The 144,179-nt window shown below is 32.9% G+C and overlaps 7 protein-coding genes, 1 long non-coding RNA gene and 1 pseudogene across 11 annotated transcripts; 5 read left to right on the top strand and 4 right to left on the bottom strand.

Moving 5' to 3' along the window:
* Nucleotides 1-1,824: 1,824 nt before the first annotated feature.
* On the bottom strand, nt 1,825-2,941 carry LOC131169532 (uncharacterized). The gene is made up of 3 exons (XR_009140468.1): nt 2,661-2,941; nt 2,401-2,558; nt 1,825-1,953 (listed from the first exon to the last, which is right to left on the bottom strand). It is a non-coding gene; the product is annotated as an uncharacterized LOC131169532 (long non-coding RNA).
* Nucleotides 2,942-27,149: 24,208 nt separating this feature from the next.
* Nucleotides 27,150-31,370, top strand: LOC131183778 (protein DETOXIFICATION 27-like). The gene is made up of 8 exons (XM_058154357.1): nt 27,150-27,539; nt 27,665-28,206; nt 28,303-28,389; nt 28,531-28,587; nt 29,225-29,463; nt 29,608-29,726; nt 30,995-31,084; nt 31,174-31,370. The coding sequence occupies exons 1-8, from the start codon at nt 27,249-27,251 to the stop codon at nt 31,219-31,221; spliced, it is 1,473 nt and encodes a 490-aa protein (XP_058010340.1). The 5' UTR covers nt 27,150-27,248; the 3' UTR covers nt 31,222-31,370.
* A 32,054-nt stretch (nt 31,371-63,424) lies between these two features.
* LOC131183777 (putative clathrin assembly protein At4g40080) lies at nt 63,425-65,002 on the bottom strand. The gene is made up of 2 exons (XM_058154356.1): nt 64,433-65,002; nt 63,425-64,201 (listed from the first exon to the last, which is right to left on the bottom strand). Exons 1-2 carry the CDS (start codon nt 64,864-64,866, stop codon nt 63,568-63,570), a joined length of 1,068 nt encoding a protein of 355 aa, XP_058010339.1. The 5' UTR covers nt 64,867-65,002; the 3' UTR covers nt 63,425-63,567.
* Nucleotides 65,003-71,306: 6,304 nt separating this feature from the next.
* On the bottom strand, nt 71,307-73,666 carry LOC131183776 (E3 ubiquitin-protein ligase ATL6-like). The gene has a single exon (XM_058154355.1). It carries the CDS (start codon nt 73,277-73,279, stop codon nt 72,161-72,163), a length of 1,119 nt encoding a protein of 372 aa, XP_058010338.1. The 5' UTR covers nt 73,280-73,666; the 3' UTR covers nt 71,307-72,160.
* Nucleotides 73,667-84,269: 10,603 nt separating this feature from the next.
* On the top strand, nt 84,270-85,019 carry LOC110654715 (histone H3.2). Its single transcript, XM_021810801.2, has one exon. The coding sequence runs from the start codon at nt 84,384-84,386 to the stop codon at nt 84,792-84,794; it is 411 nt and encodes a 136-aa protein (XP_021666493.1). The 5' UTR covers nt 84,270-84,383; the 3' UTR covers nt 84,795-85,019.
* A 1,334-nt stretch (nt 85,020-86,353) lies between these two features.
* On the top strand, nt 86,354-87,321 carry LOC110654704 (protein MIZU-KUSSEI 1-like; annotated as a pseudogene).
* A 33,319-nt stretch (nt 87,322-120,640) lies between these two features.
* LOC110648124 (uncharacterized) lies at nt 120,641-128,738 on the top strand. 4 transcript variants are annotated; one of them, XR_009151787.1, is made up of 10 exons: nt 120,641-121,004; nt 121,103-121,219; nt 122,660-122,886; nt 122,960-123,171; nt 123,290-123,392; nt 125,196-125,566; nt 125,693-126,191; nt 126,773-127,811; nt 128,170-128,287; nt 128,435-128,738. XR_009151787.1 is itself a non-coding variant. In XM_058154353.1 (9 exons), the coding sequence occupies exons 1-9, from the start codon at nt 120,830-120,832 to the stop codon at nt 128,175-128,177; spliced, it is 2,751 nt and encodes a 916-aa protein (XP_058010336.1). In that variant the 5' UTR covers nt 120,641-120,829; the 3' UTR covers nt 128,178-128,738. The 4 variants fall into 4 exon arrangements, 3 of the variants coding, with proteins under 3 accessions (XP_058010336.1, XP_021657935.2, XP_058010337.1); XM_058154353.1 differs by having other exon boundaries at nt 128,170-128,738; XM_021802243.2 differs by lacking the exons at nt 128,170-128,287; nt 128,435-128,738 and having other exon boundaries at nt 120,642-121,004; nt 126,773-128,134.
* A 1,765-nt stretch (nt 128,739-130,503) lies between these two features.
* On the bottom strand, nt 130,504-132,448 carry LOC110648125 (RING-H2 finger protein ATL54). The gene is made up of 2 exons (XM_021802245.2): nt 130,925-132,448; nt 130,504-130,797 (listed from the first exon to the last, which is right to left on the bottom strand). Exon 1 carries the CDS (start codon nt 132,415-132,417, stop codon nt 130,939-130,941), a length of 1,479 nt encoding a protein of 492 aa, XP_021657937.2. The 5' UTR covers nt 132,418-132,448; the 3' UTR covers nt 130,504-130,797; nt 130,925-130,938.
* A 7,155-nt stretch (nt 132,449-139,603) lies between these two features.
* LOC110657679 (uncharacterized) lies at nt 139,604-140,236 on the top strand. The gene has a single exon (XM_021814998.2). The coding sequence runs from the start codon at nt 139,604-139,606 to the stop codon at nt 140,234-140,236; it is 633 nt and encodes a 210-aa protein (XP_021670690.2).
* The last annotated feature ends 3,943 nt before the right edge of the window (nt 140,237-144,179 follow it).

Below are 144,179 nucleotides of genomic sequence, written 5' to 3'. Positions count from 1 at the left end.
ATCTTGACGTATATGACAGAAAAAACAAGAAACATATAGAGGAAAAGAAGCTCAATTCTACTTCTACTCTATTATTGCATGCCCCTTAAGAGCTAGTGAATCAACTTTGACGGCTAGTTGTCTATTAATGTGAAAAGGATACGATACAAGAAAGCCTAAATCATCGCCGCTTGCTTGCAGACCAATCAATTGATTGTTAATATTTCATCCCTTTTTGGCATTTATATTTTACATGATAATTAAGTTAAAAGATATTGAATAATTTTATTTTTATAAAATCATACTAATAATTAATTAAATTATCTTTTATTTCACTTAATTATTTTATATATAAATATTTATTATATTTAGTAGAGATTAATGATAAAATTAAAAAAAAATACTTTTTAGTATTTTAAATGTGACAAGTAATTTTTAACAAAAAAATAAATATAATAAATAAAAATGGAGAGAAGGAATAAAATGCACCAATAAACTTTACCACATATATATTCACATTATTATCATTATCTAGGGTAAATATTACATGAGATTACTCAATTTTATGAGTATTTCGTAAAAGTTATTGAAATTTAATTTCTTTTATAAAATTTATTGAATTTTAATTTGTTTTTATAAAAGTCATTATGATAAAAAATTAAATATTTTCATATCAACTTACTAACTTGTCAACTATTTTACATATAAAACTACCTTATTTTATTTGTTTCTTAAAAAAAGGATATATTAAACACATTTAGCTATACTGTTTGCCATCAAATACTTTCCATTTTTCTATTTCTTCTTATCAATAGCCACTAGTTAAGTAATTTTATTTATAAAATAATTAATAAGCCAGCAAGTTAATGTCACGACCCAACCTATGGCCCGGACCGGCACTAGGACCTGGGCCAGCCTAAAGCCCCCGAGGCCCGTAGTAAGCCTAACTGTTCATTAACCCAACTCTAAGACCCATTTGGGCCCAAATTCAAGAAACCAAACGGACAGAGTCCGGCCATAAAATGGACTTTCCAACAGGGAGTTTTCGACTCACCCGACCTGTAAACACAATAAACACTCAACTGGGGAGCTCAGCTCACCCTCTACATACTCATCAGTATAAAAATAAATGGGAGCTCAGCTCCCTCATCCAATCCATCAAACATACATAGAATATTAAGTTTACAGGTCCAAAATAATAAATTTAGTTTACAGACCCAAATCAAATAAACATTTCTAACACATGCGGAAATTCTAAGATTTAACAAGTTATACAAACATTAATAATCGACCTGCGAGGGAGAAAGCAGGTTAACTTCAAAAATATCCTCCTGTGGCCTGGAAAAATTTTTGAACAGGAGTGAGCGTTCGACTCAGAGAGTAAAATATCAATTTTAACCATAATTTCTATAACTATCTAAAACTAATGCACCCTGTAGAGTGAAATGCAACATCCACATCATTTTCACATCATAACATCAAAAAGGTAATTTGGAGCACTCACACACCCTGTAACATCAATAATAATATATGGGAGCTGATCCCCTATACAGCCCTCTTAAATCCAACCTGGTGCCAGCGAAGAATTCAAGCCGGACTTTCGCTTAATAAACCAAATCGAGGGTCCCAGCGAAGAACTCAAGCCGTGACTACCCCTCGAAGGATCGGGTCCCAGCGAAGAACTCAAGCCGTGACTACCCGTCCTATCCATAGTCCACACCACATCACACGCACACCAACGCACGCACACTGCTCCAAATTACCACAACAACATTCATGGCACGTTAACAGTTATAAATGCAACATAAATCGTGCCTAGAGTTTAACTACATAAATATATGCATATAAGTGATGCATGAGCATGCTTGAACATATAATAATAGTGAAATTACAATTAAAATTAATATTTTACTCACAGACTTTATGACAATCACTGTGGCGGCTGGGCGGAGGAAGAAGGCTGTCCCGGCTCACCTGACAATTATATTACAATTATTTAATACAAATGACTCAATACAAATCAAGAAAAAGACCAATACGTCCTAAGTCGTGCCGAAAATCCAGCAGAGTCTTCCCTATACCTAGGACCTACCCAACCTGCAAAAGGGCTCAAAACACACTTCTATATTCACAATCCACATGTCCACAACTTAATCACATCACACAGCCCCTCCTGGGCCCATCAAATCAATCATCCATCACAATATGTAAAATTTCAATTTAATCCCTATAATTGACCATTTTTGCAAAAACTGCCCAAATAAGCTCCAAAAATTCTAAAACTTTGCCCCGCGGTCCTCAGCAATATTACTAAGCTATTGCAAAAAGAATCATAATTTTCTAAGCTACCACGAATATTTTATGGATTTTTAATCCTATTTAAGCACTAGAAAATTATGAAAAAGCAAGGTTCGGGTTTACCTTTGCCGATTCCGACTTCGGGAACGCGCTCGGGACGTCTGACAATGGGGGGCTAGCCAAAACCTCGGTCCAATTCGGAGACTTTTCCGGTAACGGGTCTGTCTGGCCCGAAATTTGCAGACCCGGTCAACTGTCGAATTTCCGCGAATTGAGGATACCTACACGAAGCCCATAACACGGGGGTTAGTACATAAATTTTTCAGAATTTTCTAAGCTCATTTAATGCTCGGAAAAACACTGCGAAGTTTCGTGGGACCCACCGAAAAACGGTGTCGGAAAAATTTGAAATTTATGTCGCCGCGAAGCTCTCGACGAGTGGAGCGCGCTGGTAGCCTCGGTTTTCTCGTGGGATTCACGGTTTTCGAGAAATCTAGCCCAAAAGTCGAAATGGGCTAAAATCTTCCCGAGCAAAAATCGGACAAACCGCTCGATGGATTTCGGCGTTCTTGGTGTCTATGGAAAGCTCTCGCCGAGTAGATGATTTTAGACACAAGACCCGGTCCAATTGGTGGCCGGATCGGCCGGATTTGGCCGGGGAAGCCGAAACGCCGCGCGCGCGAGGGAGGGAGATCGCGCGCGTTTTCCGGCCGTTCTGGGCGGCGGCCGGCTGGCTGGGGTGGCAGGGGGAGGTGGCTGGCCGGCGGCAGGGGAGGGAGGAGAGAGAAAAGAGAGAGAAAAGGGAGAGGGAACGACGCGCGCGGGGAAGAAAAAGGGAAGAAGGAAAAGGCCGGTCCGATTCGACCGGTCCGATCCGGTCCGGTTCGATTCGGCCGGTTCGATTCAGAATACAAAATTTTGAATTTTTACTCTGCCTCGGGACCGAAAACGAGGTCCAAAAATTCCGAAAAAATTCCAGAAAACTCAGAAAAATACATAGACTCCAAATATATTTTTAGTTTTGCCACGTGGTCTTTAAATTAATTTTTAAAAATCATCAAAGTTTATATTTTTGGAAAATCGAGCCCGATTTTTAAAATCCGAAAAATCTCAAAAAAATTTCTAAAATTTAAATAAAATTAAAATACCAAAAATGCTCATAAAATTTAAAATTTTGGGGTGTTACATTCTTCCCCCCTTACAGAAAATTCGTCCTCGAATTTTACACAAGGCAGAATAAAGCACATGATTATACATTGAACAGATAAGGATACTTGCTACGCATGTCCCGTTCTGACTCCCAGGTGCACTCTTCCACTGACTGACTCCTCCACAAAACCTTAACCATAGGGATCTGTTTGGATCTCAGCTGTCTCACTTGGTAATCCACTATGGCTACAGGCTGCTCCTCAAATGTCAAGTTCTCCTTTAGCTCTATCACATCCGGCTGCAGTACATGAGAAGGATCTGAAATGTATTTCCTGAGCATGGAGATGTGAAATACGGGATGAACATGAGAAAGGTTGGGTGGTAGCTCCAACCGGTAGGCAACTGCTCCAACTCTATCAGTAACCTCAAAAGGTCCGATATACCGAGGTGCCAACTTGCCCTTCTTTCCAAATCTCATGACTCCCTTCATTGGAGAAACCTTCAGGAATACATAGTCGCCATCGCAAACTCCACATCCTCCGTCTGGGTCCGTGCATAACTCTTCCGCTCATCAAAGTCGTCCTCGCCGTTCTCGATTAAAGGAACTACCTGTAAAGTGTACTGCACTAGGTCTACATTATGCACCTTCGCTTCCCCCATTTCTGTCCAACACAGAGGAGACCTACACTTTGTTCCATATAGTGCCTCATAGGGTGCCATCCCTATGCTGGAGTGATAACTGTTGTTGTAGGCAAACTCCACCAAAGCTAGCTGCTCATCCCATTGACCTCCAAAATCCAAGACACTCATGCGAAGCATGTCTTCCAGTGTTTGGATTGTCCTTTGACCGTCGTCGTCTCGAGGGTGGAAAGCCGCATCAAGTTCAATCAGTGTGCCAAGTGCCTCCTGCAACTTTCTCCAAAACCGAGAAGTGAATCAGGCCCTCTGCCGATATTATGGAAGCCAAACTCCATGCAATCGACTATTTCTCGAATGTAGAGCCGGGCATACGCTGTACGTAATATGTAGTCTTCACAGGTAAGAAGTGAGCTGATTTGGTCAAGTGGTCTACAATTACCCATATCGAATCATATCCTCGCGTGGTACGAGGCAACCCAGTCACAAAATCCATAGTGATCATTTCCCACTTCCATTCTGGGATAGGGAGCTCTTGCAGCTTTCCTGACGGTCTCTGGTGTTCAAACTTCACCTTCTGACAAGTCAAGCACTTGGACACAAAGTCTGCTATGTCTCTCTTCATGCCATTCCACCAATAGCTATCTTTCACATCATGGTACATCTTGGTGGAACCTGGGTGGACACTGTACAGTGTGTAGTGTGCCTCTCGCATGATTTCATTCCTGAGGTTGTCCACATCGGGCACACATATCCTAGAACCTTGCACTAGGGCGCCATCATTGGCAAATCCAAACTCACCACCTTCACCTTGCTGTACTCTTTCTATAATCTTCATCAATTGTTGGTCTCTGTGCTGGGAAACTCTAACTCTGTCCCTCAAGTCTGGCCTCACTGAAAAGTGAGCCAACAATACCCCCTCATCTGAAAGATCTAGGATTAAACCTTGATCCATCAACTCATGTACCTCCTGAATCAATGGTCTCTTCTCTACTGAAATGTGCGCCAAACTGCCAGAAGATTTTCTGCTCAAGGCATCTGCTACAACATTGGCCTTCCCAGGGTGGTACTGGATGGTGCAATCATAGTCTTTCAGAAGCTCCATCCATCTCCTCTGTCTCAAGTTTAAATCCCTCTGTTGGAAGATGTACTTTAAACTCTTGTGGTCGGTGTATATCTCGCACACTTCACCATACAGGTAGTGTCTCCAGATTTTAAGTGCAAAGACTACAGCCGCCATTTCCAAATCATGGGTGGGGTAGTTCTGCTCATGCCTCTTCAGCTGCCTTGAAGCATAAGCCACTACCTTTCCATTCTGCATCAAAACACACCCTAGGCCAACTCTGGAGGCGTCACAATACATGGTGTATCCTTCACCACTCACAGGTAGTGTCAACACAGGGGCAGTGGTTAGACACTCCTTAAGCTTCTGGAAACTCACCTCACAGTCATCTGTCCAAATGAATGGAACATTCTTCCTGGTCAACTTAGTTAGGGGAGCCGCTATCCTGGAGAAATCTTGTACAAAACGCCTATAGTAGCCAGCTAAACCCAGAAAACTTCGCACCTCAGTGACTGTTGTAGGCCTAAGCCAATCAGTTACAGCTTCAATTTTCTTGGGATCCACTTGAATGCCGTCACTAGAAACCACGTGTCCCAAGAATGAGATGCTTTCTAGCCAAAATTCACATTTTGAAAATTTGGCATATAGCTGGTGCTCCCTCAACGTCTGCAACACCATCCTCAAGTGCCACACGTGTTCTTCCTCGGTCCGAGAGTACACCAAAATGTCATCTATGAATACGATGACAAAACGGTCCAAAAATGGCTTGAACACCCTGTTCATCAAGTCCATGAAGGCTGCTGGTGCATTAGTGAGTCCAAAAGACATCACCAAGAACTCATAATGACCATATCTTGTCCTGAAAGCCGTTTTGGACACGTCCTCATTCCTGATTCTCAACTGATGGTAGCCTGATCGCAGGTCTATCTTGGAAAAGAATCTAGCTCCTTGGAGCTGATCAAACAAATCATCGATCCAAGGAAGTGGATACTTGTTCTTCACAGTCACCTTGTTCAGCTGTCTGTAGTCGATACACAACCTCAATGACCCATCCTTCTTTCTCACAAATAGAACAGGAGCGCCCCAAGGTGAAGTGCTCGGACGTATAAAACCCTTGTCCAAAAGCTCCTGTAGTTGCTCCTTTAGCTCTTTCAATTCTGCTGGTGCCATCCTGTAAGGTGGCATGGATATGGGATTTGTACCCGGCACAACATCAATACAAAACTCTATTTCCCTTCCTGGTGGCAACCACGAAGCTCCTGCAGGAAGACATCCATAAATTCTCTGACAACAGGAACATTTTCCATGCTGACACCTTCTACAGATGTATCTCTCACCAATGCCAAATACCCTTGGCATCCACGCCTCAACATTTTTCTAGCACTAATTGCTGACACCAAATTATATGGAGCCACGCTCCTGTCACCATCAAAGCTAAACTATTCCACACTAGGTATGTGGAAATACACCTTTTTGTTCCTGCAGTCTAAAGTGGCATAGTGAGTTGACAACCAATCCATCCCCAGGATTACATCAAAATCCATTACTGGTAGAGGAACCAAGTCTGCTGGGAGGATCTTTCCATCCACTACTACTGGGCTACCTGGAAAAATCATATCTACATCTATGTTGTCGCTAAGTGGGGTAGCTACTGACAAAGGGCACTCTAAAGTTGTAGGGTTTCTACCCAACCTCATGGCAAACACAGGGGAGACAAATGAGTGCGTAGCACCCGGATCTATCAAAACACAAGCCTCATAAGAACAGACCAGAAGAATACCTGCCACAACTGCATTGGAAGCCTGAGCATCCTGGTGGGTCAGGGTGAAAACCCGAGCTTGACCCCTACCCTGAGTGGCGTAACCACGACATCGACCTCTACCTCTGATCCGCCTCCAAATCCACGTCCCCCTTGTCCTCGCCTGTACATTTGGTATCGCTGCCATGTTGGAAGTACCCGGATACAACTGGCGAGGAACATTTGCAATAGAACCCTGTGACCCCATCTGTGGCTCACTGAAAACGGGGCATTCTCTAGCAAAGTGACCTAGTTGGCCACACCTGAAGCATACTCCTGATCCCATCAAACAAGGTCCTGAATGTCCTCTTCCACACTGTGCACACGGTGCCAAAGAGGATCCTGAACTGCACCAGGCTGCTGTACCCAGGCTGTGACGGCTTTGGATCCGTACCACAGTGCAGATCCTCGTGGTCTGTGTCTAAAACCACTCTTCTTGTTCCTACTTCTTCCTCTGTAATTATTCTGGCCACCACTGTCTGGAGTACCCATGGAAGGGACACCTGAGGAACCCTCTGCTCTGTTTTTCTTGGCTCTCCCGCTGTCATCCGCAGCATAGCTGATCTCTATCTGTCTAGCTCGATCAACTACCACGTCAAAAGACTGATCAGACATCATGGCTAGGTTCGCATACCTCCTGTCAAGCCCCCTTAGGAATCTCTTCACCTTCATAGTTTCTGCAGCTACTGCTGCAGGGGCATATCTGCTCAATTCCAGAAATTTCGTAGCATATTCGTCTACAGACCTGCCATTCTGTCTTAAGGCCTCAAAGGCCCACTGCTTCTGATCTCTGAAGCTTTCTGGCACAAACCGATTGATAAAAAGTTCCACAAACTGAGCCCATGTCAAACCCTCCATCCGGGGTAACACGTAGTCATTCATCCATTGTCTAGGCATAGGCCCCATGACATGCTGCATACACTCTATCAATCTTCTATCACCAATCAGAATTACATTTCTGCTGCACATGCGAGAATCCAAAAACCGATATGCATCGTCTGACACATCATAAGTACCAGGCACCAACTTCTTGAAATTTATGATCTGTTTGTAAGATTCCTCTCTTGGTGCGGTGGACTGCTGCTGCTGTGGAGGGTGGATCATATACTGCGCCATCATGTTTATGGTTCTCTGCAGACCAGCTAGAGTAGCTGCCATGAGGTCCATGGGACCCTGTGCCGTAAAGGACTGATCCTGTACTGGGGGTAGCTGCTCTTCTACTTGAGCAGCTCTAGGCCTCCTACCCCGCCTCCTCGGGGCAGGCGCCTCATCCTGTGCTGACACCTCGTCAGGCACATCTGGCTCTGGTGCAGTGGCAGCTCTCCTGCTTCTACGCATTTTCCTGAAATTCAGCAACATTAGCCCACAAAATTCAAAATTACTCATTACACAGCTCTATAGACTCATATTTACACACAATATATGAAGCAGAAACTAGAAGCAAAGACGACAATGCAATACGAATGTGGAACCTATTTTCCGCATGTGACTCCTAGTAGACTCTTCCCAACACTTTAGATGAACATTCCCTAAGAATCTGGAGCCTAAGCTCTGATACCACATCTGTCACGACCCAACCTATGGGCCGGACCGGCACTAGGACCTGGGCCAGCCTAAAGCCCCCGAGGCCCGTAGTAAGCCTAACTGTTCATTAACCCAACTCTAAGGCCCATTTGGGCCCAAATTCAAGAAACCAAACGGACAGAGTCCGGCCATAAAATGGACTTTCCAACGGGGAGTTTTCGACTCACCCGACCTGTAAACACAATAAACACTCAACTGGGGAGCTCAGCTCACCCTCCACATACTCATCAGCATAAAAATAAATGGGAGCTCAGCTCCCTCATCCAATCCATCAAACATACATAGAATATTAAGTTTACAGGTCCAAAATGATAAATTTAGTTTACAGACCCAAATCAAATAAACATTTCTAACACATGCGGAAATTCTAAGATTTAACAAGTTATACAAACATTAATAATCGACCTGCGAGGGAGAAAGCAGGTTAACTTCAAAAATATCCTCCTGTGGCCTGAAAAAATTTTTGAACAGGAGTGAGCGTTCGACTCAGAGAGTAAAATATCAATTTTAACCATAATCTCTATAACTATCTAAAACTAATGCACCCTGTAGAGTGAAATGCAACATCCACATCATTTTCACATCATAACATCAAAAAGGTAATTTGGAGCACTCACGCACCCTGTAACATCAATCATAATATATGGGGGCTGATCCCCAATACAGCTCTCTTAAATCCAACCTGGTGCCAGCGAAGAACTCAAGCCGGACTTTCGCTTAATAAACCAAATCGAGGGTCCCAGCGAATAACTCAAGCCGTGACTACCCCTCAAAAGATCGGGTCCCAGCGAAGAACTCAAGCCGTGACTACCCGTCCTGTCCATAGTCCACACCACATCACACGCACACCAACGCACGCACACTGCTCCAAATTACCACAACAACATTCATGGCACGTTAACAGTTATAAATGCAACATAAATCGTGCCTAGAGTTTAACTACATAAATATATGCATATAAGTGATGCATGAGCATGCTTGAACATATAATAATAGTGAAATTACAATTAAAATTAATATTTTACTCACAGACTTTACGACAATCACTGTGGCGGCTGGGCGAAGGAAGAAGGCTGTCCCGGCTCACCTGACAATTATATTACAATTATTTAATACAAATGACTCAATACAAATCAAGAAAAAGACCAATACGTCCTAAGTCGTGCCGAAAATCCGGCAGACTCTCCCCTATACCTAGGACCTACCCAACCTGCAAAAGGGCTCAAAACACACTTCTATATTCACAATCCATATGTCCACAACTTAATCACATCACACAGCCCCTCCTGGGCCCATCAAATCAATCATCCATCACAATATGTAAAATTTCAATTTAGTCCCTATAATTGACCATTTTTGCAAAAACTGCCCAAATAAGCTCCAAAAATTCTAAAACTTTGCCCCGCGGTCCTTAGCAATATTACTAAGCTATTGCAAAAAGAATCATAATTTTCTAAGCTACCACGAATATTTTATGGATTTTTAATCCTATTTAAGCACTAGAAAATTACGAAAAAGCAAGGTTCGGGTTTACCTTTGCCGATTCCGACTTCCGGAACGCGCTCGGGACATCTGACAATGGGGGGCTAGCCAAAACCTCGGTCCAATTCGGAGACTTTTCCGGTAACGGGTCTGTCTGGCCCGAAATTTACAGACCCGATCAACTGTCAAATTTCCGCGAATTGAGGATACCTACACGAAGCCCATAACATGGGGGTTAGTACATAAATTTTTCAGAATTTTCTAAGCTCATTTAATGCTCGGAAAAACACTGCGAAGTTCCGTGGGACCCACCGAAAAACGGTGTCGAAAAAATTTGAAATTTATGTCGCCGCGAAGCTCTCGACGAGTGGAGCGCGCTGGTAGCCTCAGTTTTCTCGTGGGATTCACGGTTTTCGAGAAATCTAGCCCAAAAGTTGAAATGGGCTAAAATCTTCCCGAGCAAAAATCGGACAAACCGCTCGATGGATTTCGGCGTTCTTAGTGTCTATGGAAAGCTCTCGCCGAGTAGATAATTTTAGACACAAGACCCGGTCCAATTGGTGGCCGGATCGGCCGGATTTGGCCGGGGAAGCCGAAACGCCGTTATGGGCGGGAGATCGCGTGCGTTTTCCGACCGTTATGGGCGGCGGCCGGCTGGCTGGGGTGGCAGGGGGAGGTGGCTGGCCGGCGACAGGGGAGGGAGGAGAGAGAAAAGAGAGAGAAAAGGGAGAGGGAACGACGCGCGCGGGGAAGAAAAAGGGAAGAAGGAAAAGGCCGGTCCGATTCGACCGGTCCGATCCGGTCCGGTTCGATTCGGCCGGTTTGATTCATAATACAAAATTTTGAATTTTTACTCTGCCTCGGGACTGAAAACGAGGTCCAAAAATTTCGAAAAAATTTCAGAAAACTCAGAAAAATACATAAACTCCAAATATATTTTTAGTTTTGCCACGTGGTCTTTAAATTAATTTTTAAAAATCATCAAAGTTTATATTTTCGGAAAATAGAACCCGATTTTTAAAATCCGAAAAATCTCAAAAAAATTCCTAAAATTTAAATAAAATTAAAATACCAAAAATGCTCATAAAATTTAAAATTTTGGGGTGTTACAGTTAACTTAAAAATCTTTAATTTTCAGTCACAGTGACTTTTACGAAATTAAATTGAAGTTCAATGAATTTTATGAAAGAAATTGAAATTCACTAAATTTTATGAAAATACTTATAAAATTAATTGATCATGTGTAATAATTATCCCATTATTTGTACCAATAAATTTGAATTTAATGTAACTCGAGTCGCTCCATTTTGAATACCAATCAAAGCTAATTATATATATATATATATATATATATATATATATATATATATATATATATATATATATATATATATATATATATATATATATATATATATAACCATTTAATTAATAGTACCATAGTAAAAAAAATAAGATTATGGTTTTAAAATTAAAATTTGTGTAATTATTTTTTAATTGCATGTATTTTAAATAAATCTTATATAAATATTTGATTTAAAGAATTTTATTATTTCTTTTTTTTATCCATAAATAAATCAAGCTGCATTAATTATTTTGGTATGAAAAGAAAGCTAGGACAAGTAACCAGACAAAATTTTTTGAAATGCCAATGCATTACAAGGCTCCAAGGGCATCAGAATTACAAATAGCTTGGAAAGAAAAAGGCTTCACTCCTAACCAATTACATGGCAATAGATGATGAAAACTAAGTTTGGCTAAGTGGTAAGCTGCTCCATTAGCTTTCCTACTAACATAAGAGAACTCAACATGAGCAAAGTGGGAAGCTAGGTCTCTAATAGCATTCATCGTAGCTTGGATTTCCTAACAACAATCACTCTAAAAACTCTTAAGTGCTTGAATTAGAATCTCATAATCAGATTCAAGGATGATGGACTGTGCTTCCATACTCGAAGCTAGCTTGATTGCTTGTAACAAGGCTTTTGCTTCTCCAGCTAGAGGAGAAGAACAAGTGATTTTCTTAACAGCCCTGTCAATAACCCTCCCCAAATAATTTCTAGCTATCACTACAATGGATGAGTAAGGGGAATCATTTGTCCAAGCAACATCACAGTTAAATTTAAGAGTACCTCTAGGAGGAAGAAGCCAATGCCAAGATGTAAAAGAGCTTTGTTCAAAAAGAGCTTTGTTCCTTGCATTCCAAATCCACCAGCAAGAAAAGGCTGAGATAACTAGGAGGTCCTGATTCCATCTTCCTTTGATCATTTGAGTAGCTAAATCCGACTACCATCTGCCAATAGAAGTGAAGCTAATAGGGTTTGGTTTAAACTCAGTGGGACTAATAAACCATGCAGCTCGTGCATGATCACACCACAAAAGTGCATGCTCTACAGTTTCAGCTTCTTGGTTACATAAAGGGCATATGGGACTGATTGTCATCCCTCTTTTCTTCAAGTTATCCTTCACTAGAATAACATTGATAACCATCCGCCAAATGAACACTTTAATCTTGGCGGGAATGGACAAATTCCAGGTTTTCTTCCACACAGCTGATGGAATTTGGTGAGAAACCATTGATCTGCTCACACTATCAGTCTAAGACCTCCTTGCCAGCAGTTTATACCCTGATCGAACTGAGAAGATGCCAGATCTGTCATAATGCCAGATAGTTCTATCTTGGAACCCCCTTGGAGCAATAGGAATTAACATTATTGCTCTAGCTTCTTCTACCCTACACATTTGAGCTAGTAGATCCTTCTTCCACTCAAGATGCTCATGGTCAATAAGATCAGCAACCCAGTTAAAATTTAAGTTAATTTACAGCCCTTTGAATTTTAAAACCTGGAATTGATGGAATCCAAGGATCTTCCCATGCTAAAGTAAAACTACCATCATTTATATTGATTCGAACACCCTCCTGCAAAACCTCCCTCCCTTCTAAGAGACTCTTCCATATCAAGAACATTTTCAAGATTTGACAGCTTGCCAAAAGGTTGTTTGGGGAAAATATATCCCCTTTAATGCTTTTGCCCAGAGACTTGAAGGATTATTAATTAATCTCCAATATTGCTTCACTAGACACACTAAATTAAACTTATAAAAATCTCTAAAACCCATCCCACCCATGAATTTTGGCAAGGTTACTCTCTTCCAGCCCACCCAACATAGCTTTTTTTCCTTATCTCTCCTTCCCCACCAAAAACTAGAAGAAAGGCTATTGAGCTGAGCACCGAAAGATTGACGATACCTTAGGATAACCATTGAATATGCTGGGATTGTGTGGAGTACAGACTTAATTAGTATTTCTCTACCTGCTTGTTTTAACAGTTGTTGTTGCTAGCTTTGAGTTTTAGCCTCAATTCTCTCCTTCACAAAATTAAAGGGTTGAGCTTTTGATCTTCCTCAAACTGAAGGCAATCTAAGATATCTCTCTCCAGACAACATTTCATGCATTTCTAGTACTGCTAATATTTCCCTTCTAAGATTGGAGTGAGAATTCTTAATGAATTGCACACTAGACTTATGGAAATTGATTTTTTGCCCTGACGCCTTTTCATATGAATGGAGTATTGACTTTATAGCTTTTGCTTCAGCCCTAGTAGCTCTCCCAAAGATCAAAGTGTCATCTGCAAAGAGAATATTAGTAACAGTGGGAGTAAATCTGTTGAATTGAAACCCTTTGAAATGGCCCAACTGATGTTCTTTATTAATTAAACAAGATAGGGATTAAGAGACAAACAGAAATAAGTAAGGGGAGAGAGGGTCCCCTTGCCTCAGCCCTCTTGAGGGATAGAAAGGAGGGGTTGGAGCTCCATTCACCAAAATGGAATAACTAACAGTTGTAACACATTGCATCACCTTGTGCACCCACTCTTGAGAGAAACCAAATTTCAACAGAATTGCTTGCAAAAAGTTCCACTCGACCTGGTCATACGCTTTATGCATGTCAATCTTCACAACCATGGAGTGCTTCTTATCCTTAAGTTTCCTCAGATGGTGAAAGACCTCATGAGCTATAATGAGATTATCTTGTATAGTCTGTTATGGATGAAAGTTGCCTGGTCCTGCATAATCAAAGCATTCATACAAGGTTTAAGCCTATAGACAATGATTTTGGAGATCACCTTCTATAGAAAATTACATAGGCTTATTGGCCTATATTGTTTAACATTGCAGGGACTTCTACATTTTGGAATAAGAGTTACATTTGTCCTATTGAGGTGTTTATAAAGAAAACCATTAACAAAAAAGCTTTTAAGCAGTACATATGTCAGGGCTAATAACACTCTAACTATTTTGATAAAACAATCCTGAAAAATCATCTGGTCCTAAAGCTTTTGAAGCACCCAAATCAAAAATAGCTTTTTTAACATATGCATCAGTTACTGGAGCTGAGAGTTGGTCATTCATCTCTTGGGAAACCAATTGAGGGATAAGCTCAATCACTTCCTGGATACCCAAAGGTCTACTACTTCTATATAAGTGCTTGAAGAAGGAAAGAATTTCAATCTTAGTCTCCTTAAGGCTGTCAATGCACTTGCCATCATCTCTTTACAGCTTAATTATAGCATTTCTCTATCTTCTCTGAATTGTAGACATGTGAAAAAAATGGGTATTCCTATCCCCAGCATGAAGCCAATTTATACAAGACCTCTGTTTCCAATGTTCCTCCTCTTGCTTTCAGAGTGCATTAAGCCTGCCCAACACCTTATCCTCTGCTTGGTTATTTTTTGGATTAAAAGGATCTGCATATATCTCTTCCAGTATGTTTTGCAATCTCTCAATCTCATTCTTTGTCCCTCGAAAATGAATACGATTCCAATTACTCAACACTTTTCTGCACCTTTTTAGTTTTTGAGCAACTGAAAACGTGGCAGAACATCTATCAACAACCCTCCAGGCCTTATTAATCATTTCCTGGTAATTAGGGTGGTACAACCATTTCTTTTCAAAATGAAAAGGGAAATTTTGCTTGATGGGCAGAGACTCTAAAGTCAAGATAAGAGGCCTATGGTCTAAACCTTTAAGAGTATCATAGAGGATTATAGCTTTAGGAAACAATTCACACCATTCTATCAACCCTAAGGCCCTATCCAGTCTCTCCTGGTTGGCTGTAGGACCAAATTGTTTGTATGCCAAGTATACAAAGTTCCTTTAAATCTCAAGTCTATAAGATTACTTCTGGAGATGAAAGATTGAAACTTTCTAATTTGGGATGCACTAAGCTAACTACCCCCCTAATTTCTCCTCCTGTAATAAAACCACATTAAAATCACTAATACATAGCCAAGGTTCAGGGCTAACAGCTTTCAATAATAAAATATCCTCCTAAAAGCGATCATGTTCCTCCCTGTAGGGATTGCCATGTATAAAAGTTGCATGAAAACTAAGAGAGTTCTTCTTCAGTGAGAGATGCACATCAATAAAATTTTTTACAGCTTTAATGACTTGCACTTGAACATCATTTCTCCACCAGAGTGCCAAGCCCCCTGCCTTCCCAATAGGATCAACATAATAAGCTCTATCAAAATTCATTCTTCTTCTAATGGTTTCCATATAGTTCTGCTTTTGTTTTGTCTCCATTAAGAAAATAATAGAGGGGCTGTGCTTATGATTGAGCTCTCTCAAAGCTCGAACTGCCTGGGATTGCCCAAGTCCCTGACAGTTCCACACTAAAGAAGTCATGGTGATCATGGTGGCTCTTAGCTAGCCACCAAAGCCCCAGTAGTGTTGAAATCTGTATTAACCACCCATTCATCTACTTCATCTCCTATTTTGTTTAGTATCAAAGAATTCTCCTCTTCCTTATCCAACACCCTCTCCTTAATGTTTTTCCCCTACCTATGCTAAACTCCTCGCTCTCCTTTTCTACTTATGCCTGACTGGCCTAACTGGCCTTTTTTCCTCTTCATTAGTTAATCCTTTCTCAGTTTGTGAGATGCCCTGCTCTCCTTTGTCCTCTTGATCAATTCTAGTCCCTCCCTTTAAACCTTCCCCTTTCTCTTGATCAGTGGCAAAACCCAAAATTTGTTTTATCTCATCTAGCCTAGGTCCAACAATAATAGAATATGGTTTTAGAGCACTACATGCCAAATGGACCAGGAAGTCTAACGGTTTGGGTTCCCACAAGTTTGGGTCTAAGCTAAAAGGCTGTGCTGTGATGCCCCTTACCCGTCTACTGTATAACCGAGCAAGAAGTGCCACATTTGGTGCCGGAGCACCCTATCTTGTTTTATCATATTTATTGTAAACTTCTAATATTATTTAAAATAGGTATTCCATATGTGGAATTTTTTTTTTTTTATAACTTATTTCTGTGGAGACTCAGACAGAGCCTCCTCTGTTTTATTAGCATCTGGCGGGTTCCACTAAGCACCTGTTAACATATCTATATTCATTTCACACATTTTCATATCATATTCTCTTTTATCATATCATTTACAACTATTTATGAGATCTCAAAATAAAGTATCATCTATTGCATTTACATGGAAATTCATGGATAATAAATTATAAGTTTTCATTTCAATCTCAAAGTTTAAATTACAAGTCCAAAATGAAATACATCATAAACTAGTAATTACATCATTACTAGACATAATGAACTAAAATACTAGTCTATACATGGGCCCTACCAAAATACAAAAGACTGGTGAGGTGATTCTGGACGGTGGCAGATCTAGTCAGAGCTCTATCAGGGCACTACTGTGGCGGCTGCTGATCTCCAGTACCTACGCGATGAAAAACCAACGCGCTAAGCATAACGCTCAGTGGTGCATAATTTATAATAACAATAACTAATAATTGAAATAATAATGGCAATTCATAATTTCTGGGTCTTTTACATTTTTATTGCATTTTGGAAATAATTAAAATTATTGGGATCTTTTTTGTTTACTTATTGTATATTCAATTTTAATTAATTATTATCAGTGCCTAAGAAACCTATAACAAATTATCCAAGGTGGATACACGGGAGTATACTAGTTAAACAGTCATATGTCTATCCAGTATACATATGTCAGGCACGAGACCAGCTATCAGGCATGAGGCCCATTGTCAGACTTGTAAAGCCAGAACAAAGTTAGGCACAATGGCCAATAAGTGGGCATATAGCTTGTAGAACAATCATACCAGACATATATTATCAGTTCATGATTTTCTCGATAGGCAGTACTGCTATCTATAGTCCCTAATTGGTATACCAATCAATCTAAACTAAATTAATAAGTCTAGATATGCTATGGCCAATTACACATTATTACATATTTATTTGAGTGCTCATATCACTTTATAGTGGGAAAATAGGTCCCACATACCTCTTTCATATGGTTTAGTGTTTAATGACTTGTTAGGGTTAAATTCCCTATCATAAGATAATTTATCTCATGGACCCTTCTTTAGTTGTAGTTTTTGTGTCTCATCTTTACCTATCCATTTGATTAGTTTGTAGCCACTGCTTGGCCACACTTCCTTCATGAAAGTTGTTCCTCTATGTCTTATCTTTATTTTTCTTTTTGAATCATGTCAATTTGATTTTTAGAACTCAAGTTATGGTTAAGTAATCATAACTGACTCATTTCCAGATTCTGGTTCCTTAACTAAGCAGCTTTTGGACTTAAAGTTTACCTAATTAATGGAACAGGTTGCAGTCACTTTTAGGCATAGTTATCTTCATAGAAATTGTTGCCCTATGTCTTATGATCATTGAGAAATTTGTATCACAATTTTTTAAGTTTTGTGAAATTATTTTTAGCCAATTAACTGACCTGGGTTCATGTACCTTGTGCCAACAGGGGCTCAGTTCAGGACAGTGACTGCAGGTTACTTTTTGAGGTTCTTACAGGCATAATTTGAGGAAGGTCTCTAAAATAAAGTTATAGCCCTATCTCTCAGATTTCTAGAAAGGTATGGCTCATCTCAATTGGATTTTTCTAGTGGGAGTTATGACTAAAAGACTGTTCTGGGGTCAAGTGAACTTTGGTCAGATTGCAAGTTTTGATGCAGTGATTTATTCTAACTATTTGACATAATTCTCTTGATTTTTGGGTTTTGGTCAAATACCAATTTTGTATACCTATGTCTTGTGGACATTTTACCACTAGTTTCATTTCATTTGAGTTCTTGTAGACCAAGTTATGGCCATTTTACCAAAACTGGTCGGGTGAGTTTATGTCCAGCAGTTTCTGGATAACCTAATTCTGGGCAGTTTTGTGACCCAAATTGGGCCAGCAATTTAGTTTGGTTTTTAGCATTTCTGGGTTTAGTGGTCTCCATGAAAATTGTAGCCCTATATCTAAGCTTTCCAATGGTATCAAATTCAAGTTATTTAGACTAGTATAGAGTGAGTTATGAGTAAATGAACATGTACCATTCATTTGGTCATTTTCTGGGTTTCAGTGTTTGGTCATCCGGGTTTGGGCAGAGAATTGCTCATGATTTTGACAAAATTTGAGCATGGTGTCTCCATGAAAAATGAGTTATTTTGAGTCTAATTTCACCTCCGATTAGCCTTATACCAATTGGAGTCACACATTTTCAGTTATGGTTCAATAAAGGGACTAGACTCATTAAGTCCCAACCTACAGAAAATCAAACACTCCCAATATCTCAATTCCTCCAACTCCCTTACTTCAATTGGCATACAAAGCACTTCTATAAATCACCAATCCATCTCAACAAGTCAAATTTCATCAATTGCACAAAATTTCTAATTTTTAATCAAAACCCTAACTTGAATTTTCATAACTCATAATCAATGCATAAATTTCACAATTTAATTTAATTACACTCATCACTCACCATTACTAACATAGTTTAGACCATTAAAAGCATGATATTCATGCAAATTTTAAAGCACTTGATTTAGCATGCAAATTTTCTGTTCAATTTCATGCAAATTTTCACTTTTTAGCATGATATTCATACTTAAAGAAGAAATTAAAAGTTTAAAGCACTAACCTTTGTGGTGACCCAACTTCAAGCTTCCTAAACTTCAACTTTTCTCCTCTTTATGGGTATCTATAGCTTTCTTAGGGTGTGGGGAGGATTTTTAATGAAGGGAACTATGGGTTTTGGTGTGTGAAAAAGGGGAGATTCAAGCTTGAAGCTTGAACAAAAATGGTGAGAGAGAGGTCTAGGGTGGACGGCAAAAGAGAGGGAAGAGATGGAGAAGATGACTTAGGTTAGTGAGTTTTGTCTCTTATACTATATATATATATGTGTGTGTGTACTTAATTTGTTTTAAATTTTCATAAACCTTTTTCATTTCTTTTCTTTTCTTTTCTTTTCTTTTCTTTTTCTTTTCTCTTCTTCTTCCTAATTAAATTCATAAATTTTAATTTGGGTTAATTTTTTTTTATTCTCTAAATTTTATTTTGACATTTAGGTCAAAATTTATCTCTGGAGTGAAATGATCAAAATGTCTTTCATGGTATATATCAGGTTATTTTTATTATTTTTGTACAAATTTATAAATTCTTTAAATTTTATTTTATTTTTTCTATATTTTCTTAACATTTATTCATTCAATTTATGCATTGTCACTATAGTTTAAATGTAATTTTAGACATTCTGACTGTTCAAATAGACATTAATCATCGAAACAATAGAATATATAAACTACCTACAGTGAGGACGTTACATTTGCAATGTCAAGTTGGGCTAAAGATGAAAGAGAGGATCGTTTTCTATGAGGCTTAAGAGAAGGCTCTAAAGTTTGACTAAGAAACGTTCCCCGAGCTTCACTATTATGGGCTAAGCTTCTCTTCTAGCCCACTTTAGGAACAAAGATGCTTATGTCTTCAGAAAGTTTTGGATAATTACTGGCTAAGGGAAGAGATTTCATACCTTGCTCAGATCCAATCTTGGTAGCTGTATGGGGTGTCTGTCTCATTAATACCTTCATCCCTGACTGCAAAAGGCTTCTCATGAAAGTTTGTTACAAGCTCCATCAGAGATGTGTTATCAGAAAGGGTAGCTGGCAAAACCAATTATGCCTATATTTCTTTCCCTTTTTATGGTGTATAACCATATCGGGAGATGTATTGGGATTCCCAAGAACTACTTTCGTCCCATCTGCATTTCCTTTCTCTTGATTTTGAAGATCTTTGCAATAAATGTGGGTGGGTGACCTCGGTTTTAGCATATGTGAACTATCTGAAGGCGCATTAAGATTATGCGTAAGGATTGAAATCTCCTTGTCTGCATGCGGTGGTCGGAAAGAGAGAAGGGGCAGTTCAGGTGTTCTGTGATGGCTATAAGGTGATTGGGTCAGCAGGGGAATATCTTTAGACATGCCTTGAATGGGAGGTTTTGCCACTAACCACATTCCGTATTTCAACGATCCTTCTCCCCTATTGCCACTTAATAATGTGGCCGATGATCCCACAGAGGAAGCAAAAAGTTGGTAGTTTCTCATATTTTATTTGAATGCGTTTCCTTCTATTCCCTTCTTTGTTTAGTTGGAAACCTGTGAGTAAGGGCTTATGGACATTTATCCACACTTTAATTCTAAAAAAGGAACACCAATTTTTAATGCCAGTTCTCAAATCATCCATTTTGATCAACCCCCAATCCATCTAGCACTATCCTCATTCCAGTTACTTAGAGGCAGCCCATGAATTTGTATCCACAATCCCATTGTCTTAAACTCAATTTCATGGAGGGATTTATGTGGAGGCCATCTTTGGATTATCAGCATGTTATTATCTATCGACCAAGGCCCTTCTTCCATGATGGCATCTATTTCTCCCAATCATCGAAAGTGAAGATGTAGCAATTATCCGGACCTTTTCTAACTTGATAATCTACTTTTAATTTCCAACACTTTGACAAAGTTGATTTTAAAACCCACGGACTATATTTCTTCATCCCAATCACTTTTACTACCAACTTGTTATCAATAAAGAGCGTCCCTATGTTTGCAGCTGATATGAGTTCCAGAGACGGTTCCTCACAGGACAAAGTTTTCATCATTGTAATTATATGTTGCAATGAAGATTTTGACTAATCAATAATGGTGAGAGAGAAAAGGTTGGACTTGGTGAAGGTTACGAACTAGGGAAGATGGAAAATAAATTATTTAGATGAATGCAGAAGCATAAGGAGATGAGAAAGGGAAACAGCAAGCTATTAAGGAGAACGAGAGAAACTCCACTAGTTGGAGAGAAAACAGAATACTCATATAACCAAACAAAATGACAAGAAGAAATTCCAAGCATGTCATGTTCAACCATTATAATTGGAAACCCTCAAGTGAATCATCTAGAAATGACAAGTAAATTACTAGAATCCAACTAAAACTTGTATTATTAATATGATAAATTAAATTTACAAGGATGATAAATGCAGGATATATGACAAGGGGATTATCATAATTTGTACCAATGAAATCTCATTGATCTTGAGGGCTAAATTCTCTTACAACATCCACAAAAACCCCTCTTTTAATCTCTCGTAATAACTATAAAGTAGTTAATGTGTCAAAAATTTGAATTCATTGACTCCATGCATGCCTATGTCTATGTATTTATTTTAAGATTATTGGATGTATCTTATATAAATTTGATTTTATATGAAAATAAATTTAATAATTATTAAGTTAAATGCTTATATTAGTGTTTCGATATCCTACATCGATTGTGAAGTATGCGTGTATATTGGCTATATAGTAACAAGAATTTTATTAAAATCATATGATTTTAATAATGGCCCATTGCTATTATTGACCCTTGTGTCTATGTATTTTATATCAATAAAAACTTTGTTAAAATCACATAGTTTTAATAGTGGCTCGTTAATGTTTACTGATCCGTGTATGCATGTATTATAATTTTTTAATTAAAATATATATAATAGACAAATAAATTTATGTCACGACCCAACCTATGGGCCGGACCGGCACTAGGACCTGGGCCAACCTAAAGCCCCCGAGGCCCGTAGTAAGCCTAACTATTCATTAATCCAACTCTAAGGCCCATTTGGGCCCAATTTCAAGAAATCAACCGGACAGAGTACGGCCATAAAATGGACCTTTCAACGGGGAGTTTTGACTCACCCGAACTGTAAACACAATAAATAATCAATTGGGGAGCTCAGCTCACCCTCCACATACTCATATCATCATAAAAATATATGAGAGCTCAGCTCCCTCATCCAGTCCATCAAACATGAATGAAATATTAAGTTTACAGGTCCAAAATAACCATTTATATTACAGACCCAAATCAAATAAACATTTCTAACACATGCAGAAATTCTAGAAATTTATAGAATTACACAAACATGAATAAATAACCTGCGAGGGAGAAAGCAGATTAACCTCAAAAATATCCTCCTGTGACCTGGAAAAATATTGAACAGGAGTGAGCGTTCGACGCAGAGAGTAAAATATCAATTTTAACCATAATCTCTATAACTATCTAAAACTAATGCACCCTGTAACGTGAAATGCAACATCAGCAATAAATTCACATCATAACAGCAAAAAGGTAATTTGGAGCACTCACACACCCAGTAATATTAATCATAATATATATGGGAGCTGATCCCCTATACAGCTCTCTTAAATCCAACCTGTGCCAGCGAAGAACTCAGCTCGGACTTCCACTTAATAACCAAATCGGGGTCCCAGCGAAGAACTCAAGCCGTGTCTACCCCGAAGGACCGGGTCCCAGCGAAGATCTCAAGCCGTGTCTACCCATCTTATCCATAGTCCACACTACATCACACGCACGCCAACACACGCACACTGCTCCAAATTACCACAACAACATACATGGCACTTTCACAGTTATGAATGCAACATAAATCGTGCCTAGAGTTTATCTAAATAGATATATGCATATAAGTGATGCATGGGCATGCTTGAAGAACATATAAGTGATGCATGGGCATGCTTGAACATATAATAATATCGAAATTAGAATTAAAATTAATATTTTACTTACAGACTTAAAACGGTCACTGTGGCGGCTGGGCGGAGGAAGAAGGCTGTCCCGGCTCACCTGACAATTACATTACAATTATTTAATACAATTGACTCAATAAAAATCAAGAAAAGACCGAATACGTCCTAAGTCGTGCCGAAAATCCGGCAGAGTCTCCCCTATACCTAGGACCTACCCAACTTGCAAAAGGGCTCAAAACACACTTCTATATTCACAACCCATATATCCACAATTCAATCACATCACACAGCCCCTCCTGGGCCCATCAAATCAGTCATCCATCACAATATGTAAAATTTCAATTTAGTCCTTATAATTGATCATATTTGCAAAAACTACCCAAACAAGCTCTAAAAATTCTAAAACTTTGCCCTGCGGTCCTTAGCAATATTACTAGGCTATTGCAAAAAGAATCATAATTTTCTAAGCTACCACGAATATTTTATGGATTTTTAATCCTATTTAAGCACTAGAAAATTACGAAAAAGCAAGGTTCGGGTTTACCTTTGCCGATTCCGACTCCCGGGACGTGCTCGGAACGTCTGACAATGGGGGGTAGCCAAAACCTCGATCCAGTTCGGAGACTTTTCCGGTAGCAGGTTTGTCTGGCCGGAAATTCACAGACCCAGACAACTGTTGAATTTCCTCGAATTGAAGATACCTACACGAAGCCCATAACACGGGGATTAGTACATAAATTTTACGGAATTTTCTAAGCTCATTTAATGCTCGAAAAAATACTGCGAAGTTTCGTGGGACCCACCGAAAAACGGTGTCGAAAAAATTCGAAATTTATGTCGCCGCGAAGCTCTCGACGAGTGGAGCGCTCTGGTACTCTCGGTTTCTCGTGGGGTTCACGGTTTGCGAGAAATCTAGCCCAAAAGTCAAAATGGGCTAAAACTTCTCGAACAAAAATTGGACAAACTGCTCGATGGATTTCGGTGTTCTTGGTGTCTATGGAAAGCTCTCGATGAGTAGATAGATTTAGACACAAGACCCGATCCGATTGGTGGCCGGATCGGTCTGATTTCGGCTGGGAAGACGAACGGTCGCGAGCGCGCGTCGCTCCACTTCGGGCGCCGTTTTTTAGCGTTCCAGACAGCGGCTGGTGGGCTGGGACGGTTGGGGGTGGGCGCCGGCGAGCTGGGGTGGCAGGGGAGGCGGCGGCGCGGTAAGGGGAGGAGGGAGGAGAGAGAAAACGGGAGAGAAGGGGAGGGAGGTCGGGACGCGCGCGGGAAGGAGGAAGAAAAAGAAGAAGACCGGTTCGATTCTACAGGTCCGATCCGGTCCCGTCCGATCCGGTCGGTTCGATTTAGGATACAAAATTTTGAATTTTTATTCTACCTTGGGACCAAAAACGAAGTCCAAAAATTTTGAAAAATTCCAGAAAACTCAGAAAAATATGTAGACTCCAAATATATATTTAGTTTTACCACGTAGTCTTTAAATAAATTTTTAAAAATCATCAAAGTTTTATATTTTCGAGAAATCAAATCCGATTTCGAAAATCAGAAAAATTTCAAATAATTTACTAAAATTTAAATAAAATTAAAACATAAATATTTGTCCAAAAATAATATATTTAAAAATCAGGAGTGTTACAATTTAAATATAAATATTTAATATAATAATTATTAAATTTATTTTTATATAATATCAAGCTTAGATATTTTGTTTAGGAAATTTTTAAAAGGTAAGGAAAATAAATAATTTTTTTATTTTTTATTTTTTTTTCTCTTATTTGTATACAAACATAAATGAAATAGGGATGAAAATAATCTTATTTTTTCTTATTTTAAAAAATTTATGATAAATTTATAATTTTTATTTTACAAATTAAAAAAAAAACCTTAAAAAAGATAGTTTAATTTGTAATTTTCATATACCAAAAACACTTTCCTTGAGAAAATTTCAATCATACTTTATTTTTGTCAAATTATTTTCCTTTCTCACTACTTTCCACACACATTCAAACAAAGTCATAATGCTCACATAGAAAATTATTATTAAATTTTAGAAGCCAAGAAAATCGCGGTGGAGATGCACTAATTACAGAACATGTGGCGGGCGATTGACGCTGCTAGTGAACGGCGTGGCAGCTGGCTCTCCAAGAAACCGGCAAGGACATGGGATACGCTGCCGAGGCACTATTTGTTGACCGCATTTATATGGTAGTAATTAAATTCAATTTTATCAGCACCATTGACTTCCTTTATATTTACTTATTAATCATAATTTAGATAAGATAAATCCATCACAAGAGTGAGTCTAAAGATTCCCAGTTCATATAAAAATGAGATTTTTTTTAATTATTTTAGATTTTAGAATTCTAAAATTTGAATTTGGATAACGGTGGTGATTCAATCGTTGATTTTTAAACAATTTTTATATTTTAAAAAATTCATCTTTCATTGCATAAAGATGATTTCATTTCAGTTGTTTTAAATTATAAGTTATTTTTTTAAATAATAATCAATTGATTAATTTTAAATATATCTTAATTTAATATAATTAAAATTTTTAATTATATTTTCTTAAATTACATGTAAAAATAAAAATATATTTATCTTATGGGTAAAAAGAGTCTAACAGTTAATTTTTAAAAAAAAAAACTCCTTATGTTTATCATTGCAAAACATAAAAAAAAAAAAGAAAATACATAATAATTATTTTGTACTTTATGCATGAAATCCATCGTATGAGTAAACAATTATTTTTCAGAGCAAAATCCGAAAGGATCGAGCCCCACATAGATTTCTTTGTTTGCCATAAGGGCTACGCCTGGCTTGGCTGCGCCTTCAGTGGTTGGATACACGAACATTCCAGGAGACGTGACTCAACATATTTACTAGTATGATGGGTGTCTTTCATTAAGATGAGAATGTTAAATTTTTGTATTTTTTTAAAATATTATTAAAATTATTTTAATTAAAAATATTCAATTTACTTTTAATTTTTTTAATATTTATAATAAATAATTTTAAATGTATAATTTTAAGAAATTATTATATAAACTCATAATGCTATAGTATGTCGTATATATAATAGGACAAATCGTTAAAAAAATCCAATATTTACTCATTTTTATAATTTTATCTCATTTTTTTTAATAATTTTACCATAATTTTTAACATCCGATTTAATTTTACTCTATTATTAAAATCAATTGTTAAACTTAATAATAATACTATATCATCATATTTAATAAGAATTATAATATATAATTAACCGTTAATCATATATTTAAGTTATCCTAATAATTCTTAAATTGAAAAAAAAATTCAGAGTAAAATCGATTTTGGGTTAGGAATCCTGAGTTTTCTTTTCAATTTAGGGATAAAGGAGCAGAATCGATTTTGGATTAGTAATTTTGAGTTTTCTTTTCATTTTAGAAATTATTAGGATAATTTAGGGACAGAGTTAGCAGTTAATTAGTTATTATAATATTTATTAGACATGATGATATGATATTAAATTTAAAAATTAATTTTGATAATAGGATATAACAAAATCAAATGTCAAAAATTAGGATGAAATTGTTAAAAAAAAAAGATAGAATCATAAAAATTACCAAAAATTTGAGTTTTTTTTTACGATTTCCCTTATATAATATTGTGTTTTAAATTATTAAGACACATCAATGTAATACATGAATGAATAACTTTTCTTTAAAAAATTAAAATGTAATAACCATATAAAATTCAACATTGAAATTTTAAACAATAAAATTAATGAGTTAATGATCAACACGTCTTTATTTTATTAGTTTAGTATACCATATTATATACATAAAGTGACAAACTGAGATAATGATATAATTTCCTTTTTTTCTTTTTTGCTATACATCAATTTATTAAGTAATTAACACATTATTAAAATAATAATGATTTTATTATGTGATAAAGTTTTATTATAAAATATGATAGAGAAAATTTTATTCAGATTCAATTCATTATAAATTTAAAATATAAAATTTTTTATTTAGAGGATAAAACTCACTTATTATTTATATATATATATATATATATATATATATATATTAAATTTATGATGAATTGAATTAAAAAAATTTAAGTAGTATATGTTTACCTCTTATGTTTATAATAAATTAAATTTAAATAAAAAATTTTAAATAAATAAAATTTATATGTTTATATCATAATAAGCCATTTTTCCAAGCGCGTCAATTGAAATATAAGTAACAATTTTCCTATTATCAAGTGCTGCTTTTGAAACAAACCCTCACTCTCTCTCTCTCTGGGTGCTTGCTAGTGCTAACTTGCCATCCCGGAAGGAAGTACCAAGAGATATGCCTGGCGAAGTTGCAGTAGAGGATTCAAAGGTTCCTCTACTAGGAGATCATTTTAGTCCGTTTAGTCCGAAACCTGTGGAAGATGATCAAGATCAGAGTCTTACGAGAAGGGTTTGGATTGAATCCAAGAAACTATGGCAGATAGTGGGTCCTGCAATCTTTAGTCGCCTTACCTCTTACTCTATGCTTGTTATTACACAAGCTTTTGCAGGTCATTTGGGTGACCTAGAGCTCGCAGCCATTTCCATTGCCAATAACGTCATTGTTGGCTTCGATTTTGGTCTCTTGGTACTCTCTCTCTCTCTCTCTCTCTCTCTCTCTCTCTCTCTCTCTCTCTCTCTCTCTCTCTTGTTTTTCCGAAGTTTTTTTTTTCAATCCTAATTTTTTCCAGTTTTCTTGGTTACATATATCAGTTGGGGATGGCTAGCGCATTGGAAACATTATGTGGGCAAGCTTTTGGTGCAAAAAAATACTACATGTTGGGTGTGTACATGCAGCGTTCATGGATAGTATTGTTCTTGTGCTGTGTTCTACTTTTGCCTCTATATCTCTTCGCTTGTCCTGTGTTGAAGCTATTGGGACAGCCCCAAGACGTAGCAGAGCTTTCTGGCAGGGTTTCCGTTTGGATGATACCACTTCACTTCAGCTTTGCTTTTCAGTTCCCGTTGCAGAGATTCTTGCAAAGCCAGCTTAAGAATACAGTAATTGCATGGGTGTCCTTAGTGGCTTTGTTGGTGCATGTGATTCTGAGTTGGCTGTTTGTTTACAGGCTTCAGCTCGGAGTAATTGGCACTGCCATGACTCTGAACTTTTCTTGGTGGGTTCTAGTGTTTGGGCATCTGGGTTACACTATTTGTGGTGGCTGTCCTCTCACATGGAATGGGTTCTCTACCGAAGCCTTTTCTGGTCTCTGGGAATTCACCAAACTCTCTGTAGCTTCTGGGGTCATGCTATGGTAAATAGTATACCCCTCAGATCTATTAATTTTCTCTCTTTCATCTTGCGATTATTTTATTTTATTTTCTAAATCTCTCTCTTTTTTGTGATAAAGCTTGGAGAATTGGTATTACAGAATACTCATATTGATGACTGGAAATCTGAAGAATGCAGAGATTGCTGTAGATGCCTTGTCCATATGGTACGCATTTAAAATTATAAGTTGGATATTCCTTTTTCAGCATGGAAATGAATCCAATTACGTGTTACATTTTTTTTTGCATTTTTTTAATGTTTTGTTGATAAATATGGGTTGGCGTCTCATATTTGTTTTGTTTGGCAGCATGACCATAAATGGCTGGGAGTTGATGATTCCTCTTGCATTCTTTGCAGCCACCGGGTACCTTCCTTTTCCCTTTTCGCTTTCCTACTTTTTAAGTTTTCCATTAGCTTACGAATCTCATGAAAATCAATTGAATTACATGACTTTTTTTTTCCCAGCTATCATTACCATCAGTACCATATAAAATATTTGGAAATTTAATAAATGCCACAAAAGCATTGATGGGCACAGTCTGGAATATTAATTCACGTGTGACAAGTGAATTTAGACCATACAGGATTCCCAGATTGATGGCCAACATTCTACCACAACAACTTGTGTACTGTATTTGTTTCGTAGTAGTCATTAATAAGGAAATGACAAACAGAAATCTCTTGGTGGATTTCGTTTACACGACCTTAATTGACCATGATCACCCTTTAATCATTGTTACTTTCAGTTAAATATTTATTCATTCAACATCAAAACATCATGCCGATGATAACTATTTACTTTTACCATACAATAAAAATTTTCATATTACAAGGAAAATTCAGTTTGCCTAATCAAAAGCTTTCTGAAAGTCCACCTTGAATCAAAAGCTTTCCTGTTACACTAAAGCCGCCCCCTAATTCATAGAATTAGAATATATGAATATTACCTAAGGGTAAAAAAAATGGCAAGAGTTCTTATCTGGTGATGGCGTAATATGCAGAGTAAGGGTTGCTAATGAGCTTGGAGCAGGAAATGGGAAGGGAGCAAAGTTTGCAACAGTGGTGTCTGTGACAACATCAATTATAATGGGGCTTATCTTCTGTGTATTGATCATGATTTTCCATGATCAGCTTGCCTGGATTTTCACTACCAGTGTACCAGTCCTTAATGCAGTAAGTCAGCTCTCTGTTCTCCTAGCTTTCACTGTTTTGCTCAACAGCGTTCAGCCCATTCTCTCAGGTACTTTTTTGTTTATTTTATTATTAACGTGGGTTTTGTTATTTAAGATACGTGAATCATACGAATGAATGAGAATGGAAACTGGACTATGAGACTGAGATTTAACCATTGAATTTCTGGTTTTTTCCTCTTTTTAATTTGCAGGGGTTGCAGTGGGATCTGGTTGGCAAAAGTATGTGGCATATATTAACTTGGGCTGCTATTATTTGATTGGGATTCCACTGGGATTCTTGATGGGTTGGCTCTTTCACTTGGGAGTAAGGGTACGTGTTCTTTCCGCTGTTTGTTTGATGCTTGCTTGCAAAGGAGAGAAAGCATTTTCCTTGTGGTCTCATTAATTATTATTAATTTCAAAACTTAAATATTATTGGAAAATAAATCATAAAAAAATATAATATAGCTGAAAAACAAGTTCCAGAAATCCTATAAGTGTGAACCAGAATTGGACAAGTGTTCGCTTTTGAATGTTCCTAAATTCCAAATGGGTTATGTGAACATTTGGAAACACCAGAAACTCACAGGAAACGTGTTTCAATTCGTCAAAAGTTTCTCGGAAATTTTTAACTAAACTCAGTTTATTATATATTTAAAATATAAATACATAAAATTTATATATTTAATAGATATATTTTATTATATATTTTATATTATATTTTGAGTTTATTACAGATTAAATTTAAATAAGAAAAATCATTTAATATATTTATAAAAAAATTAAGTAAAATTATATTAATTATTATATAATTGTCTAATCAAATATAATTAGACAATTATGTTAATTGTCTGAGTTTCACCATGTTTATCAACAAATTAAGCAAAATTATATTAATTGTTATATAATTAGGTAGCATTTTTTTTTATTGGACCTAATCTATTATAGATTCAAAATGTAAAATATATAATGGGATTTGTCTATTAATATATAAATCTCGTATATTTATATTTTAAATTTATGATGAACTGAATTTAAATTAGAATTTTCCGATTAAGCATTTCTCCAGGTGTTTCTAACAAGTTCTACTCTAATATAATCTAATTCATTAACACAAAGCCTATACTTAAAGAATTTTTATTTCCATATACTCATACTTTTCTATTCCTTTTATCTTTCAGTATAGATTATTTCAAATTGAAATAGATTTTTTATTCCTTTTATCTTTCAGTATAGATTATTTCAAATTGAAAAAGAATTTTTTTATTATTATATAAGATACTATTTAGTGTTTCGGATGCACTCTTTTTTTCACAGATATATACGTTTCACCCTATTTTAAATATGGAATAATTAAAATTTTTGTGTCTGTAAAGAGCACTATTTTTTAAAAAGGATCTTTTACCTACATATAAAATGTATGATGAAACCAACTTGTTAAATATATAACTTTCACTTATTTATATATTAAATTTATAATGAATTAAATATAAATAAGAATTTTTTATTTTTTAATGCTATTAATTGTATATAATATTTTTTTTTTTTTAAATAAGCTTGTGGGTATGATCTAACATACGTGAAAATGAACACAATCAGGGAATTTGGGCTGGAATGATTTTTGGTGGGACAGCAATTCAAACATTGATTTTGGCCATAATTACCATTCGATGTGACTGGGAGAAGGAGGTAATTAACAATATCATTCTCACAGATTGATTTATTTCTGCTTCTGCAAAAGCTAAATTTATGAACTAACTTGTGTGTGGGATTTGCAGGCAGAGAAAGCAGCATTGCATTTGAAGAAATGGTCGGAAGTAGAGTAAAAGTAAAAAGATGAATTGTTTTGTTATTACTAAGTGATCTCTCACTTCTAATGGCCGATTGAATTTTGATTTGGCAATCAAAATTCAATTTCTGTTAACATATGTGCTGCCTACTATAATCTGATAATTTAGAAATTATTAAATTACAACTGATCCATGCAAGACCTGTTTCTAAATTACTTCTACTGCCTAAAGCTGGGCAGTTGCTGCCTCTTAATCATTTGTAAAATTGATCACACTCATACACTATATAAAAAATAATTAAATGAAAAACACAAATGTAATTAATTATATAATTCGAAAATATATCTATATTCATAAAGCTGTTATAATTTTTTTATTATGAGAAAATATATATTAAGATTACCCTTATATAACTTATCTCAAAGGATTACCCTTATATAACTAGTATTTTAAGTGCTCAAAAAGATATAACCCTGTTTACTTGTGAAAAATAGAAAATTATTTTTCATTTTTTTATTTTTTTAAAATTAATTTCTATTTTTTTATAAAAAATAAGAGAAATTATGAAAAATGCATCTCAATAATAAAAAATTATTTTTTAATTTAAAAAATAAAAAAACTGATTATGTTATTTACAATTAAAAAACAAATTATTATAAAATATATTTAAAATCTTATTTTACTATAAATTTTTTTTGATATGTATTATTTATTTATTTTATAATAATATGATAAATTTTTTATTATTGTAAATAAATGTTTTTCTAAATAATTATTTAATTCTAGTTATGAGAAAATTATAGTATAATTTTGGGATCATTATACAGATTGTACCTCAACTTAGAAATATATAAAAGTAAGATATTTAAACTTTAAATTTGCAATATAAAATCCTTTGATTTTTAATTTATGTATCATAAAGTTTTCTGCGACCTTTAGTTGCTAGTCTTTAGGTTATTTTATATTGACATGTCATAAAAAAAAAATATTTTCATAGATTGATAGTATTAGTTAAATAGATTTTGGTTTGTTAAACGGTCAATCTGTGCTAATTGAATAATCAAAATTATAGGTAAAGAGAATAATTAAATTTTTTTCCTTAATAAGTGTCAAATTAATAGTGATAAAAAATAATTTTTTAATCCAACAAGTGTTATATAAGTAAAAATAATTTAGAAACTAATTACTGAAAGTGATAGAAGTTTTGTTCTTTCCATTGTGTAAATATATATATATATATATATATATATATATATATATATATATATATATATATATATGTGTGTGTGTGTGTGTGTGTGTATGTGTGTGTATAATATCAAGTTTGGTAAAGTGTTCAAATTCTTTAGAGACGCTAAAAATAAAATGTTAATTCTTCATATATAATATATTAGGTTCAATATTCTGCCCATCAATAATTCATTGGGTTAATGGTTAATGATGAGGTGGACTTGGAAGAAATCTCATATTCGAGCTTGGAGCTGTAAGTGTACCCTTTGATTCAGGGTTTTACAGCTTACTATATGACTCCAGTGGTTTTCAAGCTATTATGGGAGCTCCAGGGATATTAGTCTTATTGGCCTAACAAGATGGGATACACCTCCTGACAATAAAAAAAAAAAAAATCAATATTCTTACATAGCTCATATATAGTATATTTATAGAGTAAATTTTATTAATTTTTTAATTAATTTTTATTTATTAATTTAATTAAAAGTTAATTTTTTATTTAAATAATGCTTTGCTTTTTTTTTTTTTTAAAGCAAAAAAATTGATAAAGAATGATAAGGAATTGGAGAAGATTTCTGGAGGCAGAATATTTTACAAGTACTTATGGGAATCCCATGGCTGCCTATGAGATTGGAGATAGGCATACAAGTATCTGTAGGATTGAAGGATGGTGCATGGCTGCCTGTGAGATTGAAAGAGAGCGCACAAGAGGCTGTGAGATGCTCCTTAAAGCTATTGTCTTATCCATTGGGCTTGTGACAACTCATCAAAGAAATTGGAAGAGTACAAGATAGAAATTAGTTGGGATTTCCTTCAATCAGTAGTAGAGGGACGTTTTCTCGTCTCCCAAGCACTCTAGAAATTCATTTTGAAGCTGGAACAAGGATGGAAAGAGGGATTTTGGAGGAGATTGGGGCTGGAGCAAGGATTTTTCATCATTTCTCACTAGAATTTTTCTTTACTTTTATTTTATTTTCTTTTTCTTTGTGAGAATACCATTTTATTAGTTTATGTTTGGTTTTAATATTATGAAATTTATTTTTATTTTTGACATTATGAATAGCTAAATCTTTTAATTAAAAATTTTGATATAGCTTGATTTAAATAATTTTTTAAAATTTTAATTTATTTTCTCTATTTTAGCAATCGATGGATATTCCTTCTCTTAATGTTATAAGTGTTAGGATATTACTTAATTGATTTTAGATTTGTGATATTGCTGGGAAGTGTGTTATAAATCTTGTAGAGATAACTATTGACATAGCTTTTTAGCTAGAGTGGGGATAAAAAGGCTAAGTTATGGAGTGTTTATGAAATCTTTGTTTTTATTACTTTGGTTAATTGAATATCTTATTTATTAGAAAATAGAGAGTTATTTTGTTAATTAAAGATTTAATAATATATGGGAAGGATTATTGAATACATTTGTGATTATCACTCTTGTTTTAATAGTTAAATTGATTATTTGATAAAATTGATTAAAATTGCATAATAAATCAAGTAAAATTTAAAATCTCTAGCCTTCTTTTGATTGATTTTAACTTTAATCTTTGTTGTTTTTGCTAATTAAGTTTTAATTGAACTTAATTTTAGCTTAATTTTAGTTTAATATTAGCTTAAGTTTGTCTTTAATTTCTATTAATCTCATATCAATATAATCATCTAAATATTAATAGTATTAACATAAATTCTAAGGAAATGATACTTTACTCATTTCTATATTATTTGATGTAAATTAAAAAAAAAAAGAGTTAGGGTTGGATATTCAGATGGCTATGTGGAAAAATTTTCAATCTCCATTTCAGGATCATGTTGAGACTGCCTTTTTTCTTTTATTTTTTTTGTTTTTTTTAGCTGAATGATTGATTTGTATATATATATATATGTATATATTTGTCAATGATTGATTTGTATACTTCACACCACTTTCTTTAATATTATCTAAAATGGAAGATATCAAGCAAGTACATATGATGTTTCTCTCTTTGATTAATCTAACTTTACAATTATTATTATTATTTTATTGGTCAAAAGATTTCTTTAAAAGTAAGTCAGCTAGGTGGTGCAAGTGGACAAAATGAGCAGGTGACTATATCCAAACAATATGTTAAATATATTGAAATGAAACAATTATTTAATATAATATATATTAAATTTCAATTAATTTATTTTTTTTATAATCATGAATTATTGCTTTTATTATATTTAGAGTTTTATTTGGTTTAACTATTAAACATAACTGATAATTATTAATTGATAGCACATAATTAGTAGTTAATGATAATTGATTTATGTTCAGTGTCTAATAAAATTATGTTTAATTATTGCTGTTAATATGTAAAATGATTAATAAGAATATATATCATATAATTTATTTTATGATTAAAATAAATATAAAATTATAAATTTTATTATATTATATTATTTATTTTATTATTAAAATAAATATATTATTATTAATTCAATATATTATATCATTTATTATATTATTAAAATGAAAATATAATTATTGATTTATTATATCATATTATTTATTTTATTATTAAAATAAGAAAATAATTAAATTATTTAAAAATAATAATTAAATAATTTTAAAAATGTAGTTATAAAATAATAAAGTAATTTTATTGTTGATAAAGAAAAAAATCTTATAATTTTAAGTTTTTAGAAAAAAAAAAGTATTTTTTTTCATAATAAATAAGTATTTTATATTTTATGTTATTAATAAAAATTATTTTAACAAATTGCAATATTCTAATTAAGGGTGTTAATATTGTAAATGGAAAAATAAAGGCAAGTAACATTAATTTTCGAGTTACATAAAAAAGGATAATATGATTTAAATAAAAAATTAAAATAAAATAAAATCAACTATTAGCCAATAGGAAACTGATCTATTTTTAGAGCTGATATAAAGTGCAGCTAATGAGTATCATATTAATTATAATTTTATTTTTTAATATTGTCTTACTTCAACTCACCTGTTTAGATATTTATCAATTATTTACTACACCAAAAGGTAAACTAAATACCCTCTTAATAAAATAAGTAGTTATAGTAAAACCAAAAGAGATAGATTTTTTTTTTATATATAAAATTGAGAGAATAAAAACTTAAATTTAATACTTGTCAAAATATTAGATGATTTATATTTTTTAAAAAAGGATGTGTTTTTTTATGGTAATTTAATACTCAGTATTTTCCTATTAATATGACAAAAGTGAAGAAATAAAAATTATCCTTTAATTTTTTTAAAAACCACATTTGATTATTTAAATATTTAAAAATTAATAATTTACTTAATCTCAAAAAATTAAAAAAAATATTTTTTATTTTGTTTTTAAACAATTCTATATAAAATCAAATCATTAATAATATATAAATTTATAATTTATATTAAATAAAAGAAATAAATCAAATATTAAATAAATGAAAGTAAGAAGTATGACAGGATTGGCAAAAAAAAAAAACCCTGGGGTCAACTGCAAGCAAACGGGAGAGGGACACTTGCAAGTGGGATATGGTCCCTGTGCCTTCCATTGGGCAAGTCCAGGTGGCGGCTCATGGACAAATTTTCAGTGGGCGTTATTTACCAATAACCCCAGTTGGGCTTGGCTTAGCCTGTTTGAGGACTGTTACGTAACACGGGGTTGGTTGGGGTTGGGGTTCGTGTTGGTGTCGGTGTGTGATACTTTGATGGTCCATGGTTGCCAACGGAATGTGATGACGACGTATAAGGCAACCGACACATTTTTCAATTCTAATTCGAATAATATTCTACGATAACTGAATTTATAATAATTTAATTAAAATTTATTTTTAATTATTTAAATTTATCTTAAATTTAATTATTATTATTATTTAAAAAATATTTGAATTCATCTAATTTTTTATATCATAATTAACGATCCATATAAAAAATATTTTTATTAAATTTATATTTTAAAATTTTAATAATTCTATAAAATATTTAATTTCTATTTATTTAAAATATAATAAATATAAAAATTTATAAATATTATTATAAAAAATATATATTTAATATTTAATTAATTAGTTATATAACAGGTGTAGGTAACAAATATAAAACATGAAAAATTCGAATTCGACTCAAACTCATCACAACTCACATGTATTACTATTCAAAATCGAACTCATCTCAAATTTAATTATATACTATTTAAATTAATTCAATTAGGGTTTGATTGGATTAGATACCTACAAATATCTGACCCATTGTTATCCATACAACTAGCTTCCCCTATAAACCTAGATTGCTACCAAGTGCTCAAGTAAATTTGATCTTGGTTCATTAAGGGAGAAATGTTCAATTTCACTCTATTATAAAGTTTAATTTAGTTCATTTTTAATTTTTAGTTTAAATTAATTTAAATGTTTCAATTTAAACTTAATTTAATTTAAAAATTAAAATTTTGTGAGCTAAATGTAACATCCCAAATTTTAATTTTTATGATCATTTTGGTATTTTAATTTTATTTAAATTTTAGGAATTTTTTTTTAGATTTTTCGGATTTTAAAAATCGGGTTCGATTTTCCGAAAATATAAACTTTGATGAATTTTAAAAATTTATTTAAAGATCACGTGGCAAAACTAAAAATATATTTGGAGTCTATGTATTTTTCTGAGTTTTCTGGAATTTTTTCGAAATTTTTGGACCTCGTTTTCGGTCCCGAGGCAGAGTAAAAATTCAAAATTTTGTATTCTAAATCGAATCGGCCGAATCAAACCGGACCGGATCGGACCAGTCGAATCGGACCGGCCTTTTCCTTCTTCCCTTTTTCTTCCCCGCGCGCGACGTTCCCTCTCCCTTTTCTCTCTCTTTTCTCTCTCCTCCCCTCCCCTGCCGCCGGCCAGCCGCCTCCCCTGCGTCCCCACCTCTCCGGCGCCGCCTCCCAGCTGTCCCAGCCGACCGGCCGCCGCCCCAAACGGATGAAAACGCGCGCAAACGCCCCTCCCCTGCGTGCGCAGCGTTTCGGCTTCTCCGGCCAAAATTTGGCCGATTCGGCCACCAATTGGACCGGGTCTTGTGTCTAAAATCATCTACTCGGCGAGAGCTTTCCATAGACACCAAGAACGCTGAAATCCATCGAGCGGTTGTCCAATTTTTGCTCGGGAAGTTTTTAGCCAATTTCGACTTTTGGGCTAGATTTCTCGAAAACCGTGAATCCCACGAGAAAACCGAGGCTACCAGCACGCTCCACTCGTCGAGAGCTTCGCAGCGACATAAATTTCGAATTTTTCCGACACCGTTTTTCGGTGGGTCCCACGGAACTTCGCAGTGTTTTTCCGAGCATTAAATGAGCTTAGAAAATTCTGAAAAATTTATGTACTAACCCCCGTGTTATGGGCTTCGTGTAGGTATCCTCAATTCGCGGAAATTCGACAGTTGACCAGGTCTGTGAATTTCCGGCCAGACAGACCCGTTACTGGAAAAGTCTCCGAATTGGACCGAGGTTTTGGCTACCCCCCCATTGTCAGACGTCCCGAGTGCGTCCCCGAAGTCGGAATCGGCAAAGGTAAACCCGAACCTTGTTTTTTCATAATTTTCTAGTGCTTAAATAGGATTAAAAATCCATAAAATATTCGTGGTAGCTTAGAAAATTACGATTCTTTTTGCAATAGCTTAGTGATATTACTAAGGACCGCGGGGCAAAGTTTTATAATTTTTAGAACTTGTTTGGGCAGTTTTTGCAAAAATGATCAATAATAAGGACTAAATTGAAATTTTGCGTATTGTGATGGATGACTGATTTGATGGGCCCAGGAGGGGCTGTGTGATATGATTGAACTGTGGATATATGGATTGTGAATATAGAAGTGTGTTTTGAGCCATTTTGCAGGTTGGGTAGGTCCTAGGTATAGGGGAGACTCTGCCGAATTTTCGGCACGACTTAGGACGTATTGGTCTTTTTCTTTATTTGTATTGAGTCAAATTTATTAAATGATTGTAATAAAATTGTCAGGTGAGCCGGGACAGCCTTCTTCCTCCGCCCAGCCGCCTCAGTGACCATCGTCAAGTCTGTGAGTAGAATATTAATTTTAATTGTAATTTCAATATTATTATATGTTCAAGCATGCCCATGCATCACTTATATGCATATATTTATGTAGTTAAACTCTAGGCACGATTTATGTTGCATTCATAACTGTTGATGTGCCAAGGATGTTGTTGTGGTAATTTGGAGCAGTGTCAAATGCGTTGGCGTGCGTGTGATGTGGTGTGGACTATGGATAGGGCGGGCAGTCACGGCTTGAGTAATTCGCTGGGACCCGATCCTTCGAGGGGTAGTCATGGCTTGAGTAATTCGCTGGGACCCTCGATTTGGTTATTAAGTGGAAGTCCGAGCTTGAGTAATTCGCTGGCACCAGGTTGGATTTAAGAGAGCTGTATAGGGGATCAGCTCTCATATGTTATGATTGATACTATAGGGTGTGTGAGTGCTCCAAATTACCTTTTTGATGCTATGATGTGAATTTATTGCTGATGTTGCACTTCATTCCACAGGTTGCATTAGTTTTAGATAGTTATAGAGATTATGGTTAAAATTGATATTTTACTCTCTGAGTCGAACGCTCACTCCTGTTCAAAAATTTTTACAGGCCACAGGAGGATATTTTTTGAGGTTAACCTGCTTTCTCCCTCGCAGGTCAATTATTACTGTTTGTATAAACTTGTTAAATCTTAGAATTTCCGCATGTGTTAGAAATGTTTATTTGATTTGGGTCTGTAAACTAAATTATTATTTTGGGACCTGTAAACTTAATATGCTATGCATGTTTGATGGATTGGATGAGGGAGCTGAGCTCCCATTTATTTTTATGTTGATGAGTATGTGGAGGGTGAGCTGAGCTCCCCAAATGACTATATATTGTGTTTACAGGTCGGGTGAGTCAAAAACTCCCCGTTGGAAAGTCCATTTTTATGGCCGGACTCTGTCCGTTTGTTTTCTTGAAATTGGGCCCAAATGGGCCTTAGAATTGGGTAAATGAACAGTTAGGCTTACTACGGGCCTCGGGGGCTTTAGGCTGGCCCAGGTCCTAGTGCCGGTCCGGCCCATAGGTTGGGTCGTGACAGATGTGGTATCAGAGCTTAGGCTCCAGATTCTTAGGGAATGTTTGTCTAAAATATCGGGAAGAGTCTAATAGGAGTCACATGCGGAAAAATAGGGTCCACATTCGTCTTGCATTGTCGTCTTTGCTTCTAGTTTCTGCTTCATATATTGTGTATAAATATGAGTCTATAGAGCTGTGTAATGTGCAGTTTTAAATTTTGTGGGCTTATCTTCGAATTTCGGAAAATGCGTAGAAGCGAGAGCTGCCACTACACGAGCGGATGTGCTGACGAGGTGTCGGACAGATGAGGCGCCGCGAGGAGGCGGGGTAGGAGGCCTAGAGCTGCTCAAGTAGAAGAGCAGCTACCACCAGTACAGGATCAGTCTTTTATGGCACAGGGTCCCATGGACCCCATGGCAGCTACTCTAGCTGGTCTGCAGAGAACCATCGATATGATGGCGCAATATATGGTACACCCTCCACAGCAGCAGCAGTCCACCGCACCAAGAGGGGAACCTTATAAACAGATAATTAATTTCAAGAAGTTGGTGCCTGGAACTTATGATGTGTCAGACGATGCATATCGGTTTTGGATTCTGCAAGCAGCGAGCAAACTGATTGGATCGATAGGAGGCGATAGAGTGTATCACGACATGTCATGGGGCCTATGCCTAGACAATGGATGAATGACTACGTGTTACCTCGGATGGAGGGTTTGTCGTGGACTCAGTTTGTGGAACTGTTCATCAATCGGTTTGTGCCAGAAAGCTTCAGAGACCAAAAACAGTGGGCCTTTGAGGCCTTAAGACAGAATGGTAGGTCTGTAGATGAATATGCTACAGAATTTCTGGAATTGAGCAGATATGCCCCTACAGCAGTAGCTACAGAAACTATGAAGGTGAAGAGGTTCCTAAAGGGGCTTGACAGGAGGTATGCAAACCTGGCCATGATGTCTGGTCAGTCTTTTGATGTGGTGGTTGATCGAGCCAGACAGATTGAGATTAGTTATGCTGTGGATGACAGCGGAAGAGCAAAGAAAAACAGAGCAGAGGGTTCTTCAGGTGTTCCCCAAATGGGTACTCCGGATAGTGGTGGCCAGAGTAATTATAGAGGAAAGGGTAGGAGCAAGAGAAGTGGTTTTAGACACAGACCACGAGGATTCGCACCAGTGCGGATCAGCGGTGGTCACGATTCGAAATCTGGATTAGGTGCAGTTCAGATCCTCCTTGGCAACTTGTGCAGTGTGGAAGAGGACATTCAGACCTTGTTTGATGGGATCGAGTATGCTTGGTGTGGCCAACCAGTCACTTTGCTAGAGAATGCCCGTTTTGATGAGCCACAGATGGGGTCACAGGTTCATTGCAAAAGTTCCTCGCCAGTTGTATCCCGGTACTTCCAACATGGCGGCGATCGATTCGGTGGCCAACAGGCCGAGGACAAGGGGCGTGGATTTGGAGGCGGTCGGGAGGTAGAAGTCGATGTCGAGTTACGCCACTCAAGGTAGGGGTCAAGCTCGGGTTTCACCCGACCCACCAGATGCTCGAGCTTCCAATGCGGTTGTGGCGGTATTCTTCCAGTCATTCTTATGAGGCTCGTGTTTTGATAGATCCGGGTGCTACGCACTCATTTGTCTCCCCTGTGTTTGCCATGAGGTTGGGTAGAAACCCTACAACTTTAGAGTGCCCTTTATCAGTAGCTACCCCACTTAGTGACAACATAGATGTAGATATGGTTTTTCCGGGTAGCCCAGTGGTAGTGGATGGAAAGATCCTCCTAGCAGACTTAGTTCCTCTACCAGTAATGGATTTTGATGTAATCCTGGGGATGGATTGATTGTCAACTCACTATGCCACTTTAGACTGCAGGAACAAAAAGGTGTATTTCCACATACCTGGTGTGGAAGAATTTAGCTTTGATGGTGACAGGAGCGTGGCTCCATATAATTTGGTGTCAGCAATTAGTGCTAGAAAAATGTTGAGGCATGGATGCCAAGGGTATTTGGCATTGGTGAGAGATACATCTGTAGAAGGTGTCAGCATGGAAAATGTTCCTGTTGTCAGAGAATTTATGGATGTCTTCCCAGAGGAGCTTCCAGGGTTGCCACCAGGAAGGGAAATAGAGTTTTGTATTGATGTTGTGCCGGGTACAAATCCCATATCCATGCCACCTTACAGGATGGCACCAGCAGAATTGAAAGAGCTGAAAGAGCAACTACATGAGCTTTTGGACAAGGGTTTTATACGTCCGAGCACTTCACCTTGGGGCGCTCCTGTTTTATTTGTGAGAAAGAAGGATGGGTCATTGAGGTTGTGCATTGACTACAGACAGCTGAACAAGGTGACAGTGAAGAACAAGTATCCACTTCCTCGGATCGATGATCTGTTTGATCACTCAAGGAGCTAGATTCTTTTCAAGATAGACTGCGATCGGGCTACCATCGATTGAGGATCGGGAATGAGGACGTGTCCAATCCGGCTTTCAGGACAAGATATGGTCATTACGAGTTCTTGGTGATGTCTTTTGGACTCACTAATGCACCAGCAGCCTTCATGGACTTGATGAACAGGGTGTTCAAGCCATTTTTGGACCGTTTTGTCATCATATTCATAGATGACATTCTGGTATACTCTCGGACCGAGGAAGAACACGTGTGGCACTTGAGGATGGTGTTGCAGACGTTGAGGGAGCACCAGCTATATGCCAAATTTTCAAAATGTGAATTTTGGCTAGAAAGCATCTCATTCTTGGGACACGTGATTTCTAGTGACGGCATTCAAGTGGATCCCAAGAAAATTGAAGTCATGGCGATTGGCTTAGGCCTACAACGATCCACCGAGGTGCGAAGTTTTAGGTTTAGTGGCTACTATGGGCGTTTTGTACAAGATTTCTCCAGATAGCGGCTCCCTAACTAAGTTGACCAGAAGAATGTTCCATTCATTTGGACATGGATAGCGTGAGGTGAGTTTCGAAGCTTAAGGAGTGTCTAACCACTGCCCCTGTGTTGACACTACCTGTGAGTGGTGAAGGATACACCGTGTATTGTGACGCCTCCAGAGTTGGCCTAGGGTGTATTTTGATGCAGAATGGAAAGGTAGTGGCTTATGCTTCAAGGCAGCTGAAGAGGCATGAGCAGAACTACCCCACCTATGATTTGGAAATGGCGGCTGTAATCTTTGCACTAAAGATCTGGAGACACTATCTGTATGGTGAAGTGTGCGAGATATACACCGACCACAAAAGTTTGAAGTACATCTTCCAGCAGAGGGATTTAAACTTGAGACAGAGGAGATGGATGGAGCTTACGAAGGCTATGATTGCACCATCGGTACCACCACAGGAAGGCCAATGTTGTAGCAGATGCCTTGAGCGAGAAAATCTTACAGCGATTTGGCGCACATTTCAGTAGAGAAGAGACCGTTGATTCGGGAGGTACATGAGTTGATGGATCAAGGTTTAATCCTAGATCTTTCAGATGAGGGGGTATTGTTGGCTCACTTTTCAGTGAGGCCAGACTTGAGGGACAGAGTTAGAGTTTCCCAGCACAGAGACCAACAATTGATGAAGATTATAGAGAGAGTACAGCAAGGTGAAGGTGGTGAGTTTGGATTTGCCAATGATGGCGCCCTAGTACAAGGTTCTAGGATATGTGTGCCCGATGTAGACAACCTCAGGAATGAAATCATGCGAGAGGCACACTACACACTGTACAGTGTCCACCCAGGTTCCACCAAGATGTACCATGATGTGAAAGATAGCTATTGGTGGAATGGCATGAAGAAAGACATAGCAGACTTTGTGTCCAAGTGCTTGACTTGTCAGAAGGTGAAGTTTGAACACCAGAGACCGTCAGGGAAGCTGCAAGAGCTCCCTATCCCAGAATGGAAGTGGGAAATGATCACCATGGATTTTGTGACTGGGTTGCCTCGTACCACGCGAGGATATGATTCGATATGGGTAATTGTAGACCGCTTGACCAAATCAGCTCACTTCTTATCTGTAAAGACTACATACTCTGTGGCACAATATGCCCGGCTCTACATTCGAGAAATAGTCAGATTGCATGGAGTTCCAGCTTCCATAATATCTGACAGAGGGCCCTAGTTCACTTCTCGGTTTTGGAGAAAGTTGCAGGAGGCACTTGGCACCTGATTGAACTTCAAGATCGACTTTCCACCCTCGCATGACGGACGATGCGAAAGGACAATCCAAACACTGGAAGACATGCTTCGCATGAGTGTCTTGGATTTTGGAGGTCAATGGGACGAGCAGCTAGCTTTGGTGGAGTTTGCCTACAACAACAGTTACCATTCCAGCATAGGGATGGCACCCTATGAGGCACTATATGGAAGAAAGTGTAGGTCTCCTCTGTGTTGGACAGAAATGGGGGAAGCGAAGGTGCATGATATAGACCTAGTGCAGTACACTTCAGAGGTAGTTCCTTTAATCGTGAAGATCAAAACAACCTTGATGAGAGTAAGAGTTATGCACGGACCCGGCGAAGGGATGTGGAGTTTGCAGTGGGCGACTATGTATTTCTGAAGGTTTCTCCAATGAAGGGAGTCATGAGATTTGGAAAGAAGGGCAAGTTGGCACCTCGGTATATTGGACCTTTTGAGGTTACGGATAGAGTTGGAGCAGTTGCCTACCGGTTGGAGCTACCACCCAACCTTTCTCACGTTCATCCTGTGTTTCACATCTCCATGCTCAGGAAATACATTCCCGATCCTTCTCATGTACTACAGCTGGATGTGATAGAGCTAAAAGAGAACTTGACATTTGAGGAGCAACCTGTAGCCATAGTGGACTACTGATGCGTCCCAACCGCAAGTGCACGGGTCGTACAAGTAGTATAGAAAAATATCGATCCCACGAGGAGTTGTGTTAATGATTGAATTTTCAATATAAAAGTTGACTAAATTGAAGTATTTATGAAATTAAAATAATGAATTAATGGGTAATGGAGTATGAAATCTAAATGTGCAAAATTAATATTCTATTCAACAATATATTAATTAAACTAAAATTGCATCAAATTGAAATAAGCAAGTTCAAATATGGCAATATTTAAAATGGCAAATGATTAAATTCGATTAGAAATTAACAATGGTAAAAAGGTGATTCCGGAGTTCGGAATTTCATATTCGAGCTATTTTAGGATTTTAAATTGGTTGTCCAATCTTATGAAACTTATGAGTTTTAAGGAGATTAATTCTTAAATCCTTTGAATTCCCTTTCGAGTGAGACAAAGAGTGCCTTAATCAAACTAATCCTACTTTCGTGGACTTAGAGTTAATTAAGACCCATTAAGTTCTTTAATTAATCTGTGAATCCTCTTAATCCTTAGCCTATTTCTAGGTCTAAGTTAATTAAGTCCAATTTCCTGATTATCTATCACAAGGCCTTCTCCTTTCGGTGCTTCAACCATGGATTAAGAACATTACTCAATGGGATCCTACACTAAGCATGTCATTAAGCATACAAGAAATGAATAAAACTCATTAAGACCACAAAATATGGATTACCCAATTAAAATCCACAAAATATCTCAAATATTACAACCCTTACTCCAGAATCAAAAGTAAACTACTCACTATTCATAATGCTTACAAGATATGATGAGTTTAAATGGAAATAAAGCTTTAATCTAAGCTAAGAAGTAAGAAATTAAACACTAGAAATGTAGAAAAATGTAAGGAAAGAAAGAAATCTGCAAATCTTGGTTGAAAATGGTGTGGAAGGTGAAAGTGACTCCTCAAATTCTGCCTCCCTTCTCCTCTTCTCTTTTGCTCCTTTTGTCTCCCCCTCTAAAATGGGAAAATGAGACTATATATAGCATTTTTCTGACATGGAGCCCTAAAATAGTATGTTCTAGGAGGAATTGATTGAGGTAATCTTCTGCCAGCTCATTAATGAACTCTTTATGGGACTGCATAAGTGGACTGCATAAGTTATGCAGTCCCTTATGCGATTTTACTGGTTCTGAGTCACTTATGCGAAATCGCATGACTTGGTGCATAGGTTATGCACAATTCCGTGAAGGTGCATAAGGGAGGCGAGAATGTGCATAAGCTATGCGATCTTCTTATGCACATTTACTGGTTCTGGAACGATGATCTTTCTCCTTATGCGAATCTGCATAGCTTATGCGGCAAGTTATGCACAATTTGGTCAATGCATATTTCAGCTTGAAAACTTGTTTTTGACATCTTTGGCTGTAGAAGACTCCTCAATGGCAAAATTCTCTTGATCCTTCAAAAACACCATTTTTCCTACAAAACAAAGTAAAAATTACAAATTAATCCAAAATCGACAATTATGAAAAACTAACTAATTTACTAATGAAGTTAGCTAAAGATAACTAATAATAGAATAAAATGGCTATAAAATTAGACCTAAATGACTATGCAAAATGTATGCATCAAATACCCCCAAACTCGAGCTTTTGCTTGTCCTCAAGCAAACTTTAAAATGTGGTGCAAAGTTTTTAGGGGTGCCTTATCCAAAGAGTTATGAAAATTACCAATTGAAGTAACTTAACACACCTTCAGCCATACCAAAGAATCCATATACCCATCCTTCAAAATGCAAAGAATTTAATGCTTATCCAAGTTTTCACCGCTTAGCCATCAAGTCAATTATCATTCAAAATCTCCAAACCAACCAATCAAAAGAGAGGGTCATGCTCAAAAGGAATTCTAGAACAATCAATAGTCAAAGTGTCTCTATATGGAATGATGGAATTGAATGAATGAATGAATAGTTCTCCAATCCCATAGGCAAATTCCCCACTCCTATCTCCACTAATGTAGCAAGTACTTTCAAGAGATCAAAGGTCTTTTTATGGATGTAATGGGGCCATGGGATTCAAAAAGAGGCTAAGAAGAAAAATGGGTAAAAATTATTCAAAGCATGAGAATATGTTGCAATTTTGAAACATAAGGTACACTTTATTATATCTTTTTCTCTTTTCTTTATATATATATATATAGGAGAGAGAAATACATAATGAGGATTGTCAAGTGCTAGCATATTTTACAAGACACATAAAATGGAGGGACATTTTGATACTTTAGACTTGTATTTTGCATTTTCTTTTGATGATTGTCCCTAAAGATGCCACCCCCAAACTCATTTCTTTTAATACTTTGGGTGGATTTCTTTCATTTTGAATGACAATGGTGAAAAGCACATACACTAGCACTTTTACAAGGTGACAAGTATTTCTTCTCCCTTTTATTATATTTTTTTATTTTATTTTTTTATGTACCTAATATTATGAATAATTATTCTCATGAAAAGGGTTGGAGTGTTTGGTTCATTGGCTAGGTAGTAATAAGGATTTCAAGAAAAATTAGGGATAAAAAGGTTCAAAGGGGTTTGCAAGGGTAAATTTTAATTGGTAAAAAGGGCCAAAGGTTTAAAATGAGAAGGTTTTAAATCAAAGAATGCCTAATCATCTCTCTCTTTAAGTACAAGCTGGTATTTCGCCTTGAAAGGTTTAGAAAATTTGTTCTAGGATTGGTGAGACATCATTTGACTATCTTATATCCAATAACTCCCTCTAAACACTTCCTTCTCCAAATGGCTAGTTGGGTGGCTTTTTGGCTAAGAAGATATAGGCAAGGGATAGACACTTCAAAACCTTGCACCTTTTAGGAAACTTTCAATCCACAAACCCAACTAAAGGGTGAGTCAAATCATTCTCATAGGCACATTTTCAATACTCAAGGGATTTGGCAAAAGATTTTAATGCATGATGCATGATTCCTAAAATGAGTAATGCATTAACTAAATGGAGGGAGTCTATTTGTATTCAATGTGTACAATTTCTAAGTGATATATAATGTGTGTGTAAATGTGTTATGTATATGTATGTGTGGAAATATATGTAAAATATTTACAATATATGTAAATGAAATGGGATGAGGTGTTCCTATACTCAAAATGTGAAAAATAAAGCTAAAAATCAAAATGTGCACCCCCAAACTCAAAATTGGACATTGTCCTCAATGTCTCAAGCAGCATATAACCAAAACTCAAAGCAAATAATATTGACCAGGAATTGTAAAAATTAAGAGCAAAAAGAAAGAGTTACCTGGTATGAGAATTCAAGATAAAGGGATGCATAAGAAGCTGCACAGGTTATGCAGAGTTAAGTCTTTATCGAGCATGTGCATAGGTAAGGTGCATAAGCCATGCGGTCTTTGCATAAGAGGCAATATATGTTGCATAGGCTATGCGGGACGATTGCATAAAGGGAATACAACATGCGATTCTGCGAAGTAGCGAAAGAGTTACAAAGCTATGCAAAAGTTCTGCATGAGGAAATTCATAGCTGTGCAGTGTATACAAAAGCTGCTGCATGGGAATTGGCAAGGGGAAATGTACAACCAGCAGTAAAAGTATTGAAATATATACAGAGTATGGGCAAATATGTACAAAAGGGCAATAAGTGCAATAAAAATCAAAGAAGACTAATGTAATAGCTATCCAATAAAACTTCAAGAAAAACATAATTTAAAACAAACTAATTCAGAACTAACAAACATAATCCAAAACAAACTATAAATGTTTGAACATATTTACAAAGGAAAAGTCCTACAAGTTGGAACAAAAGTAAAACAAACACTAATCTAGTTCTATTGTCTTACCCTTGTCCAAGGATGTTGCTAAGGGGCTGGTGGCTGCGGCCGGCTGTCGAAATGATGGTGCTGGAGGAGGTGATGGAGGTGGGGGTGGCATGCCCAAAAAGATCATGAGTTGCTTCACCATCTCCTTCAGTTCTTTCTGTTTGTCCCTGGTTTCCATGACAAGGTCAAATAGTTGATCATGACGATCCTTGAGTGTATCAAGACCAGTGTCAAGCTTCATATCCACAAAGAATATATCATCACTAAGCCTTTCAAGATAGGTGAATAAGGCTTTAGTGTTGAATCGAGGAGGTCTTGTGGATGAGGAAGGTTCAGTGTAGGAGGTATGAAATTTGGCAGGTAGCTGGAATGTCTGAGCGGTGAGGGGGTGGGGTAGGTGTAGTAGGGTCTTTGTGGGGTGGTGTGAAAGGTTGGGTTTCTGGTTGTGCAATAGGCTCAGTTTCTGCTGCAGGGTGGACAGTATCAAAACATGACAAATTGAACCCTGTTTTGGTTAAGTGTGCAGTATCAAAATATGAAGTGTCCTCAAGTGCTGGTATTGAGTGCTCTGCAGGATTAAAACCAAAATGCTTGGCTATGACAGTGATGAGCCCACCCAAAACAATGTCACCTATGGATTTGGTGGCAATATGCAGTACATGTTCACAAAAGAAATAACCAGAAGATACCTTAACTTTGTGAAATGCACACCATAACATAAATAGTTCAGATTTTCCTCTGACACGAACTAGTCCCTCTGCCCAATATGGTGCTAGCCATCAGCCTATGAATAAACCTAAGTGCAGGGTCAAGGATTTGGGATGTTTTTGATCTTCCAGCAGAGAAAGTTTGAGGTTGGTTTGTTATGATTCTCCAAAATTGGGCAGCATTCCAAATGCCCTTGTTGGCTACCTCTACTCCAGTATGTGGTACTCTAAATAACCCATCAATAGCAAAACCAAAAATGCTATGAAATTGGTCCAATGACAGCTCTCTATTTTGCCCCAAGCATCTAAATTTCATAATTGGTTTATGGTCTACATCATGCAAGTTGAGGGTAGCAGAGAATGAAGAAATAAACTCCAAAACTAGAATTGGATAAACTATCTCTTGCTTATGCACAAATTCTGTCCAACCCATACCATCAAGATATGCAACTACATTGTCAAATAAACTAAGAGATTGTAAAGCATCAGCAGATATATACCTAGTGGGTTGTACCTTCCTATCCTTAAGTCGCTTAAAAGCTGCTTTTTGAATCGTATCAGGGAGAGGCCAGGGTAGCTTTGATACAAATGAGGTTGCCGAAATTGTCTTTTTGCTGGAAGAGGGTGTAGAGGCTGGAGCTTTTGGCTTTTTGGGAGGTGGTTCCGACAATGGGGTGGGTGGGTCTTTGCGTTTGGAGAGAGGAGGAGCAGAGGACATGGGTCGCACAGATTTGGACCGGATTTTGCGTTTGTATGTGGTTGGGGGAGGTGGTGGGGGTGTCGCTTGTGGAGGAGAATTGGAAGTGGGGAGTATCGATGACAATGGAGAGACTTCGAGAGGAGAGGCTGGACGGGAGTGGGGAGGTGACTCCATTGCGGATGAAGAAGATGGAAAAGATAATGGGGAAAAAAAAAATCGAAGAAGAGTGAGAATTAGGGCAAATGTAGTGAAAATCGAAATGGAGGAGAAGGTGTGAGAAGGAGTTATGCCGGAATGAGGATTGTGAGAGAGGAAGGGAAGTGAACAGGGTTTATCGGGTTGAAGGTGGGAAAGAAAAAGGAAAAAAATTTTGATTTAAATGAGTTATGTAAAAGACTGCATAAGTGAAAAATGATTTATGCATAACCTATGCACTGTTCGGCAGGTATTGAAATCTTAGGTTAGTGGTCATGCAGTTGTGCATGAGTCATGCACCTTCCTTATGCAAGCTTCGGTGACCCTTGAAATTTTGAGGAGCGAAGTCATGCGGGAGTGCATAAGTTATGCACTCCCTTTATGCATCTCTCGGCAGAAGTGGTTTTTCAGAAAAGCGGGTCATGCAGAAATGCATAGGTTATGCACTCTGCTCATGCACTGTTCGGCAATTTTTGGAATTTTGGTTGGTGGTCATGCAGATGTGCATAAGCTATGCACTCTGCTTATGCACTCTTCGGTGGGTTTTGAAATTCAGAATCTTTGGTTATGCAGAAGTGCATAAGCTATGCACATTGCTTATGCAGGTCTCGACAACTTTTGGAATTTTCTGATTTCTGGTCATGCAGAAGTGCATAGGTCATGCACTCTGCTTATGCACCCCTCGGCAAATTTGTATTTTTGGAGTTCTTGGTTATGCGGAAGTGCATAACTTATGCACCTTCCTTATGCACCCCTCGGCAAGTTTGATTTTTCTGGGTTTCTGGTCATGCAGAAGTGCATAGGTTATGCACTCTGCTTATGCACCCCTCGGCAGATTTGGAAATTCAGAGTTTTTGGTTATGCAGAAGTGCATAGGTTATGCACTCTGCTTATGCAAACTTCGGTAGAGAGAGAAAATGAAGAATTTGAGGTTATGCAAATGTGCATAGGTCATGCACTCTGCTTATGCAAGTTTCTGGAGATGTGAAATTTGACAAAATTAGGCTATGCAGAGTTGCATAAGCTATGCACTCTCCTTATGCACTTGCAATAAAGGTGAAAAATGGCAAGAATTGTGGTTATGCAGGATTGCATAAGCTATGCAGTTGCTTATGCACAATTTAACAAGATCAAGAATGCAATAGAACATGGATTGCAAGTGTGAAAAATACCTTAGAATGAGGAAATATAATTCCATGAAGCATAAACCATGAGAATTTTTCACCAAAAACACATCAATATATACAAAGTTCATCAAAAATGCATCACACAGGCATGTAGACATTGATCCTACATAAAAGACCTTTGAGAGCTATGCCATTTTGACTCAAATTCTGCAAATCAACATTCAGCACATAAAACTCCATAAAAATCTGCATAAAGTTGCATCTAACCACAAATGAGAAATGAACTCTCCAAGATTTGCCAAGAAAATGCAGCATTTCTACCTTGTATCCTATAACCCAAAGAAGCTCAAAACCGCAAAAATGACTCACTTACCACCATATTAACATTATAAGCACAAGTAAAAAAAATACACACCCAACCTCACCAAGAACTTAAGTGATCTGCTGCAGATTTTATTTTTCTGCTCTGCATAAACCAGATAGCAACTTCAGCAGTTCACCAACCTTCCTCCATTGATATACATCCAACCTCACCAAAAATACAAGCCATTTGCTGCAGTCACCCTTTTCTTTGCAGATTTCATTTTTCCTCTGCATGAACTAGATTGCGGCTCACCCGCAGATTATGCAAAAAAACTTATCAGTTCTTTTGAAGGACAAAATTTTTCAAGTTAAGAATTACTTCCCCAACAGTTCACCAGCCTTTCTTCATTGAATTACATCTACAAGGGACAAGATTTAACAATGTCAAAAATTGAATTTGGGGAGATTTAAGATAAAACAAAATCAATGAAAATGAAAGTAAATTAGCAAAAGCAAAATAAAAGGACTTGGGATGCCTCCCAAGAGGGCTATTTTATAGTCCTTAGCTGGACTCTTCATGAATTTCACTGAAAAGAGGTGAGGGATTGGAGAGCTTGTAACAGCTTGCTCCTATTATTGGGTCTCCAGTTATGTAATGTTTCAATCTATGCCCATTGACCTTAAAATTCCCAGATTTTTCACTCCAAATTTCAATTGCTCCATAAGGGAAAACCTTAGAAATTCTATATGGACCAGTCCACCTTGACTTGAGTTTTCCAGGGAACAATTTCAATCTTGAGTTAAACAACAAAACTAAATCACCTTCTTTGAATTCCTTTTTCCTCAGATGCTTATCATGCCAAACTTTAGTTCTTTCTATGTAAATACCGGCACTTTCATAAGCATCCATCCTCAATTCCTCAAGCTCATTAAGTTGTAACAACCTTTTTTCACCAGCTTGCTTAAGATCAAAATTCAAGGTCTGAATGGCCCAATATGCTCTATGTTCTAGCTCCACAGGTAAATGACAAGACTTACCATACACCAACCTAAAGGGAGTAGTTCCTATAGGGGTTTTGTAGGCAGTCCTATATGCCCATAAAGCATCATCTAGTTTGATAGACCAATCTTTCCGAGAATTGTTCACTGTTTTCTCCAAAATATGCTTGAGCTCTCTGTTAGAAATTTCAACTTGTCCTGAAGTTTGAGGATGGTATGGGGTAGCTATCTTGTGCACTACACCATACTTCCTCATTAAGCTCTCAAATTGCTTATTACAAAAATGGGAACCCCCATCACTAATTATAGCCCTAGGAGCTCCAAATCTGCTCAAGACAAATTTCTTCAAAAATTTCACTACCACTCTAGCATCATTAGTTGGAGTTGCAATAGCTTCCACCCACTTTGACACATAGTCAACCCCAACTAAGATGTATCTATTACCATATGAAGGAGGGAATGGCCCCATAAAATCTATTCCCCAAACATCAAATAATTCCACTTCAAGAATATTATTTAGGGGCATTTGATCTCTTTTTGACAAATTTCCACTCCTTTGACATTTATCACAATCCAACACAAATTTCCTCACATCCTTAAAAAGATTTGGCCAAAAGAAACCAGCTTGCAAAATTTTACTAGCTGTCTTAGAGATGCCAAAATGACCTCCATAATCAGAAGCATGGCAATGATGCAAAATACTCTGTACCTCCTCTTCAGGAAGACATCTTCTAATTAGACCATCACAACATCTCCTAAAGAGCAAAGGATCATCCCATCTATAAAACTTTACCTCATGCAAAAACTTTTTCTTTTGTTGCCATGTCATTCCTAGAGGTAAAACTCCACAAGATAGATAATTCACAAAGTCTGCATACCAAGGTAGTTTAGCAACAAGAGAGAAAAGTTGTTCATCCAAGAAAAACTCATCAATAGGGATTTCATCCAATTCTTCACCATCCAATTTCAACCTGCTAAGATTATCAGCAACTACATTTTCAGCTCCCTTCTTATCTCTAATCTCCAAATCAAACTCTTGTAACATCAGAATCCACCTAATGAGCCTAGGTTTGGCCTCCTTTTTACGGAGCAAATACCTGATGGCTGCATGATCTGAAAATATAACCACCTTTGAGTCAATAATGTAAGGTCTGAACTTTTCCAATGCAAAGACAATTGCCAAAAATTCCTTTTCAGTTGTTGCATAATTTGTTTGAGCCTCATCCAGTGTTCTACTAGCATAATAAATAGCATAAGCCTTTTTGTCCTTTCTTTGACCAAGAACAGCCCCAATTGCATAGTTGCTAGCATCACACATAATTTCAAAAGGTAGGCTCCAATCAGGTGGTTGCATGATTGGTGCAGTGATAAGAGCTTGCTTCAACCTGCAAAAGGCATCCAAACATTCTTGGTCAAATACAAATGGTGTATCATTACTTAACAAATTAGACAAAGGTTTAGCTATTTTAGAAAAATCCTTAATAAAGCGTCTGTAGAACCCGGCGTGTCCTAGGAAACTTCGAATTCCCTTGACATTGGTAGGAGGAGCCATCTTCTCTATCACTTCAACTTTGGCTTTATCAACCTCTATTCCTCTATTAGACACCAAATGTCCAAGCACTATCCCTTCTGAACCATGAAATGACACTTTTCCCGATTTAACACAAGGTCGATTCGCACATCATTGCAAAATTTTAGAAAGGTTAGCCAAGCATATATCAAATGAAGATCCATAAACAGAGAAATCGTCCATAAAAACCTCCATTATGTCTTCAATGAAATCTGAGAAGATTGCCATCATGCACCTTTGAAAAGTGGCTGGTGCATTACATAACCCAAATGGCATCCTTCTATAAGCAAAGGTTCCATATGGACAAGTAAAAGTGGTTTTTTCTTGATCATTTGGATGGATAGGGATTTGAAAAAACACGAATATCCATCTAAATAGCAAAAGTAAGAATGCCTAGCTAGTCTTTCCAACATCCGATCAATGAAGGGAAGTGGAAAATGATCTTTTCTAGTGGCAACATTTAATTTTCTGTAATCTATGCACATTCGCCAACTAGTCAGCACTGTTACGTGGGAATTAATTCATTATTTTCATTTTTGACAACTGTCATTCCACCCTTTTTGGGACAACATGTCTTGGGCTCACCCAAGTACTATACGAAATAGGGTAAATGATCCTGCATCAAGCAACTTCAAAATTTCCTTTTTAACAACTTCTTTCATATTTGGGTTCAACCTCCTCTGATGTTCAATAGATGGCTTACAATTTTCTTCCAAAATGATTCTATGCATACAAAAGTGTGGGCTTATTCCCTTAATGTCATCTATGGTGTATCCTAAGACTTTCCTAAATTGTCTCAACACTCTTAACAACTTATCAGCCTCTAATGTACTCAAATTTGCATTTACAATTACTGGATAAGTGTTATTGGTGCCAAGAAATTCATACCTGAGCTGAGAAGGAAGTTGATTAAGTTCTACCTTAGGTGCATCTTCTTCCTTGAATGATGGTTGCTTAAATTCGACTTTTTCCTTTTGTGTGAGTTGAAAAACTGGAGCAGAAGTGAATGGTGGACTTCCCTCTAAGTGTTGAGCATATGCAGCTACAACAGGGTTGTCATAGTCTATGCCTCCTCCATGAAACAAACAATTTTCAAGTGGATCTTCTAGATATTTCTTTCTAAAGTGTTCTTCAACCAGCTCATCAATGATATCAACTCTCAAGCAAGTATCAGCTTCAGAATGATGCTTTTTCATAGTGTTATTAATATTGAAAACCAATTGCTCTTCACCAACCCTAAGAGTTAATTTCTCTCCCTTAACATCAATCAATGCTCCTGCTGTAGCTAGAAAGGGTCTTCCCAAGATAATTGGAATATTAAAATCTTCCTCCATGTCCAAGATGACAAAGTCAACAGGTATGTAGAACTTCCCAACCTTCAGAGGCACATTCTCCAAAATCCCTTCAGGATACTTGATTGATCTGTCAGCTAACTGAAGAGAAATGTGGGTTGGCTTTAGATCTCCCATGTTGAGCTTCTCATAGATGGAAAGGGGCATAAGGCTAACACTAGCCCCTAAATCACATAAGGCTTTTGTAGAACAAGACTCTCCAATGTGGCATGGAATTGAAAAACTCCCTGGATCCTTAAGCTTTGGAGGAAGTTTCCTTTGGAGGATAGCACTACATTCTTCTGTCAAAGCTACAGTTTCATCATCTTCAAGTTTCCTCTTGTTTGAGAGAATTTCTTTCAAGAATTTTGCATAAGAGGGCATTTGTGAAAGAGCATCAACAAAAGGCACATTTATGTAAAGTTTCTTCAAAACTTCTAAGAACTTCCCAAATTGCCTATCAAGCTTGGCTTTGTGAAATCTTTGTGGAAAGGGAAGCTGTGGCTTGTAGGGTTCAGGAGGTATATATTTCTCTTCCTTCTCTTCAATTTCCTCTTTACATTTTTCTGCACTCTCTTGTTTTTCACTCCCATCAGTTCCTTTTTCATTTTCTCTCTTCTCACTGTTTTCACTCTTCTCATCATTTATAACTTTTCCACTTCTTAAAGTAATAGCTTGACACTGCTCTCTTGGATTTTCTGGTTGACTTGGAAGCTTTCCAAAAGACTTAGCACTTGAGGAGGATGCTTGTTGTGCAATCTGGTTTTCCAGCATTCTGTTGTGTGTTTGCATCTGTTCCAGCCTTGCTTTCACCACTCTCATCTCCTCATCATGCTTATTTTGGTTAGCAAGTATCTATTGCAATAAAGCTTCAGTGGTGGAATTTCGTTCTTGCTGTTTTGGTGGAGGGTTCATATTTTTCTGCTGAAAATTAGGCAGTGGTTGCCTATTTTGCTGATATGGAACTTGACTCTGCTGTTGTGGTTGAAAATTCTGATTTGGAACTTGACTTTGCTGATTTCCCCATGAAAAGTTGGGATGATTCCTCCAATTTGGATTGTAAGTTTGAGAATAAGGATTCCCCATTTGCTTATTTCCATAATTACCAACGTATGCTGCTTGTTCTCCATAATCTACTCCACAGCTGGTTGTTTCCTCTGCATAAGCCACTTGTTGTGAACTTCAAACAATGATGATGATGAACTAACCAACATACTCAAATCTTCCATCTTCTTAGCAAGGACATTTGTAAGTGCATCAAACTTTGCATTAATCATGTTGAATGGGTCAAGATCATACATTCCAGCAGCTTGCCTCTTTTGAGTTGGAGCTGGTCCTCTTGGACTACTCCAAAGATGAGTATTCTTTGCAATTTTCTCCAATAGCTCATAAGCTTCATCTTCATGCTTTATAATAAATTCTCCTCCTGTTTGAGCATCAATAATCCCTCTAATTGCAGGAGTGACATTTGTGTAAAAATTCTGATTTATCATCCATTTTGGAATGGCATGATGTGGGCATAATCTCTCTAATTCCTTCCATCTCATCCATGACTCATAAAGAGTTTCATCTTCTCTTGGTCTGAAAAGTCGTCATTTGATTCCTCAACTCTTGAGTTTTTCCAGGTGGAAAATATTGTGCAAGAAATGCATCAGTGAGTTGCTCCCAATTTGTAATGGGGTTGTGAGGTAAAGAATCAAGCCAATCCAATGCTCTATCTTTCAAAGAGAATGGGAATAGCTTCAATCTTGCTGCATCATCAGACACTCTAGGTTGTTTTTGCATGTCGCAAATCATAGCAAACTTCTTCAGGTGTGTGTGTGGATTTTCAGAAGGATGTCCTCCAAATTGAGAATTTTGAATCATTTGAAGAACTCCAAAATCCATCTTGTAACTATTTGCATCAATCCTTGGTCTTGCTATGCTCTCTCTCAAATCATCAAAACGTGGAAAAGCATGATCCATCATACTTCCCCTAGGCACGTTTGCATTAACAACTTCTTCTCCGTGGGCTTCATTTTCATTGTTTTGACCATTTCCAGCATTACCAACACCAATTCTAATTCTTTCATCACCATATGCTTCAATTTCAATCTCTCTCAAAGCTTCCTTCCTTTTTCTGGTCTCTTTCTTGTTGGCTTTACAAAATTTCTCAATTTCAGGATTGAACAGTAAGGTTGTGTCACTTGAGCTTCTAGCTCTTCTCATAAAAGATTAAAAGTACCTGAAAAAGAACAAACAAACACAAAATTGAAAAGATAACAAAAATAAAACTATAATCAATTAAAATGATCAAGAATTCAATCTTAAACAAACAACTCCCCGGCAACGGCGCCAAAAACTTGATGCGTCCCAACCGCAAGTGCACGGGTCGTACAAGTAGTATAGAAAAATATCGATCCCACGAGGAGTTGTGTTAATGATTGAATTTTCGATATAAAAGTTGACTAAATTGAAGTATTTATGAAATTAAAATAGTGAATTAATGGGTAATGGAGTATGAAATCTAAATGTGCAAAATTAATATTCTATTCAACAATGTATTAATTAAACTAAAATTGCATCAAATTGAAATAAGCAAGTTCAAATATGGCAATATTTAAAATGGCAAATGATTAAATTCGATTAGAAATTAACAATGGTAAAAAGGTGATTCCGGAGTTCGGGATTTCATATTTGAGCTATTTTGGGATTTTAAATTGGTTGTCCAATCTTATGAAACTTATGAGTTTTAAGGAGATTAATTCCTAAATCCTTTGAATTCCCTTTCGAGTGAGACAAAGAGTGCCTTAATCAAACTAATCCTACTTTCGTGGACTTAGAGTTAATTAAGACCCATTAAGTTCTTTAATTAATCATGAATCCTCTTAATCCTTAGCCTATTTCTAGGTCTAAGTTAATTAAGTCCAATTGTCTGATTATCTATCACAAGGCCTTCTCCTTTCGGTGCTTCAACCATGGATTAAGAACATTACTCAATGGGATCCTACACTAAGCATGTCATTAAGCATACAAGAAATGAATAAAACTCATTAAGACCACAAAATATGGATTACCCAATTAAAATCCACAAAATATCTCAAATATTACAACCCTTACTCCAGAATCAAAAGTAAACTACTCACTATCCATAATGCTTACAAGATATGATGAGTTTAAATGGAAATAAAGCTTTAATCTAAGCTAAGAAGTAAGAAATTAAACACTAGAAATGTAGAAAAATGTAAGGAAAGAAAGAAATCTGCAAATCTTGGTTGAAAATGGTGTGGAAGGTGAAAGTGACTCCTCAAATTCTGCCTCCCTTCTCCTCTTCTCTTTTGCTCCTTTTTTCTCCCCCTCTAAAATGGGAAAATGAGACTATATATAGCATTTTTCTGACATGGAGCCCTAAAATAGTATGTTCTAGGAGGAATTGATTGAGGGAATCTTCTGCCAGCTCATTAATGAACTCTTTATGGGACTGCATAAGTGGATCGCATAAGTTATGATCCCTTATCATGCGATTTTACTGATTCTAAGTCACTTATGCGAAATCGCATGACTTGGTGCATAGGTTATGCACAATTCGTGAAGGTGCATAAGGGAGGCGAGAATGTGCATAAGCTATGCGATCTCCTTATGCACATTTCTTTGGTTCTCGAACGATGATCTTTCTCCTTATGCAGATCTGCATAGCTTATGCGGCAAGTTATGCACAATTTGGTCAATGCATATTTCAGCTTGAAAACCTGTTTTTGACATCTTTGGCTGTAGAAGACACTCCTCAATGGCAAAATTCTCTTCAGTCCTTCAAAAACACCATTTTTCCTACAAAACAAAGTAAAAATTACAAATTAAACCAAAATCGACAATTATGAAAAACTAACTAATTTACTAATGAAGTTAGCTAAAGATAACTAATAATAGAATAAAATGGCTATAAAATTAGACCTAAATGACTATGCAAAATGTATGCATCAACTACCAAGTAAGACAGCTAAGATCCAAACAGATCCCTATGGTTAAGGTTTTGTGGAGGAGCCAGTCAGTGGAAGAGTGCACCTGGGAGTCAGAACGGGACATGCGTAGCAAGTACCCCTATCTGTTCAATGTATAATCATGTGATTTATTCTGCCTTGTGTAAAATTCGAGGACGAATTTCCTGTAAGGGGGAAAGAATGTAACACCCCAAAATTTTAATTTTTATGAGCATTTTGGTATTTTAATTTTATTTAAATTTTAGGAATTTTTTTTGAGATTTTTCGGATTTTAAAAATCGGGTTCGATTTTCCGAAAATATAAACTTTGATGAATTTTAAAAATTTATTTAAAGACCACGTGGCAAAACTAAAAATATATTTGGAGTCTATGTATTTTTCTGAGTTTTCTGGAATTTTTTCGGAATTTTTGGACCTCGTTTTCGGTCCTGAGGCAGAGTAAAAATTCAAAATTTTGTATTCTGAATCGAACCGGCCGAATCGAACCGGACCGGATCGGACCGGTCGAATCGGACCGGCCTTTTCCTTCTTCCCTTTTTCTTCCCCGCGCGCGACGTTCCCTCTCCCTTTTCTCTCTCTTTTCTCTCTCCTCCCCTCCCACCGCCACGGCGCCTCCTGCGTCCCCACCTCACGGCGCGCCTCCCGGTATCCCGGTAGGCCGGCCGCGCCCCAAACGGCCGCAGCGCTGCGCCTCCCTTGCGCGGGCGGCTTCTCCGGCCAAAATCGGGCTGATCCGGCCACCAATTGGACCGGTTCTTGTGTCTAAAATCATCTACTCGGCGAGAGCTTTCCATAGACACCAAGAACGCCGAAATCCATCGAGCGGTTTGTCCAATTTTTGCTCAGGAAATTTTTAGCCCATTTCGACTTTTGGGCTAGATTTCTCGAAAACCGTGAATCCCACGAGAAAACCGAGGCTACCAGCACGCTCCACTCGCCGAGAGCTTCGTAACGACATAAATTTTGAATTTTTCCGACACCGTTTTTCGATGGGTCCCACGGAACTTCGCAGTGTTTTTCCAAGCATTAAATGAGCTTAGAAAATTCTGAAAACTTTATGTACTAGCCCCCGTGTTATGGGCTTCGTGTAGGTATGCTCAATTCGCGGAAATTCGGCGATTGACCTGTGCAGAATTTACGGCGAATGCACCGTTACCGGAAAAGTCTCCAAATTGGACCGAGGTTTTGGCTACCCCCCCATTGTCAGACATCCCGAGTGCGTCCCCGAAGTCGGAATCGGCAAAGGTAAACCCGAACCTTGTTTTTTCGTAATTTTCTAGTGCTTAAATAGGATTAAAAATCTATAAAATACTCGTGATAGCTTAGAAAATTACGATTCTTTTTGCAATAGCTTAGTAATATTACTAAGGACCGCGGGGCAAAGTTTTATAATTTTTAGAACTTGTTTGGGCAGTTTTTGCAAAAATGATCAATAATAAGGACTAAATTGAAATTTTGCGTATTGTGATGGATGACTGATTTGATGGGCCCAGGAGGGGCTGTGTGATATGATTGAACTGTGGATATATGGATTGTGAATATAGAAGTGTGTTTTGAGCCATTTTGCAGGTTGGGTAGGTCCTAGGTATAGGGGAGACTCTGCCGAATTTTTGGCACGACTTAGGACGTATTGGTCTTTTTCTTTGTTTGTATTGAGTCAAATTTATTAAATGATTGTAATAAAATTGTCAGGTGAGCCAGGACAGCCTTCTTCCTCCGCCCAGCCGCCTCAGTGACCATCGTCAAGTCTGTGAGTAGAATATTAATTTTAATTGTAATTTCGATATTATTATATGTTCAAGCATGCCCATGCATCACTTATATGTATATATTTATGTAGTTAAACTCTATGCACGATTTATGTTGCATTCATAACTGTTGATGTGCCAAGGATGTTGTTGTGGTAATTTGGAGCAGTGTGCGTGCGTTGGCGTGCGTGTGATGTGGTGTGGACTATGGATAGGACGGGGTAGTCACGGCTTGAGTAATTTGCTGGGACCCGATCCTTCGAGGGGTAGTCACGGCTTGAGTAATTCGCTGGGACCCTCGATTTGGTTATTAAGTGGAAGTCCGAGCTTGAGTAATTCGCTGGCACCAGGTTGGATTTAAGAGAGCTGTATAGGGGATCAGCTCCCATATGTTATGATTGATACTACAGGGTGTGTGAGTGCTCCAAATTACCTTTTTGATGCTATGATGTGAATTTATTGCTGATGTTGCACTTCATTCCATAGGTTGCATTAGTTTTAGATAGTTATAGAGATTATGGTTAAAATTGATATTTTACTCTCTGAGTCGAACGCTCACTCCTGTTCAAAAATTTTTACAGGCCACAGGAGGATATTTTTTGAGGTTAACTTGCTTTCTCCCTCGCAGTCAATTATTCTTGTTGTATAAACTTGTTAAATCTTAGAATTTCCGCATGTGTTAGAAATGTTTATTTGATTTGGGTCTGTAAACTAAATTATTATTTTGGGACCTGTAAACTTAATATACTATACATGTTTGATGGATTGGATGAGGGAGCTGAGCTCCCATTTATTTTTATGTTGATGAGTATGTGGAGGGTGAGCTGAGCTCCCCAAATGACTATATATTGTGTTTACAGGTCGGGTGAGTCAAAAACTCCCCGTTGGAAAGTCCATTTTTATGGCCGGACTCTGTCCATTTGTTTTCTTGAAATTGGGCCCAAATGGGCCTTAGAATTGGGTAAATGAACAGTTAGGCTTACTACGGGCCTCGGGGGCTTTAGGCTGGCCCAGGTCCTAGTGCCGGTCCGGCCCATAGGTTGGGTCGTGACACTAAATTTCTATTTACACCAAAAATAATTAATTAATTTATTAATTATTTTTAGACCTAAGAATTAATTAAATTAATTTTTTATGAAATTAATTTAATTAATTTTATTTTATTAATTTAATTAATCTATAACTTGAAATAATTAATAATTTATAGAATGGTTATATGAAATAATGAAGTTGGTAGCAGTTTCGAGCAGTTTCAAAAAATGGGCAAGTAACTATAAGAAAAGCTATAAGAGTCAGATATGCTGCAACGTAAAATCCTCTCAATATATCAAACAACAATAACTCACTCTAATAATCTATTTATTTTTATTTTATCTGTCTTTTAATTTTCAAAGCTCTTGCATTTAATTTTAAATCATATACTTTCCTTTTAAGCAATCAAAGCATTCAATTTCAGTTCACTTGCCTTTTATTACTTGTTATTCGTGAGATTAATGAAACTACATATAATAGAGTCACTTCTCACAATAGTTCGATCCGAGAAGGCATAGTATAATTTCATATGATATATTCAGTATCTGACACGCTCACGCAACTATAAACTGTGAGATAGATAAATTGCTTCTTGAAAAGGAAACAATTTCGTTTGTTTTTTATTTAAATCAAAATTCAAGAGGTTTAGTTTTTTTTTTAACTAATTTTCTTGATTTATTTTCTTAAGTTCAAAAATCAAAAAGTTTATTTTTTTTAATTTTTTTTACTTAATTAAACTTAAATTAAAATTTTCAAATTAATTTGAATAAAAAAATTAAAAATAACTAATTTTCAATAAATATAGAGGTTAAACTTTGCTTTTAAGATGAGCACCAGTAGAGTTTAGTGGAATTCTGCTTTGGTCCAATATCATATAGCATCGTACTGGCGGGTAATGCTGTGGGTATATTTGTGACACCTCATCTTGACTAACATAATTAAATTCTAATTCTCAATATATGTGTAATATGGTTTAGGAAAATTCTTACCAAATGATATTACTCGTCCTAAACCGAGTCAAATAGTCAGCGCTTAGATAAAGAATTCAACGTGGAAGTCAAGTGTCAACGCTTAGTCAAAAAGTAAGACTAAGTAGAAAGGTGTTTGACAAACTCGACCTAGCAAACCCAAACTGAGCAAAGAAGTACTCGGACAACCCAGACCAAGTAGAAGAGGGGTAAGAAGATTGATCAAGTGAAAACGTTTGCTCCGTAACCTAAGCGTCTAAGCTGAGTATCAATTGTACAGAGCATTAGCAATGCCAATCAATGATAAGGTCAAATCTTTAAGAGGAGGGTATATCAGGATATCAATCCAATATTCAAGATTATTGTAAATAGTAACAATTGTTACTTAGCCTACAGTTTATAAATATGAGAAACAGTTATTAATTAAGTACATTTACTCTATCAAAATCTCTATTGAACTTATTACTATTCATTTTCATTACTTTCAATTCATATTTCTGACTTAATCATCGAAATGGCTAGCCAATAAGCCACCAACTTCACTACTCTCTTATTTTACATACTTGCATTGTATTTAAACTGGTTTTCAAAGGCTCACAGCAGCTTCACCTAATTTCAATTTATAATATTAATATGTAACATCTATATAGATGAAATCTACTTATACATCGTGTATTGAATTATTTATACAAGAAAAATATCATATGCAAACACCATAATTTGACCAAGCGTAATTTTGAATATGTCCAAACTATGTTCCACTTTTCTTTTAAAATTAAGAAAAATCTCATCATGCACATGATTCTACTGATTCTACAATCGCCAACGAATACCCATTCAACCCAAATCTTGCAGACGAAAACCTAACTGAGTCACCGTAACTTAGAACTCGCTCTCCAAAACGAGCTGACTCACTTCCACCGTGCTTAAGCAGCAATCTTCCCTCCTCTTTGTATGCTTTTCCATTCTCAACCCTTCCCTTCATTTCCCTGATAAAACACCAAAGGTTCTCAATCAATGTTTTCTTCTTAATGGGTAAAGCTAAAAGCCGCTCTTTACAATCCTCGAGTCTTTTCAATATGCATTCCAACTCAACTGAGTCACCAAAATTCAGGCAACTCATTCTTTGGTTAAACTCCTCTGCTCGGATTGAGATTTCATTTGTTGATGACAAATAATCTTCTCCCACCAAATTTATGATCTGCTGCACTAATTCATTACCTTGCATATGCAAAGAATTAGGTATTTTGCATATTTCTTCCATTAAGCTCGTCAAAGAATCTATCTCTCTCAGAAGATCAGGGTTTGTTAGTGCTGAAACTTTCTCTTCTTCTTTATCTTTCTCTGCTGTGCTTGAAGTTGAACAGAGAAAGAAACCCAGAACCCTTGAGGTTGATAAGAGATGTTCAAGGTATCGAGCATACCTGTAATTTCCAAGATAATTAACATGAAAACCAAGGAAAAGAAACTGGAAAAACACTAATAAAAATGAATGAATTGAGAAAATGTTCATTTATTTATGAAATTTTCCCTTTCAGAGAGATTCTTTCTATGATCTTGATGCCTTTCTACTTGCTGGCTAGAGCAACACAAACCTGAAACATCCAGTATTCATATTCAAAACTAAGAGAAGAAGAAGAAGAAGAAGATCATACCATCTAACCCATGAAGATAATTCCCAAGCTATGGGCGTGGTGTTATCTCTAAAGCTTGAAAGTTTGAGGTAGTTTCTGCCGCCTGTTGAAGGATAAACAGAAAGCTGGTCTTGGAGGATAAAACTACCATCCTTGATGATGTGATGGACGATGGCAAGGCACTTGATAGCGACGGAGGAGTCATGGGTAGACTGCAGCCTGTCCATAAGGGCCTCAATTGCAGCGGCAGCGGTGGCGCGTGAGCTGTAGCCATAGGAAAGCATAGTGGTGATGTGCTTTGGGTGTGGAGGAGTAAATGGGTCGTGAGTTGTGGCTCTAAGGAGGGCTAAGTGGAGAGACAAGGTTTTGGGTTTAGAGATTATGGCTGCTTTGCTTTGAGAAGCCTTGTCTTTGATTATCCCTATTATGTCTCTAAGATTTGTTGGGCGCCCCATGAAAGCAAAATTTGCTGGTTTACAGAGGCTAAAAGATTGAATGAAAAGATGAAGATAAGAACTAAACAAGAGATAGACGATCGAACCACAATAATAATAGAGACAGAGGGGATTGGGTGGCCTGGTGGGGTTGATTATATTTATGCTTGTCAAATTCTTCAGCAGTATGCATTTATGGTTTTTTTTTTTTTTTTTTTTTTTTAGCTTCTCATGGAGAAAAGACATAGTGGTTATGGTTGTGCACGTGTACACTGATTCTGACAAATTTTTCTGAGAATTGATTGACTAATTTCAATTTTACAGTTGCAATACAAGGATATCATTTTGCTGCATTTCAAACGAATAAGTAGCTACCATGTATTATGAGGAGACCTGGCTAGCTTTTAGACCATGTAACAAATCGGGTCTAACCCTTGTTAAATTCAGGACTGGTCCTAGTCCATTGTTTATGGGTTTGAATTGATCTGAACCTTATATAGAAGTTAATTTAATCCCTCTTAATATTAAATCAGAATAGACAATTCGATTCGGTTGAAACTTTATTTAAAAAAATAATAATATAATACTAAATAAACAAAATTACTCAAAAATTGAAAAAGAAATCGACTTAAATTGAAATTATCATTCAAACATATCATATTCGATTTGAATTGTCTTGGACTAGAATCAGCTAAAATTGCTTAGGACAATTTAGTTTCAATTGATTTACTTTCTCAATTCTAAACTATCGGTTTAGGCTTAAAATTGCTCCAATGACTAAATTTAATTATAAGTGTTTGATGATTGAAAAAATTGATACATATTGAAATGCTTTATACTTATGATACCTAATAATCACTTATTTAAATAAAATTTCAAAATATTTACTCTTTTAAACCCCATTAATGGGTAGGTTTAATTTGATTTATGTATGATGTTAATGGTTTAACTTCTTTTAATATTAGTTTTTTTTAATGTGTTATGCACATTATTTATACTTATTACTCGTGATTTAATCTATTTTTATATAAGTTTTTTATTAATTTTTTTATATATAATTATAAGATTAAAAATTGTTATTTCAATCTAAATAGTAATAAAATTAAACAAATAAAACAGAAATAAGTAGTAATATATGTTAATTTGAAGTGAATAATTATATTCAGAATATCTGTATAAAAAATTATTAAATTAATATAATATAAACTAATTTTACAATTTAAAAGGGAAAAAATGCTATAATTTTAATTTATTTAACATAATCATTTATATTATCAAAAGTTTTAAAGTTGTATCTTAATATTTCTTAAAAAATTAGTATAATATGATTTTTTTTTACTACTATAAATTGTGTGAGGTATAATTTAGATTTTTCATGAACATTAAAATAAATATGATTAATTTCCTTAACTACATCATTAGTTTTGGTGTAAATTTTCCCTCTTTCAAAATAATCTGTAAAAATATCAACCGCATTATTAAATACAACAATTCTATTTTTAAATCCCTTTAAAAAAATAAATGAGTTATATGGATTACAAATCAAACATAAAATATAATAAAATAAAGTTCATAATAAAAGATAATATTTATCTTAAAATAATCTGTGTTAATGTAAAATTTATTTATATAATTAGAAATTAGAGATAACTATTAAAATATAGCCGGTGATTTAAATTTTTCATATTTATAATTTCTTATTTTATTAATATATTCATACTTTAATTAGTTTACATTTATAACAATATATTCTTAATCCTCTCTTTCTCTTTCTATATAATAGTTTTTAGAGATAATTTCAATAATTGTAACATGTGATTTAGTATATTATTACAATAAAATGATAAAATTTTTATTTTTATGATATTAATATTATGAGATTTTATGATATTACATCATGTCTGTATCCATTTATGTAATGCTAGACATAATATTATTTTTTATTTCAATTAGTGTTAGTGTCAATTTAATATTTTGTTAAAAATTATTATAAGAATATATATATATATATATTAATAAAAGGATAAAATTTTTATTTTTATGATATTTATATTATGAGATTTTATGATATTAAATGCTGACATAATATTATTTTTTATTTCAATTAGTGTTAGTGTCAATTTAATATTTTGTTAAAAATTATTATAAGAATATATATATGTGCACGCGTGAGTCAATATATATCAATTAATTATAAATAAATAAATTTAGCATATTTTTAGAGTTCATATTTTTTATATATATATTTATATTATTTAATAATTCATTTTGTTCATCTTATTTATAATTTTTTTTTCTAATTTTTTAAAATATGTTTGCTTATTATTTTTGTGGCATTAAAAATTTTAATATTATAAATAATATAAAAATTAAGAATATTGCTATATTTTCATACTTTCACTTATTTATTTGCTAATTAATTAATTAAGTATATGGCTTTTTTAAAATAACTCATACAGTTATAATCTTCGAATCTTAGTTTAGTTATAATTTCTTATTATGAATCTTAACTTAATTATATTTGTTGCATCGTAATTTCTGTATTTTAAGACTAAAACTATATTTTTTGTTTATTTAAATTTAAATAATTAACATTTTATAAACAACAACTTTATAATTATATTAAAATTATATAGACAAATAGATTATATATTAATTGTATTTTTAATTTTTACTTATTAATTTCTTATTTTAGTTAATTACTCCTTATAAAATTTTATATTTAATTAAAGTTAAATATAAGTAGGATTAATAATTTTAAATTTATATAAATTCTAATATTAAGAATTTTATATTTATATAAATATTAAAATTAATTTAAACAATAAAAATATAATTATAATTAATTTAAAAAATAAGAGTATTTTTAATAAAACTAATGTTTCCCCTTTCCTTCCCACATTTATATAAAATATAGATAATTGAGACTTTATTTTAAGATTTTTTTTCTCATGTATGGGATTACTTTATGTACCATAACATACATTAAAAAGAAAAACATGAACTTAGTGAAACTATTGTGGTCATCTCTTCTTCCACAAGATTTAGGGATATTTGTTTTCACCTATAATTTAGTTAAATTTATTTATCAGTAAAAAGTTATAAGTAAATTATTATTTAATTTAATTTATAATTTAAAAAAATTATATAAAATAAGTTAGAAATTATAAGTAAAATATCACTTAGTTATAATTTATCTCTTTATTTTAGAATTGCTGTCGGATTAGGTAAAAGAATATATTATTTTAATAACTTTTAAAAATATCAATACTAATCTCATTCAATTACATTTTTTTTATATTTTGATATATTAAATTACTTTTAAGTATGTTTTAACTAAATTTTTAAACTATTTAAAATTAACGTTTAAATAGTTTTAATAAATAATTAATTAATTATTTTTAAATTTAATTTATATGTTAAAAAATAAATTTTAAGTGAAAAGTAATTACTCAAATTAAATACCCGTTTAATTATTTAATTCCTTTCAAAAGTCTAATAAATTAAAAAATAAATTTTATCTATATAATATTTATTATATTTACTAATTTTTATTTTTTAATAAAAAATAAATTTTATTCTGATCTTATAAATATTTTTTTTATATGATTTAAAGTTTCATAAAATATGAAACATAGTAATTTCTATCAACTTTTAGTATAAGTGATTACTAATAAAAAATAAATAAATAATAAGTAAATTTATTAAAATAAATTAAAATATAAAATACAAAATAAAATAATTAATAAAACTGAGCGACAAGTAAAATTTATCCCGCATTGAATTGATACTAACGAAAACATAGTACAATGTCATAATTAATAATGAATTGAGTCAAGCTTGGCTTGCCGGTGGTCCATGAGTCGGCTTAGTCCAATGAATAAAGACAAGCTCTTTTAGTTCTGTCTTTGTTACTACTCTTCGTCCATTGCCCACTTTTAAAAACTTATTTTGAAAGCTTTTGTTTGTGATTTTAAAAAAAGATTAAATAAGTTAAAATTAATTTTTGTTTATTATAATTTTATATTAATTAATATTTATTTTAATTAAAATAAATTTTAATTTTAATAATATAAAATTACTTAATTAACGTATTAAATTAAATTTTATATACATAATATATTTTTTTTATAAAATCAGAGATATTATGACAATCTTAATAAAATTTTCATCATTAAAATTTCGTGTGTGAATGAATGGGTCTCTCAATTATTAACATAATTCAAATTTTAATATTTTTTAAATTTATGAGAATTTATTTATTTAAAATTTTAATATTATGATAAAAATTGACTCTTATGTTTATAATTCATATTATATTTATAATTTATTATAATCTATTAAAAATTATTGTATACGCTTAACTTTAATTAATACCCAAATTTAAATCTTCACAATCATTAAAATAAAATATCAATTATAATTAATTCAAAATTTATTTGAGAAACTCATTGGTATTTTTGACCTTTTGATAAACAAAAATCTAAATTTCATTAACTTTTATGTGAATCAATTTAATATTTTAATATTGAAGTGGATGGTGAACATGTTGAATAAAATAAAACTTTTTTCACGGCCACAATATGTGGAAGACACAACTTCTTCATCAATTTATTGGAATGCTATGGAGCTCAAAAACTTGACAAAGCCATATGTATTTTATTTGGGGATTCTTTAATTTCATTATTGCCAACTAATCTAATGGCATCAATTATTAATTTTCAACTTAGAGTGGTGATCGTTCACTCGCAGCCGTTTCAGTCTAATCACAAAATTTACAGGAGTTTGCGGTTTTAGTTTAGTTTAAAATTTATTTAAAATTAAAATTAAAATTAAATTAAAATTTTAATACAATTTCATTTTTTATTGTTTCGATTTTGATTCAATACAATTCTAATTTAATTTTCGATTCAATACAATTCTAATTTAATTTTCGATTCTTAAAATAATTTTATATAATCATTTTCTTAAAAAGTCATAGCTGAATTAGTTTTTAAGTTTTAAATTAAGTTATTAATACATAATATATCATATAATATATTTTTTAACTATTTATGAATTATATAATATTAACTATAAAGTGTATATATGATTTAGGATTAAACATATTATATAATATAATATATTTTTTAATTATTTATTAATTAAATAATATTTAACTAGAAGTTATAAATATAATTGTGAATTAATATATATATATATATATATATATATAAATGTGTGTGTATTAAAAGTATATAATACATATAAAAAATTATAGAAAAACATATATATAAATTTAATTATTGATTTGGTACGTTTCCAATTGAATTTTAGTATGATTCTGATTCAGTTTTTAGTGAAAAATCAAAATCAAATTAAAATATTAAAATAATTTCAATTTAGCATAATTTTTTAGTTTGATTCGAAACCCTAGTCGAGCTGGCACTTGCACTTCTTAGCATACATATATATGTTGTTATATTTAAGCTTTTGTTCAGTCAAATTTAAAAATGAATAGAATAGCCACTGGCCAACCTAATTGACCAATGAAAAAGGGGAATTGGGATTAATTTAAAATAATTAAATTTAACATAAGGAATTAAAAATCCCACAATATTGCGTTTGATAGGTGATATCATATACCTTACCCAAATAGTTTCACCATACCAAACGAGGCCTAATTTACCACTACTCCTCATTCCTCCTTCCCCAATATAATCTTTTTTTATTAATGGATTACATAGTTGACAATTCGAGTACACACTACAAGTGAATTTAAATAAATTTTTATTGAAATGGAATCGAGAAAGTTCTAGAGGAGCAACAAAAAGAGAAAATTGAGTGAGTTTTTGTTTGGCTTTTGTGAGGAATAGGATATTCAAGTGGGTTTTCTGTTTCAGCTATGTTGGACAAAGGAAAATCAAGTGAAAGGAAGTTCTTTTGATTCGAGCTGGTTCTCGTGCAACTAATGACTATCAAATTTTTTTTTTTTTGTTTGACCAAGATGGATATTGAATTACGTTTTTGTTTTAAAAAAAGTCAGAATAGCTCATATTGGAGATGCAAAATCGTATATGTATGTCTAGATTTGACTTTGATTTATATATATATATATATATATATATATATATATATATATATATATATATATATATATATATATATATATATTACCATGTATAATATGAGTATTTTGCTAGTTAGGTATGTATTTGCAAAAGGGGAAGAGAAAACATTGTTTCAGAGAGAGAGAGAATACGAGGGATTGTGAGAGAGGGAGAGAGAGAGAAACTGTTGTTAGAGAGAGAGAGAGAAAGAGAGAGAGAGGAAGGAAAAAACATTTCTAGAGAGATTGTTGTAGGAAGAGTGAACTTTTTGAATGAAAATGAAGAAAGAGGGAAAAAAATATATTTATTTTTTATATTATTAAATTAATTTATTATTTTTATTAAATTACTAAAAATAAATAATATAAAAAATAATAAAAATTCAAGCATTCAATTAAAATAAATAAAAATTTAAAAACACAACGTAATGGAATAAAAAAAAAAGTTTTGGGGCAAGGCTTGTTTGGCAACGGGTATTAAAACAACTAATTAGTACTGGAATAATAAGAATTGCCGGACTCTCAGCATGGGGGAACTCGTGATGATGATGAAAGCGATTGGGCAGCTGCGATAATTTTGCTTTATGTAGAAGATAAGAATGACGTCTATTTCTATATGAATCGGACAATTGGTCTTAGGTTGTGGATCAAGAAGATTGGGACCTGAGGGTGATGATAATGGGCTCCACTCCATTCTATGAGTAGCAGCCTTCGAATACTCAACCTGCGCCTTTCTATTTTTTCCATCCACCGTCCCCACACCATCGCTTATTATGAAAGCAAACTCCTATTTGAGCAATCTTCCTTAGAACAGCTAAAACTAATTTGGGCAAATTATAAATTCAATATATTAAAAAATTGTGTACTTCTCTCGCAAATCCCACACATATTAACTAGTATAAATAAAGAACAATACAATAAGACAACTTTTTTTCTTTGTTGGATACCTGGAATTCATTCTGAGAACTTCCCCCATATTCTGACTTGCTTTCCTCCATGTATTTTTTATCCAGGCAATACAAGAGCCAACTCATATTGCCCAAAATTCGATTTCTTCTTTTGACTGCTTTAAATGAATTCCCATGTTCTCACTTTTCACATGAATCTGGAGCTAATGGCCAACTTTGAATTGATTCGAAGTTGCAAGGCCACAAATTCTCTTTGCAGCAAGTGCCGCACCAGCTTGACTATGCACAAAAATGGCCCTTAAGCTTATTATTGCACAAATCAAACGAGAGGCCGGGTCGGAGTGGACGTTTCTTCGACTCCCTCAACCTTCATGTTTAGGCAATTTAACGGATTCTTAACGGATGCCAAAATGTTCCTACCGTTAACCGAATCTCCGTCGTTTTCAATCTTACTCGATTTTAAGGAATTGCCTCCCGCAATCAAGAATGCCCACCGGCCAATTTGCTTTCCTCTACTACTACCTTCTCCGCTGCTTCTATACCCTTTCCTCGAACTCCCTTCCGTTGCCAAAATCACATTGAAACTCACTGCACGTTTCAGTTTCGCGCTTGCCATCATCTGCTTCCTCACCTCCTCCGGAAATCTCAGTGTATACCTTTCAATATTATCTCCTGCTTGAACTAGTGAATGCCCCGTCGAATGCGATCTTGGAAACTTTTCGGAAATACCCAATCTCGGTGGCCGATTCTTCGCCTGAATCGTGTTCGCGATATTAGTAGCCTGTGGCTGTGAGTCACTGTTTTGCTCTTCATTCACGGTAATTGCGACTTCTTCAGCGACAGTAGGTACAGAGTTGTGTTGATTCGAGTCTGTTGTTGTTGTTTGTTGTGGTGTGCTCTTCGGAATTTCGACAGATTCCGGTGTGAGCTTGGCTCGGCAAACCGGGCAAGTGACATGAGAAGCCAACCACTCATCAATGCATTCAGGATGGAAAACGTGATTACATTTGGGTAACAAACGCAGCGTTTCATCATCTTCAAATTCACTCAAGCAAACTACGCATTCTAGCGTTTCTCTGCCAATTTTAATATCTTTCACCTCAGAGTAGACGAAGACCGGGAACTTCTCGATCACGGCAGGATCGAGGCCAACCCCCCGCGATCTATTCCCAGAGGCAGTAGTGTTGGGGAGGTTACCAACATTTGCGTTCTCAGAACACTGACGGATGAAGACGGAGAAAATTCCAACAAAGAAGAAAGCACAAATGAGCACGACGATCACTGTGGCCATCGTTGGATCGAAATTTGAGTACAATTTATACTGGTTCTCCTGTTTTCCAGTGGTGGGCTGTGCTCTCGCGGAGAACACAAGCGAAAGAAGAACAACATAGAACCACATGATGATCAGGCGGCTGAGATTAAGCCTGTTCACTCTCATTTTTTCAACGCTACCGAAGAGTCCAGGGGTGGGATCTGATCTTTTGTAGCAAGAAAAAGAGTGAAGCAGCACAGGATATAAAAGGGGAGGAATTGAATGAGAAGCGAAAGAGGCGTTGCCGTGGGCGGGAAGAAAAGTGGAATCGTGAGTGCTGACGTCATAAAACGAGCGGAAAAAAATTTCCCACGTGGCGAGCAGATAAGAAGTGGAACAGAAGTAGAGCGTTGGTCGTGTGTCAAATTTTGATTGGTTAGAAGAAGACTGGTCTGCAAATTAATTGTGATAAAAAAATTTATTTACATACCTTAAATTCACGATGAATCAAGTTGCAAGTGTGCGGCGGCAGCAGCAGCAAATGATTAAAACTGAATGAGGGAAAGCCGTGGGCGAAGAAGTGGAAGCAGAATCTAAATGGAGAAAAGGACAGGGTCCTATCGATATGGCAAAGGCCAAAGATTAAACGACTCGACAAACCTTTTACAAAAGAAAAAGAAGATAAAATTGGAATCAAATGGAAAGTGAGCAAGTGGGATAAGTTTTGTAGGGCTAGCTTGTTAACTTACAACACGTATCACGGACCACAGATTTGTCTCTTCATTATTAGGGTGGGATTGGCAACCTTTTTCGATAAACCAACTTTGTAGTTTTCATATTTAATGGAGATTTTCCTTTTTTTGATAATTTCAATATAACCCAGAGATTCAGTTTATTTTCAAGTCAGTATTTTATATATATATATATATATGATATGTTACACATAAAAGAGAAGTTTATGAGACAATCATCGAGGGGAAGAAAATATCATTTCATCATCTTTGTAGCTGTATTTTGTCTTTTAATCCTAATTTATCAATATTCATACATTTTTCTCTCTTTAAATTACATTTGTCTTTTTCCCTATTCATCTCTTGAATTTTTGAAAGAAAACTATTATTAAACAACTAGGAAATTAAAATGGCATCGAAATTTGTTTGCAGCTCGATTTGGGATAGTTCAATTGTTGAATAATTTTTTCAAATTTTGTTTGAAATATGAAATTGAGATTTTCCTCATCAAAATTTGGATTGTATGGAGAGAAATTTGAGTGTGTTCGGGGGAGAGAGATTTTAGGCTTATTGATTTGAGTGTGCAGTGATGGATTTAGAAAAAAAAAAAAATACTGGTTCAATACATTAAAATATATATATATATATATATATATATATATATATTAACAATTAAATTTTAAAATTAATTTTCAAGTATTAAAGGTTTGATATTTAAAAATTTAATAGAATAAAATCTAATCAATCTAACTAATGAAAAGAAGAGAGCGAAATATTATATTTAAGTAAATTATATAAATAAATTATTTATTTTAATGTTTATTAAAAAAAGAATTTAATAATTAAATTTATGATGAGTCAATTTAAAAACACACAAATATTTATTTAGAACAATTTAATAAAAAGAGAGTTCAATTGACTCTCATTCTTTAGTGTGGATCCGCCGTTGTGAGTATGGTAGGGAGGCGAAAACAAAAGGAAAGATAGTTTGTTGAGAAAAGAGTTGCAGAAAATAGTGGACAGAGATCATTTACTTTTATTTTTTATTTTCTTTTTTAATTTAATTAATCTACAATAAAATTAATCTTTATTGCTCCAGTTAATGGTGACAAGTGAACTTAATATTTTGTTTAATTTGTTAAGTAGGGGTTCAATTGCCTAAATATTTAAATAGCATTTAGGGCCTGTTTGGTTTAATTGTTAGATATAGCTGATAACTGTTAACTGATTGATAGCTGATTTATGTTAAATATTTAGTAAAATTATGTTTAACTGTTACTGTTGTTATAAAAAAATGGCTAATAAAGATAAATATCATATAATTTATTTTATTAGTGAAATAAATATAATATTATAAATTTAATATATTATATCGTTTATTTTATTATTAAAATAATTATATAATTATTGATTTATTATATTATATAATTTATTTTATTATTGAAATAAAAAATAATTAAATAACTTTAAAAATATAATTATAAAATAACAAAGTAATTATTGTTGTTGATAAATAAAAAATTTATAATTAATTTTAAATTTTTAAATATAAAAAACGTATTTTTTATAATAAATAAATGTTTTATATTGTTAATAAAAAAATATTTTAATAAAGTTATAATGCGTTAATTAAAATATTAAAATTATAAATGAAAAATATAAAAAATATTAATAATATTTATTTTTGAGTTAAATAAAAAATGATAATATGGTATAAATAAAAAATAAAATCGAATCAGCTATCAGCCGATAAAAAATAGCTTTCAAAATAGCTATCAGCTTTACTTTTTAAATTTACCAAACACTCTAGTTCACTTGTTTAGATGTCAATCAGTTATCATCTGCACTCAACAGGTAAACTAAACACTAATTTAATATTTTGATCATAGTCAAACATTACCTTTGATGGAATAGTATTTAAAAGTTAAGAGAGTGATTTATGAAAAAATTACTCTCTTAAAAATTAATGACGATTTTTAACTAAGGTCAATGAGATTATATAACTATTTTTATATTTAACATCTAATGCAACAACTATTTTTATAAAATACTTTTGCTACAATAACTATATAAACAACTAACTGCTAACAAATAATATTTATGGCCTATTTGGATTAACTGTTGAATACAGCTGATAGTTGTTAGCTGATAGCTGATAGCTGTTACTGTTAGCTGATAGCTGTTAATGATAGCTGATGATAGCTGTTTTATATTAAGTGTTTGGTAAAATTATATTTAGTTGTTGCTGTTAATATGTGAAATGACTAATAAGAGTATATATCATATAATTTATTTTATTATTTAAATAAATATAAAATTATAAATTTATTACATTATATTATTTATTTTATTATTAAATTAAATATATAATTATTAAATTAATATATTATATTATTTAAATAAATATATAATTATTAATCTTTTATATTATATCATTTATTTTATTATTGAAATAAGAAAATAATTATTTTTTAAGATAATTAAATAATTTTAAAAATATAGATAAAATAATAAAATAATTATTCTTGTTAATAGAAAAATTTATAATTAATTTTAAGTTTTTGGATATAAATAAATATTTTATTTTATATTTTATGTTATTAATAAAAAAATATTTTAAAAAAGTTGAAATACATTAATTAAAATATTAAAATTACAAATAAAAAAATAAAAATATTAATAATATTAATTTTTAAGTTAAATAAAAAAGGATAATATGGTCAAAATAAAAAATAAAACCAAATCACTATCGGTGATGAAACAATTTCTAAAAATAGAGTGATACAAGCAAATTGATGGGTATTATATCAGTTGCCCATCAGCTATCAGCTCTATTTTTTTAAACTTGCCAAACACCACAATTTACTTGTTTTGGTGTCTATCAGCTATCAGCTGCACCCAACAGGTAAACCAAACACCCACTTAATCACTAATAATCAATAAAAAGAGCTGATAGTTATTAAAGCAATTAACAGGCATTAAGACAGCCAATATTCTAATCTCTGACTTGATTCATTAGTTGATAACATACCACTCAACTCATGTTTGAATCCTACTCTTTCAATTTTCGTACCCAAAAAAAAGTAAAGATTCAATAGTATAGATGTAGTGGATCAAAAGTCTAAAATCCAATAAAATAAAATGTGAAAGTGTATGGTCAAAATATACATTTTGCTTAATTCACATGTTACTTTATAAAGATAGATATCAAAGTAGAAGATACACATTAACTTTATAATCCTACCAAAACAAAGTAAACTTGCATACTCCATCATATATATAGTATACATTTATTTCCCTTGAAAAGTTAAGGATTCTGCATGCTTATATAGCAGCAACAGCAGATTTGGAATGACAAATGATTTATTTCCTTCCATAATTTTTGCCCTAATATTTTAAAATGGTTTTGATTTGTTTCACTTAATTAGCGGCCAACCTTGATTATAGCCCATTTCTGTTGTAATGCCATACAACTATGCTTTCCTTATTGGAATAGCCTCGTTGGCTTTTTCAAACCATTTATGGGATTCAACGTTTGCTTATTTGCCTCTATCTCCAAAGGTCTACATTCCCTTTTGAAAATATAATAAAATAAAAAAAATAAAAGAAAAATAATTTGGGACGATTTTTGGCTGAAATCTACAGTTCAAGAATTGGTTAGGGAATGAATGGAAATCAGACTGGTTGATTATGGTTCTAGCCGATTCTGATTCTTAGCCACTTTCAATTTACTTAATTTTTTATTTTGATTATGAATTTTAACAATTTTGATTTAGGTCTGAAAATAGTTTCATTCATATGATACGCTTTAAAGTTATATTTTTTTTAATTAATTTTTTTCCATAATATGCGTTGGATGTTATCATTCTCGTTATATATACTTGTGATCTAATTTTTTATATATAATTTCTGTTAACTTTTTATAGATGATATAATATTATCATATTATTATAAATATTATATTTAATTATTGAAATTAAAATATTAATTTTAGTGTTATTTAATTAATTATATAAATAAAAATATTTATTAATTTAAAATTATTGTATTTTTTATTGGATCATATTTTTTATAAAAATTATATGTTATATATATAATAATAACATAATTAGAAACTTAAATATAATAGATGAAAATATTTAAAATTAAAATAAATTAATAAAATATACAAGTTAGCTAATTGAATTTAATTTATTCAAACTTTATTATTTTTTTTTTTTAAATAAGTATGATTTGCATTTATTATAATTTTTATAATTGAAAATAATATTAATTTACATAATGAGATTGTATATATAGCTATATTAATATGAAAGAAATTTATTAAAGAAAATTAGGAAATATAATAATTTTTAAAATGTATTTTATAATTCAGCGTATTATCATTATATTGATATTTTGAAATTTTATATTGTCATATTGTTTGATACAAATAATTTAAAACCTATTTAATATACTATTTAATATTTTAATAAGTATTTTTATTTTTTTAAATTATAGATTATATTATATATATTATAAATACATTATAAATTAAAATATAAATTTAATAATGTGTTTTTAATTAATTCATATTAACTATATAATAAATATTCTCAACTAGTCAAATTCGTATTTTCTTCTTATTTTTATTATTTTAAAAATTTAAAATATAATAATTTAAAATTAATATTGAGAGGAATATAAATTTTCTTGTAAATATATGCATAAATATAATTATACTTTTTAATAACTTTATAATCAAAATTGACAATTCAATTAAGAATGACTAATAATTTAAAAATAAAAAATATGATTATACATATAAGGATATTACAGATTATAAAATTAATATATATTTAAACTAAATAGAGTTGAAAAAATTAAAATTTCATACAATCACATGTATAATGTATTTTTTTATATGAAAATAATATATTAATAATTTCAAATATTATAGAATGCATCAACATTAAATATAGAAAAGAATTAATATATTTTAGCCTGTATAGATATCATTGAATTTGTAATGATATTTATATAATTCGATATTGACAATAATAATAAAATCCTAATGATCACATTCACGTGCAATTACAATAACAAGAATGATATATGTAACATATAAAAACTCAAAAAATGTAATGACTTATAAATAAATTTCACCCGTTAGAAGAAAATATGTAGTTAAAAAAAAATCAAATTATGAATCGAAGTTAATTAAGTTTAAATTTTATCGCATGAAAACATAGAACGTAAAATCCATTACTAAAATTTGAAGAAAAAAGTAGCTACAAATTTATAGAAAAATATAATATTTGTCATTGAATAAGTTATTGATATAAATAAAAATTTTGTATTTATTTAACTAGTTAAATTTTGATAATAATTTTTTAATTATGTTAAATAAATATATATTTTCTAATAGTAATTTTATAATTTAATGTTATAAATTTTAAATATTTTAAAATAATAAAAAAATAAATTAATATAAGTGAGATTCTATTAGTGTTAATGTTGTTTATTAATTTTATTGTAATAAACTAAACAATTTTTAAATTAAGAATATAGAATTATAATATGATTTTTAGATTAAGTATGATTACTATTAAAACAATATTAAAATTTTAATTTATATTGATTAAAATAATATTTAAAATTAAAATTATTTATAAATTTAGAAACAGAAAGTTGTTGCTGTAACGCCCTCACTTTAAGTAGTTCCGTACATTATACTGTTTCGATTATTAACGTTTGTTTGGACAGTTAGGATGTCTAAAATCACACTTAAACTAGAGTGAGGAGTCGTAAATTGAATTAATAAAGATCAAGCAAAATTAAAGAAAAATAAAATAAATGAAGTGCAAATAGGTTAAATGAGTACAAACTTATAGCGATGAGTAACTACAGGTCTAGTAGTTATTCCATTTTTGTAGGATCTTGTGCATAAATAAGTCAATAAAATGAAAAAAAATAAGTTCAAATAAGTAAATAAAAAACTAAGGGAAAAATGAAATGAATGACTTATCGGGTATTAAGGAAAAAGATAAATTGAAAACCCGGTAAGAGTAAAATTTGATCAATGAAATTTAAAGGTTCCACATTGACAAAAAAAAATGAAATTTATTAAGTTAATAAAGCCAAATTAATTTAATTAATGGAGATTATAAAAATTAAATATGATTATTTAGTTAGTCAAATGAAATGATTACAGAGTTTAACTAAATTACAAGTTTGCCATTACCCATAATTTATAACTTTGCCATTTTATATTTAAATATTATAAATATCATTAAAAAGGAAAAAGAATAAGAAAATTCATCTTCTTTACAGCCCATCCAATCGGCACTCTTCACCATCAATCTCTCTTTCATTTTCTTTTACCATTAAAACTCCATACAAGCTTTGAAACCCTAATTTCCACCACCATACATATAGCAAATTAAAAGAAAAACTAACCTTGAGCCCTAATTTGAATAAACCAACTAAGAAATCAAAACAATTTGGAGGTTTGGGAAGGTAGAAAATTCTGTTGGAAGGGACCAAGAAGGAGCTTCAAGTTTTGGTTGATGGAAAATGTGATTTGAGGTTAAGGGAAGCAAGAAACTAAGGTTAGTGCTAGTAAATTCAAGTGAATTTGAAATTTTAGTAACTTGGGGTTAGGGTTTCTAAAATTGGGGGTTTAAATTTTTATGCTCTAGATGATGCATGTATGCCTAAATTTAGTTTATTTTGCATGCTATGAGTGTTATAAGTTGATGAGATAACCAAACCATCAATTGAATGGAAGGATGTACAATGAGATAGATTCTGGATAGCTTGTGTCCAGAGTGTTCAATTGACCATAACTTGAGTTCTATAACTACAATTATTGTGAAATTAGTGCCAAATTAAAGATGAATCCATATCTGAAACTTTGATGTTTTGACCCTTATCGAAATCCTTGAGCAACTTGATTAAATTGTTAGACCAAAGTAGAGTAGTTGAATATAGAATTCACATAATTCCAGCAAAATATCCTGTGATATTCGCGTACTAAAAATGGCATAAATTACAATGTATAACTCCAATTGAGATTATCCAAATTGTTATAGAAACCTAAGACCTAGAGCTACAATTTTGATTCAGAGACCTTACACAAATTCTGGGTGTAAGATGCCCAAATGTGGAATAGAAAATTGAGGTGAAAACCTGGAAAATTGACCATGTGAATAGTAAATATGCACATGGTCATAACTCATTGTAGAAAACTCTAATGAAGATGAGCTAATATGATCTAGAAACTTAAGAAATAGGGCTACAACTTTTGTTTAGAAACTTTCCTCCAATTTTGAGTGTAAGAATCCTAAAAGTTAAATGTAAAACACTAATTTGAATCTGAGATCCTACAGGTGTAGGATTCATGAGTCTAGGCTAGTTAAATTGCCACAACTTACCATACATAACTTGAAAATTTATGATTTTGAACCTGTGTGACCAGGAAACATAGGGAAACAATTTATATGAAGAACATCAGGCCAAAATATGATTGTAGCTTGTCCAAATGGCTGGATAAAATGAGGTTCCATAATCTATCGATTCGAACAAAGAGAAGGTCAGTGAACCAGTCTTGGTTAATTAACCATATCTTGAGTTACAAAACTCTAAATTAAGTAATTCAAAAACAAAATGAAAGTTAACACATTGAGAAATAATTTTGATGAAGAAAGTGAGGTCAAATTTCCACTGTAGATTGACCTAATGTAATAGTGAACTTAAGTTATAAATTCTGAAAATTTTGAAATACTCCTAAAATGACTTGAATTATAGTTGGCAATTAATGCCAATAGCTTAATGAATTAAAATGTGATATAAACATGAAATTGGGGCTTGTGTTCCCATTATGAATGGCATAATCAAGATTGAGCATGAATAGTATAATAAATAGTAAATACAATGATATAATGTAAAGAATAAATGCTTAAAGTACTAATGTGCCAATGTATGCCTTGTCTTTGTGATTGGTTTGGATAGGTTGTCATACCGATAGGGTTCTGATTTGCAGTACTGCTTATGGCTTTATGCCATTCTTTGATTTATGGCTTATAGCCATTCCGTTGTTTTTCTGATACACATGGCTTTATGCTCAATTGATGTTATGGCTCTTCAGCTATTCTGTTGCATACCTGACAGATACTATATGACCGATGGTGTGATGGCCTGTGGTACTTGATATCCAGTGCTAGATTACCCATTTATTCAATCCAGTCAATCTTTATAGGTTACTTGGGCATTAAAATAAGTCTTAAAAATTCACTAATAAATAATGAATAGAAAAATCAATAAATTAAATATATTATAAATAGTTATAAAAAATACATTCTGTGTGGCATAATGGCATAATTTCATTATTTCTAATTATTTAGTTTATTTTTACATTATTATTGTACCACTGAGCGTTATGCTTAGCGCGTTGCTTTTTGCTACGCGTAGGTACTAGAGAGAAGGATAATACCCAGTAGATGATTGATTGGGATTACCTGAGATCAGACTGCATTGTGTTAGCTGTGTCACCTCACTGCAGTGCATTGGTCGGGTACATCTAGTTGATGTTTTTTTTTTAAATTTTTGATAATTGTAATTAATTATTAAGCATGTAATGTATATTAAGAACTTGTATTCATGTGTATATTGTTGTAAATTAATGAAGTTTGTAAAATTTCATATTTAAACTGAGTATGAATGGAATGAGTATGATTTGAAAAATTGAATGGATGATGAAATTTTGAAATGATGAATGAATTTGAAATCTATGATTATTGATGAAAATTTTTAACAGGTGAGAAATCATCAATTGTTAATAAAATTGGGAAAACTACATCAGTTTCTCCCATTGATTTTTTTTGAAATTTAAAATAGTAAATGGAATGTAATTACCAATAAATAAAGTAAGATCAGATAAGGAGCTCCGGCACAGAATGTGACACGCCTCGCTCAATTACACTGTAGACCGGGTAAGGGGTGTTACATTTTGTATCCAGCGACTGGTTGCTTCGCTTAGGATGGACGAGGCGAAAAGCTCCCTGAAAGATGGGAAACTCATCCCACATCGGAATAAGAGTGAAAGGTAATGATATATAAAATGGGAAAGTTAATCACTAGATGCGCCTTTTTGTGGAATGACCTTGAGAGTTGGATGAACTCTAGGGTTAAGCGTGCTCTTTTGAGAAAAATTCTATGATGGGTGGCCTCCTGAGAAATTCTCCATTCTACCTATGGGACAAAACCGTGAGGCTTATGGCCAAAGTGGACAATTCCTTTAATGGTTGGAGCTTGACCATTACAGTTGCTGAAAATTATTAATGGCGAATTTATATTGAATAGCTTTTAATGGCTGAAAGTATTAACAATGAATTACTCGTCACTAAACATTATTAGCGACGAAATTCATATAGAATAACTTATTGTTATTGAAAGTATTAATGACAGATATGTCGTTGTCAAAAATTATTAGCAATAACTTTATAGAGAATATAATATATTGTACAGAATATAAAATATATTAGTTATAAAATTAGTGACTAATTTTTGTCACTAATTCATATTATTAACTATAAATATATATAATTGTTGCTATAAATAAATTTTTATTAATAGTTTTATAAATAATATAATTCATGAAGGGCATTATTGATAATGCCAATGTCTTTTATGAGTAACCAACTTTCCAACTTTCTGACTGAGCTTCATCTCATCCATACGCATTTATCCACTCTTTATAAAGTGGACATGAGTGGATAAGGATAAATTATGGAATGCGAGTAGGGTTGGCTACCACTTATTTGGGATCACTTGTTTTAAGATTAATGGGAGTAAATTTAAGAGTTCCTTTAATTTTAAATATTTGTATTAAAATATATATAAAATTAATTAAAATATGTATATAAAATACATAAATTTATATATAAAAATTAATCAAATAATAAATAAACTTATTATCATATAAACTTGAACTTTCTATAAACACGCCTTTTTAATTTTGATATTAATTCAATTTTTTTATTTAATTTTGATGAGAGCTGATGATTAATTTTTTTAGAAACCTATTTTTATTTTTAATAAAAATATTAATTTTAATCTTAAATTAAATTGAATTAATAAATTTTAATTTAAATTTAATTTCAATCATTTCAATTTAATCATTTTAATTTTAATTATAATTTCGTATCAGATAGGCCAGAATTAACTCTGAGAAGTACATCAATTTTAAGGGGTCTACGGCTCTGCGGCCGCTTACTTTTCAGAAGACCCACTAATTTCAAATTTCTCAAGCCAAAATTGGCGCCACAACGAACTAATCCTATTGGTTACTCTACCTTGCACACGGATCGCGATCCATCTCAACCTTCTCTCAACAACTTTGGACCGTCGATTACTGATAAATCCACCGCTCAAATCCCCTCCTCCAAAAATGTCATCTTCGCGCCTCTCTCCGCTCCCCTCTATAAAACAATCCCCACACAACATCCTCAATCACCAAGTTTTTCCTTCTATTATTTCTTTCATTTTCTAGCCAAACAAACAATCACTTTTTCGTTCCAATGGCTCGCACAAAGCAAACCGCCCGAAAATCTACAGGAGGCAAGGCCCCAAGGAAGCAGTTGGCCACCAAGGCAGCGAGGAAATCAGCTCCGGCAACCGGTGGTGTGAAGAAGCCGCACAGGTTCAGGCCTGGAACTGTTGCCCTGAGAGAAATCAGGAAGTATCAAAAGAGCACAGAGCTCTTGATCAGGAAGCTTCCATTCCAGAGATTGGTGAGGGAAATCGCTCAAGATTTCAAGACTGATCTGAGATTCCAAAGCAGTGCTGTTGCAGCCTTACAGGAAGCAGCTGAAGCATATTTGGTTGGGTTGTTTGAGGATACTAATCTGTGTGCTATTCATGCTAAGAGGGTTACTATTATGCCCAAGGATATTCAGTTGGCAAGAAGGATTAGGGGTGAGAGGGCATAGATTGGGGTTGTTGTGTTCTATTATGTCTTTATTTTTAGTTTTTTTTTTTAAATTAGAGATCTAGATTTTAACTGATTAGGGTTTGACTTATGAGTGTTAGAGGTGAAAATCCAGTGGAAAGTCTCGTCTTTTTGTTAAATCAGGTATTGTAGTAAACCTGTTTGTGAAAAGTTCTGTTTGGGTTTGATTCTTACTAGCATTAATCATTTCTTCTAATTAATCCAATCATGGGATGCTTCCTATAGCTTGAATAGGAAATGGAAATCTTAGTTTCAAAACTCTCCAATGGGCCTAAAGATCACTACTTTATGAATCCCATCTCTTTATTTTATTGCTTAAATTTTGGCTTTTGCAGCTTTCTTAACTGTATTTTTATGCTTTCGTAGTTTCAACTCCCCCAATTCATCATAGTCCGTATTACTATATGTGTTCTCTTGAAGGCTTTTGCTTTTGTGGTTCTGGAAATTATAACATGTTTTCTCCTGATTAAACAATAAAAAGTGTCAAGGCATTGGCAGTGATGGTACAGACAAGGAAGATGGCACAATTTGTTATGTCTCAGACTCTCTCCTTGTCTGCGTTTTCTAATTTTTCAATTATAGATGTTTGTAGTGCCCAGGGGAAATAGAAAAAAGTGCTTATATATTATAGTGTGTTCCAAGCAAAAGTGGGCTACTGTCTGAAATTTCAGTTCCTTGCTAATAAATTTATTAAAATTGACCCAAAATTTGAATTTGCAGTCTTGTTTATATAGCAAGAACAGTAGATTTCAATCATTGCAATGCAATTTATGGGATTAAAATCTAAAATTTTTAACAATTTGATATATGAATCAATTCTCATTTAAATTTCATTGAAGGATGAATTAGTGTAAAAGAAAAAATGATGGGTTGAGATACAAAAGACTGAAGCGATAGGTTAGCAATACCAAAAAGTAGATGATTCTCTTGCCTAAAGAAATGGAGAAACTGAAACCAGACTTCCCCTCTTGTCATTTTCTGTTTACAAACACATGGAAAGGATAAGGCAAAGACATGAGTGGAGAAACCAGGCTAGAAAGCAGAAACCAACCCCATTTATTTGTTCACATTGTGTACCCTTTTGCCCCCAATCCAACTTAAAATAGGGGGAAATAAATACCTTATCAATCTCTCTCTTTCTATGCTATATGCAAAACAAGACAATGAAATGAAATATTTGTGGTGTTGAGAAGACCCACATTAATAATAAGAGAAGTTGGGTCTCAAAAGTGGGGAATTCTTGCATAAAAATTAGAAGATAAGCAAATTGTGTGGTTGGTGTTACATTTGCACAATACCCTCCAAGAGTCTAGTGAATGATTAATGATTAGAAGATGAGAGTATTTCTGGTTCATGACTGGTTCAGAATTGTCTTTCGTTACTAGTTTATATCTCATCATTTGCCCTTTTTAAAGCAGAAAGCAAAGTTGATTAGCCTGTCCAGGAAGTGGAAAAAGTTGATCCCATATAATATGATAATTATATATATCCATTACAATAAGTTTGTTCTCTCTTTTATTAACTATTTCAACCAAATTTTCCTGTCTTCTTGCACTGAAAGTGTAAGTTTCTTCTTTGGCCACCCAACATTTGTTGAAAAAATGGCCGTCCCACAAAAAAAAAAAAAAAAAAAGACTACTCTATTTAAACACTAAACGCCCTCCACAGCCCCAAGAGCCTCCATTCCCTGCCAAAGGGGTGCCATGTCTTATCAAAGTATTGGTGCCACCAACCGTAGACTGCCATAAACATGTCCGCTCCTGGAGGCTTACTCGCTCCCTCATAGAGCTCCTTATTCCAACCTGCAACTGCATCTTCGTAGAAGAACAAGAAACCAGCAGCAAGGCAGAGAAACCCATTCAAAATTACAATTATCATCCAAAACCCAACTTATTCACTTCTTCTACAATCACAGGCACTATTTGGCTTTCGCCGTGGCAAAGTTAGCTTCTGTATCCAAACAAACACCAAATCTACCAAGCCAATTCTCCTCCTGGATTTTGCAGTGCCCACAAGTATCCTAGCCAGAGAAATGCAAGGTGGTATACTGCGTATAGCTTTAGAGTGCGGCAGTTATGGATATAATTCAAATTCTGGTTATAATTCTCTCTTGTCCATGCCATTATGGACTATGTATTGCAATGGAAGGAAAGCTGGGTATGCAGTTAAGCGAAAACCATCAAAAGTTTATATGGAAGCTCTGAGGCTAATGGGTTCAGTTGTTGTAGGAGCTGGAATTATTAGCGGAAAGGAGCTCGAGAGGAACGATGACGAACTCATGTATCTTAGGGCAAATTTTGCTAGAGGGATCATCTGAAGCTAAATCTTTCCATTTGATAGATCCTGATGGAAGCATAGGTCAGGAGCTTAGTATCTTCTTTTTTCGCTCAAGAGACACTATTCACTCGGACCTTTCATGGATTAGTTGGTGATATCAAGCCTAAACCTTGGGTGTTGAAGAGCCTCTTTTTTGAGCTGTGTTTTGTAACATGGCTATTATTGGCTTGTACACCAATCCCTGTGTGTGTGTGTGTGTCTGTTTTTTGCATGAACCTAATTAGCCATTGTCTCCTCTTTATCTGTAATTTTTGGGTGTCTAGTTCCCCATATTGGTGGCATGTATGGAACTCTTTCTTCTGATACATACCAGAAATTTTTAATGAGGGGAAATTTTCATATTTGTATGCTTAATCTTGCTATTAATATTTGACGTATTTGGAAATTAAAATGTACGGAAGTAATTTGCTTGAATTCGACAAATGAGATGTATGAAAGCGCTTTGGAATATTATTGATGTTAATGGAAGATTGATGTCTCCCATCCATCAGAGCATCACAACCTTTGGTCCAGACATACGTGCGGTATGAATATTAAAGTTAATAATTGAGAGAGATTATTCACTGTATTCGATATATATACACTATTTCCTTAAATAAACGAGGTCCACCTATCTAAAATCAAGAGAAAATTAATTTTTTATTTCCTTTTAATATTTTCTCGTATATATAAATATAAGCTTAGCTCTTCTATTGTAATACGCAAATTCTAATTAATACAAATTGCTTTATTTTTTTTTTTTTGTCATATTTACTGGATGGTATTAGAGTCTTCCTCTCAGAGTTGGTTCTCTCTTTCTAAGTACTGTTTTATTTTTTTTTAATTTTTTCTAATGATCAGAAAATTTTTTTATATATGCACTATATTTTGTTCAGGGGTGGAACTAGAATTTTAATTTTGGAGAGGTTAAAAATAAATATTAAAAAGAAATTACATGAAATCTTAATAAAAATATAGGGTTTAAAATAAAAATATAAAATATTAAGAGATCAAAATTATATAATATAAAAAATATGAATGAAATTTATACAAATATAAAAATATTGAAGGGATAAACCATAATTTTTATAAAAAAATAGACTAAAATTTATATGTAAAATTTTAATTATTTTAAAAATTTTTGGGAGGCAAATAATATTTTTTTTTTTGAAAAAAATAGATATAAAATCTTTAATTTTGAAAAGGGAAAAATTACTATTTAGTTCATATATTTTAACAAAATTAACTATTTGATCCATGTATTTTAAAAAATACACTATTTAGCATTATATTTTGCTTCTGTTAAATTATTTAGTCCTATCGTTAAATTTTTTATTAGTCAATTTTAATCAAACTATTATTTACTCTTTATATTTTTGAAAATAATTAATTAACTGATCTCTATATTTTTAAAAAACACAACTATTTAGTTTATATATTTTAGTAAAACTAATTGGTTAGTCTCTATATTTTAAAAAATCATATTCCTATATGAAAAATAGAAATTTATTGTGTGAAAAATAAATTTGAATTTACATTTTTTTTTAAAATTATTCAAGTATAATTTCATTTACTTCCCTAGGTGTTATTTTTGTGTTTTCTTTATTGAGAATCAATTTTCTTGGATTATCACCTTGATTACTTACTTGAAGATGTAGATCAAGTATAGTTTCCTAATGGAGAAAATACAAAAATGATGCATAGGGAGCTAATGAAAATACTTGAATAATTTAAAAAATATATACAAATTCAGATTCAGTTTGCACACAATAAAATTATATTTTTTATCTAGAAATATATATTTCAAAATATAGGAATTAATTAATTAGTTTCGTTAAAATAAAAGTACTAAATAATAGTATTTTTTAAAATATAAAGACTAATTAATTAATTTATCTAAAATAGAGAGATTAAATAGTAATTTGATGGGCTAATATTTATTGACTAATGGACAAATTGATGGAGAACTAAATAATTTAACAGACTAAAAGTAGAAGGGTTACCCTCAACAAAGATGGAGCATTATAAATATTTTAATTTTTTGCCATTTGTGGTAGATATTTGTATGAAATATTTGAGAAACATATTGAGATTAAGATTTGAAAATTCTGAGTAATTATATATTATCTTTTTACCATTATAACAAATCTTTTTTTTTTCTCATATTGTCCATGGACATAGAATTTATGAACGAACTACGTAAATTTTGTTACTCTTCTTCTTCTTCTTTTTTTTTATTATATTTTATTATATTGTGATTGTATATGCGCATTAAATTTTAGTGACTATTATAACATAAGTAGATAATTCACAAACGGGATTTCCTTTCCCTAAAAAGCCCTTTTCTTGCGGTGAATGTAAAATTTGATAATAATTCAATTTAATTGATTTTTTTTTTGTTAATTCTCATGTTTGTAATGAAAAAGTTTATTTTTTTTTAACTTAATTGTTTTTATTTTTAACTTAAAAGATAAAAATTAAACACCATCTTGTGATAATTCAGTTGAATTATTTTTTTGTAAATACATCCCTATCTTGTTTCAATAGTTTTTTAAGGTTTCCGCACAAAAATTAAAAAAATAATTAGGTAGTATTATTTTTATAAAAAAATTAATAATTAACTAAAGTATCCTTATAATATCATTGAAATATAAAAAAAATGTTAAAAAGAGATATATACATTAAAAATAATAATAACAATAATAAAATTAAAAAAAATAATTAGTATTTTTTATTTTTTAAAATAATAAATAAAGTAAAATTTTATTTTAATTATTTATATTACTGTGCCATAAAAAAAGTAATTTATTTCAAAGGAAGTCGAAAGATTATTTCCATTCTCCAACGTAGATTCAACAGGCCATTTAATGGAAGAAAAAGGAAATTAAAACAAGTTGAATTCATATTGCAGAATCGACAGAAAGCGACACAACATCTTCGTGATTATGTATAAATTGCTATGATAATATTGTGAAAGTGCAGAACAAGTTCCAGGATAAGTGATGATTTATCTGTAGTTGGTTGCATGAGCTGTGATAGATTCCATACGTCCTTCCATTTACAAATGGACAAAATAGGTGTGTGCCATCTCCTAGAGTGTTTTTGTATAATAGACGTGTACAGTGGTTAACACACGTTTTCTTTTGCCAATCATCATCGATCTATGATAGCTACTGTCTTTGGACCTGCTCATACTCACTGCAGTAGACCTGCCAATGTCTATCATCTAGGGCTGGACACCAATGACTTTGGATTTGGTTTGAGCAGATATCTGTTCTGATTCTGGTTTCAGTTATTTTTGACTTTTTTTAAAAGATATGGTATTTAAGCTTTTGTTTAATTGCGTGCTTACAATTTTTTAATATTATTAGAATAAAAAATTCATAAATTTTTTTTTAAAAAATAAAAGAAAAAAAAAATATAAACCACTCAGCAACAGTCAAATGCCATTGCTAGGCAATGGCTATAAAGGGGAGGGAGGTACACTGTAATCGCGTTGCGTGGCGTACTCATATTGTGCTACATATTTTTTAATCTTTTTTAAAAAATCAGGGGGAGCCTTCTCCCCAAGTATAAAATTAGGTAGTGCTAATCATTGATTTCATGCATGGGGCTGCGTTTTTTTTTTTTTTAATTAGAAGTTATTTATCTTACTTTATAAGTTCTAATTCAACTAGATATTTTATAATGTTATTTTTATTTTATTTTTAAAATTTTATTATATATTTTGTTTAATATTCTTTTTAATATATAACTTAAACAATAAATATATTTATAAGTTATATTTTACTAAATAATTTAATTAAATACATAATTACTTAAAATTTTAAATATTTATAAATTTATATTAACTTATAAATTACTTATAAACTAATTTTTGTAAACACTAGCACTATTTTTAAGTTGAATTATTTGTTTCAGTTAGTTTTGAGGTTTATAAGTATAATTTATAAGAAAAAAAAATGAGAGAAGAGCTTTTTATTCTAATGCTTATAAGTTGAATGTGTATAAATTAATTTGATAAAGTATTTCATTATATTATCCTTATTTAACTTAAAAATTCCTCAATATACCCTCTTTGTAATTTAATTTATAAGATGGGTCCATTTTGATGAATAAATATAATTCTATACATAAATAAAATTGATCATTTTCTTGTTATATATTTTTTCCCTTGATTAATTTGCTTTCCAGATTAATTTGAATAGATTATTTACATTAATTTTAATGATTTAAAAATTATTTATTAATTTTAAATAAAATAAATAATTAGTTAATTAATTTAAATTTAATTATATTATAATACAATTAAAATATATTGAATAATATTATAGTAAAATATTGAATTTATAATTTATTAGTTAAAAAAATAATTTAGTACCTTTTTAATCAGCTTTTCACTAAAAATGTTAACTACTTATCAGCTACTTATAAGCATTCTAACTAAACAGTAACTATTTAAAATTTATTATACTTATAATCTCAAATTAGCTTATAAGCTCTTAATACTTATAAGTTAATTTTTATAATTTAGGCTAAACACCCTTTAGATCAAACACTTTCTTAGCTTCATTGAGTTTCCAATACAATATTTTAATTTTAATATTATTAAATTAAAGTTTATTAATTTATTTAACTAAGTGGTAGCATGCATTAACGGTTGGAGGTTAATTATAATATTTTTAAGATTAATTTTATTTAATTTGGTTAATAATAGAATTTCAACTGGCTTCTTTCTTCAGTTCCATCTCTTTCAGTAGGTTAATGCATGTTCTGGACTCTCCTCCTGCGAGTGTTATCCTTTGTTTCCATGATTCTGCGGGCGTCTCTTATCTCCGTTAGCTTTATCTTGTTCTGAGCTTTGCTCCTCCATTTAAAAAAAAAAATAAAAAATTCAACATATTCAATTATTAAAATGTAGTCGGATGGAATTGAATTAGGCAAATGCATACTCATAGTGGATGGCTGTTCGTATACGTTTCTGATAGAAATCGATATTTTTCGGTTGTGGAGATTGAAGCTTTGATAGTGATATATTATCCATTGTTAATTAAATAGCAACTAATGCATGTATCGACATGGGATTCATGCACCAATATGTTTTAATTTGATAATATTAAAATTATTTGTGCAATTAAATTTAAATTGTTATTAAAATTGAATGTATCAAAATGCATTTATAAACTTATTTGAGTTTGATAGGGATAACAACGTGAAAATTACCTTACCCGAATGTAACACCCCAATTTTTAAATAAATATTAAATATGATTATTATTTGAATGGAAATATAATTTATAAAGTTTTAGGAGGAAAAGTTTAATTTAATTTAAGACCTAAAAGTAAAGTTTTAAAAGTTTTGGGGTGTAATATATGATTTTTGGAGAATTCAAAGACCAAAATAAAATTTATTTATAAAGAGGAATAACTGGCAGCCCCTTCTTCAGATTTAAAAAAAAAAAAAGAAATGGAGAGCAGAAGAGTCGGGAAAGAGAAAAAGAAAGAAAAAAGAGAGGAAGAGAGAAGAAGAAGAAAAAGAAGAAGAAGAAGAAGAAGAAGGAGGAAAGGAGGGAAATGGTAGCTGGATTTTTGAGATTTATCCAGCAAAGATGGAAGCCGGTGAGAGGAAAAGAGGGAGAGTGGTCTAAAAACCAAGAAATTAGAGAGAGAAAGGGAGGAAGATGATGAATAGGAGCTGAAACAGGAGTTAAGCAGGGACAACAATTTTGTCTTTTGTCCAAGTGAGTTAGTGTATCTTTCACTATTGATTTTTGGATATGTTTGAGGCCTATATGTGTAAAAGTTATAATTAAAATTTGATAATTTTTCAACAGTTAGATTTGGAGAAACAAATTGTTGAACATAGACTGTCTGTATTTAGAATTCTAAATTTTGGCTACAGAAATTTGAGGAAAATAAATAGTTAGGATGCTTAGAAAATTATAAAATTTGATAGAGATGATCTTTAGGATGTTAGGACTGATGTGGTAAAATTTGGTCAATTTTGAACTTGTGATTTGTAAGATATAAATTATTTTGTATGAGTTATCTGAGAAAGAGTTATTTTGAAAAATTCAGAATTTGAAAGGTTTGATAAATATTTTGATATCTCATGATATAGAGATAATTTGATGCTAAATTTTTTACTGATATTGTATTTAGATGTCTTAAACATATGGTTAAAATTTAGAATTTATCTGACTATTAGAATATTTTATATAAATTTAAATGGACAAATTGCTAATTTTGGTATTAAGGATTGGGTTAATTTGAATATGTTATTTTCATGGAAGAAAAATTATTTTGAGATAACATATGGTGTTTAATGAATTTTTAAGCCATTGTAGAATATTTTTGGGGAATAAATATAAATGTTTATCTAGATTTTTGGTGATATGGATATATTGTGAAATATTTTAATTTAGATTTGAGTTTGAAGTGTTAGAATTAATAATCATATGAAAATATAAGTTGAGAATTTGTGTACGTTGATATAATTATTGAATGGTAGATTTGAGTTTTGTGACAGGGAATTTAGTTCAATTTTAAGAGAGAATGCTGTCAAATATTCATTAGAAATTTAATATGGAATTGAAGTTTTACTGATTAACTTGATTATAATTATATCATAATATTTTAGTAAGAGATTTTGGGATTGTGATTTTAATTGGATTATAGAGGAGTTTAGGAAATGAGTTGGAGATTAGTATTTTGGACATAGCTTAGGATGTTTATAGGTCTCAAATGGGCATTGTATTGTGTTGTGTTTTGTTGTGGGCCTTAGGCCTTTGGACTGTTGAGATATAAATGAGATTTGCTTTTTTTTGTAGGGAGGTTAGGTCCTAAGTATAGGAAAAATTCTGTCGAATTTTTGACACAAACGTAGGAAGCATTTTGTTTCTTTAATTAATTATTATTGGTTTATTATTAATAGTTATTTGGTATGTTTGCTTAGGTAATCCAAATCAATAATTTTCTTCTTCTTAGCAGAACCAATAAGCATTGGGTTGCACTATGAGTTTAATATTGATTTTATTTATAATTTCAATATTATTAATTTATATTTAAGGCATGCTCATGCATTCACTTATATATATATATATATATATATATATATATATATATATATATATATATATATATATATATATATATATATATATATATAATTAGTTAAATGCTAGGTATGCTCCTTTGCTGCATATGTTATTGAATTTGTTTGTAGATGTTGCCTTAAGATAACTTTGAGCTCTATGTGTGTGTATTGGCGTGAGTATGGTGTGAATATAGATATGGGTAGGACGGGTAGTCGCGGTTGAAGCTTGACTTGTTGAGACCCAATCCTTATATATAGATAAGTCGGAGTGAGCACAGCTTTGAGTTGATTTCGTTGGCCCTCGCACTTGAATTAATAAGCGAAAGTTCGGCTTGAGTTGACCTTGCTAGTAGGTATTGGATTAAAAAAACTGTATAAGGGATTAGCTCTCATATATGTATTAATGTGATACATGGGTACATGTGTGCTCCAAGTTATCTTTTATGCGAATATTGGTTAAATTGTTTAAATTATGTGAATGCGTTGCATTTCATACATAGGAGTGCATTAGATTTAGATAGTTATAGAAATTATATTTAAAATCAATGTGTTACTCTCTGAGTTGAACGTTTACCCATGTTCAATTATTTTTCCTCAAGTGACAAGTGGCTTTATTTGTGATTAACTTGCTTTCTTTCCTTGCAGATTTAAACAGAAAATATTTTGATTTGCTTTTATTATCTTTTATTTAAATCTAGCATTCTGCATGTGATTTGAGGATTGTAAGGGTGAGCTGAGCTCTCTATATTATTGATATTATTTGTTTACAGGCTGGGTGAGTTAATGCTCTCCGTTGGATAGTTCAATTTATAAATGGATTCTTTTTGTTTGTTTTCTTAAAATTGGGCTATCTTAATGGGTTTTATGAATGGATTAGAAATAGTTAGACTTGTTACGGATTTCGGGGGTCTTATACTAACCCAAGTCTTAGTGCCGGTCTGCCTCAGAAATCAGGTCGTGACACCGAATCCAAATTCAATTAATATTCTCAAAATTTGAATCCATTTCAAACTCAATTAAAATTTATTTTCTACAACCTGAGCCTGTCCCAAACTCTATTATTATTATCCAAAAAAATCCGAACTCGATTAATTTTATATATTTTAATTAATAATCTACAATAGCATTCGGTTAAAATTTATAATTCGGTTTTCATAATTTAATTAATAATCTATAATAGCATTCGGTTCAAACCGAACAGAACCGAATTAAATCATGAAAACCGAATTATAAATTTTAGAAATTGAATCGAACCGAAATGGAAGAAAAAATTGAATCGAACTGAATGACTCTATTTCGATTCGATTCGATTCAAATAGATAGGTTTTGATTTTTGATTAATTTTTAATTTAGACTTGATTTTCAAGTTATTTGGTCTGATTTTGACCTTGATTTGAACCTAATAACTATTAATCAATGAAATTAAACAATTTATATATATATATATATATATATATATATAATTACATATAATTCATAAATTTCTCATAAAAATAAATTAAATAAAAAATCAATAAAATTATTTGGTTCGGTTCTATTTAACCGATTTTTTTCTCTTCAAAACCGAACAAAACCAAAATAACTAAAATTTTTATAATACAAAATCGACCCGAACCGAATTATTTTAAAAACTGAATTGAATTACCGAATTAAGGCGATTCATTTTGGTTTATTCGGTTTGAACCGAATAATGCTCACTCCTAATCTACATAAAAAATTATTTTAATTAATACTTTAAATTTTAAAAATTTAATAATTTTATAAAATATTTAAATTTCATTTTATATAAAATAAAATATATAAAAATTTATAAATATTATTATAAAAAATATATCTTTTATATTTAATTAAGTATTTATATAAACGGGTTTGGTAATGAATATCCAACATGTGAAATCCAAACCATTGTGGGTATTACTCTTCAAACTTGAATTTGTCCCGAAACTCAATTATATATTATTCAAACTCGTCCTATTAGGATCCAATCAGATCGAGTACCTGTAAAAATCCAATCTGTTGCCATCCTTAAATTTGAGAACACATTAAAATTATTATTATTATTATTATTATTATTATTATTATTATTATTATTATTATTTTATTGATTTTTGATAAACTCACCATTGTATTTAACATTAACATTATATTCATATCAACAAAAAAACATTACATTCATATAGTGTGTGTTAATTTGTGACCACAAGATATTGCCCGAATACTAACATAAATTAGAAAAAGATTGTATTAGTTTCTAATTTGCAATGAATTTACAACGAAATAAAAACTAAATTTAGTTATTAAATGTCACAACAGATTAGAAATGAAATTTGAAAATGGAAAAGAATCCATTGCTATTTTTAATATTATATTTAGAAAAGGATAAAAAATAGAAAACTTCCATTTCTAATTTTAGAATTAAAAAATTTGTGTAACACTCTGAATTTTTATATAATTATTTTATGTGTAGTTATATGATTTTGACTAGTTTGGCAGGCCTAGGAGAGACAGTATGATGTTATCATGATGTGGGCCTGAGGCCATTAGATTTAGAAGTGTGATTTGAGCCACTTTATAGGTTGGGTAGGTCCCAGTATAGGAAAAATTCTATTTGATTTTTGGCATAAATTAGAGTGTCTTTTGACTCTCTAATTTCTTATTTTGTATTAGAGTTGATAAAATTATTAATATAACTGTTTAAGTGAGCAGTGATAGCCATCTTCCTCCACTCAGCCGCTCTAGTAGTCTCCGATGTACTTATTGATTTTATTTGTAATTTCAATATTATTATATTCAAAGCATGTTCATGCATCACTTATACATATATGTATGTAGTAAACATTATGCATGCTTTATATTGATTTTGTTCTTAATGATATTGCTGAGATTGTTATTTTATAGTGATCTGGAGCTGTGTGCGTGAGTGGGTGTGTATGTGGTTTGTATATGGATATGGATAGGACGGGTAGACGCGGCTGGAGCTGGACTCGCTGGGACCCAATCCTTATTATGGATAAGTCGTGGTAGGCACAGCTTTGAGTTGATCTCGCTGGCTCCCGCCTTTGGATATTAAGAGAAAGTTGGGCTTTGAGTTGATCTCGCTGACAGAGGTTGGTACTAAGAGAGCTGTATAGGGGATTAGCTCCCAATATATATGTGTGAGTATGGATGTGACACACAGGTGTGTGAGTGCTCCAGATTGCTTTTGATGTGATTATGACTTGTCTTGTTTGAACTGTGTGAAGGTGTTGCATTCATTCTTAGGGATGCACTAGACTTAGGTAATTATAGAAATTGTATGTAAAATCAATATCTTACTCTATGAGTAGAATGCTCACTCCTGTTCACCCACTTTTTTTAGGTTACAGGAGAGCTTATTTCTTGTGTCTAACCTGCTTCCTACCTCGCAGGTCTATTAGCTGTTATTTTTGTATTTTGTATTGTTAAATTTGAATTCTAGAACTTCGCATGTGTAAAATCATTTTACTTAGTTTGGGATTGTAAGATTAATTATTTTGGAATTGTAAACTTATTAATATATGTATGTAGAATGAGTGGATGGATGATCATATTGGATGAGAGAGTTGGACTCTCATTTGATCTTATATTGAGTTGTTGATGATTGTGAGGGAGAGCTGAGCTCTCTCTCTCTCTCTCTCTCTCTCTCTCTCTCTCTCTCTCTCTCTCTCTCTCTCTCTCTATATATATATATATATATATATATATATATATATATATATTGTGATCACAGGTCGGGTAAGCTAAAAACTCCTCGCTGGAAGGTTTAGTTTATGGTCGGAATCTGTCCAATTGATTTCTTGAAAATGGGCTTCAAGGTTAGGTTAATGAATAGTTAGGCTTACTAGGGGCTTTGGGGGCCTTATGCTGACCCAAGTCCTAGTGCTAGTCCGGCTCATAATTTGGGTCATGACAATATTAGTATCAGAGCTTAGGCTCCAGATTCATGGGAAGTGCATGTCTAGGGATTTAAAAAAGGGGTCTTGTTAAGAGGTCACATGCAGAGTATAGATTTCTGTTTTGTCTTCTTCTGTAATTCCTTATTTCTAGATTCTACGTTATTCCTTGAATAGTGTAAGAGTACTTCAGTTTGGTGTCTCAAATTTTGTGGAGTACATAGTGATGTGAACTAGAGCTGGTAGGCAAGTTGAGGTCTTCCATGAGGATACGTATCCCAAGAAATGCTATGTTTTTGTCAGTGTGGGTTTAAGTGGCATGCCTATCTAGTGTAAGGCATGAGGACATAAAGGTAATTTTTAGTACTATAATTGCTTTAGATGGGAGTGAGAGTACCACTGTTGGCAATCATCAGTAGATAGCCCAGTCAGAATACGTTTATGGTATTATTGGGTTCAAGAGGGATAAGAGATTAGGAAACCTAGTCTGTTTGGATGTATCGTAGTAACTATGCAATGTTCTTGATATTTGTACTGTAAGCTGCAGATTACAGTACCAATATGGGATTATTATGTGGAGCAACGTGCTTCCTTGTCGTGTTCCATGATGAGGGTGTTTGCAGACAGTCTATATTTTGGTACAATCATGCCAAAACAGAGTTCTATTTCTGCAGAAGGGATTAGAAATCCTAATTAGAGATTTAAGACCCTTGAGATAGAATATCAAAAGTTACAGTTGTGTGATAACTAGAGTCAATGACTCAATTATCGTAACTTGAGCACAGAGTTATAACATAAGTGGCACGAGACTAGAGGTTTTTAGTATGGTTGCAGTGTAATGATGATACCTACTTAGTGGAATCAGCCAGTCTCCAGTATGAGATCGTTGGCAATATTGGTATTACGGTGGACGTATTGCCTAAAGTTTAATGAAGATAACACTTCCTTTGTGTGACAGTGGAGCATAAGTACAGCTCTACTCCCTAAAGGAGACTGGAGCTTATGGATAATATTATAGCCTGCGAAGTGGCATTCAAGGAAAGTTTACAATATAAAAAGAGAGCAGATAGCTTTGCATAGTTATGGTAATGTGGTAGAGGTAGTTTGTAGCTAAGCAAAGGAAAGGACAATGACTGCAAGTCAATGAGAATAACTAGGGATGGCAACGGGTCAGGTTTTTGTGGGTACCCGATCCGACCGAACCCTAATAGGATGGGTTTGAGTAGTATATAATCGGGTTTGGGACGGGTTCGAATTTAAAATTTAATACCCATGACGGGTACGGGTCGGGTTCAGATTTTATATGTTGGGTATCCATTACCCGAATCCGTTTATATAAATATTTAATTAAATATAATATATATATATTTTTAATAATATTTATAAATTTTTATATATTTTATTTTATATAAAATAAAATTGAAATATTTTTTGAAATTATTAACTTTTTAAAATATAAATTATTAATAAAAATAATTTTTATATAGATTATTAATTAAATATATAAAATTAAACGAGTTCGAGTATTTTTCGGGTAATAACAATCGAGTTTGGGACGAGTTCGGGTAGTTGAGAATAAATTTTAATCGGGTTTAGAACGGGTTCGGGTTTTGAGAATATTAATTGGGTTCGGGTTCGGGTAGGGTGATTTTTGTGGGTACTCTACTCGTTGCCATCCCTAAGAATAACTAATAGAATGTCAGTAGATAAAAGGAATTATAGAAATAAAAATTTGGATAGTTGGTTTCAGATGTAACAGGAGAGAAATTCGAATGACAGTGAAAGTGCTAATCAAAGTGGTCGAAAGACCAATTCTGAGTAGTACAAAGGTGAAGATGACCTAGCAGAGACACTGAAAAATACAGTTATCTAGCCTACCTACCAGTTCAAGAAGAAGAATGGAGCTAAGGAATAAAGTAATTAAGGTTCTATTTTGGATAAGATAAAAGAGATGAATTAAAGTGCAAACCGAAGAGCCAAGAATAGGACAAGATTAGGAAGATTAAAGTGAGATATAAAGTACATAAAGTGCCATCCTAAGCAAGGTAAATAGGATGAACCAAAAGGTAATATTAGAAAGTCAGAATGAGATTACATGAGTGAAGATAGCTATCAAAATATAGAATCCAGAAGTGTAAAACTTAGAGCAGGTCATTGTTCGGGCAATGTCAGGAGCCAAAACATGGAGTTCAGAGTTGTAGGATGTGAATCAAACTCTGTCTATTCTTGTTTCCCAAGATGGAGTAGGTAGCAATGGGATAAGATCCATTTAAACTTCTAACAGTATAAGAAAAGTTAGTTAAGGAATACAACCAGAGTAAGCAAAAGTTATAGGATGTACAATAGTGCCTTGAACTATCCTATCAAGCAAAGGAGTGGATTAATAAGTAGTAAGTTAAATAAAAGTATACCTAATGGTTCAAATAGGCATGACAAACAAAAAGGATCATGGAAAATGGCACATAAACTTAGGACTTGAGTAGAGATGGTGAGATAGCAGTTATGAGGTCTACAATCAAGGGTTAGGTAAACATTTTTAGTATAACCAATAGGGTCACTTTATAAGAAAACATGAATAATAGTATGACAATATGTAGCAAAACGCTAGTAAAGGTCAGGATAGGACAAGATAGGTATAGATGTAATTATGAGTTATTAAGAAATACATAGATTAGAGGAGTGATTATTGGTAAGATTGGAGTAGATCTGAAAGAATCTATTAGTGCTTTATCTTCCAGAATATAACCAAGTATAAGGAGCATTAGACAAATAATAATAAGTATGGAGGACAAATGGAGAATAAAAAAAAAAAGAAATAGTAAATCTTAAGATGATATGTTAGCCAATCGGTGGTACAATAGAAGGATGGTTGCAACTGATATCTTATAAAAAGAGATGATAAAATTTCAATAAGAAGACTAAATAAGCAAGGGAAATTATGTTAAGGTGACCCAGTATTTGAGAATTTGGTAGGCACCAGTCTGTACACATTCTCCTTAAAAGGAAATGATGGTGAGTGTGTAGCTAATGTTAAGTATGAAAGGACGATCAAAGTAGTAACATGAGTAAATCGAGTTAGTTAACAAGGCTTGCAACCCCCCCTGAACTATAAGCTGAAGGAAGTACTATTTATAGATGAGTTTCAGTGGATGAAACTGTTGCTTATGGGTAAATTTGAGGCTAAAGTTTGGAGAGCCAGGGGCAGTATATGTGGTTATATTAAGGAGAATGAACACATGAAATATCTTTTCTGGAATTATAGCATAGTACACATTTTTCACAGCCATGTTAGTTTAAGTGGAACTTATAGTTTCAAGGGCTCCTATCTAACCATGATGAGCTATTTCCTACAAAGGGTAGTAGGGAATGATAATGTTCTGATAGTCAAGTTGGGAAAGGAGATACAAGAAAAATTTTCTATGATCAATTACAAGTGTTACATAATATGAAGTATACGCTGGTAGGAGCCAATTGTAAGGTTAAAAGTCCAAAAGTAATGAAACTAGTAATTAAGATAAGACTAAGAAATAAAAAGAATATTGAAGTTGATGATGGGATGGACATCCTTGAAGGAAAAAGGTATAAGGGTGAGAGAGGACAAAGGTTAAAGAATAAGTACAATAGGTTGGAAAGATATCAACAATAGTAGAAACAGGAAAAGGAAGTGGATAAGATCCAAAGGACAGGACGAAAGCTCTTTAGAGTTGGTTACAATAATGAGAATAAGGAGGAATAAGTATGCTAGGGACACACTAAGAGATGTTTAAAATAAGTTATGGTGAGATGATAGATTAAAAGAGTAGTGGAGCCTCGATCTAAGTGCCATTATGTCTGAAAGTACATCATATAATAAAAAGCTTTAGGAAGAAGTCAAGATACTTCCATTCCAGAGAAGTGGGAAATGATAAGGTCGCGTTAACTGGGTTGTTAGGGAATATAAACACTTTTGTTATATAGGAGAAGAGACTCAATTCACTTTCCAATGTTGATAGATGGTATAGGGTACACTTGGCACTTGATGAAACTCTACATGACTAGTTACATAAGATTGACAGGAGTTGGTCTAAGGACCTTAGTAATGACACAAAGTAGATTGGAAATTCAAAGTATCATGGGGGATGAGAAGATGCATAGGTGTTGACCATTGAGGTCATAGGATAAGTAAAGATTTCGAATGAGATGCATATGATAGGTGCTACAGGAAGGCATCTCATAGGATATTATAGGATAAGGAACATAAGTCATGTCTTTAGGGAGTAGAGATTATTGAAATAGAGGAACGGGGACTAAAATCACTAAGAGATACGTTAGGGCATAATGAAGATGAGGTAAGCGCCAAAGTTGATTGAAGTTATGAGATATTAAGTCATGTGTAGTGGAGTTATAATGAGTATTAGAGATGTCAGAAAAAGGTAAATGAGCAGTCAGATATAATAGTTTAGTGTCAGAAGGAGAACGGTAGCTGGCGTTCTACAACAGGGGCAGATAGATGTAAAACATTTTTAACCATTTATGCAGATCCAAGGCGAAAAGATGTAGAATTTACAATGGGTGACTATGTATTCTTGAAGATTTCTCTTATAAAAAGGGTTATGATTTTTGGAAAGAAAGGCAAGTTGGCACCTCGTTACATATGACCTTTTGAGATCACGGACAGAGTGGGAGCAGTTGCCTATCAGTTGGAGTTTCCACCAAATCTTTTTCATGTTCACCCAGTATTTCACATTTTCATGCTTAGGAAGTATGTTCCCGATCCGTCTCATGTGCTGCAACCAGACATAGTAGAGTTAAATAAGAATTTGATCTTTGAGGAGCAACCAATAGCCATATTAGACTATCAGATGAGATAGCTTCGATCAAGGTAGATTCCTATGGTTAGTTCTATGGAGGAGTCAATCTGTGAAGGAATATACTTGGGAGTCATGGCGGGATATACGCAACAAGTACTCATAAGTTTGATATATAACTCTGTGTCATTGTTTTGCTTTATGTAAAATTCGAGGATGATTTTTCTGTAAGGGGGGAAGAATGTAACACCCTGAATTTTTAAATAATTATTTTATGTATAGTTATATGATTTTTAACTAGTTTGGCGAGCCTGGGAGAGGCAGTATGATGTTATTGCGATGTAGGCCTAAGGCCATTGGATTTAGAAGTGTGATTTGAGTCACTTTATAAGTTGGGTAGGTCCTAGGTGTAGAGACTATTCTGTTGGATTTCCGACATAAATTAGAGTGTCTTTTGATTTTCTAAGTTCTTATTTTGTATTAGAGCTGATAAATTTATTAATATAATTGTTTAGGTGAGCAGGGATAGCCATCTTCCTACATTCAGCTGCTCCAGTAGTCTCCGATGTACTGTGAGTAGATATTGATTTTATTTACAATTTTAATATTATTATATTCAAAGTATGTTCATGCATCACTTATACATATATGTATGAACATTAGGCACGATTTATATTGCATTTGTTCTTAATGATATTGCTGAGATTGTTATTTTATGGTGATTTAGAGCTGTGTGCGTGAGTGGGCGTATATGTGTTGTATATATGGATATGGATAGGACGGGTAGACGCGGTTGGAGCTGGACTCACTGGGACTCGATCATTATTATGGATAAGTCAAGGTAGGCATGGCTTTGAGTTGATCTCGCTGGCTCCCGCATTTGGATATTAAGAGAAAGTCCGGCTTTGAATTGATCTCGCTGACAGAGGTTGGTACTAAGAGAGCTATATAGAGGATTAGCTCCCGTATATATAAGTGTGAGTGTGGATGTGACACGGGTGTGTGAGTGCTCTAGATTGCTTTTGATGTGATTATGACTTGTCCTGTTTGAACTATGTGAAAGTGTTGCATTCATTTTTAGGGATGCACTAGACTTAGGTAGTTATAGAAATTGTATATAAATCAATATCTTACTCTATGAGTCGAACGCTCACTCCTGTTCACCCATTTTTTTTAGGTTACAGGAGAGTTTATTTCTTGTGTCTAACCTGCTTCCTACCTTGCAGGTCTATTAGCTGTTATTTTTGTATTTTGTATTGTTAAATTTGAATTTTATACCTCCACATGTGTAAAATCATTTTACTTAGCTTGGGATTGTAAGATTAATTATTTTGAAATTATAAACTTATTAATATATGTATGTATAATGAGTGGATGGATGATTATGTTGGATGAGAGACTTGAACTTCCATTTGATCTTATATTGAGTTATTGATGATTGTGAGGGAGAACTGAGCTCCCTATATATATATATATATATATATATATATATATTGTGATCACAGGTCGAGTGAGTTAAAAACTCCTCGCTTGATGGTTTAGTTTATGGCCAGACAATGTTCGGTTGATTTCTTGAAAATGGGCTTGTATATGAATTTCAAGGTTAGGTTAATGAATAATTAAACTTACTACGGGCTTTGAAAGCATTATGCTGACCCAAGTCCTAGTGCTGGTCCGGCCCATAATTTGAGTCGTGATAATTTACCTCCAAATTTAAAAATATATTAAAATGAATAAAAATATATTAGAAATAAAATGAATCCATTTCTAAATTTAGAAAGGATTCATTTCTAAATGGTAGAGATTGAAAAGGAAAAATAAATATTTAGAAAATCCATTTCTAAACTAGAATCAGATTCTACACTTCTTTTTAAATTAGAAACATATTTAATTTTATTTCTAATTTATTTTTAAATTGTAAAAAAGAAAACTTTAAAATTCAGAAAATTAAAAATAGATTCCCAATTTCATTTCTAAATCAAAAACAGATTCGATTATGTTTCTAAATTGTAGGTATTGAAAGAAAGTTTCAAAATTTAGATTATATTCCAAAATCCGTTTTCAATTAAGAAACAAAGTCAAATTTTTTTTTTTTTATATTGTAGACATTGAAAATTCATTTTTAAATGGTTTCAAATTTAAAAATGAATTAAAAAAAATTCATTTTAATTTGTGGAGAAAAAATTCCACCATTTTTTTTCTGATTAGAATTCGTTGAGGGTAAAATCTCATGCTTTTTAAATTGGAAATAGATTTTTGTAATCCATTTTTAGATTGCTTATAAAAAAAAAGTTTCCATTCTCATTTTATTTATTCATTCATTTTCTTTTCTTTTATTTCATTCTTTTTTCCATTTGCTTTCATTCCTTATCTTTCATCTATTTCCTTTCATTTCTTTCTCATTATCTTCATTTTAATTTTTCATATTATTTTTCCTTTTTTTCCTTTTCATTATTAATTTTTTTCCCATTTCATTCTCTTCCATTTTATTCATTTTCTTTCTATTTTTTCCATTTGATCTTTTATTTCATTTTTATTTTATTATTTTATTAATAGTTTACCATTTCATTTTTCTCTACTTTTCCATTTTCTCTTATATATTTTTTTTAAAAATTTTTATTCACAACTCTTTCGCCCATTTTAATTTTTATTAGTAATTTATTTTTAGTAATTTTTATTATAATATAGTTACGGTAATTTTTTGTTAAATTTATTTTTATTTGTAATTTTTAATAATATCTTTATATTATTTTTAGTAATAATGTATTTTTGTTAGTAATTTATTAATAGTTTTTTAGTAATTTATTTTTTTAATATTTTTATTATAACATATTAATGATGAATTTTGATTTGCATTTTTAATTTTATTAGTGATTTTGTTTTTAATATTTTTTTATAATATTATTATAATTTAAAAATAAATTATATATTTTTATTTTTCACCTTTATTAATTAGAAATAAAAAAATATCCGTTTCAAAACATAATCTTTTAATAAATTTTTCTTATGAAAAAGGGAATAGAAATGGACATAAATCTATTTGTAATTCGAAACAGATTAATCTCTCTTTTTTTTAGTTAGAAAGGGAATATATTTCATTTTAATTATAAATGGATTAAAAATGGAAAAATTTAGAAATAAAATTAAAACCAGAATTTATTTCTGTTTCTAATTCACTACTAATTTAGAAATAGATAAAAATTTTTATTTTTGTAATTATTAGCAACAAGCTAATTAGAAATTATTTTTTTTCTATTTTTGAACTAAATTAGAAATGATAATTTTTGTTTCTAATATGTTATTTTTTTTAATAGTGCATTATAAAATAGGCTAATTAATGGCGTAAAGAAAAATAATAAATTTGATATTTTTTTTAGTTTTTCATATATATGAGAAATTAACTTGTACCATTTTTTTTTTTAAATTTTATCTCCCATTCATGCTTATGTGAAATTAATGAAGTCCTAAAATTGCAAACAAGACCAAAATGATAAGCTACTATCATTTGCATTAATTGCAAGAGCAACCAAAACTATAAATCCTAAAATTAATAAGTTTTTCTGAGTGTATTGGAGTGGTCTCTAAAATTATAAAGTTTTAAGTTTGAATCCCAAGTAGGATTAATTCTATAAAAAAATTATAAATTTTGATTTTTTAATTTAAATTTCAAATAATTAATCCCCTAAAAACATAATTTTTCTAAAAATTACTTTTAAGCTTTTTTTTTTCCCTTACTATAATAGCAATCTAAATATTTGATTTTTGCTCAAATTTCAGTATTTTTTATTTTAATTTTTTTATAATATTTATCTTTATATAGTTTTAATGATTTTCTTTTTTGTAAAGTATTAAGAGAATTAAAAAGATTGTATTTGGTAGGATTGCAAATCTCATATCCACTCCAAAATATCCGGTTAGGTTAAAATTATCCTAAAATAGTAAATAAAAAATTTGATGCTAAGGGAGAGTTAATTTTTTTAATGTCTTTAACCAATTTTTACATATGAGGATTAATTTTTTTTAAGGGATTTTAATGACGCACTTTTTTATATAGACTTCATGCATTTAGAATAAATAATTTTAAAGTGCTTGTCACGACCCAACCTATGGGCCAGACTGGCATTAGGACATGGGCCGGCCTAAAATCTTCGAGGCTTGTAGTAAGCCTAACTATTCTTTAACCCAATCCTAAAGCCCATATTGAGCCTAATTTCAAGAAATCAATCGGACAGAGTTCGGCTATAACATGGACCACCCAACGGGGAGTTTTTGACTCACCTGACCTGTAAACACAATATATATCAATTTGGGGAGCTCAACTCACCCTCCACATACTCATCATGTCATAAAATCAATTGGGAGCTCAGCTCTCTTATTCAATCCAATCATACATGCATTTAATAGATTTACAGATCCAAAATGGCATTATATTACAGACCCAAATCAAATAAAATACTTCTAACATATGCAGAGTTCTAGAATTTAGTAAAGTTATATAAAACATAACAGATATTACTAGATGACCTGCGAAGGAGAGAGATAGGTTAAAACTCAATAAGAAATCTCCTGTATTCTGGAAAAAAAAGGTAAACAGGAGTGAACGCTAGTCTTAGAGAGTAAAATACTGATTTTAAGTACAATTTCTATAGCTATCTAAGGTTAGTGCACCATAAGGGATGGAATGCAACACTTTCAAAGATTTCATACAAGTCACATCACAGACAACAAAAAGGTAATTTGGAGCACTCACATACCCATATAATGTTCAAACAATATATATATATATATATATATATATATATATATGGGAGCTGATCCCCTAAATAACTCTCTTAAATCCAACCTCTGCCAGCGAGTACATCTCAAGCCAGACTTTCTCTTGATAGTCCAAATGCGTAGGCCAGTGAGATCAACTCGAGCCGTGCCTACCCCGTCTTAACCACAATAGGATTGGGTCCCAGCGAGTCAAGCTCCAGCCGCGTCTACCCGTCCTGCCCATATCAAACATCACCACAGACACACACGCACACATCTCCAAATTACCATAAAACAACATCCATATTCATTTCATCAATTGAAAATGCAATATAAAGCGTGCCTAGTATTTAACTACGTAAATATATATTTATAAGTGATGCATGGGCATGCCTTGAATATATATAATATTAAAATTATAGTTAAAATCAATATTTTACTTACAGACGTAAATCGATGTCACTGTGGTAGCTGGGCGGAGGAGGAAGGCTGCCCTGACTTACCTGACAATTACATTATAATTATTTAATATAATTAACTCAAGACAAGCTTAAAAAGAACCAAATACACCTTAAGTTATACCGAAAATCCAGTAGAATTCTCCCTATACTTAGGACCTGCAAAGTAGTTCAAATCACACTTCTAAAGCCACACATCATCTCAACAATAACACATGGCCCCTCATAGGCCCTCTAACTCATGCAAATCTCACATAATCTAACAATTCAATTATAAGGTTTAAAACAGATAGTTTGCAAAAGTCATTCTAGCTAGCTCTAAAAAATCTAAAATTTTATCTCGTTGTCCTTAGCAATATTATAGAGCTAATGCAAAAGGAATTATAATTTTCTAGCTACCCACAAATATTTTATGGAATTTTATTCTAAACCCAGCACTATAAAATTGAAGAAACTCAGAGTTCGGCTTTACCTATGCCAATTATGACGCTTGGAACAAGTCTGAGGCGTCTGAAAATGGTGGGGTAGCTTATAACTTTGACCCAGCTTTGAAGTGATTATGGCAGCTTATTTGGTCAGCCCGAAATTGCAGATTCGGCCGATGATCAAATTGCCATGAAATGAAAGTACCTGCGTAAAGCTCACAACATCAGGGGTTAAACTAAAATATTTATATTTACATATAAAATAATTATTGAAAAATTAGGGGTGTTACATTCTCCCCCCCCCCCCTTACAGAAAATTCATCCTCGAATTTTACACAAAGCAGAATAAAGAATTACAAGATTACACAATGGACGAGTACGGGTACTTGTTGCGCATGTCCTGCACTGACTCCCAGGTACACTCTTCTATTGATTAGCTCCTCCATAAAACCTTAACTATAAGGATTTGTTTTGACCTTAGCCACCTCATTTGAAAGTCCACTATGGCTACTAGCTGCTCCTCGAAGGTTAGGTTTTCCTTCAACTCTATTGTGTCAGGTTGTAACATATGGGAATGATCAGGTATGTACTTCCTAAGCATGGAAATGTGGAACACTGGGTGGACATGAGAAAAGCTTGGTGGTAACTCCAATCGATAGGCCTCTGCTCCAACTTTATCAGTAATCTCAAAAGGCCCTATGTATCGGGATGCGAGCTTACCCTTCTTCGCAAATCTCATAACTCTCTTCATCGGAGAGACCTTCAGGAATACATAATCGCTCACTACAAACTCTAAATCCTTTTGCCTAGGATCTGCATAGCTCTTTTGTCTATTGTAGTGTCTTAGTTATCATCATCATTTCATAGCGTAACTCGTACCTCAAACCACTCCTCAATCTTTTTCTGACATCTTCAGTACTCACTATACCTCCACTGCACTTGACTTGATATCTCATAACTTTAATAAGCTTTGGTGCTTACCTCTCCTTCATTGTGTCTTAACGTATCTCTTAGTGACTTCAGTCTCCATTCCTCTGTTTCAACAATCTCTACTTCCCAAAGACATAACTTATGTTCCTTATCCTATAGTATCCTATGAGATGATTTCCTGTAGCACCTATCATAGGCATCTCATTCGAAATTTCTACTTGTTCTATGACCTCAATGGTCAATACCTATGCATCTTCTCACTCCCATGATACTTCGAATTTCCAATCTCCTTTGTGTCATTACTAAGGTCCTTAGACCAACTCCCGTCCATCTTATGCAACTATTCATGTAGAGTTCCATCGAAATGCCGAGTGTACCTACACCATCTATGCTTCTTCTACATTCTAATTTGGTATCCTGCAGCACTAGCCTTTGTTCCCCTTTATTACCAATCTGTGTGGTGTAAGGATGTGACTCATGTTGTCTGTTTTACAATGTCTCATGAAACACCCTTCTGAAATAACTACTTTTGCATGCACCTTAGCCAAGATCATTGCTAATTCCGTTGGCCATTAAAGCTTTAGCTAGATCCTCCCATACTAAAAACATTTTTACCTTCCTAATTCGATGATACTACAAACTTCTAACTTACTTTGTGTCACCAAAGAGTTCCTTATAACAATTCCTACCTATCTTAGGTAATTAGTTGTGTAGAGTTCCACCCAGTCAACACTACTTATCATAGCCTACTCATTTCCTAAAAAGAGAGTTACTTGACTTCTGCTTAAAACTTCTTACTATCTGACGTGCTTTCGAACACATTGGTAGTTAAATTGAGGCTCCATTATTTGTTTAGTCTATCATCTCGCCATAACTTGTTTTAAACATCTCTTTGTGTGTCCCTAGCATACTTGTTCCTTCTTATTCTCATCATTGTAACCAACTCTACCGAGCTTTTCTCCTATCCTTTAGATCTTATCCACTTTCTTTTCCTGTTTCTGCTATTACTGATATCTTTCCAACCTACTGTACTTATTCTTTAACCTTTGTCCTCTCTTACCCTTATACCTTTTCCTCCAAGGATGTCCATTCCATCATCGACTTTAATCTACTTTTTATTTCTTAGTTTTATCTTGATTGCTAGTTCCATCACTTTCGGAATTCTAACCTTACGATTGACTCCTACCAGCACATCCTTCACATTATGTAACACCTGTGATACCATAGAAAATTCTTATTGTATCTTCTTTTCCAACTTGACCATCAGAAGTTATCATTCCCTACCACCCTTTGTAGGAAATCGCTCATCATAGTTAGATAGGAGCCCTTGAAACTATAAGTTCCACCCAAACTAATATGGCTATGGGAAATGTGTGATATGCCATAATTCTAGACAAGATACTTTACATGTCCATTCTCCTTAATATAACCACATATACTACCCACAACTCTCCAAACTTCAGCCTCAAATTAATCCATCAGCAACAATTTCATCCACTGTAACTCATCCACTAATAGTACTTCCTCCAGCTTATAGTTCAAAAGAGTTGCAAGCCCTAATAACTAACTCCATTTAACTCCTGTCACTACTTTGATCGTCTTTTCATACTTAACATTAGGTACACACTTAACGTCATTTTCTTTTAAGGATAATGTGTATAGATTGGTGCCTACCAAATTCTTAAATACTGGATCGCCTCCACATAATTTTCCTTACTTATGTAGTATTTTTCTTAAAATTTCATCATCTCCTTTTTATAAGATATAAATCGCGACCATCCTTCTATTGTACCACCAATTGGCTGACATATCATCTTAAGATTTACTATCTCTACTTATACTATATTTTTACCCTTTTTGCCTACCCTCGCTCCTTAGCATTCCTATATTTTGCTGTATTCTAGAAGATATCTCTCGTTAACTGACTCTTCCAGAATTTGATTCCAATCATAGTGTAGACCCTTATTTTGTGATGAGTATGTGCATTGAGGCCGTGGGAAACCCGATGATGAAAAATTATATGACTGTAAGATGTAATTGGAGGCATTGAGCTGAATTATTAATTTCGTGGCATGATCTTGAAAAAATAAAAATAATAATAAAGTTTTGGAAAATTAATTTAATTAAATTTAAATAAAATTTTATTTTGTTTAAATTTAATATTGGTAGTTTTTTAAATGGATCTAATTAAGTTTAATTGGGCTCCATGGGCCTAAGAAAGCCTAGTTAGGAATTTTAAATGGGACCCATTTAATTATTTTCTAAAAATTAAAATAACAAAATATCTCTCTCCTCCTTGGCCCCACTCTCTTCCTCACTCCCTATTGGTGCCTTCCATTTTTTCCTGTCTTCGTATTGGTTGAAACACCTCACCCATATCCTAGTTTTATTCGAATTCTGCAATCGCAGTTGTTTAAGTCATCTAAACTTTATCACCCTAAGACTCCAAATCCTACCACACCTCTTCCTCATTCCCTATTGGTGCCTTCCATTTTTTTCTTGTCTTCCTATTGGATGAAACACCTCACCCATATCCCAGTCTTATTCAAATTCTGCAATTGTAGTTGTTTAAGTCATCTAAACTTTATCATCCTAAGACTCCAAATCCTACCACACCCTTCCTCTTTTCCTATTGGTGCCTTCCATTTTTTCCTGTCTTCCTATTGGTTGAAACACCTCACCCATTTCCCAGTCTTATTCGAATTCTACAATTGTAGTTGTTCAAGTCATCTAAACTTTATCATCCTAAGACTCCAAACCCTATCACACCTCTCTCCCAAAACCCTATAAATACCCTACTAGAGAAGAGAAGAAGGGGATGATGGGAGGAAAGAGGAAGAGAAAATTCAGAGCTATAGGAAATTTAGAGATATTCAAGACTCTTTGAGTTCTTTCTTATTTTTTTTTCTTTTCTTCAAGAAGATTTGCATACAAGATTTCTATAAGGTCAGTTTTTTTATTGTTTTCTTTTCAAGATCTATGCCACACAATATTTTAATTCTATGCTCTTTGTCTTCAATTTATTTTATATGTTCATATGGATCATGTAATCATGTTTAATTTGAGGGGATACACAACTCTGCACATGTTTAGTTTCTGTCTCTTTATTCCTTTTATTTTCTTTAGTTTCTTTATTTTTTATTACAAACAAAATTGGTAAGTAGACCTAAGGTAAGTACCAAAAAGGTCATTTGCGTGGAGCTAATATCGAGCTAAACGGGAGTAAGACAGGGATATCATTGCCATACTAGAAGAGAAGACCCTTTTTTAAGGGTAGCTTGCCCCAATGGCAACTGCATTTATCAACAAGTAAGTAGCTCTAAACTTCTCGAATAACCATTGGCATGAAATTGTAGTAATAATAGAACTTTCATTTGGTAAATTAAAATTAACTTTGTTTTTAATTTAACTGACTTTTGCATGTAATTAATTTAAATAAATACTTTGTAAATTAAAATTAATCTTGTTTGTAAATTAAACTAATATTGGCATATAAAATAAATTTAATTTAATACTTGGTAATTGTAAAATGAATTTGCATGTTAGAAATCTTTATTAGGTTGTGATTGTTTGGGACTTATGTGATATTAGAATAAATTACACATGTACATAATTAACTTAGTTCAATTATCCTTAGGGTAACTTGGTGAAAATTAATTATTTAGGTTAAATAGAAACATAGGGTTATTTGAAATTGAATTTGTTTGTAAATTAAATTCCCAATAATAAATTAATTTTAGTCATCTGGTAAATATCATTTAAATAATTAGCAACCCCATAGATAGGAATTACTTGTGCATGAAAATTGTGTGTAAACAACAACCCTTTTTGTGAATTACTTGCGTGTGTAGGATTAGAATTGCATTTTTTAGGATAAAGTTTAATAAAGGAATAATAAACAAGACTTCTAGAAACATTAGTAGAGGACTGGCACTCGAATTAACGAGGTTAGACCAGGCGTAAGGGGTGCCTAACACCTTCCCCTTACGTACCCACTATCCCGAACCTAGACATTGGGCTATGGTAATGACGGTTGTGGAAACTCTGCAAGGAGTAAGTTGCCATCCATGACCCTCGGAAGAAACACTGAATATGTCCCGGTTATTACCCGGGTGGCGACTCCTGTCTATCTATGCCTTTGTGGCATAAATCCTTAGTACCGTGGTAGTGTTATGGGAAGACGGTACTTACCAGTGGTTTGATTCTATTAGGATTGTATGAAGTGCATGTCTAGGAAATGCTGTCTAAGGAGGTGGTACTTAAGTGAGACCATTGTGACTCCACCATCTTTCCTGGGCATTACCTGGTGCATTTTATATAATTCTAATGGATGATATTTCGCCTCACGCCCCACCCCCACACATAGTTATTGCCATAACTCTTATCCTAGTACTTCTCAGTGACTTGTGACTATCACTCATACATATCTCTTCTGGCTCTATCTCTTACTATAGTTCTGTCACTTATTTACATTCATGTTTTATTATAAAGAGACCCTATTGGTCATACTGAAAATGCTTACCTAACTCTTAATCGCAGGCCCCATAACTGCTATCACACCATCTCTATTCATAACCTAAGTCTATGTGCCATTTTCTATCGTCCCTTTTTGCTCGTCATGCTTATTTGAACCACTAGGTTTACTTTTATTTAACTTACTAATTAATTCGCTCCTTTGCCTGATAGGGCAATTTAAGACACCATTGCACATCCGATAACTTTTGTTTGCTCTAATTGCATTCCTCATACTGTTAGAAGTCTAAATGGACTTATCTCGTTGCTACCTACTCCATCTTGGGAACAGGAATGGACAGAGTCTGATCCATATCTTGTAACTCTAAACCCCATGTTTTGGCTCCTGACACTGCCCAAACTATAACCTGCTCTAAGTCTTACACTTTTAGATTCTATATCTTGATAGCTATCCTCACTCATGTAATCTCATTCTGGGCTTTCTAATATTACCTTTCAGTTCATCCTATTTACCTTACTCAGGAAGGCACTTTATGTACTTTATATCTCACTGTGATCTTTCTAACCTTGTCCTATTCTTGGCTATTCCATTTGTTCTTTAATTCATCTCTTTTATCTTAGCCAAAATAGAACCTTTATTACTTTATTCCTTAGCTCGACTCTTCTTATTGAGTTGACCACTATGCTAGATAACTGTATTTTTCAGTGTCTCTGCTAGGTTATCTTTACCATTGTACTACTCAGAATTGGTCTTTCAACCACTCTAATTAGCACTTTCACTGCCATTCAAATTTCTTTCCTGTTACATCTAAAACCAACTATCCAACTTTTCATTTCTATAATTCCTTTTATCTATTGACTTATTCTCGTTGACTTGTAGTCATTATCCTTTCCTTTGCTTAGCTACAAACTACCTTCTAATACCTCAAGGAGGGAATATATAGGATCCCCTTTTTCCTTGCTACTCAAAAGCTCTGCATCTATCATGATCTGATCCCTTATGATCCTTATAACGAAAATCATACTCTCCCTAAGGGGGGGTACCTGAGCCAACTATTCTATATCACACTACAGTCCCATTTAGGACATTATTCCACAAATCATTATTTTAGTGGTACTCTTTGTCTCTCCTGGGAAGACATTACCATTCTTTGCAGCATAACTGACTACAATAGAGGTACTACATCTATAGCATTTCCACAACTATATAAAGCTATCTGCTCTCTTCTTATATTGTAAACTTTCCTAGGATGCCATTTCGCAGACTACGAATATTATTCGTAACCTCCAGTCTTCTTTAGGGAGTAGAGCCATACTTACACTTCACTATCACACAAAGAAGGTGTTACCTTCATCAAACTTTAGGTAATACGTCCACCGTAATGCCAACACTGCCAACGATCTCATACCAAAGACCAGATGATCCCGCTAAGTAGGTGTCATCACTACACTACAACCATGCTAAAAACCTCTAGTTTCATGCCACTTATGCTATAGCTCTGCACTCAAGTTAGGATAACTGAGTCACTAACTCTAGTTATCACCCAAGTGCGACCTTTGATATTTTATCTCTAGGTTCTTAAACTGCTAACTAGGAGTCCTAAAGTCTTCTGTAGAAATAAAATTATGTTCTAGCATAACTATACCAAAATAGAAGTTATCTGCAAACACCCTCATCATGGTGCACCACTGGGAAGCACGCAGCTCTACACAATAATCCCATGTCGGCACTGTAATTTGTAGCTTACAGCACAAATATTGAGAATATTGTATAGTTACAACGTTATGTCCCATATACCAGATTTCTCAATCCTCTTATCTCTCTTGAACTCACTAATACTATACATTTAGGCTATCCACTGTGTTAGCAGTGGTACCTTTAATCCCATCTAGGGCAGTTATGCTATCATAACTCACCTTTAAATACTAGTACCTTGCACTAGATAGGCACATCATTAGTTCCATACTAATAAAAGCATAGCATTTTTTTGGAGTACGTATTCCCATGGCAGACCTTAACACGTCTGCTAACTCTACTTCACATCTCTATGTACTCCATGAAAATCAAGACACTAACTAAAGCACTCTTATATTACCCAAAGTATAACGTAGAAGCTAGAAATAAGGAGTTATAAAAGAAGATGAAATAGGATCCTATACTCTGCATGCAGACCCCTAACCAGACTCTTTTTAACCCTTAGACATGTACTTCTCATGAATCTGGAGCTTAAGCTCTGATACCAACTTTGTCACAACCCAACCTATGGGTCGGATCGGCACTAGGACCAGGGCCAGCCTAAAGCCGCCGAGGCCTGTAGTAAGCCTAACTATTCCTTAACCCAATCCTAAGGCCCATATTGAGTCCAATTTCAAGAAATCAAACAGACAGTGTCCTGCTATAACATGGACCACTCAACGGGGAGTTTTTGACTCACCTGACCTATAAACACAATATATATCAATTTGGGGAGCTCAGCTCACCCTCTACATACTCATCATGTCATAAAATCAAATGGGAGCTGAGCTCTCTCATTCAATCCAATCATACATGCATTTAATAGATTTACGGATCCAACATGGCATTATATTATAGACCCAAATCAAATAAAATACTTCTAACACATGTGGAGTTCTAGAATTTAGTAAAGTTATACAAAACATAACAGATATTACTAGATAACCTGCGAAGGAGAGAGGCAGGTTAAAACTCAACAAGAAATCTCCTGTAACCTAGAAAAATAAGGTAAACAGGAGTGAGCGCTCAAATCAGAGAGTAAAATACTGATTTTAAGTACAATTTCTATAGCTATCTAAGGTTAGTGCACCCTAAGGGATGGAATACAACACTTTCAAAGATTTCATACAAGTCACATCACAAACAATGAAAAGGTAATTTGGAGCACTCACACACCCCTATAATATTCAAACAATATATATAAATATATATAGGAGCTGATCCCCTAAACAGCTCTCTTAAATCCAACCTCTGCCAGTGAGTACAACTCAAGCCTGACTTTCTCTTAATATTCTAAATGCAGGGGCCAGCGAGATCAACTCGAGTCGTGCCTACCCCGTCTTAACCACAATAGGATCGAGTCCAGTGAGTCAAGCTCCAGCCGCGTCTACCCGTCTTGCCCATATCCAATATCACCATACACACACACTACACACGCACACAGCTCCACGTTACCATAAAACAACATCCATATTCATTTCATCAATTAAAAATGCAATATAAAGCGTGCCTAATATTTAACTACGTAAATATATATTTATAAGTGATGCATGGGCATGCCTTGAATATATATAATATCAAAATTATAGTTAAAATTAATATTTTATTCACAGACATAAATCGAGGTCACTGTAGTGGTTGGGCGAAGGAGGAAGGCTGTTCTGGCTTACTTGACAATTACATTACAATTATTTAATATAATTGACTCAATACAAGCTTAAAAAGAACCAAAGACACCCTAAGTTGTGCCGAAAATTCGGTAGAATTCTCTCTATACTTGGGACCTACCCAACTTGTAAAGTAGTTCAAATCACACTTCTAAAGCCACACATTATCTCAACAACAACACATGGCCCCTCTAACTTATGCAAATCTCACATAATCTAACAATTCAATTATAAGTTTTAAAACGGATATTTTGCAAAAATCATTCTAGCTAGCTCTTAAAAATCTAAAATTTTATCTCGTAGTCCTTAGCAATATTATAGAGCTAATACAAAAGAAATTAAAATTTTCTAGCTACCCACGAATATTTTATAAAATTTTATTCTAAACCCAGCACTATAAAATTGAAGAAACTCAGAGTTCGGGTTTACTTATGCCAATTCTGACACTTGGAACGCGTTCGAGGCGTCTGAAAATAGTGGGGTAGCCTATAACTTTGACCCTTTTCCGAAGTGATTCCGGTAACTTATCTGCTCGGCCCGAAATTGCAGATTCGGGCGACGATCGAATTGCCACGAAACGAAAGTACCTACGTAAAGCCCACAACACCAGAGGTTAGACTAAAATATTTATATTTACATATAAAATAATTATTTGAAAATTAGGGGTATTGCAGTGCTTTTCAATAGATTCAAATTCTAATTAATAAGAAAGAGGATTCTTATTTTTACCAACTTGGTTAACTTTATTAAATTTTGGGTAAATTTTGCTGGCTGTTACTGAGCTTTAAAAATAATTACAAAATTGTTACTCAACTTCAATTTTTTCCTTAAAAGTCATTCAACTTTAATTTGAGTATCATTAAAACTACTATTACCGGATATTGCAGGTCTTTAGGTTACTTGCTGAGCTATCATCCTTCTTATAAAAGGAAATTAGTTAGTTACCCTTCCCTTACATTAAAATCCCTTTTCTTTCATCCTTTTTTCTTCTCTCTTAAACTCTATCTTGCACTCCCTCCCTCTACTTACAAAGATTCTTGAGCCACCCCACCATGAATACTCATGGACAATGAGTTTCAATAACAAACAAATGAATATAGATCACCATTATAATGTCATTTTAGACAAGATAAAAGAAATAACAAAATGCAATTTTAGGAAAAGATGAGATTATCACAATATATCATTATCAAAATATAGTGAAAAAATTATCAAAGAAAAAAAATGAGAATACCATAGCAATGCCACCAAATGAATAGCTAAATAGAGCATGAAAAAACTATTGAATCTTATCATTGTGTGCTTACAAATGAGATAATAAAATTCATTATTAGACAAAATCAACAAAGCAAGAATTGCAACATAAAAAAAATCAAATGGTAAGAAAATGCTATGGAACCTCGTAACTGCATACCCACAACATGAGATAACAGGATTCATCCATATAACAAAACTAATAAAGCATAATAAAATACCTTGTACTGGAGTAAAGCCAAAGAGCAAAAAATGCCATTGTATTCGCAAAACTCAAATCCATTCAACTCCAAACAAAACTAATAAAATTAAACTTTGTAATCCATTGATGCTACCTTCACATTGAGATTTCATTGTCTGTATTCCCATGCATCAAGATTTACACTTTGCTCATTCCAAATCTCAATCCTGAAATAACATTGAAATAACAACGCCTCTACTAGCCCTAAGTCTATCTTAAAAACTGCATGAATCCAGTCTTCAAAATTAGCCCAAAATGAGATATAATCAATCTTAGAGGATGCAAAAAACCCAATCGAATCTTCGAAGGTCCAAACAGTAAAGAAAGCCAGTAATGATATTTGATGTGGATCTTGTGATAGACGCAATTGCAGAATGCAACTTCGTAAAAGGAGGGGAGAAGCTTGAGCTTCTTTGTTACAGTTGTGAGGAGGGAGGATAGTGAAAGTAGTGACTCTGCTGGTGAGAATTGAATAACAATTACCAATGACTTGATTTCATGACCAATCTGAGATTATCAAGGCAAAAACAAGCTAAAATGCTTTTGTATGCATCTGGGGAAGAGGCACGATAGTGGGAAAGTGCTAAATAACAGCCAAATTGGGATTTTGGAAATGGGTCTTGCAAGAAATGATCTTGCCATGGCCACAAAAAAATTATACCCATCTATATCTATGAGGCAATGAGTGAGAGTAACGCTTGAAGGAGGAGGAAAGCTTTAGGTGATGTTTAGGCAATGAGAAACCGAAGGAAAGTAAGGAAGAAAAGAGTGAGCAAGCGGTATCCTCATCTAATAAAGGATAGTTAGGTAATTACATTTTGTAAAAAAAATGACAGATCAACGTATAACTTGAAAACTTATAATATTTGGTAACAGTGACATTAATGATACTCAAATTAAAGTTGAGTGACTTTTAAGAAAAAAATCAAAGTTGAGTGACTATATTGTAATTACTTTTAAAATTCAGTGACTGTTAGTAAAATTCACTCTTAAATTTCTTATTAATTTCAACTGTGATTCAAACTCCAAATCTTAAAATTTTTGTGATTTAAAGTTGTTTAATGCTAACTGTGTTGCTCAGCTTAGGGTAGGCTGCTGGGGTTTCCTGTGATTCCTTTTCTTCATTAAAAAAAAAAAAATCAAAGGTTAATAATATGTTTTAAATTGGCTATTTAGTTTTGGCAGTTTATTTTTTAATACATATCAAACAACTATATAATTTTAAATATTTAATGTATTTAAGGCTCCATTTATTTTATGATTTTTTTTTTAAAAAATATTTTTTATGTTTTCTTACATTTGGAACACTCGATAACATGAATTAATAAAAAATATTTTTTTAATCAAAAGACAAATTAAGTTATTTTTGAAAAAAAAGTCATTTTCTTTTTTTAGACTTTAACAAGTTTATATATATATATATATATATATATGTGTGTGTGTGTTATAAACGCATACTATTAATTTAATGCTACAGCTAAACTATAAAAATTATTTTTATATATAAATTATTTTTCATAAAAGAAGCAAAAGCTAAATATTTAAAATTTTCCTTTTTTTAATTTTCAATTATACCAAACACCAAACCACCAAATCTTATTATAAAAAAAAAAAAAGGACCTAAGATTTTAGTTATCCACCTAAATCCGGTTTGAACCAGTATCGGTCGGGTTGTTTGAAAAACCAAAGAGAGCAGGCAGAGCAGACTGACCGTTCTTTTTTTAGCGCTCTCAGCAACTGCACCTAACGGTCATTTGAAGTATGGTAGTTGAAATCTAAAGAAACAGAGCAACGAAGCAAACAAGAGAGTGAAATACGAAGAAGCAGAAAATACAAACTCAAAATTTTTTCTCTCTCTATTTTCCATACCTTCTCTTCAACTCCTCCTTTCAGCTATGCTTTCTTTTAGCCCACTCTCATGTGTTTGCTCCTTATCTCTCTTTTCACCAATATCACAGTTTTTCACTTATGGGACTTCGCAATCTCTTCTCCATTTTCTCCACGAATAGCCACTCCCATGAAAACAATATCCTCCCTTCTTACAGTCCCATTCGGGACAATCTCCTCAAGAGACCTGAAAACTCCCACAGTGATGGGTTCCCAAAATCTGTTGTTAAATACTTGCGCAGCCTTATGTCAGGAAGTGAGTCTCAGCTTAGTAATCTATGCTATATTTGTGTTAATTTATGGGTTGGTTTGGTTTTTTGAACTGGGTTTGTGTTATTTTGCTGCTATTTGTAGAGAAAGTTGACGGAGGGTCAAGGACGGACGAAGAAGAGAAAGTTTATTCTTGGCTATATGCATTGGCTCAATCGGATAAAGATTTGGTTTATGAATATGTTCAGTCCACAGAAAGGGGTGAGTATGTATGTATTTTTTTTTCCCCTTCCAAGTTTAACGTTATTGACAACTTGATGTGTTTGATGAAATGCCTGTTAAAAGAATCTTTCCAGTTTGATATGTTAATAAGAAACTAAAAATATTTCATTTCATAAACAGAGTGATTTTATTGGGCATAGCATGATAAGTAAGAGAGAAAATTCATGTGATGAGACTCATTAGTTCTGGGGACAAAATGATCCAGTTCCTGCAGATCTTGAAAGCCTAACTAGTTTTGTATAAAAAATAACACTTGATCACCAGACCCATATGAATTCTACCTTTTCCTCCTCCTCCTCCTTGTCTATCTCTCTCTCAACCTAAATAATTTCTTGACAAAGTAACAAAAACTCGCAATATGATGTTCCTTCAAAGAAAGATTATCAAATAGCACTTATATATAATAGAGCTAATGGAAATTTCAACCTATGGAGTTCACTTTTGCCTTAAATGTTCTTCAAGAACATTGACAATAAATTTACAAAGCTTCAATGGACAAATATTACTGTTCTCATAGATATTCAAGGATCCAACAAATAGATCTGCAGAAACATGTCTGGAAGAACATTTCTAAATCATATGATGTTTGAGTCAACTCTAAGAATTGAACTCTAGCTATCCTTCACTCAATGGTGTTTTTCTATCCTTCCCTCATTGGTGTTTTTAATCGTTTTCCTCATTCTATATCCCCAGTTGCGAAAGTCTCTTGAATCTTTGATGAAGTTTGCCTTCTTCTTTTTTTTTTTTTGTCCCTCTCTCTCACTGTTTTGCAGTGTAAAGATGCCGATGTACAATGGTTATACTTTCATTTGAATAAAAATATGAAAAATTTTTTCTCAATAAAAGAAAAAATCTATAGTCTTTGTTGTAGTATAGTCAAGAGAAATGTGTTTTTATGCACCATATAGCATAAACAAAAATTGAGTCATGCTAGAGGAGCTATTATGTGCATTGCCTGTATTTATTTTGAAAACTGATGTACCTAATACAGATTCTTGTTTGCTTCACATATTTTCTTTCAATGTTTTGAGTTTCTACATAGCTTTGCTTTCTCTCATAATGTTGAATAGAAATATCTAGCCGATAGAAAAATAGGTAAGTGGTTGTTTCTATATAATTTGTCCCAAGTTCTGTGTATGCTTTGCTATTGAATTATCAGGCTGCTTTTGAATGCACGGGAGATAATCAAGAATGCCTATGTGGACACTTACCACCAGAAAATCTCTCACAATTTGTCTATCTTAGGATGCATCCTATCCCTTCTTCGTTCTCTCCAGATTGAATTTTTTTTTTTTTTTAATTTTTTACTTAACTGCTTTGGCATGATGACGTGTTGTCCTCTTTTTAGTATTTGTGAATGCACAACTCATATCCTGCCTTGCCTAAATGTACTAACAAGGATCCTTTTGCTTTGTGCAGGATTGAGCTTCACTGAAGCAGAAAGAAGACTGAAAGAAAATGGGCCAAATGTTCCTCTTGAATATTCATTTCCAAGCTGGTGGCATCTTCTTTGGACTGCCTTTTTCCATCCTTTCAATATCATTTTGATTGTGCTATCAACTCTATCATACATAACCAGTGACAATCCAAATGGATACATCTTGCTCATACTGGTTTTAATCAGTGTCTGCCTCAGATTCTACCAGGTACCATTTGTCTAATTTGTTTAGTCAAACAATTGCCTTCTCTAATTCTCAAACTATTTTTCATGAACATTAGGAATACATTAGTTCAAAAGCTGCCATGAAACTCTATGAGTTTGTTAAGTGTCCAGTGAAAGTTCAAAGATGTGCTGGTAGAGTTCTTCAGACAGAGTTACTAGTTCAAGTTGATCAAAGAGATATTGTTCCAGGAGACATTGTCATTTTCGAGCCAGGGGACCTGTTTCCTGGAGATGTGAGATTATTATCATCGAAGCATCTTGTTGTAAGGTATAGAACTTCTAAAGCTTTGCCTCCCTTTTCTGGATCAGAGTTTTTAATTTCATGCCTTCTGTTTTCCTCTACAGCTGATTATAGAATACATTATCACTTCATGATTTTTGAACAGTCAGTCCTCATTAACAGGCGAGTCTTGGACAACTGAAAAAATGGCTGATACTAAAGAAAATCAGAGCACTCCTTTGCTAGAGTTGAAGAATATATGCTTCATGGTAGGTGTAATTGTTCCTATCATTGCTCTGTTTCTTGTAGATGTAATAGGCTAGCACTAAAGTCAGGATGTGGGTTTTCATTAGATTAAGATAACAGATCTTCATTAAAAAAATTTGTTTTTGGTAATCTTAGTGTTTCAGTGTTTGGGAGTTTGGAAAGACATGAATATTCAATTTTTTGTGTTAGGGGACACCAGGATAGGATTGCAGAGAAACTTCTGTCCAAAAGTTTTGGAAAAGGTTTCTTCCAAAATTAACAATTACCAAAGAATATTGGAAATGTTACATTGCATTCATATTGATCTATAGAAAATTGCTTTATGTTTATATGCAAGGGTGAACCTTGGTGCACTTGCATGCTTCATTGTAATTTGCAGGTCATAAGTTCAAACCACAAGAACAGCCTACGAGCAATGCAAGAGAAAGGCTGTTCTTGTAAATACAAGATTATTGCAAACTACTAAGGAGAAATGCATTCTCTATTACATGCTATTTTGTGTTTTGGGTTTTTATCGTCCAATTGTAACAAATTATATTGATAAAAAAATGTTTATTTTTGTTACCTGATGCTTTATAATAAAAACATGTTGCTACAAACAGTGGTTTTTACTTGTTTCATCAACTTGTTTTTTAATTATACAACTTTTTACTATTATACAATTAAAAACTAAAAACAGCATGGATGTCAAATGAGTCCTTAGATTTTTTATAAAATAAGTGCAAGGTGCATTTCCTAGTGAAAGCAAGAATGACTATGTTTTCCCCTCTTGTTAGGCTTGTTCACATAATGTTTAGTTAGTGAGGTTTTGGTCTTGCAAGAAAATAACAGCTCAACCCCTAATATCTAAGCAATGTTCCTCAATCTTTCTTACAAGGATTTGATCTATGAGCCAGCTATCTTTCATTGTTAGTTAATCTTCAAGACCATAAATTACCCTGACATGCTTTACAAATCCTAAAATTCTACGCACACACAAGGAATGCAGCAAACTATCCATTTTGTTGAGTCTTTCCTTGTTATGAAATAGAATACAGGAAAGAAAATGAAGAAGTAAGAAAGGGAGAAACCTATGTGAAGTTGAGATTAACTTGCATATGATTAAAATATATATATTTTTTTATGTGAAGGAAAAACCAACATTTAAACTATTTGTGGATCAAGTTTGAGAAAAGAATAATATTATCAAGAACAACATCATTTGGAAAACTTATAGCCAATAATAAGTTTTCTTCCATTTTGCTGCACTATCTTTTGATTTAATTCTTTTTTTTTTTTTATCACATATGACACTGTTTTCTTATAACATTTGTTTACAGTTGAATAGGAAAAAGATTAAATAATAGGTTCTTATCAGTTTTATGGTTCAACATTGCAGAATGCCATCTTCATTGGTTGATACCAAATAAGTAGGCGATATTTAATTGAAGTGGAAGAAAAATAGAGGCTACCAAAATTACGAATAAAAACACGCAAGTTCATAGATGTTTCTTATGGTATATGCTTGTGGCATTCAGGTTAGCACCGTGTTAGACTAAGTGTGTAGAAGCATAATGGCAGTTGAAATAACATATCTTTTGCTCTGAATAAATATATATATATATATATATATATATATATATATATATATATAAAATAGTCCCTAGAAGTTCTTTTTATGCTTGATTGACCTTTTGTGATTATGATTTATATGGCTTTGCCAATATGTTATCAACCTTCATGTTTTTCTCTCAGTGGTGGGAAGTTAGTAATAGACTATCATGTTTACGTCACTAAGAAATATATGGGATTTGGATGTTTTTTAGGGAACAAATGTGGTATCAGGTAGTGGGACTGGTCTCGTTATTTCCACTGGATCCAAGACTTACATGAGCACAATGTTTTCAACAATAGGGAAACAGAAACCACCAGATGGCTTCGAGAATGGCATCCGGCATATATCCTATGTGCTCATTGGTGTTATGCTAATTGTAATGACAATAATAATTATGGCTTATTACCTGAAATCTCATGATTTGAGTGAGAGCATTCTTTTTGGACTCTCAGTGGCATGTGCACTTACTCCTAATATGCTTCCCCTTATTGTTAACACAAGTCTTGCAAAAGGAGCAGTTGCCATGGCCCAGGACAGATGCATTGTCAAAAGCTTAGCTGCTATACGTGATATGGGATCCATGTACGTTTAAAATCATTTCATGCTTATATTTGATGAATTTTTATATGCATGTCTATAATATTAATTACCCTAGATGTTCAAAACAATTAATCGTACTTTGCTTCCCCCTGCCGAGGTTTGGTACAGGGATATCCTATGCATGGACAAGACTGGTACACTCACCATGAACCGTGCAATTGTGGTTAATCATCTTGACAGTTGGGGCTCACCAAATGAAGAAGTTTTACGCTTTGCTTTCCTTAACTCATACTTCAAGACTGATCAAAAGTATCCTCTAGATGATGCAATTTTGGCATTTGTGTACACAAATGGATACAGATTCAAACCATCCAAGTATAGAAAAATAGATGAGATCCCTTTTGATTTTATACGAAGACGAGTATCAGTTATTTTGGAAACTGGATACAATGCAGAAGGCAGAAATCTCCAAGCTCTTGAGAGGATCATGGTAACCAAGGGAGCATTGGAAGAAATAATGAAAGCTTGTTCTTTCATTGACCATGTTGTTAGGGGCACCATGACCACTTTCTCTTCAGAAGACTATCGTAGGATTCTAAATATGGGAGAAGAATTCGGCAACCAGGGGTTGAGGATTATAGGAGTTGCAATGAAAAGGCTAGAAATGGTATTTCTGAATAATTTTTTTTGGGCTCAATTCTTCTATCTTAACTATTTGCTATATCATGTTATGCCTTCTTATCGTTTCCATGTTTCATAAGCCACGTTAACTTCATGAAAAATAAACCCTTATATCATCCCTTTTCTCAGTACACAGTACTTGCATCATCCATAATTAACAGGCTAAAAATTATTTATTAAACAGGCCATCTCATTCTATTTTCTTGCCAATTGGTCCTTTCTACTGTTTCTTGAACTGAAAGCCCTTTGATTCAAGTTTAACACTAACATTCTCATGGAAGTACTATTTTTCATGGTAGTTTTGGCTGTTTCAAATCATTTTACACCCGGTCACATTGCAAAATGTTTGTTAGTATCATAGCATTAGAACACGAAGTTGGCTATCTTTAGGATGATACACATTGCAGATCATCATGTAGAAGAAGATGACAACACTTTGCATGCTATATAAGATTTTGGAATTTGTTTCCAATATCCAACTCCAACTAGATTGGGATCAAGGCCTGACTGAGTTGAATTTGAGCTAAGTTGTTCTCTTACGTTACAGTTTTATTTGCAATGTTGCAGGAAAGAAGTGATCCTAGCAATATAGTTGATGAGTTCATTGAATCAGACATGGTCTTCCTTGGTGTAATTACATTCTTTGACCCACCAAAGGACTCAGCAAAGCAAGCTTTGTGGAGGCTGGCTGAGAAGGGAGTCAAAGCAAAAGTATTAACAGGCGACTCACTATCTCTGGCAGTAAGAATATGTGAAGAACTTGGCATTAGAACCACCAATGTAACAACAGGACCAGACCTTGAGCAACTCAATCAGGATGACTTTCATGAGACTGTTAAAAGAGCAACAGTACTTGCTCGGCTCACCCCAACACAGAAACTCCGTGTGGTGCAATCCTTGCAAACAGTTGGCGACCATGTAGTTGGATTCCTGGGAGATGGGATTAATGACTCGCTTGCCATAGATGCTGCCAATGTAGGTATCTCTGTTGACTCAGGAGCTTCAGTTGCAAAAGACTATGCTGACATCATCTTACTAGAGAAAGATCTTAATGTTCTTGTTGATGGAGTTGAACATGGCCGTCTTACTTTTGGTAACACCATGAAGTACATTAAAATGTCAGTTGTTGCCAATGTAGGGGGTGTTCTTTCACTCCTCATTGCAACTCTGATGCTAGGATTTGAGCCAGTGACTCCAAGGCAGCTCCTTACTCAAACCTTTTTGTATAGTGTTGGTCAAATCGCAATTCCATGGGACAAGTTGGAGGATGATTATGTGAAAATCCCGCAGAAATGGTCTGAGAAAGGCTTACCCATGTTCATATTATGGAATGGTCCACTGTGTACTATATGTGATATAGCAAACCTTCTATTCCTATGCTTCTATTATGCGAACAACAATGGATCTTATGACAAATTCTTCCATTCTGCATGGTTCATTGAAGGGCTTTTGATGCAAACTCTAATTTTCCACTTAATCCGGACAGAGAAAATCCCTTTCATTCAGGAGATTGCCTCATGGCCAGTGCTCTGTTCAACAGTTGTTATTTCTGCCATGGGAATTGCAATTCCATTCACAGTAGTTGGAGAAGTCATGGGATTCACTGGTCTGCCAATTTCATATTTTGGATTTTTGGTTTTGCTTTTTTTAGGATATTTTTCACTTGGCCAAGTGGTGAAGAGAGTTTACATTTTGATTTACAGAAAATGGCTTTAGATAACAATACAAACTCATGCAAGAAAAGACATTGCACAAGAAGGTGCTAGGGGGAGAGAACTTTCCTTTGTATATTATTGAAGATAAGCTTAAAAAATGTAGCTTCCATGTTTATACAGGACCATTAACATTTCCTATAACAATATTATTGAACCTGCAAATTTGCAGTATGAATGATTTCATGGAGGGGTTTGACCCTGTTAACAGTTTACATATGATCATTTGATCATTGCTGTGAAAATGTGCAGATCTCTGAAATAGGGATCAAGCTCTTATGAAAAGTGTGCTGGTGATCAACTTGGAAGTGAAAGATAACCACGAGAAGGAAGCACTGGAGTTCGACTTGCTTTAGATCTGTGCCAAGAGGTGAGATTGCTTGCCTCATACTGGTAATATCTGTTGCCACAAATTTTTATTATTTTATAAAAAGAACTGCAAATGTTTATTTTTATTATTTTGATCTGTTGCCATCTTATAGATTTTGGATTTATAATTTGTATTTACAGATTGAAGCAGCTGAATTCTATTGCTGAGATTATAGTCCCAATTGAGACAAAGCACAGACGGAAGCTTTTATATAGCAATCTCCTTCTATTGAAGATAACACTTTTAGTCTATGATTAACAGCCTCCTTCTTCTTCTTCTTATTATTATTATTATGTAAAGTTGTACAATGTTGTTCTAACATAATTTGAAGAATTTTATTTCATTCTTTGTATTGGGGTTATTGAGGTCGATTACAGGAATCAGTCTCTGGAAATTTGTAGATTGTACGGCTATATTTTACTAACCATTATAAATTTGTAGTGTATCATCATGGCTAGTATCATTTCTATCAGCACCATTAATAACAACGCAACTACTCTCTTATAGATTCACCCCTCATGCCACTATTGCATATACTATTAGTGGAAAATTTTTCTTGTTCTTGCTTAGACTCATTCATTATAGATTCAAAATAAATTCATGTAAAACCCATGTATTTAATAATAAAATCATCATATATCTTATCACTATTATACTAATGCTAATAATTTAATCATTATATCTTAAAAAAAAATATCTCAATTTAATCATGCATTTTCAACATGAAATTGATTAACTTTGCATTAAAATGACATTTTATTTTTATGAAAAACAAATTTAAAAAGTTCATATAGAGTGCCTTGGGAAATTGGCTAAATCAATTCAAAAGGATTTTTATGTATGCTAAATAGACATTTACATGAATAGAAGTTTACGGAGTTTTTTGCGTCGAGTTAGAAATAAGGGATAATAGTATAAAGGAAATAATTCACTTAATATCCATATTGTTAGGATTGAAGCTCTGATACACTTATTATTAGTGTTTTAATGCCACTTGTTTGGGAAACACCACTGTTTAAACAGTGGAAATTAAATATTGTAAACATAATTAATAAAATGATACACAAAATATTAATGTGGATCACTCTTAATTTTGGACTACAATGTTAATGTGGTTTACTCTTAATTTTGGACTATGTTCATAGATCAAAAGTTTTTACAAATAAAATTTATCAAAAAAAAAAAAAAATAGTGACATTGTTTTTCAAAATACTCACAATAATTTTTCATTATTTTTATTACTTTTATTTTTAGCAGACTTTCATAAAACTTACATAAACTCTCTTATAATTTTTTCAAACTTACAAATTTTAAATTTCCCTTATTGAAGAAGGTTGAACTTTTACTTATTTACAAGCCAGGATTACGAATTCAATTTGAATTCCTTAAGTTGCGTGCTACCAATTTTTTAAATAATTATAAATATATGTCAATCCCGAATAATATGTTGCCGATTTTAGCAGTAGCTGTAAAACTTAGCCTTTTTTTTTTTTTTTTTTTTTTTTTAATATCATTGGCTCAAAAAACGGTGGCCATCTAAGGGCTTAAGCCACTTGCAATAGGTGGGTGCCCTCCATTTGGAGGGACCAGCTCAACACTTGTTTTGAGGCTTTGTTGTCCATCAAAACGCAAGTCTTACATGTAAATTTAGTGTTAAAATGACAATGTTTTTGGATTTATTCGACTTATTTTGAGAATTAAATTCGAGGGATTTTATAATTTTAAAAGCCATTCATATACCATTGATAGTAAAATCATTATTACACCCTTACACAAGTAAAAATTTCGATCTAGACTAGTTGTTGGCAAGAGCTTCCCCAGAATTCACCAGGTTAATGCTTTCTTTCAGATTTAATGAGGCCAATTGACAATTGTGCTAAATGATTTGATTGAGAATGTTTGGTAAACCATAATGGAATATAATGAAGTGAAATTTCTGTTCAGTGTTGCAATGAATTTTATTTGATTATATTCTATCAAGCCTTATTAAATAGTAAATCCTAGTGTGAATTTATCTATTTTTTCGAGATCTGGACCAATAAGAGTTAGTGTATCTGATAAAATTACTATGATTTTACTAAAAAATAACCAATGTGTTCGTATTTATTTTCATTAAAAAAATATATACAAGTGCAATTTGAAGCAAAGACCATATATTAAAGCAAGAGGAGCAAGCATTTGTAGGAAAGCCAAGATGAACAAGCAAATTCTCTATGTATTAGCATAAAAAAAACATATCAATTTATTTATAGAAACTCTTTAATAGACAAAAAGAAGGAAAATCATGAATAATAAGAAGCTATGTCCAGTACTGAAACTACAATTTCCTTTTATAATTTATAATGCATCCTTCACTCTAGTGTTAACTGCAATAACTAAAGCCAATTTAATATCCACCAAAAGAGCAAGAGTTGCTCAGGCCAGCATGCATCTCCACGTGAAAAGCTTGAAATTTGTTGCAGAAACACTTCTTCCCAGCTTGAAATGTTTATTTTTTTTGTGCTAGATTCCTATAATTTTTTTTAGAAGAGCGCATCTCATTATTTGTATGCACTTGATGCAAAAATAAATATATAAAAATATATATGGGATCATCTTTGAGAATGTTTGTAATTCTTGATTATGCAGTTAACTAACCTGAAAAGAAAGCTTTATGCTTCCAAGGGAAAGATTGAGTCCTGGCTTCTGCTATGCCTGGATGCTGCTGATGACTTGCCACTAGATCTAGATGAAAAGGACCTTTTCATTGAAATTGGTCCCTTTTGCAATGCATGCCCTATTGAAGAACTTTTCATCAGTTTCCCAAAGCTTGAAGTCCCACTACTTCCACGCTTTGAAACATTTTTTGAATTCGAGTACTTCAGTTGCAATATTTGATTATCCAAGTTTCCTTGATGTTTGCCAGGCAAAAAATTAGCCACAGCATTGTAAATTGCTGTGGCAGAAGAGGAATCCATTGACAGAGACCTCCTCATAGGTTGCATTTCTGCCTCCGCTGTCTGTGAACTGTCAACTAAATCACTTTGTACCCGAGAATGATTCCCCAAAACAGATGGATTCAGATTCATCTTTGAGTTTCCTGAATTTGCTTCGTCTTTAATAGGTAATGCGCAATTCATATCAACTACGCTTCTCACTTCACTAGTTCCGTCTTCTCCAACCTGCTGATTGCTTACCAATCCACTGCTATTCTCAAAATTCTCCATCTGGGGTTCTCCCCTTGAACTCAGATCACTTGAAGTAGGCACTGATAAATCTACCTGAACATTAAAGTTATCACAGACTATAGGTGCGCGGCATAGAGGGCAATTCTTGTGTGATCTTAACCAAGTGTCAATACAAGGTATGTGAAAAGCATGACTACACTTTGGCAAGAGCCTAAGACTCTCATCGTCTTGAAACTCATTCAAGCAAACAGAGCACTCTGTACCTTCTATCAACCCTTCATCTTTTTTGTACTTAAAGACTGCAATGGAATCGATAACAGCTTGCTGGAGACCGATGCTGTTGATGAACCATATAGGGTGGATGATTTCTGGTCCCTGGTCTTCATCAAGAAAGTCATCTTGGGTGCCAAAAAATAGAGGTGAACCACTTCTTGAGCTTCTTGAAATTCTCTGCCTAGAGTAGCGAGCCCTTAAAAATGGACATAAGATGCAAACAAGAAATGCAGCACCAATCAAACAAATCATGATTATCATGCTGGTTAAGATCATATGATTTCGAGTTTCATTATTCGGATGAGGCAGTAGTAGCGGCCGTACTGGAGGTAGTGGTGGTGGTGATTTTCCAATATTGCCTATACAAATATTTAAACAGAATTGGATACAAGAATCATCACACTTGGCATCATGATTGCTAGGATTACACTGAGCACTACAATTGGCGATCATGTTTGGTGAAATTCTAATTTTGGTATGAGAAAGATCCATTTCAGAGAAACAGAGGGAACCATAAAGCGCTTGAAATTGAGCTTGTGGGTATGAGGAATTCTGAAGGGAAAATGTTAAAGAGTAGGTCCATTTTTTACTTTGATCCACAACCTGTGGCCTTGAATTGATGCAGATGGAGACTTTTTGGCCAGTTTTTCCACAAAGCTTTACAGAGGCAGCAGAAAATTTCGCTTTCATTTAGAAGAAAAGGGATTGTGGGCACTTACTAGGTTACTTCCAACTCTTATTTGATTGGTTTAGCATAGCGAGTCAATGGACCTGGCGGGTCATTTACGCGTAAACTTTATTATGCGTTGAATTTTGTTTTATTTTTCTTCCATGTTCATCGGTTGATTCAAGTTGGTATGACACGCTTGGCTAAATTGAGGGTAACGAAACGCTTGGCTAAATTGAGGGTAACGAAATATGGGCATGGTGGGTAATATTAGCGATTTTTGTATATCTTAATTATTTTATTAGTTATTTATATAATAATTTAAGAATTTGATAAAAATAATAATTAATTAATTATTAAATATAAAAATAATAATATTATTTTATTAATCATCTCTTCAATTTTTAAAAATTAAGAAATTAACTTTTCGTAAATTATTCTTTCAGCTTTTAAATATTAATAATAAATATTATGTTACATAATAATATAATTAAAAAAATTAATATAATATTATATTAAAAATTATTATTGTATTAAATTATAAATATAATTATTAAATTCAATTTAAATTAATTAATTAAATTAATAAATTTACCCAAAATTAGTTGGAGTATATAATTTAATTGGAATTGATGTGATTTGACTATATATATATATATATATAACAAGAGAATTTAAACTTAAAATTTCTTAAGAAGTTTTTAAAATTTTTAAAATTATAAATAATTATTGAGCTAACTTAATAAATTTATATTTTTTATTTTAAAAAATATATATTATTTTATTTTTTTAACATATAATTAATATTTTGTAAATATTAAAAGATAATTACACGTTTATATGCTTTTTTATGTTATTATTTATAAATATTAAAAAAAATGTTAAATAAAAATGTCTATAATTGAATATTTTTATAGAAAATTTAAAGGTTTAATATGTAAATATAACCTAATTAATAATTTAAAGTTTGATTTTAAATAATTGAAAAATAATTAATTAGTTTTATTAATTTATTTATATTAATTTATATATATTTGATTTTTTTTAATGATCAACTAGTTCAATCATTGATTCATCGCTGGTTTAACTATTGATTTACTTTTTCCACAAGGGTTATCTCTAAACTAGATTTAATAACATTGAATATAGTTACATTATTTAATTATACTGTATTTTAATATATTTTAAATATAAATTTAATTTTAATTTCGCTTATTCAAAAGTTTAGTTAAAAGAAAAACATATTTATTTTTTATGATCTCATTATATTTTAAATTTAATTTTTATATAAATACAATAGGTGATTTTATGTGTATGGATAGAATAAAAATTATATTTTTTTATTGATAGTATGAAATAATATACTCTCTCCTTCTTCGTAAAAAAATAACTATTTATAATTTAACAATTAAAAATTAAAATATAATTGAATTTTAGAATTTGAGAAATTAAATTGTAATTTAATTTGAAATACCAAGAGCTTATTTATAATAAAAAAATATAAATTATTAATTAAATATTATAATTTATGTTATTAGTCAACTATGAATAAGATTTTTAAAAAATTATTGATTTTGAAATAGTAAAATATTCCATCGTTATCAAACATAACTCAGATTTTGACTCAATCACGGGATTAGATCGATAAATTATTGATTTAATTAGTAGATCACTGACTCAACTAACGAGTCATAAAAACTAATTAAATACAGATCTATTAATATAAACCCTCTTATGCGTTGAACACATTAACCTTCTCTTGCCCACCAATATCTCCACCAATTCAAACCCACACTTTGAATTGGATTGAAGGCAACAATCAATTGCTTAAATCATATAAATAATAATTAAATTAAAAATAGACCTTTTTAATATAAATCCTATTGAACTTGGGACCACTTCCTCTCAAAAACCCTAGCTTACCATCAAGTCCAATTGAGGGGTATGGAAATGAAAAACGAAATCCATTATGACATGGATCCATCCATCACCTTTGATAAAAGCAGAATTTTCCATAGTAATTGCCTAATAAGAACCCTTCCCAAGCAATCATTTTGCTTTCATAAGACGCAGTCAAGAATAACTTGGTTGGAAACCCATAGAGGCAGGCAATACATTGGTTCGTGGGTAATGTCTAGCATTCAGCAAATGACTAGATAAGAGAAGAATCATTTGTCGTAAGATGAGATAGTTGCTTTTATTTCCAAGAAAGGCTAGAAATTCAAGGAATCCAAGCCCCCCATCCTCCTGCTAAGGCAAAGAGTATCCCAACGGCAACAATGAACCTTTCTTTCTAATGATTTTGACTGCATCAGAACTTAGAGACCACGGATTTCAAATGATCATAAACGGATTGCGGGGGCCAAGAAGTAATTCATCATGTAGGTTGGGTCTGTTGAGATTGATCGAGCCACCGCTTTTAAACAAATTATTAGGTACACTCAATTTTTATGTGAGTATTTGATGTATTATTTTTTAGTGCATAATATATCAAGTGGACTTAATAATTTACTCTCACTTTTTACCAAAATCTCTTTACTAGAGAGAAAATTTTCTCTTCGACCCTTAATTTTATTAGCCACTCTGAAAGAAAAAAAAAACTATTTCTTGGATTTCCTAATAATGGAAGGGAGATGTAGGTTAATGAACATTTTTTTAAAATTAATCATGAACTCACATATTAATACAGTGTTTGGTTTAACTTATAAATTTATAAAATCTATTTATAAGTAAAAAGTTATAAGTAAATTAATATTAAAAAAACTAGTTAAAATAAGTTAGTAGTCATAAATATGATAATTATAATTTATCTACTTATTCTCAAACTACTATTTGAGCAAGTAAAAGATTATATTATCTTAATAATTTTAAAAAAATCAATACTATTATCATTTTAACAACTACAACACTTAATTACATATCTTTTTTGTAATTTTTACAAATTAAATTACTTTTAAACACTTTTTAAATAAATACTTAAACTATTTAAAAGTTATTTTAAGTAATTTTACCATATAATTAATTATTTATTTTTAATATAACTTATAAATTAAAAACTATATTTTAAGTCAAAAATTAAAAATTAGTAGTCAAACCAAATACCCTCTAATTAGGATAATAATAAGATTAATAATTTTTATTTAATATATGCATATTAATTATTATTATTATTATTATTATTATTATTATTAATAAAATGTAACTAAAAATGAAAATAAAATAAATCAGAAGTTTAGGTGTACCTCTTTTCTTACTTTGATTGCGGTAATCTCTCATTAATCAATTGTATATATTTGTAGGTTTTGAAAATTTTAAATTATTATTATTATATAAAATCAAAGAATGTCACTTTATTTTTTTATATTTTAAATTATTATATTTATTAATTTCATATAATTACTAAAAAAAAGAGAAAAACATATAGCATTAGTTAATTAGATAGTGTTAGTTATGATTTTAAAAAAATTATTAAACTAATGAATAATACTTAAGTTTGATATTAAAATCTTTTTATATAATCTTTTATTGTGAATTATTACTAAGAAATATATACAAAAAGGATGAGTCAACATGCACACAAGAGATATTAATTTTTTTTTTATTGTTTAAAAAATACATAGAAAAATGAATGGGTGTGCACATCCTTGTGTGCATTAAAAATTTACTATTATTAATTAGTTAAATTAATTAGTAAGAAATTAAAAGGTTACACATTAATTAGTAATAATAATAAAATTAATAAATTATATTTAATGTGCATATATGAATTATTATTAATGATTAAAATATAACTAAAAAATAAAATAAATATATATTAAAATTTTAAAAGTGCCATTTGGCACAAGCAAATAAGTTTAAGTGTGTCATTTGTCACTCACTAATATATAAGGAATGGACATGTGAATATTTCTCCTTAGCCTATTTTAGAGATTGACTTCATATATGTGTATAGATAGATATATTTTTTTAATATTATTATATTAATGTTTTATTTTTTTAATTATTTAAATTATATTTAAGATTAATAAATATGTAATTTATGTAATTAATTAATAAAAATAATTATTTTTATTGTAATATTAATTATGATTCAATTATCATAATAATAATTATTATTATCACACATAATAAATAATAATTTAGTTTAATAATATAAATTAATTGATTTAATTTATTAAATTTGAATAATTGTTACCCTCTTTAGTAAAATTTTCTTCGGCTTCAATTTAGACTTAATAAAATTATCTTATTTAATTTTTTATAAATAAATTAATAAAAATTATTTTCTTAAATAATATTAATATTTTTTTTCCAAACATTTAAATTGGCTAGTAAAATTGCTTTCTTTATTTAAGGCTCACCTACTGTAAGTTATGTAATTAATCAATAAATGAAAGTAATTATTTTTGTCACAAAATTATTGTTATTCAATTATTATAATTGTTGCTGTCGATTAAAATAAAAAATTAGTTTAATACTATAATTATAGTTAAAATTTATTAAATATGTAATTATATTTATTTAATTAAATTTGAGTATTTTTTAAGATTATTTATTTATTGATAGTGACACTTTTATATTTTTAAAATTTTTTTAATTTATTTATTTTTATGAGTAATGATATATGTTAATTGTATATGTTAACTAATATATTTTTCATAAAAAAATAGATTGTAAAAAGTGATAAGAAATGCAATTTTATTAAAAATCTAATAATTGAACATATAAAAATTAAAAAATAAAATATTAAATTGAGACTATTATAATTACATTCTATAAATTTTAATAATTAAATTATATAAAATATTAAAAATAATTTTAATAAAAAGAGAAATATTAAAATTTAAATTAGATATATATAAAAAAAAAGTTAATTTTGTTCAACACAATTATTTAGCTAACATTGAATCCTTGTAACCAAACAGCCTTAAGGTTGCAACACTTCACCTTTTATATAGAAATTATACTTGTTCGAAAGAGACGGGGGAAAGAAAATTCTTGGTTTGATAGAGATTTTCCATTTATGAAGTTTTGAAAACCAGCCGGCTACCAACTGCACAGATATTGCTTGTCAACGACTTTTTTTTTCCTATGATCCACAAATTATAGCATTCGAATTAATAAAAATACTTATTATATTTTTAATATTTTATTTTAATCTATTATATATTTAAATTTATATTTATAATTTATTGCAGCTCTTTGAATTTTATGCTTCTAAATTCTAATCAATAGTCAAGAATTTTCTTTTATCATTAATGTTTACAGAGAGAAACACACTCATTGATGGGGTGAGTATAATCAGAGATGACTCAATTTTATTAATTATTTTATAAAAGTTATTAAATTTTATTTTTTATAATTAATTTAATTTTAATTTGAAAGATAATAAAAATCATTTTAATTACAGTGTATTTTTTCTAATATCGTCATTTAATTTTAATTTTTTTTAATTCAAAACTTAGTAAATGCAAAATCTTGATTGCCTATAATTGCAAATTTACAGATTATCACAAATAAAAATATTTTTTTCTCTCTTCATGGCCCATCTCTTCATTTCACTTTTTCTTATCAAAATTTAATGAATTTTAAATATTTAGGCTAACAACAACGTATTCACATTAATCGATGTAATATCTAAAAAATTTAAGAAATATATAATTTATTAATTTGACAATTTAAATATTTTTAATACATTATATATATATATATTTGTTTATTTATTTTGTTGTTAGTTTAATGTTTGAAATTTATTAAATCTCATTGGAAAATATGAAATTAGGAGAGATGTGAAGAGAGAGAAGTAACTTTTTATTTTTGCTAACCTATAAATCTCTAATTACAAGTAACAAGGGCTTTAGATTTACTTAAATTTAAGTTGAAGGAGTTTTGAGTTTTAATAAGGAAATTAAAGTTGAGTAACCGTACTTAAAAAAACACTTAAAATTGAGTGATTATAAGTGAAAATTAACCAAATTTATCTAGAAATTTGTAGTATTTGGTTACAATGACTTTAATGATACTAAGTTGAAGTTGGATGAGTTTTAAGAAAAAAAAAAATTTATGAAATAACTCATAAAGTTGAGTAACCTCTTGTGATAATTACTCTTTATTATATGAATATATGAAAAAAAAATTATATAAGATGCAATTTGTCATTAAAAATTATGATATAATTTATGGCCTTTTTTTATATATAAAACTTGGAACTTCTATATATTCTATCTAAAATTATTCATCCGAATGAAAAACTTAGTCTCATTTGAATTGAGAATATTTTTTATCATAATTTTTTTTTTAAAAGAAAGCATTTATATAAAGATAGACCCAATTTTTTTCCATTCCCATAAAAGCTCAAATTTTCTTAGGTAATTTACAACTAAGTTTATTAGGTATAACAAAATTCATAAGTTAATTTCTAGTTTGTTTTTACTTACAATTTAATTTTAATTTAAATTTCATTAATAAATTAGTCCTTACGAACAACTGTTTTTCAATTTCAAATAATTTAATCCTTAAAATTTTATTTTATTAATAAAATAATCACTCTATCTAAATTTCATGTTTGAATAATTATTTATTTATACTTAAATAATCTTATCACTCTATTTTGTTAATAAAATAAAATTTCAAAGATTAAACTGTTTTAAATTAAAAAGCAGTAATAGTTGATTTAGACAGCATAGATTAATTTATTTTAAATTGAAAAATAGTAACAATCACTTTATACATGGATTAATTTGTTAACATAATTAAATTTTAATAACTAAATTATTATTAAAATACATATCAGAAACTAAGATGTAAATTTTGCTATGCCTAGAGACTAAACTGCAAATTATCCAATTTCCTTTTGTAACAAACATATTGGCTTTCCCTTTGGAGAGGGGAAAAAAAAACTCTTAAAATGGAAGCTTTCAGTTAGCTTATAGAGGAACCTAACCAAGTTGGTTGTAAGTTGTAACGCATCCGTTTGATGAAGCAAGCAAGAAAGGAATTTAGGATTACTTTAAAGCTACCATCACAATCCAGATTTGTTATTTTTAGATACCCCATTTCTTGCGGAACTCTCCGACATACCCCAGCTTCTCCCACCAACTCCTTTCTCATTCTTTCTTTCTTACACGCTTCAAATTTTACCCTTTTCCTTGCAAGATTATTCCTCATCAAACACATTAAGCAAATCAATCTTAGTTACGCCGAAGAACAATGGCAGGATCAAATTTCCAGATTTTAAAGTCAAGAGCCTTTGATGAGAATGATATGTTAATGGGTGCCTTGTTTTCTCAAAAATCCGGTACTGATCTTATGCAGAATTGTGATCTGCCTCCACCATTGAAGGTGTTTTCTGGGTCAGATATGATTGTCATCTCACCGACGAACAGGTTTTTGGGGATTATGGGTAGAGAAGAAGATAACAATGGTTTTGATATTTATGGAAGTGAGAATGAGAAGTTGGAGCTTTTCAAGGCATTGAGATTGTCACAGACAAGGGCAAGAGAAGCAGAAAGGAAAGCTGCAAGTTTGATTAAGGAGAGGGATTGTATTTCCAATGCTTTGTTGCGAGAGTCCATGCGGCTATTTGCCTATCGTCAGTGGGTGAAGTTGCTTGAAGTTCAAGTCTTCAAGTTGCAATCAGAAAGGCAACGACAAGAAAAGAAATGGCAGTGTAGCTGTGGAAGATCAGAGAGGGTGAAGGAATTGTTTAACGAGGGAAAGGATTGTGAGGATGGTGGTGGTGGTGGTGGTGGTAGTGGTGGGGTGTCTTGGATGGTGGCTATGGCGTTTTGTTTAGGCATTGCTGGTGTGGGACTTGCTTTTGGCTTTAGATATTTGTTTTGAGTTTGTTTTTCTTCTGTCTTCTCTGTTACTGCACTTCAGGGAAAAACATTTTGTAAAGGTTACAGCCATAGCCATAGCCAGGGGGAAAAAGGGCTATTTATGATCGGATTAATGTTATTTTATATATTGAAAAAAAAAAATCTATAGAACTCAATACAGTAAATTATGAAGATCAAACTCAGTACTTTTCTTTTCAGTACTTTTCTTTTCCCCTAAGTTTTTTCTTCCCTTTCTTAATCTTGTTTTGGTTGAATAGTTTGCGGGTTAAGACATTTGAACATGTGTGTGTATATATATATATTAAAAAACGAGTTAATTGCCAAAAAATTTCTATAGTTTGATAGTTTTTATAATTAAACTCTCAAATTTGCATAATTACTAATTAAATTCTCACGTTTAATTGATATTTCAAATTAACTCGACCATAAAAAATTGTTAGTATATTTAATAGGAGTTTTACGTCAGTCGCATATCATCACTGTAGAAGTGTAACACCGTCATTGTAGCAAATCCGTACATTCTACTGTTCCGGTGACCGGTGTCCGTCCGGACAGCTAGAATGTATGGAACAATATTTAGACTAGAGTGAGGAGTTATAAATAATTCAAATAATGCTAAGAAAAATTAAGGAAAAATTTTAGAAACAAAACACAACTAAGTTAAATGAGCTATAGCTCAAGCCATGAGTGACCCTAATGGGAATTGATGGTAAAGGCCGTTAGCAACCCTAGACTTGGGGAAAACTCCATGAAATAATTTTTTGGATTTCAGGAAAGGATTATTGGGATTTCAATGACAATAAAATGCTAAGAAAACACAAAAAAAAAAAATAATCAATCGGTACACACAATTTTAGCTCGTTAAGCCAAACAGAGGGCATTTTGGCCATTTCATCTTTAGAGATGATTTTTGGTCAACTTGTCTAATTAAATAAATAATTTATATGACATAAAATATGAATTAATATTGATAAATATTTAACTAAAAATAAATAAAGAAAGAGGAAAGAAAAAGAACTTTAAACTTAATTATTACATCATCATGATGTAATAAAAATTGTATTAGCCAATCACAAGCCAACAAACACATTCCTAGTACATTAAAAAGGGAAGAAAGAAGTCAAAAACGGTAAAAACAATCTGCCCTCTTCCTTCCTTCTTCAGCCGAACCAGCTCCTTCCCATTTCCTCCATTTTCTTTTATGTCCAAGCTTGGATCTCCTTGTTCTTTGCCTAAAACCCTAATGCTCCAACACTAAAAATACTCCTTAGCTCCTCTTTAAGATTATGACAGCCAAGAATTGAAGGAATTCTTAAAGTTTCACAATACCAAGTTTGACCCCAAAGAGGTTAGTGCCTCACTTTTGCTTCTTTTCTTTTTCATATTTTGAAACTAAGTTCAATGAAGGTGAAATTCATGAAAAATGATATAAATGATGCATGAATGAAGAATTGGATTTTTGGCTAGCTTTATGGGAATGGTAGTTTGATAGTTTTGATGGATTTGAAAGGCTTAGAAATGGTGATTGATGTGTAAACATAAATTAGAAATTGATTAGTTTGCTTAATTTGATAAGTGTTGGGTGAACCTAGAATTGAGAGTTAGGGTTTGGGCAACAAATTTAGGATTTTGCTCATGTATTGGTGAAAGGAAGTTCTAATGGTCAATTAGTGACTACTTGGTTGTGTTTGAGTAGGAAATGAAGTGAATTGTGCCATGGGAATTGAGGTTAGAGGTGCTGCCTTAAGTGACCTGCAGAGCTGGATGTGAGTCTAGCAAGTTTGGGCAACTTTAACTTGAGTTGTATAGGTTCAATTGGTGCAAGGACAATTGGACATGAAATTAGACACATAATGGCACAACTTTGATAAAGGAACCTATCCAAAAAACAAACTTAGGATACCCTAAAATGTTACCAAATCCGAGTAACACACATTTTGCCTTCAATTGGTGCAAGGACAATTGGACATGAAATTAGACACATAATGGCACAACTTTGATAAAGGAACCTATCCAAAAAACAAACTTAGGATACCCTAAAATGTTACCAAATCCGAGTAACACACATTTTGCCTGGGCAAAATGACCAAATGAACAATGTTCAGTCATTTGGTCATAACTCAGTGTAGAAAGGTCCAATTGACCTAAAATTTATATCAATGGAAAGCTTAGACAATTTAGAACAACTTTCATGTAGAACACAAACTCAAATTTTGGATTTAACTAAATGAAATTACTAGCCAAAGTTAAACTACCAAATCTAGCAGAACCAAATTTGCCCAGAAATTCTGGGTAAAAGGCAATAAAACCAGTTATGGTAAAATGGCCATAACTTGAGCTAGAAAACTCCAAATGGGGTGATTCAAAAAGGGAAATATAACTAGACACAATAAGGAACAACTTTGATGAAGAATATTTGATCAAATTCTCACTTTAGAATAGCCTAATGGAATAGTGAAATATAGTACCTAAAACTGAAATTTTTGAGTTATTTTCCATTGGTTAGAAGTATGGATTGGCAACTAATGTCAACACTTTGGGAACCAAAATGTGGTAAATTTATGTAATTAGGACTCATGTAACTATTATATATGAAAAAGTCAATATTTTGACCTAAATGGTAAAATAAATAGTAATCTTACATGTGAAACACCAAAAATTCAATCAATAATCTTGTAATGTGCCCTAGTACACCTAGTAAGATTGATTTGGATAGGTTGGCATGCCAATAGGGTTCTGATAGGCTTTATGTCATTCTGTGATATGATAGCCTATAGCTATATTGATTATAATGTTATACTTGACTTTATGCCTTATTGCTTTTATGGCTTATTAGCCATTCTGTCTGCGCACCGGGAGACACATCGTGACCGATGGTGTGACGAACCGAGGTACCTAGCACTCAGTGCTAGTTTACCTGTTTATCCAGTTTGGTCAATTTGTATAGGTTACTTGGGTATGGAAAACTATAAATGTAATTGAATTGATTATTAAAGAAAGTAAAGAATTTAAATATCAAGATAAAGAACAAGAATAATTTCAATAAAAAAAGGCTCAAAATCATCATGAGAACGATTAATAAAATGCTAGGAAAAGTTAATATCATAAGAGATGTAATTAGCCTGCAACTAAACAATAAATTAGTTATTACTTATTTTCTTATAAGCACAATAACTAAAAAATTTTTACTTTTATTTATATATTATATTTTCTTGTATTGTGGCACCACTAAGCAGAAATGTTTAGCGCATTGGATTTCCATCGCGTAGATACTGGAGACGCTGACGGAGAGCCTAGTAGACCCCATATTGGGTGAGATTTATAGATCTGCATTAAGTACAGAGTCACCTCTATTTCAGTGCATTCTTGGTAGGACTACTAGGCATCTTTTGGGACTTTGTATTTTGTATTTTGTAATAAATATTAGTTTTTGTTCTGTACATTTGAAACTCATGTAATTATGTATTAATATAATTATCTGTAAATTTGTGTTCATAAATAATATTTGAGTATTTATTTATAAATTGAGCATGATTATGATATGAATGAATGAATGAAATTTGAGAAATTGTTGAGAAATGTTGAGAATGATTGAAAAAAAATATATATTTTTGGAAGTGTTTTCCACTGGTTTCGAAGAACTGTTTTCTTCATTTTTAACCGGTACTCTGCCGGATTTTCTGAAAAATCTTCGGAATCTCAAATTAATTTAAAATTTCAATAAATGATGTAAATGATATCAATTTCAAAAATTTCACTTAATGACCCATAATTAAATAAATTAATAAATGATAAAAACCAATAAGATAATATATAGTGCTCCAGCACACTGTGTGACATATTGTGCTTGGCTACACTGTAGACGAGTAAGAGGTGTCACAAGAAGCCACATCAAAAACCCCAAATTAGTGTTAATAAACCAGTAGTATACTTCAACAAACAAG

This window comes from Hevea brasiliensis, chromosome 10 (assembly GCF_030052815.1).
Source record: "Hevea brasiliensis isolate MT/VB/25A 57/8 chromosome 10, ASM3005281v1, whole genome shotgun sequence".
In the NCBI taxonomy this organism is placed as follows: Eukaryota; Viridiplantae; Streptophyta; class Magnoliopsida; order Malpighiales; family Euphorbiaceae; genus Hevea; species Hevea brasiliensis.
Note: the sequence above shows the minus strand (reverse complement) of the source record. Positions and strands in the feature narration are given on the sequence as shown.

Coding starts and splice junctions, on each gene's coding strand:
- LOC131183778 (XM_058154357.1), top strand. CDS start 27,249: ATGCCTGGCGAAGTTGCAGTAGAGGATTCAAAGGTTCCTCTACTAGGA. Junction 29,464..29,607: donor CGTTCAGCCCATTCTCTCAG/GTACTTTTTTGT, acceptor TTTAATTTGCAG/GGGTTGCAGTGGGATCTGGT. Junction 29,727..30,994: donor TCTTTCACTTGGGAGTAAGG/GTACGTGTTCTT, acceptor GAACACAATCAG/GGAATTTGGGCTGGAATGAT.
- LOC131183777 (XM_058154356.1), bottom strand. CDS start 64,866: ATGGGGCGCCCAACAAATCTTAGAGACATAATAGGGATAATCAAAGAC. Junction 64,202..64,432: donor TTATCTTCATGGGTTAGATG/GTATGATCTTCT, acceptor TGGAAATTACAG/GTATGCTCGATACCTTGAAC.
- LOC131183776 (XM_058154355.1), bottom strand. CDS start 73,279: ATGAGAGTGAACAGGCTTAATCTCAGCCGCCTGATCATCATGTGGTTC.
- LOC110654715 (XM_021810801.2), top strand. CDS start 84,384: ATGGCTCGCACAAAGCAAACCGCCCGAAAATCTACAGGAGGCAAGGCC.
- LOC110648124 (XM_021802243.2), top strand. CDS start 120,830: ATGGGACTTCGCAATCTCTTCTCCATTTTCTCCACGAATAGCCACTCC. Junction 121,005..121,102: donor GCGCAGCCTTATGTCAGGAA/GTGAGTCTCAGC, acceptor TGCTATTTGTAG/AGAAAGTTGACGGAGGGTCA. Junction 126,192..126,772: donor CAATGAAAAGGCTAGAAATG/GTATTTCTGAAT, acceptor GCAATGTTGCAG/GAAAGAAGTGATCCTAGCAA.
- LOC110648125 (XM_021802245.2), bottom strand. CDS start 132,417: ATGAAAGCGAAATTTTCTGCTGCCTCTGTAAAGCTTTGTGGAAAAACT.
- LOC110657679 (XM_021814998.2), top strand. CDS start 139,604: ATGGCAGGATCAAATTTCCAGATTTTAAAGTCAAGAGCCTTTGATGAG.